Source organism: Gossypium hirsutum, chromosome A02, assembly GCF_007990345.1.
Source record: "Gossypium hirsutum isolate 1008001.06 chromosome A02, Gossypium_hirsutum_v2.1, whole genome shotgun sequence".
In the NCBI taxonomy this organism is placed as follows: Eukaryota; Viridiplantae; Streptophyta; class Magnoliopsida; order Malvales; family Malvaceae; genus Gossypium; species Gossypium hirsutum.
Genome location: NC_053425.1, coordinates 3,854,779 through 3,998,957, shown reverse-complemented (window position 1 = coordinate 3,998,957; position 144,179 = coordinate 3,854,779). Strand labels below are relative to the sequence as shown.

General features: G+C 34.1%; 11 protein-coding genes, 2 long non-coding RNA genes, 4 other non-coding genes and 1 pseudogene across 26 annotated transcripts in view; 5 read left to right on the top strand and 13 right to left on the bottom strand.

Annotated features, from left to right (window-relative positions):
* LOC121216306 (probable 2-oxoglutarate-dependent dioxygenase AOP1.2) overlaps positions 1 to 1,776 on the top strand; it is a 3,422-nt gene extending 1,646 nt beyond the window's left edge. The window contains exon 3 of the mRNA XM_041091903.1: positions 1,709 to 1,776. Coding sequence (XP_040947837.1) covers positions 1,709 to 1,776 — 68 coding nt within the window. The remainder of the gene's footprint in view (positions 1 to 1,708) is intronic.
* A 2,752-nt stretch (positions 1,777 to 4,528) lies between these two features.
* LOC121214784 (proteasome subunit beta type-2-B) lies at positions 4,529 to 7,228 on the bottom strand. The gene is made up of 3 exons (XM_041089017.1): positions 6,910 to 7,228; positions 6,680 to 6,803; positions 4,529 to 5,061 (listed from the first exon to the last, which is right to left on the bottom strand). Exons 1-3 carry the CDS (start codon positions 7,065 to 7,067, stop codon positions 4,729 to 4,731), a joined length of 615 nt encoding a protein of 204 aa, XP_040944951.1. The 5' UTR covers positions 7,068 to 7,228; the 3' UTR covers positions 4,529 to 4,728.
* A 4,093-nt stretch (positions 7,229 to 11,321) lies between these two features.
* Positions 11,322 to 14,546, bottom strand: LOC107942678 (uncharacterized). 4 transcript variants are annotated; one of them, XM_016876385.2, is made up of 5 exons: positions 14,440 to 14,546; positions 13,957 to 14,110; positions 13,263 to 13,678; positions 12,400 to 12,723; positions 11,322 to 12,306 (listed from the first exon to the last, which is right to left on the bottom strand). In XM_016876385.2, exons 2-5 carry the CDS (start codon positions 14,085 to 14,087, stop codon positions 11,597 to 11,599), a joined length of 1,581 nt encoding a protein of 526 aa, XP_016731874.1. In that variant the 5' UTR covers positions 14,088 to 14,110; positions 14,440 to 14,546; the 3' UTR covers positions 11,322 to 11,596. The 4 variants fall into 4 exon arrangements, with proteins under 4 accessions (XP_016731874.1, XP_016731872.1, XP_040944947.1 ...); XM_016876383.2 differs by having other exon boundaries at positions 14,280 to 14,520; XM_041089013.1 differs by having other exon boundaries at positions 14,421 to 14,512.
* A 9,456-nt stretch (positions 14,547 to 24,002) lies between these two features.
* LOC107942668 (uncharacterized) lies at positions 24,003 to 26,742 on the bottom strand. Of its 2 annotated transcripts, XM_016876373.2 has the most exons (4): positions 26,162 to 26,742; positions 25,952 to 26,041; positions 25,741 to 25,836; positions 24,003 to 24,729 (listed from the first exon to the last, which is right to left on the bottom strand). In XM_016876373.2, exons 1-4 carry the CDS (start codon positions 26,558 to 26,560, stop codon positions 24,181 to 24,183), a joined length of 1,134 nt encoding a protein of 377 aa, XP_016731862.1. In that variant the 5' UTR covers positions 26,561 to 26,742; the 3' UTR covers positions 24,003 to 24,180. The 2 variants fall into 2 exon arrangements, with proteins under 2 accessions (XP_016731862.1, XP_016731863.1); XM_016876374.2 differs by lacking the exon at positions 25,952 to 26,041 and having other exon boundaries at positions 26,162 to 26,728.
* A 14,237-nt stretch (positions 26,743 to 40,979) lies between these two features.
* On the bottom strand, positions 40,980 to 44,673 carry LOC107942671 (uncharacterized). 2 transcript variants are annotated; one of them, XR_005910524.1, is made up of 6 exons: positions 44,465 to 44,673; positions 43,051 to 43,708; positions 41,708 to 41,854; positions 41,498 to 41,612; positions 41,303 to 41,385; positions 40,980 to 41,216 (listed from the first exon to the last, which is right to left on the bottom strand). It is a non-coding gene; the product is annotated as an uncharacterized lncRNA (long non-coding RNA). The 2 variants fall into 2 exon arrangements; XR_005910526.1 differs by lacking the exon at positions 40,980 to 41,216 and having other exon boundaries at positions 41,224 to 41,385; positions 43,051 to 43,837.
* Positions 44,674 to 46,951: 2,278 nt separating this feature from the next.
* On the top strand, positions 46,952 to 48,259 carry LOC107942670 (late embryogenesis abundant protein D-34-like). Its single transcript, XM_016876377.2, has 3 exons — positions 46,952 to 47,382; positions 47,466 to 47,753; positions 47,848 to 48,259. Exons 1-3 carry the CDS (start codon positions 47,041 to 47,043, stop codon positions 48,010 to 48,012), a joined length of 795 nt encoding a protein of 264 aa, XP_016731866.1. The 5' UTR covers positions 46,952 to 47,040; the 3' UTR covers positions 48,013 to 48,259.
* A 133-nt stretch (positions 48,260 to 48,392) lies between these two features.
* On the top strand, positions 48,393 to 58,902 carry LOC107942672 (callose synthase 12-like; annotated as a pseudogene).
* LOC121216629 (small nucleolar RNA J33) lies at positions 56,657 to 56,737 on the top strand. The gene has a single exon (XR_005912814.1). It is a non-coding gene; the product is annotated as a small nucleolar RNA J33 (small nucleolar RNA).
* A 1,133-nt stretch (positions 58,903 to 60,035) lies between the features above and the next one.
* LOC107942669 (uncharacterized) lies at positions 60,036 to 61,840 on the bottom strand. Of its 2 annotated transcripts, XM_016876376.2 has the most exons (2): positions 61,179 to 61,834; positions 60,036 to 61,090 (listed from the first exon to the last, which is right to left on the bottom strand). In XM_016876376.2, the coding sequence occupies exon 2, from the start codon at positions 61,042 to 61,044 to the stop codon at positions 60,292 to 60,294; it is 753 nt and encodes a 250-aa protein (XP_016731865.2). In that variant the 5' UTR covers positions 61,045 to 61,090; positions 61,179 to 61,834; the 3' UTR covers positions 60,036 to 60,291. The 2 variants fall into 2 exon arrangements, with proteins under 2 accessions (XP_016731865.2, XP_016731864.2); XM_016876375.2 differs by having other exon boundaries at positions 60,036 to 61,840.
* Positions 61,841 to 62,628: 788 nt separating this feature from the next.
* Positions 62,629 to 66,175, bottom strand: LOC107942677 (FRIGIDA-like protein 4a). The gene is made up of 3 exons (XM_016876382.2): positions 65,075 to 66,175; positions 63,780 to 63,955; positions 62,629 to 63,400 (listed from the first exon to the last, which is right to left on the bottom strand). Exons 1-3 carry the CDS (start codon positions 65,958 to 65,960, stop codon positions 62,912 to 62,914), a joined length of 1,551 nt encoding a protein of 516 aa, XP_016731871.1. The 5' UTR covers positions 65,961 to 66,175; the 3' UTR covers positions 62,629 to 62,911.
* Positions 66,176 to 67,091: 916 nt separating this feature from the next.
* Positions 67,092 to 95,399, bottom strand: LOC107942676 (callose synthase 12). Its single transcript, XR_005910518.1, has 11 exons — positions 95,334 to 95,399; positions 86,762 to 87,109; positions 76,702 to 81,402; positions 71,815 to 72,346; positions 70,703 to 70,832; positions 70,504 to 70,592; positions 69,421 to 69,659; positions 68,739 to 68,825; positions 68,442 to 68,541; positions 68,104 to 68,311; positions 67,092 to 68,025 (listed from the first exon to the last, which is right to left on the bottom strand). It is a non-coding gene; the product is annotated as a callose synthase 12 (transcript).
* Positions 78,824 to 78,904, bottom strand: LOC121216607 (small nucleolar RNA J33). Its single transcript, XR_005912792.1, has one exon. It is a non-coding gene; the product is annotated as a small nucleolar RNA J33 (small nucleolar RNA).
* Positions 95,400 to 97,408: 2,009 nt separating the features above from the next.
* Positions 97,409 to 102,791, bottom strand: LOC121214771 (callose synthase 12-like). The gene is given in 2 exon segments (XM_041088987.1): positions 97,409 to 101,092; positions 101,095 to 102,791. Coding segments are annotated over 2 exon segments (5,139 nt in total). The 5' UTR covers positions 102,568 to 102,791; the 3' UTR covers positions 97,409 to 97,426.
* On the bottom strand, positions 99,586 to 99,666 carry LOC121216618 (small nucleolar RNA J33). Its single transcript, XR_005912803.1, has one exon. It is a non-coding gene; the product is annotated as a small nucleolar RNA J33 (small nucleolar RNA).
* A 12,589-nt stretch (positions 102,792 to 115,380) lies between the features above and the next one.
* On the top strand, positions 115,381 to 118,135 carry LOC107944092 (uncharacterized). Its single transcript, XM_016877910.2, has 6 exons — positions 115,381 to 115,684; positions 116,370 to 116,472; positions 116,851 to 116,906; positions 117,477 to 117,641; positions 117,736 to 117,849; positions 117,944 to 118,135. Exons 1-6 carry the CDS (start codon positions 115,418 to 115,420, stop codon positions 118,034 to 118,036), a joined length of 798 nt encoding a protein of 265 aa, XP_016733399.2. The 5' UTR covers positions 115,381 to 115,417; the 3' UTR covers positions 118,037 to 118,135.
* A 1,853-nt stretch (positions 118,136 to 119,988) lies between these two features.
* LOC107944089 (anthocyanidin 3-O-glucosyltransferase 5) lies at positions 119,989 to 121,425 on the bottom strand. The gene has a single exon (XM_016877906.2). The coding sequence runs from the start codon at positions 121,423 to 121,425 to the stop codon at positions 119,989 to 119,991; it is 1,437 nt and encodes a 478-aa protein (XP_016733395.1).
* An 8,007-nt stretch (positions 121,426 to 129,432) lies between these two features.
* Positions 129,433 to 132,913, bottom strand: LOC107944090 (probable serine/threonine-protein kinase WNK9). Of its 4 annotated transcripts, none has more exons than XM_016877908.2 (7): positions 132,482 to 132,913; positions 132,347 to 132,384; positions 132,037 to 132,264; positions 131,717 to 131,937; positions 131,475 to 131,632; positions 130,967 to 131,396; positions 129,433 to 130,853 (listed from the first exon to the last, which is right to left on the bottom strand). In XM_016877908.2, the coding sequence occupies exons 1-7, from the start codon at positions 132,560 to 132,562 to the stop codon at positions 129,805 to 129,807; spliced, it is 2,205 nt and encodes a 734-aa protein (XP_016733397.2). In that variant the 5' UTR covers positions 132,563 to 132,913; the 3' UTR covers positions 129,433 to 129,804. The 4 variants fall into 4 exon arrangements, with proteins under 4 accessions (XP_016733397.2, XP_016733396.2, XP_016733398.2 ...); XM_016877907.2 differs by having other exon boundaries at positions 129,433 to 130,856; positions 132,482 to 132,893; XM_016877909.2 differs by lacking the exon at positions 132,347 to 132,384 and having other exon boundaries at positions 129,433 to 130,856; positions 132,482 to 132,887.
* A 6,194-nt stretch (positions 132,914 to 139,107) lies between these two features.
* LOC121214764 (uncharacterized) lies at positions 139,108 to 139,890 on the bottom strand. Its single transcript, XR_005910502.1, has 2 exons — positions 139,706 to 139,890; positions 139,108 to 139,287 (listed from the first exon to the last, which is right to left on the bottom strand). It is a non-coding gene; the product is annotated as an uncharacterized lncRNA (long non-coding RNA).
* Positions 139,891 to 144,179: the final 4,289 nt, after the last annotated feature.

Genomic DNA, 144,179 nt, shown 5'->3' with positions numbered 1-144,179 from the left:
AGATACTTTCAAAATGACCAAAAGACATCCTAGGTACAATGCCATTTTCCAAAAAGATAGAAACTTCACCAATTTGAGTTCGGGGATCGGCTTGTATGCTGAGTCCTTATACTTTCGTACCTAGCCTGCGCACGGAAACAAACCGTACGCTGAGAATACTCTCAGTGGTATTTCTATAAACAATAGCTTAATCAACTTTAAAACATGGTAATTCAAACACATTATTGCTATTATTCAATATCAATCAATACTTTAATAATTTTTACTTTATTTACCCTTATTAATATAACTCGGACACTAACGGATACACGGATCCAACCCACACTCCGGGATAAGCACATAGTGCTTATCGGAACAAATCCGGAACTTTAACATTATAGTACACAAAGTACTTCATCGGAACAAATCCGGAACTTTAACAGTAGTCGACACATAGTGTCTCATCGACTTAATGTCGGAATATCCCAATACTTCCAATTCCTATGACATGTCAACTATATCCGACTAGCCCGACACTGTTAATAGGGTATTCAAAATCACATTCATTTCAATATGGTAAAAATACTTACCTCATTCACATTTTCATACAATATATAATATCAAATATAGCAATAACGATTAAGCTCGGTTTATAGAAATACAAACCACTATTTATCGAATTTAATCGATATCTTCGTTCACTTTCTCTTTTCCCTTCTTTGATGACGTATCCGGTGCTACGTTTGCTACTAACAATCATACAATTAAAAATCAACAATATACTAATTCATAAAATACATTTTCACTTTCTATCAAACTTTTACAAAAATTCCAATTTCGCCCTTTTTCCATTACTAATCTTTTTTCTTTAACTTAAGCTTCATATTCTCTTTTAATCAACTCATTAACAATTTCTAACTCATAAATTTCATTATAAAACATAAATTTTGAGCTCTATTCAACTTAATCCCTATTTAAACCTAACTTAGAATTCTTTTAATAAATCACTCAATTTTCACTTCTAACTTCAATTTCTATCAATTTAACCCATAAAACCTCAATTTATTCAACTAAATCAATATCTAAAAATTTTCTATTTTTCTTCATTTTAACCTCATACATGTAGAGCTTTGAATTAGGCATCCATAAACATAAAAATTATAAGAAAATAAGCTAAAACATCTTACCAATCAAGCTTTAGGGCCTTAATCCTCAAATTTCCCTTTTCTATTTCTTTCTTTCTTTCTCACGTTTGCTCTCTGTAACTCTTTCTATCTTTATTTATTTCTTTCTTTTTTTTAACTTACTCATAAATCTATATTCAATATAATAATATTAATAATATAATATTATTCTAATAAAATAACTTAATCTATAAGAAAAACTACTTTAACACATTTAATATCTTTACCAACTATTACACATGTTATATCATACATTCACACACATGGCACTTAGGGTCTAATTGCTAGATTAGTCCCTTTACTAATCTTTAATCTATAATTAAACTTTTATACCATATGCAATTTAGTCCTTTAAACTAAATTCAAGCTACTTCACTTAATTAAACACTAAATAACCATTTAACTATAATTCATAAATATTTCTAATAAATATTCATGAATTAATTTCACGGAAACAGTACTCAAGACTCAATTTCAGATACCGTAACTTTCGGTTCATTACATTGACTTCATGGACTTCTTACATTTTGCTTTTTCTGACCCAGCAAAGCACATCGACTCCAGCGAGCGACTCCATGCCTTTGCTTCTCTTTCACCACCAATTTCCCATTAAAAGCATGCCCATATTGACAATTAAAAAACTTTGATTTTGGCTTAAAATTAAAGTTAAAGATAAGAAATTGAGTCTTATACTAGGGATCTGCATTCTCAAATCATATTACTATATTATAATTTGTTATATTCGTGTAATTGTATCGTGCCAGAGGTTACTAAATTTATCGTGTAATTGAGTTCATTGATATGTATATTTCATTATTATTTTTAATTCTTTAGGAAATTATTATAATAACATGTGTTAGTATCCCGGCCTCGCTTGTAGAGTTTTTATATTCCACTTCAAATGACTAGAATAATTATCATTTAAATAAATATATAATGATAAATTTAGCTCTCAATGTTTACATTTTCTGCCAATTTGACCCTTATTCTTTTTTTGAGTTAAATTTAACTCTTAACCTTTCACAAAAGAATCAAATCGCTTTCTTTAAACAAAAATGCTGACTAAAAGTTAGATTAAATAATTTATCGAGAATCAGTAAGTTGTTTGGTTTGGTACATTATTGAAAAAAAAATTCAATTTTTTTTTGTTTTCTCTAGGTATCTATCAAAACAAGTCTATTGATTAATCATTCGTGTTCTATAAATCCATTAAGAGGTAGACGTTGGTAACGGATTTCAAAGTTGGATCTATACCTAAAACGAGAATTAAATTCTTGACCACTGATCAAAATAGAAGAGATCCTTATCATCTCACTCGATGAAATTTGAAAATTCTACCTCTTAATTTTATATTAAGCACCGTATTTTTTTTTAACCAAGTGCACCTTCCTCGTTTTGCTTGGTTAATGATATTATCTTCATGTGAAAAAAAAAATCTAAATTTCTTAAATTTATTCATTAAAATTGAATTAGTAAATAATATATTAATTGTAATGACTCGATTCTTAATTGTGTCGGACAAATTCGGTTTTTGAACCGAAGTTAACCAATCGAAGAATAAATGTGTCGAGTACGATATGAAAAAGTCGAATTATTAAGTGTTATTAAATTAAATCAACTATTAAAAATAGTATAGGGACTGAATCGAAGGTGGTCAATATTAATAGAAATTCGATTAGAGAAATATACAAGGGTTAAATAGCAATTATACTAAGTGTATGACGGCAATTAAACCAAATTTTACTTAGCTTGGTGATTTGGCATGATTATCAGTCGTTGATTGTCATTATATTATATATATGTGTGTATATAATTCAAGCCATTAATTAATTTGTCTCAAATAAATAATTAAGGCTAATGTTAATATAACATATTTATGTTAGTGGAAAAGAAGAGAACATAATTCTCTTTCTTTTACATCCCACCGTCGGGTAAAGAAGAAAACAAGAAAGAACTCCATTTTCTTGCATTGCCGATTCCAATCCCAAAGGTAAAAGATGGTTTTTCAATTAGATTTTCATGGAATTCTAGTTTGAAACCTTAGTATATTAATACCCAAACATTAATTTAGAGAATTGATGGAGTCTTAGTTGGATCTCCATTGTTAAAAGCTTAGGAAAGCTTAAATGGAAAGAGTCAATCATGCATGTTCAAAGTTAGATGAAATTTTGATGAGAACATGTTAAAAACGTTAAATCTAAGCTTTAATTGAACATAGATTATATAGATATAGTATGTGTAATTAGGGACTTTTTTTGTAAGGGATTAATTTTTTGGGATTTGAAAATAAATGATGGTTGTAGGACGTCCCTGTACTATATTTATAAAGCCAGATTTAAATTCGATCAGGTAAATTATGAGAAACGAGTATTTCAGATATTAAGGTTTATAGGAACAAAAATGAATAAAGTGCACTCATGTTTAACCATTATATTTCTATGTCCGAATTATATATCTAATAGATATTTTGTATCTGAATTTATCACATGTAGTTAAAAATGACGTCGGAATATTGAAAAGTAAAGGAAAAAAGCAAAGCCGTCGATGTATAGTTAATCTGGTTTGTAGTCTCATAATTCGAGTTCATTAGATATTTATATATATAATAATTAATTGAATTTCTTTTTGTTACATTGATAATAACTTTTTTTAAGTTTATAAATTGATTAAGAGGCTATTATCCATTCTGTTTTTTTTTAATTTTTAAAACTATAATAAACAATACGTATCATTAATAATTTGTTTTAATGTACCGATTAGATCATTTCAACCATAAATAAATAATTAGCAAATATGGAATGTCTCAAATTTAAAAGTTCAAATTTTTTATTAGAAAGTTTGCGAATCAAAATGTATAAATATGAAAGGTTAAATTTGTTAAGTTATTTAGAATTAGATTGATAGACTATGTTAGTGTTGAGGATTAAATGCATTATTATACCAACTAGAAAAGATTATCCATATCAATTTAACGATGGGCAACTAAAAACGTGAGGTTCCACTAACCATGAATTATAACTTGTTCAAATTACAAAAATCATTGCATTGCATTATTCTATATTAACATGAAAAAAGTTGCAACTATAATCAGCAAACAATATAGGAATTTTCCTATTTTGATGCCATGTATTCTACTCTCTTCCGGAGAGTATGTTGTGGCACATGATGAACAGGTGTGCCTATTTTAGTAGAATTCACAAGCACTTAGTAACTAACCTTGGTGATGCCACTATAGGATGGTTCCAATTACTACTGAAGCCTATAGTTCCAAGCATTTCCCACAAAGGTCCAGCTCAGCTTGTCATAGGCTTTATTAGCAATGCATCATTAAAATTAGATGAGACATTCAATAACACCCATTGTCATGGTCTTCCCTCTACCTGGAGGCACATAAAAGGGTTTCCATTCCAAGATAAAATATCATCAAATTTCCACTTCAGAACATAATCAAATCAAAGTAAATAGTTTTCTTATAATACTTTTCACTGCCGGCACACATTGTTTCCTATCGGTAAATGCAAATAAAAACATCCAGAACGGCAGAGCAAGTACGTGATAAAATCTTTCAGGCCAAAGGAACTGCGGCATCCTTGACGGATTCACGCCAGGCATATTCTCTTGCTCCATCTTTATCGACAATCTTGATGACAAAATTTGGTGGTGCCACAACCAATCTTGATCTGATCTCCATTATGCATTTATCAACTAAATCAATGGCTTCTTCCACTGTCATGCCACTGTGGTAGTGCCTGTCCATCATAGCAAGAGAAAAGTAGGATCCATAACCAAATGCTCCCTTATCAACCTTATGAAGTGTAGCAATGTAGTCGATATAGAACAGAGATGGGCCTGTCTCTTTGTCATAGCCAGCAAGAAGGATGTTCACAAAGTATGGATTCTGGAAAAACCAAATATCATTGTTAAAAATAGTAAAACAAGGAAAAGGGACATGATAGAGAATTAAAAATCGTTCTTGTGCATAGATGAGCACGTAGGTGCATTCAAAGGCACTAAAAAGCAACAACACACAATCTGATGCAATTACCAACTGCTAGAAATTGAAGATCAAAATTTTAAATGACAAGTATTTGGTAGAGTTTACTGCTGCGAAAGGAAATGAGATATCCACAACAACGTTTAAGACTAAAAATCTATGCATCGAGTTCAATTTGGTTGAAGAAAAGTCATGAATATAAAGATTTATATTTGATGCACTAACAGTATAAATCTATAAACTGTCAGTGAATCAAATGATGACACCTCATTAAAAATATAATTATCTGTATTGGTTTTTAAAAACTTTATTCACTTTACACAATGACTGTATATATCCACTATCAGTTCATCAAATATAAACTCTAAAAGTGAACCCACTGCTAAAAGGAAAATAAACAGAGACGTCAACAAGAACTAGATATTTTAAGTCATCATTGGAACTCCAAAACATAACAAAATATTTTTAGTGTACTTATGAAATTCCTTGGACTGTTCTAACCTGATCTTCCACCTAAACAACAAGGATTAATGTCATAAAACTTCAAAAGGTGTTCCATCAGATACTATAACCTAATTAACCAGAGGCATCATAGGGTCATGGATTCATGCAATAGAAGTATCAACTCTACTTTAAATCATTATCAACCTTACATGGTACTATAACTTTCTAGTTCTAGGGATTCTAGTTAAAGCAAGCACAGGTGATTGTCTTGGAAAAACACTAAAGGAGCCCTCTTTAGCTAGCACATTTCCTTGAAGCAGTCCTAATTACAAAGATCCAATGCCCAACTTCATAACCAGATTTAATTGCTTATTTTCCACTGACAGAACATATCTACAAGTATGTCATTCAAAAACATATAGAATAGGAAACCACACCATTTTACAGTCTAGTAGGTTGCAAAAAAACTCCAAAATATACAGCTAAAAGGCCAAATAAAATCTAAGATTGAGAAGCCTACAATAGCCATCTAAGTGACTCCGTATCCACCAACCTTACGCATCATAAACACATCCGATAGTCGAAATTAGTTTGTTTAGGCACGCAGAGAAAGTGATTTCTAAGCAAGTTCAGACTTCCCTATGAGTTAGCGAAGCAGTTCATTTAAGTCACCTCTCACCTAATCACACAAAGTAGTTACTATTACCTAGGGATCTCCTAAATTTTGACTATAAATAAATATTCAGCTCTAAATAAAAAGCACGATCTCGATTCTTTCCACGCAAGACTTTCAGCTTTGTAATCATAGCTTAGCACTGATTACAATGCTGCATCTCTTGTTCGATGAATTATGCAGTAAACGGGCAAATAAGTGATGCCATCCTTATACAATCCAGGGTATGGTAAAGCTTTATTGTTTATGGCGACTGCTACAAATATAGAAGCCTAAAAACTCCAATTCATCAAACCCTTCCTACAAATTCCACAAAATTTCAACTAACGAATACCATCAACAATTCTAATTAGCCATAATTATAATACTATTAAAACCCTAATTAGTAGTCAGAAACTTTTATACCTTCCTTAAGGCAGTGGCAAGCTCACCGCGAGTGAAATTAGCGGCGGCGGCAGTCGTCAAAGGAATACCGTTTCGAAACTGATACAAGGCCACGTTTTTCTGTATATACTCCGTGAACTGCACTCTGTAAGAAGAGAAAAAAGAAAGTTACATAATTTTCCGTTTAAATTTTAGCAGGACGAATAAATATACTAGATTTATACGGAAAACGAAAAAGAAAAAGGGAGAACCTGTCCCCGGATTCACCGCTGGCGGCGATGAGTTTGTGAGAATCGAGGATCATGATCTTGTCTTCGTTAGATTTGTGAACAAGGATGCTGTGAACAGCCGACGTGTCCGCCGCCACTATGGCAAAGTCGTTGCCCACTAAACCGAACACACACTCCATTTTCACTTCGATCTGTTGATTCTGAGTTTTTTTCCCCTTTCAGAGATTTTATTTCCGTTGATTTCGTTTTTCTGTATTTAATAGAATTGTCTTGAGGAAGAAGTTGTGCAGACTACAGAGTGGCAAAATGGAGAATAATGGGGAAAGATTGGGGCTATTTTAGTCATAGAAATAAAGTGTCCGATTATTAGTTGCAGATTGGGCCAGACTAAAGCTGTTTCAAAAAATTTCAAGCCCATGTCAATTTTTAGGCTGGCTCAGCTAGCCGAAAACTTCATTTTACTATTTAAAAATTAATAAAATATTAAATATATATGTTTAATTGATATTTTATATACTTTTATATTTAAATTGAATTTTTCCAAGTTCAGCCCAAGTCAAGTCGTGTAGGCTACCTGACCCTTGAAAAGGTTTAGGCTAAACTTGTCATGGTCCGACTGATCAATCCAGCTTTGGAGAAGTTAATTTTCACTTTGATTTAATTTAGAAGTGTTCATAGGTTAGGCAGCTCACTCGGCTCGATCAGTTTGGTTTATTTCGACCTAAGATTATGTTTCTATTTCTTAACCCATGTTAGTTTGGATTAGCTTGTTTTTTTTAGTAGAAATAAACAGCATTAAGCGAAAACAATGAAATCACACAACTCTATTTTAGGAAATCACCATTTGATTGTAAGATCTCTTGAATCAAAATTGGGGGATCCTCAAAAAGCTTTAACCCAAACTGATTATCATAAGAACATTTCGCCATTCGATTAACAGCCATATTTTGAGATCTAAGAATGTGATGGATTCTTGTCTTCCAATTCCTCTTAAAGTAAACATTGATTAGACGTAATTCAACTAGGTTACTATTGGTAGCACTACCCATAAGAACGGACTCTACAAGTAGTGCATTGTCGCATTCAATCTCCAACTATTTATAACCTTTCTCCCATGCAATATGTAAACCTTCAAGAATAGCTCGAGCTTCTATGTGAAAGAGCGTTTCCTTACTGACTTTCAAGGAGTACCTGCATAACCAATGACCATTTACATCCCTAAAAAGAGCTCCAATAGAGACGTTATCATCATTCATTGACACTACTCCATCCAAATTCATCTTAATCCATCCATGTCGCCAATGTCGTAGCGAACGACTGAATATTTATATTTAAAAAATAATTAAAAATTATATCAATATTTATATATTTTATAATTAAATTTAAATTTAAATATTTTTATTAGTTTTAACACTAAAACGGGTCATTTTGGACACTCAATTTCAAAAAGTTACAAATTGGTCACTTAACTATTCGAAAGTTAACATTTAAGTCACTAGACTGTTAAGTAGCTAAAGGATGCCTGATGGCCATTAACTCACTATTTATCTAGAGTAAGCTACATCAAATGTCACTCAATTATTTGTAAGTTTACATTTTGGTCACCCAATTAAAAAAAAAGGTTACAAGTTGTCCAATAAATTGTTCGTAAGTTTTAGGGTTTTAGGAACCCCTTTCACAATTGTATTCTTGTAAGCTTGCCACTGTTCGATGTTCGCCTCCAACAAAAATAGACATCGAACCAGAGTTTTTTCCTCCTATTTCAACTTTATGGTTTAGTTTTCCTTGAAATGGCTTGAAACTCCACTGATGTAAACCCAGATCCTTAATAAAGAAGCTCTTTGATCTTCTTCTACTATCGTCGAATGGCCACCTAACTTCAGTATGTTCATCTTCTCATCGAGACTTTCTTGGATTGAGCCCTCGTCACCTAGAACTCTTCTTTGACTAAGTCCTGACTAAATTTGGTATGTTTTTCTCTGATTTTATTTTGTCTATTTGCTTCTATAGGTCCCATTTGGGGCTCACTAATATTTTTTATTTTTTATTTTGTTATTTTTGTTTGATTTGATTATGTTTGTGATGATATTTGGTTGTTGGTTTAGGGTAATGGAGTTGAATAGCTTAAATGTGAAATTTCTTAACTTATGGATTTAGCTGAAGGGAAAATGGTGAGTGGGTTAAGAATGAATGATTGATGAGCTAATTAGGTTAGAGGTGAAGCATGGGGCAGATAGTGGCTTAAATAGGGTTTGGGCTTGAGTTATTCCTGATATTATTTGAATTATCAAGTTAGGGAGTAATGGTGCGAAGATTTAGTGACCAAATTGTAAACTTACTAATAGTTTAATGACCAACTTGTAACTTTTTGAAATTGGATGATCAATTATAAACTTACTAATAGTTGAGTGGTCAAATTGTAAATCTACCCATCCCCACATCCGATGTCCTTTAGCAACTTAACAAGTCAACGACCAACTTGTAACTTTCGAATAGTTCATTGACTAATATGTAACTTTTTTGAAATTAAATAACTAAAGTATAAATTTATTAATAGTCAAATGACTTTAGGTGCAATTTACCCTTATATTTATTAACAAAAACAGATCACTCAAAATCCGAAAGAAATGAAAGAAAATGTAAACGGTGTGAGCAAAGTGTGTCCATTGGAAGATCGTTTCATCATTTTTAAAATTTTATTGTTTATTTTAAGTTATAAAAATATATGATAAAATTATATATATATATTAAGGAAAGGGTTCTTTTCCGAGCATATACTAGTGTAAGAAGACATTGATTTAAACGCGCTGAAGTGCGTTATATTTAGAGATTTTGGAAGAGACTATAAATAATTCTGAGTATTGTATTAAAAAAATCAAAAACAAAAAATCTTAGGGTTAAACATATGCCTACTTCATCCTGGACTTGTTTAAAAATCGGATAACTTGTCCAAGTGCAAAAGTCTACTTGAAATAAGAGAAGGTTTGGACAAAAGTATGAGACCTAAAAAATAAGGTTTTTAAAATTAGATCGATAGTCAAATTGGCTAGACCACCTGTTCTTGATTTGACCAGCAGAACTGATTCAACTTGTCGATCTGGTTTAATCAAATAAGTTATTCAAAACTCATAAAAATATATTAAAAATATAAGAAACTAGTTCAACTAGTTTTGTAACCCAATTTAACCGATTCTAAAATGGTTTGCTCAAAAACGGATTCAATCCTTTTTCTGGACTAATACATTGATTGATTTCCGGTTTAGTCGGTCAATCCGATTCGGTGCCAACAACATTACTGAAAATGAGCTTAGACAAAAACTAATCAATCCCGTTTAAAATATAACCTGAGCTTAAACTCTAACATTTAACATTCAACATCCAACCTGACGTATTTTTTTTACTTCATAATATATTTAGTTTAATTTATATATTATATAATTTATATCAAATAAAAGTAGATGTATAATATTATAATTTGAACATAAAAAGATGTTATCTTCTCTATGTTAAAAAATTTAATAAAATAAAAACATATAAATTTAATAAATATTGAATTAAAAATAATATATTTAAAAAATTTAAAATAATAATTATAATATAAAGATGACTAAAATGAGCTTAAATTAATCATATACAAATATAAATAAAATTTAAAATCATATTTCTAGTCGGATCGAGCTTGAATCGAACTTGGACAAGCATATAATATAATTAGGGATAAGCGTTAGATTGAATCGAGTGAAAAAATTTTGAGTTTACGAGTCTTATTTTGTCATCCTAACTCAATTTAAAATTTTTTCGATTCGAGTAGAGTCAAAACGAGTGAAATTGTTCGAATTAAATTAAAAAAATTAAACATGTCAAATAAAAATATTGTTACATCATAACTAATTCCATATTAGAGCATATAAATTTGAAATCATATATATTTAAAAAAATTCAAAGCAAAATAATAATAAAAATAAGATACTTAGGTACGATAAATTTGAATAATTAATTAAGCTCCAAAATTATTATTTTAGAAATTTTTTAAAATTTTAACTTTTTTATATATTTTTTAGAATTTTTAAATTTTTTATAATTTTTTTAAAATATAAATTTTGAAATTTTTATAAATATTTTTAATTTTAAAAGTTATTTTAAAATTTTGAATATTATTTTGAATTTCTTTTTGTAATTTTTATTAATAGAGATTGATTTGCTTATTTTCAAAATTGACAGTGAACAAAAGAGTATTTATACCAATTTATTTTCTGAATTATTCGAATAACACAATTCAATTAACTTGAAATTCAAACAAAAATTTAATTTTTTTAAATCGAATCTAGTTTTACTCGCCCTAATACTAATATCACATATAAACCCAAAAATTGAAAATGGTAGATATCAAAGCACAAAAGGATATTGCATCTCTAATACTAACTCCACAATAATTAGATAATGCTACTGCCACGGCATCTTTCACCATTAAAGACCTTCAGATAAATTACAAGGATACCTACCTATAGATAATGCTATGGCATTTTTAATAGCATTCAAGGCACACACACACAAGAACAATAGAAAGATAAGCAATGCAGACGCAGCAAATAGCAGCCTCAGTTCCTGCTGTTATAGAGATAAAACTAAAAGATTAGTCCCATAACTACTGTGTTTTAGTTTATTAGCTCTTTAGCAGAGAATTTGATTCGGGGAAGATTGATATTTTTCAAAGGGAAAACCCTTTTAGAGGAGCAAATTTAGCAAGTATTTCAGCTTCGCGTTTGTCTGCGCTCTCTTTCTTTATCTCCCATTCTGGTTTCCTGGCATTAGCGAGCTGAACTTCGTGTACGACTTTGGGAATGGAGTTCGCCACCAACTTTTGATTGTACGTTAACTCCTCCTTGTCTTTCTTCTTGTTTTCTATCAATCTAGTGAGCTGTGCGCGATGGGATTTCAGTTGCGCTATTTGATTGTCGATTTCTTGTACTGTCAATGTGTTGGCTTCTACTTCCGACTGCAGGCTTGTTACTTGCTGTCTTAACTCGCTGTATTCTTGCTTGAGTGAAGTGACCTTGGTCTTATTGAGCTGAAGGGTTGTAAAGAATTTGTCAGCCTGTTCCATTATTTCCCTGTTCTCGAGAAAAACCTCACAAAATGACGGGATCTCTTCAATCAACTTCAACTTCACAAGTTGTTCAGCAGTAAGGGTTGGATCTTTCCGAAGTTTAGATGCTAAACTTGTGAGTTCATCAAGGTCTTTGAAGCAAATCAACGAAGGGAAATCCATGTCAAGAAATGAAGACAGTTTCATTCGAGCTTCAGCCATTTCGCTTTCTGCAGCAAAGTAGTTATATAACACAGGATGGGAAAACGGTTCTTCAGGCAAAGGCTGAGTGAGCATGTCATCCAATGCATTGAGATAGTTGTCGAATTCCGCTGTAAACATTAGAAAATGTCAATGAAAAAAAAAAAAAAAGAGAGAACAGATAAGTTGTATCTTCAAAATCAACTGCAATTTCATATTCTAACCTCTTGTTGTTTCATCATCTAAGAAAGATAGTTCAAGACTGCCATTTCTATCTTCGGTTTCCGGTGGGGGTGGGGCAGGAGTTTTAACACGCTGCCGAGTTGGTTGTCGCTTAGCTGTGGCTGATGCTGATCCTTTGGCTGATGCTGATCCTGATCCTTTACTTGTCTTCTGCTTCTTTTGACCATTGCTGGGAGTGAGAGGCTTAGGCGGGGGATTCCTCTTCCTCTGGCTGCTACGGGGAGTCTTTTTGTTACTTTCGATTTTAGCATCCTCCAAATTACTTTCTTTTTTAGCCTCCTCGATTCCAACCGCTACTGGTGTCACTGATTGTGAGTAAACGGGTTTGCTTAGCTTTTGCCAACTCTACACCTCGACTAGAAAAATCTAAAAGAAGCGTAGCCAGAGTTCTTTTTGGGTACAAAGCCTAAACAATACTATCTTACAAATCTAAACATGTTTAGTAAGTAAATGATGCAATACTGTTGTTTATTACAACAACCATCAGCAATTCAACTCACAAAAGGTTTTGGCTACGAACGAGTCTCAAGAAAAGAGTTCCTACAGGGTAAAGTAGATACACTGCTGCATGTTTAAACGTTTATATCCATAATCCGTGCTTTTATCTTCCATTAGTCGTGCATTTCAAACTTCTTAAGTAATTGACATGACATTAAAAGATTCGACTCAAGCAAAAATTAATCGATAGTCCCATGTACTCAATGAGATTACTCCGACTATAATCTAATGTTATCAAAGATGCATTCTAGATTACTGTGGGTGGAAAAAAGTTAGAAATTAAATTGTTCTAGAAAGAATAAAAGGGCAGAAAGAAACAGAGAATAGTATACAGTTTGCAGCCAACCTTTGGCAGGAGGTTCCAAAGTTGCAGGGATCTTCCAAACAAACGAAGCAAAAAACGCATTAACATCTGCAGTCGGGAAATGTGATAAGATAAAACGTTCAAGCGTTGGCTTGCTCGCAAACATTTTCGGACTGTTTGGAAACCGAAGACTTTTCGGAACATTGATAAATCTATCACTATAAAACCCAGCATTGTTAACCCTCCTCCCCACTCTCCAGCTCCAAACATCACCAGGGTTTGGCCAATCCCTAGGAGCATAAGGTAATCCTTCGCCGGAAGTACACGGCGGAACCGGTGGAGTAGGGAAATCGTTCTCTTTAATTACAGGAGGAAAACCATTATCTCCATTCGGAAAATCGTTCCTCGAAGGCTCTTCTTTCGGAATAGACGGAATGGAAGCCGGTCCACCATAGTAACTACAATTGTAATAAAACAGCATTCAAGAAAGCATCATCATAAACACGAATTTGGAGCAAAAAGTGGAAGTTACCCAGATCCAAACATGCAGCAGTTTACACTATGAAAGTGATTTCAATACACCCTAAGCAGTAAAAGGATCATTAAATTATGGCAATTAAACCTTCTTTCATTACATACAAGATGTACATTTTAATACTATTTTAAAACAAGAAACCAATTAAAAAATTTCCAACTTCAACTCAGTACCAAGCAAAACAAAGAGATCAAAGCTTACTCTGGGAAGAGATCTTGGTGAAGATCAATATGAAGAGGACTATCCATATCAGAACGAGTTTCATGGATTGAAGAAGCAGTAGGCATATGAGGAGGGGTACCCATACGAGTAGGTGAAGGAATTGACATCATTAGAACCGAAATTCCTCGTTGACCTGCAAAATCAAGGCAACCCAAAGATCAAACACTTTTGATCTTCAGATTCTTTTACTCAACAGTGATCATAAATTATAAGAAATAGTAAGAAATGAAGCCGGAAAAGTAACAAAAGAGATTCCATTACAAGACCACAAAAAAAAACAAAACCATGAAACCTGGATTTACAATTTTATTAATTAAAAGAAAAAAGGAAAGCTGATCTGGGAATTCGAGAACTGATGTCCTAAAGGAAAGTGGTTTTGTGTGAGATGAGTTTATAGATTAATTTAAAAAAGGAATTTATTAAAAAAAATTAGAAAACCCAACAACAGCAGCTAGTCTTTACTGTCCACTCTCTAGGAAGAATATCTTAAGGGGGGCAGTGAGGAAGATAAAATGACTTCTCCACCCTTCTAAGTAGATCGAGTTCGGTTTGATCAGTTTTTTTCTTGAATTGTACATGATAATTCGGTTTTTGATTTTTTATTAATTTTAAGTGTATTAGATTAAATTCTATTCGGTCAGATTTTTTAGATTTTTTTAATTGTTTATGATAATCTAATTTAATTTGTTTTCTATTTTTCATATTAATTTTAGATTTTAGGACATTTCGACACAATAAATTTTGTTTTATACCACTTGGATATTATTTGCTAAAGTGTTTTTAAAATTTATTTATTAATATTATTATAATATTAAAGTAGGAAAGAGGATAACGAGTTTGAATTCATGTCATTTAAGTACTCCTTTTAAATATGCAGTGCGTTTAGCTTAAATTTTTTCTTACACTACAGTATCCTTATAGTATCTAATATCACTGTCACTATTATTTTTACACGCGCCTATCCAATTTCACACTAAATGTAAAAAATAAGAGCTTTAATCACTTTCCGAACATATCTTAGCATTTGAAAAATTCTTTTATATAATATTTTTAAGTCATTTTCATTGTTTTAAAAATAAAATATTTATTTTTATGTTATAAGAAAATTAAAAGAAATTATAAATTAAATAAAAAGTAAAATTCTATTCAATTTTCACAATCATGTTTTTTTAATTTATGAACAAAAATTATTAAAAATACTAAAATCAATCTTCATTCTTTTTCATTATTTCTATCCAACCTAAACTACACTACTTTCCTTTTGAAAAATTAATTTATTTGAATTTATTAATTTATTAATTCAAATATTATAATATAAAATTTTTAAATAATAATTAATTTATGCTTAATTTTTTTTCAAATAATAACTTTATTTTACATTAATAAAATTAACATGACTTTTAGTTACATTAAAGTATTTTAAACTAACAATAGTGAATTATAATTATGATTATCACGATTTTTTTTCTATATTGTATGCTTAGAGTTTTATTCAAGTAATAGCTCTACTTTCAAATTAGCACATTTTTAATTAATAATTGTAATTTAAATTCTAATTATTTTTTAATGGGTAATTATCACGACTTCTATTCTATTTTGACTTTTTATCTAATAATTCTAAAAAATAATATAAATAATTTTTAAATATGAATTTAGTAATATAATAAAAAAAATAAATGGTATTTTCTTCAGTTCACAAGTTTTTTTTAAACTTGTGCTTTTATATATATTATAAATGTAATCAGATAAAATAAATATTTGATACATTATTGATAAAAAAATTTATTTCATAAATTGGGTTTAGATGTTATCACGTGTATATATATATATTTTAAAAAAATTACTATAATCTTAAAGGAGAATGTTGAATTTAATTTAAGGAAAATAAGGTTATTTTTGTTTCATTTAAGAAAATTTTAAAAATGATTTTTATAAAATAAAAAAGAAAATATACAAAATTTTAAAAATATGCTTTCATTATTTTTATTAAAAAATACTTTGCAAAATTTTAAAAAAATGAAAATAAGAACTTTAAACTTTAATGAACCATTTTTAGAAAATAAAAAATATATATATACAAAAATTATGGAAAAAAAAAGTAATTGTTTTCATTATTTTTGTTAAAAATGTTTGCAAAATTGAAAAGTTGAAAATAAGAGTTTTAAACTTTAATGCTTAAAATTAGATATTCTCATGACATTAGCCACCCACCTAGACTCGAAAGTTTGTCTGAAAAATGAAAGGGTTTGGACAAAATACGAGACTTGAAAAATGGGCTTGGGTAAAATTTAAGGCTCGTTTTCTACACCGGTCAGGCCTTGGGCAAGTTTTTTGGTCCAAGCTCAATCCAGCCCAAATACATTATGTTATAAAATAATATTATATCAATTATATATGTTAAATAATAATTATAAATATTTTTATATTTATATTAAATCACTAACCCAATAGCAATTAAACTCATTATCCAAAACCTAAAAAAGTTTACCTAACTAAATAACCCGACTCAAAATATAAAATTTTAAAAATTATGTTTAATACAATAAAATATTTATTATATTTATTTGTGTTTTTTAATATAATAAAACATTTTAAATAAAAATATTTTAATATTTATAATTTTCAAAAAATTATTTTAAATAAAAATTAATCTAAAAAAATATGGGCGGATCGAGCTCGAGTTTATTTTTCTTAAATTGAGCGGAATTTGGAAGAAAAAAAAAAAGTAAGCCCATTTTTTAAGTTGAGCTTGAAAAATTAGTCTAAATATATTATTCAAGCTCAGCCTGACCCAACCTATAAACACCTCTAGTTCAAATTAACATAAATGCAAAATAATAATAATAATAATAAATATCAGTTTTTAACTCTAGTTTGGTTTCATATAAATGTAAGAATTATTTTATTTATTTCCCATATTTTGTTGTGAGAAAAAGGTTATCAAAACATTTTTTTTCATATTTTCAATATTGGAAACAATTTTTTATTTTTATTTACTAGAAGTATTTTTCAAATTTTAAAAAAATAGAAATTAAAAATGGTTTCTATCAATGAAAATATAAAAAAAATAAAAATATTTTTAAAATAGCATGAATAATTTTTCATCCAAAAATGCATATGTCCCACCAATAATGTAACTGAATTGTTCTTTTGTGTTTAAAAATATTTTTTGGTATGTCGAGAACGGTCAAAATAGATGTTTCTCCGGCAACCACCACAATTGCAAAGAGTTGACCCATGACCCATAATTATATATATGGAAAATATTTAGTACACTGTTAGTGGAGTTTTTAAACTCCACATGCAGGGTTGACAATTGTCTTAAAGAATATAGTAAAATATAAAAAATATATATTTATAAAAAAAGATATATGTCAATTTTTTAAAATTACTTTTAGAATAAAAGAGTACACTATTAGTATACCAAATACACACCCATATTTATGTTCGAGGTTCGAGGTTCGTGGTTTTAAGATCTTAATAATGTAATTTTTAAAGTTTAAACTCGCATTTCTTATAATTGCATCTGATAATTATTGGTGACTCGTAAATATTTCAAACTTAATGAAAAGTTACAATCTCATATTTATAATTTTCACATTTATATTTAATATTTATTAATGGCTTTTTGTAATAAGGATGTTTTATATTTAAATATAACTTGTTATTTAATTATTCCATAAAAAAAATTAAAATTTTAATAATGAAATATTTTTCATGCATTAAAAACACCGTAATTGAAAATTTAACAATAATAAATATTTTATTAAAAATTTTTTATTTTTAGAAATTTAATCTGTTTATTTTTTCAGATTTTAAAATTTAAGTCTAACTGTTTATGTTTTCAATTGTGTTGATAGTATTGATAATTCTAATGGTGTTATCCGAGCTATTTGCAAGATAATGGATAGAGGGCGGGGGATTCTTCACACGTACAGAGAAGGTAATCGAGTGGTAAATGCTATTTGTCGACTGTCTAGTTCTAAGATTTCAGACATTCGAATACTCCTATGGCCACCAGATGCAGTTTTGGAGTTACTACATGATGATGTTATGCAATAAGCATTTCCCCGTTTAGTTTCTTAGTTGGTCGATTTTCCCATTTGTAGCAAAATAAAAATTAATTGTCACGACACTTTAAAATTAAAAAAATTATTCACTTGATAGTTATGTAAAAAAAAATAATGTTGTAATAAACTTAAATTTAGTGTTGTTAAAAATTGGACTTGCTTTTTAAATCCTAATAATACAGTGACTAAATTCCTTTGAATAAAAGTAGAGAGACTAATTTATAAATATCTAAAAAGTAAAATGACTTAGAATATTTTAACCAACTTATTATTATGTTAGCTACCTGTTACTATTTTTTTTTCTTTTTTGGTAAAGAAAGGAACACTTATTATTAAACTACTAAATTAAAGATCCAATACATGACATGCCCGTGGGTATCTTTCAACAGTAAACGACTTAAATAACTAGGTGGATTGGAGCACACACAAAGTAAAGCATTACGAGACGTTACATTTTGCAAGGAACTAGGCTGGTAGCTACCTCCCATATGGGCCAATGCGTTGGCACATTTGTTCCTTTCGCGAAAGACGTGCTTTAGAGAGCTAAAACTCATAGAACAGAATAACATCATGCACTCATCAATCAGAGGAGATAACAATATATTAGAAATTACAGATATCTTTATAAGATGAATTACAGGCGTACTATCAACTTTGATATCAAGATTTTTTATGTTAAGGTCGCAAGCTAATATAAGCCCATCTCTCAGCATCCAAAGTTCAACTTCTACATTAGTGGCATTAAGGATGTGACGGAAGGAACCAATCACCCAACTCCCCTAGTGATCATGAATAAGAGTACCTGCACTAGCTTTACCTGGATTGCCAATAGATGAACCATCAGAATTCAATTTAACCCGGCCCGGCAGAGGAGGTTTCCACCAACTAGAACAAATTCAGAATGATTTAAATTATTTGCAAGGGGAAATTATAGAAAATTCACCCACTCCATGCATTATCCATTGCAATGAGCCCTTTAGAGGTTAAGACTTGGAACAAACTAATGCATTTCGACACAACCAAATTTCCCATAAGGCAAAAGTAAATACAATGGACCAAGGAATCGACGAGTGGTGAACCCACACTTGTGAAGTGACATTGCCCTAGATCTATTCCTGCCAATTACTCTGCTGAGGAGGTCTAACTCGAAAGTGAGAATGAATAGAATTCCATAGTTCCTGGACAATATGACATTCCTAGAAAAAATGGACTATGGATTCCTATTCAACATTGCAAAAAATGATAGAGATCTACTAAGTTCATACTTCGACGGATCATAAAAGACCATTCCACCCACATTTACAAAGGAAGAACTTTAACTTTAGAGGAAGACGAGCTTTCCAAATCAAAATCCATAGAGTTAGTTGACTACCAGAGGAGTGTCAATAAAGAGAGCACTATATCTAGAATGAAAGAATAAGCACTAGCCAGGGTAAATGGTCCAGATTTCGATGGCCCCCAGCAAACAAAATTCGATCCCAATTCAGAAGATGATACTAGAGCACTTAAGAATGCATCGATCAATTTTTTCAGGAGTTGGAAAAATATCGTGTGAAAACCACTACGGTCCCATCTATTGTGGACTTGCTTGAAATACTAAGAATCTTCCAAGGGCGTCAAAGGACCTTGTACAACATGGCGGAGAGGGCCTTATCCCGACCAATTATCACTCCAAAATTTCATAGTTCTACCATCCCTAATAACCCATCTTATCCTTGACTCAATGAAGTGGCTAATCTTCCTAAAAGAATACCAAATCGGGGATGTATTCCATGCAAGGTATGGATTACTGAGGTCACCCGATGTGTTTTGGTATAAGGATTCTAGCCCAAAGGCTATCATTCTCTTAGATTAGTCTCCAATCAAGCTTTACTTGCAAAGTTTGATTTTTAATTCTCGATTTTGGTTTACTGAAACCTCCATGAGCTTTAGGTTGTACGACCAAATTCCACTTTAGAAGGTGTCCATGATTTGCATCCTCATCACTTCCCAGAGAAAGTTCATGTTGATTCGATCTAGCTGACTATGAGTATTAGAAGGGAGCAAACATCACTGCATGTAATAATTCGAGATGGAGGCCATTTTTGACTGGATAAGAACCAACCTTCTAATAGGGGATGGAAATTTGGTTTTCCAAGAGCTCCGCTTGTAACGACCTAGTTTCTAGTGGTGTTGAAAAATGCGGTTTCGAAACCCTATTTCCATAAATGAGTTCGTAAATAACAAATATGAATATTTATAGAGTTAATATGAAAATATAATAAAGTTCAGTTAGATAATTTAGCCGAAAAAGTAGTTAATTAAAGCTCAGGGATTGAATTGTAAAAGTCTAATCACTATTGAGTTTTAATTGAGAAAAGGCTTGGGGACCTAAATAGCAATTATCCAAAGGACTAAAATGGATACTAAACCATTATTTCATTATAGTTAGTGGATGATGATGTTGATTTCACTTGAATTAATTAGTGGTGGATTAATTATAAAAATAACTTAATTAAAATTAACTAATTAAGGTTAATAATATTTAACCATGGTAAAAAGGCCAAAGTAAGCGAAGAAAAGATGATAATTTATCATCTTCTCCACCATCCTCTTGTGGAAACAAAGAAAACCCACCATTGTTGAAGCTTTAAACATTCAACCACCTATTCAAGTAACTCCCAAAGCCATTTTTTTATGGAAATTGGGTCATGGGAGCTTGATCTATCTAGCCCATGTATCAATTTGTACAATTGTTAAGTCTTAGCAAATTTCTATTTTTGAGAAATTGATGATTTAGGCTTGAAATTGATAGATACTAAGCTTGGATCACGAAAATGACTAGATTGTAAAGTTAATAAAGCTTGTTAGTTAACTTTGTAAAATTAGGTACCAAATTGAATAAATTGAAAACCTTTCATGAGATGTGTTATATGAGTAGGAAGTATAGGCTCCCTAATGAAATAATGTGAAATCAAATTTTAATCTGAAGCTAAATATCGAAAAATATGCTTATCCCGAGTTCAAGGACTAAATTGAATAAAAATAAAAATATGTTTGGCTTTATTTTTGGATCTGAATAAGATGAAATCTAATATTTTTTTATCTATTGAATTATCGAATATAGTTAAATACGACGTCGGACCGTCGAGAGGGAAAGGAAATGCGAGAGTCGTTGACGAGTGACAAAAAGATTCAATTTGTACTTTTATGATTTGAGATCATTACATTTGTATGCATATTCATGTTAATTACATAATTGAGTATCAAGGTAAGTATATAATTGTTTCATGATCTTATTCGTTGTGAATAATGTTGATTATCGAAAAATTAGACTAAATTGAATAAAATATAAATTGATAAATGTCTTATATTATGAGTTGATGATAGAAATGGTATGGAACAATGGTGTTGAATATGTGATCATATAAATTTGATAATAATAAATTGCATGAATTGATTTGTGCTGACAATATTAAATATCGAGAATTTAGACTAAATTGAATATATTATAAAAGAGTGTAACATTATTAATATATGATATGTGATATGAATTATACTATATGATATTGAATATTTATATATATGTATATTAATTGATGATGAAATGAAATGAGATTATAATATATGAATGATTGATACAAATGTTAGGATATAGTTGACATGCCAATAGGGTTATATGCACATTTCTGTACGAGTTTGTTATTGATGTGGAGATTATGATATGTCATTTGGGATCCAACATTTGTTGCGGATGATTGAGTATTTGAATACGTATATACATTTGATGCCTACGAGCTTTGCATTTCAGTACATTGGTAAGGTGTAGTTTATGCTTAGACGAGCTATCTTGGTGTGGTGTAGTTCACCCACGTGTCTTATTCCATTTTTACTAAGATTACATTGGGCAAAACGCTAAATTGAATTTTGAAATCGGAATATAAAATGTGTATTTTTAAATGATATTTCCAATGATATAATAATACAGAATGGAATTACAATTATATATATGTGAAATGTGTTTCGCGATAGCATGTGAAAAACCATGCAAATCAGTTTATATGAGCCTAGAGGGCTGATATGAAAATATAGCGAATCAATAGGTACGATATGAAAACTAAAACATGATACGTTAAATGGCTTGAGTTGAAATGAAATTGAATGCATTAACGCTAATAGAAAGTAAAGGTTGATATGTTATATTGATATGATTAATTGGTAACACTTGAGATGGAGATATATGTATGAATAGTAATAGATTGATGATATGTATAAATTAGATTGAGATTGATGACATTGTATGAAATTGAAACACTTGATATGATATAGTTGGAATGTAATTTTGCAATGACATATATTTATCTTGTTACCGTGTTATTTATATGACTTGAATCATAAAAGTAACATTGATCTTTATTGCTTAGTGTACAGTTTGTTATTATGTGCGCATGTATCAGGAGATCTCAAAGTTTGAAAGGTGAAGCAACACTCAAATCGTCGAATCTCAACTCATAAATGTTTGTACCGTTCTTTACATTTTAAAAGATTGCATGTACCCAAAATTTTACAAGTTTAAAGTTGTAATTGGTCAAGTAGGTATTTTGGTTAAAGAGTGTTAGATGGAATTTTTTTTGTGATCTAGTTATGTTTAAAGCGTGTTTTGATGTCTTTAATATGTTGCAAAGTGAAAATGATCATCTTAAGTTGAATAGAATTGCATATTGGGTCCTTCGACCTTTGGTTTGTATAATTTGGCAAGTTGAATTCAAAAGAGTAAGCTTGAGTCTGCCTTTAGAGTTGCAAACAGCTTTATTGATGTCACAATGCCAGCTCTCAATGTCGCAACATCCTTTATTTGAAGTCATGGTGCCATCCTACTATTTTGGAAGTCGCAACATTACACCCCTGAAGTCACGAACATTTTGAAACTTTACAATTTAGTCCTTCAATAGTCTCGGGTTATCGAAAGAGTTTTTGTAAGCTCAGATAAACCCTAGAAAAGATTATACATTATAATATAATGATGTAAGAACATGTTAGTGAATTTAAAGTGTTGAATAAAAAAAATATAATCATAGTTGCCTGTCAATGACTGTGGCATCTTGTAGCTTGGACCTGACGATCAGGTCGAGTATAAGGTGTTGCACAATTTGTTTCGAATTTTATCAACAATAAAACCATAGTCATGTTTAATGACTCTCTTCATGTGCATATGGAACCCAAGATATTTCCCTAAATTCAAGGTTTCCTTAATTCTTAAAGCATTGAATATGCTTACCTTTCGAGAATCCTCACATTTAGAGGAAAAAGCCACCTGCGATTTCTCAAAGTTTATTGTTTGTCCAGATTTTGCCATGAATAGCTGAAGAATCATTTGGATAGAGGACATCGATCTATCATCAATTTTTGCCTGTCGGATTCTTCTGGACGATTTGAAGCTATTCAATTTAGATTCATTCAACAACACTGATGTGGATGTCGTCGAAATACAACTCATTATCAGCTTGACCCAACTAGGGGGAAAACCAAAGAACGTAAGAACCTTACTAATAAAGCTCCATTCTAACTCATCATAAGCTTTTTCTAGATCTAATTTAATAATCATCAGTCCTTTTTGTCCCTTAACAACGAGAAAAGGAATGGCAAATTTCCTGCACTATCATCGCATTATCCGAAGATTGACTCCCAGGAAGAAAATTTGAGAATGCCAAAGTGAAGCTCAGCCTAGTATAAGAAAAATGCATAGCGTAAAATTTAGCACTTAACATTTATATATTTTGCCAATTTAACCCTTACTCTTTTTTGAGCTAAATTTGACCCACTACCAACCCTTTAAAAAAAAGTTGAATTGATGTTTTTTCAATAAAAATATTGGCTAAATATTTATGAATTTTTTTATAATATTATTATTTTTATAATTTTTAAATTACTTGTTGAAGTGACATATAAGACAAATAGTATCATGTCAACATAAAGTAGGTATGAACTATCACGTAAGTTGTCATTTTAGCATCATTAAAAAATTAATATTCTACTCAGACAAAAGCGGCTTACTCTTTTTTGAAAGGTTAATAGTTATATTTAACTTTAAAAAAAAGGGATCAAACTGACAAAAACTGTAAACATTAAAGGCTAAAATTAATCCACAAAAACATCAAAACAATCCAAGATTTCCCACCAATTCTTTCGAACCAAACAACAAAAACCTCTCAATTTCAAGCTTCTCACATTTGAGAGCATTCCTCTGCATCTCCAATGCTTTGTTCTTCTCATCAATGGCAGTTATTCTGCTACGAGCTTCTAAATCCATATAAGACTTAACGATCTCATTAAAACGTGTTACTGCAAAGTCTACATGGAATTTGATGCTTAGAGCTTCAGCTATACAACATCTCCATTTCCCAATCTGATCAGCAGTCACTTGTTCTAATGTTAATGTTTCCTCCATTTCTTTAAATGTGGCTAAAAACTGAAGCAATACGTTCTCAGCAGAAAAAGAACTTAACATACAGCTTCTTGTTATATCACCATGGATGGTAACTATGTTTTCAAAGATTGGGTGTAAAGGCAATGGGATTCTGTATCCTTCAAAATCTGTCGTGTCTCCTTGTAACAATGTCTTCAAATGATGAGAATATGAAGCATTGTTTCGGTCCTCTCGTTTCAGTTTTTCCACAAATGGTAAGCAGCAAGCAGGGACAAGCTACAAATTAAATATCGTTTATGTTGTAAATATGTATCAGTATATTTTTTTTCGTAAGGTTTGTTATGCAATTAAACTAAAGGTTAAAATATGTGGTTAAAATATGTCATAAGTCCTTATACTCTTCATAAATTTGGAATTTAGTTTTTCGTAAATATTTTTCTCTTTCAAAATGTCATACCAACAAATTGAACAAAAATTGATTAACAGCGTTAACAGTCGAATCTAAATTTTAAAATCTGTAAAGAAGAGAGACTAAATTCCTAGAAATAAAAGTAGCGAGACCAAATTTTAAATATGTGAAGAGTACTAAGACTTATGCCATATTTTAACCTAAAGTAAATAGTGAAAAAATTTGAAGGTTAAAATATGTCATAAGTCCTTGTACTCTTTGTAAATTTTAAATTTTTTTCATTTTACTTTTATTTTTAAGAATTTAGTCTCTTTACTTTTCAGATTTCAAACTTCAGGTCCAATTACTAACACTATTAAGATTTCAAAAAATAGAAAGTAGAGAGACTAAATTCCTAGAAATAAAAGGACATGATTAAATTCTAAATTTGTGAAGTGTACATAGGCCTATGACATATTTTAACCAAAAACTAACTTATATATTTAATAATTATCAATTAAGAAAAGAGTTAATATAACTTTTAGCCCTTGTATTTAGCAATTAGGTTTACTTTGGTACATGTGTTTTTTTTTTCAGTCCATTTTGGTGTTTGAACTTAATAATTAGATCCATTTTTTTGTCTCTAAACTTAAAAAATATAAAAGTTTGATGATATGACATACCAAGATTTTTTCACGTCACTATCTGAAAACTAAAACACATGAAATAATCTCAAAGTGTCATATCATTAAATCTTGATAAAATTAAAGTTTAGGGGTCAAAATAGATTTAGTTCCTAAATTTAGGTACTAAAGCGGACAAAAAAAATTCGTACTAGAATATACTTAATTGTCAAGTTTAAGAACTAAAAGTTAAATTAACCCTTAAGAAAATAATACCTCGGGCTGACTGATTATTTGGCTTTGCTCCAAGGAATTGCCTGTATCATTGGACACTGCAGTTGATAGAGGTATATGAATTTGAGGATTATGGTCCTGCATACGATAAAATAGATACGAGCCACCATGTTACTGTGGTCTCTGGTCTCACTTTTATTTTATGATGATTTTAGTTTGTATTTAGTGTGGTCCTGGTCAATCTGACAGATACCTGGAAGTAAGTGATTGACTGGTTTTCCACTAACGATTGATTCTGAACCTCATCTTGAGCTACAAACGAAAGCTGAGATTGAAAATCATCCTTCATAACAAATATATAAAACAAGAGTTCTCCATTAATTGTTGTAAGAAGCTAGGTATTTGATGGTCTGAGAGATTTAAGATCAATCAATTCCAAACATATGCACATGGAATCAAGTACCTGAGGGTGAGTGAGTGGTTGGTTTTCTCCCAAATCAATAGGAAAACCCTGCATAATGTCCATATCTTGCATGAACTCATGTAAATCTAGTGTTGTCTCACTGTCCTTCTCTTTTAACTGGTTTTTTAACCTGATATTCTCTTCCTTGAGCCTTTCATTCTCCTGGTTTTTCTTCATCCTGTATCTGGCGTCATGTTGTCTCTTCCTTTCCCTTTTTTCCTCCTCGCTCAGCATGGATCTTTTACGACGACCCTTCCCTTTCTCTGAGGGATGATGATCATCCTGCAGTAGCGAAGATGGTGCTCCATGTTCCTTCCCATATTCATCTGTTTCGTGAAGATACTGGAATTGGCTGATATCTCGGACGCTATATACCCTTTTTGAATGCATTTGGGACATGATATTCTATTAGCTTCTGCTGATACCGATTATCTAGGATGATTGCAGTTGGTCTCCTCAAATGGATGAGAGAGAGGGAAGGAGAAATGAAAGAGATAAGAAACTAAAATAAAAAAGTCAAGCTTACAGCAGCAGACGAAGCGCGTGAAATGTGAACAACGGAGATAAAAGAAAAGTATTAATACCTGTTTTGGCAAATTCTCACTTTGGCTCTTATATTATTTTTCCAGTCACTTTACCTCCCCTGCTTTCATTATCTCCATCAAGTTAGCCCTTTGACCATTTCCGTTTAAAAAAAATTCTCAAGTGTTCGTCCCTTGATTTGTAGTGAAGTTCTCAATTTGATTCCTATCCTACAGTGAAATGTTCACTTTGACCCTTCACATGTTCACATTTGATTGGCTTAAATGGCCATACAAAATTTTTTTTAACAAAAATGGTTAAGGGACTAAAGTGATAGACGGAATGAAAGCAGAGGGGTCAAAGTTACTAGAAAAATGGTAGAAGAGCCAAAGTAAAAAATACATTATAGTACAAAGGCCAAAATAGATATTAAACCTAAAACAAGAATGGAGCTGAAAAACGAGTGTCGGCAACTAGTGGATGGTTGACTTGCAGAGCTAATTGACCACGTTGCGCATCGTACCTACTCGGAAGGGTCTTTTACTCAGCTGCTTAATCCTTACGTAAATAAACAAATATTTTTGGATTACTTCTTTTCGCCATGGCATGGTGCAAATCTGGCTATTAGACGCAAATGAGTTGCGACTAGTCCTTTGTTTTTTGGAATTGAGTTAACAGGAGGACAGTCCTAGAAAAGAACTAGAGGTACTTCACAGATACCTCAAACCAATCTAGGAAAAGGCAATCTAATTTGGAGGAGCAAGCAAGACATCTTTGACAAAATATAAACCAGTGAAGGAGTTTGTTGCGCGGAAGCGTGTGAAAGAGTAAAATTATTGTACTGAAAAATCACACTAAGTTCAATTCCCAGGAAAGAGAGGTGGATCACGAGGATCGCTTACATACCAGATCTTTCCTAGCCAGAATATCCCTCTATCGTAATTTAATAGCACAATAAATCACTACAATGACACTTGCAAAATTTGCAAAACAAAAATAAAGAACACTAGAATTTTAACGAGGTTCAGCAAATTTTGCCTACGTCCTCGGGCACTACCAAATATATTTCACTCCAAAAATACAAGTGAAAGTTTACAAATAGGGAGAGAGAACAATTGCCTTAAGTAGAGAATGGCAAGTGTGGGATGAAGAAAGTAAGAAATGGTTAGGCCTATTTATAGTTGAGGTTCAAGGATCAACTTGCAATGTCCCTATACAATTAGGGACCAAAATTGCAATTATCCCATGCCAACTTTTAACCCAACTTGCCAACCAATTTTACTTTCTACTTTCGGTGCCCACCCTTTTTGACTTTTCAAACAATGGGTGGGTTCCAATAATCTCCACCTTGAAGATTTGATTAGGATAATCTTATCTTCACACAATTCTTTCTGCCTTTGACAACAATACTTGATAGTGCCTTCTTCAACTGTTAAACTTGCAGGATATTAATCAAGTTCAAACAATGTTCGAACTTGGTTGCTGTTACCACCTTAGTCATCATATCTGCGGGATTATTTGCAGTCTTGATCTTCTGAAGACAAATTTTCCCCTCTTCAATAATTTCCCGCACAAAATGGAATCGTACGTCGATATGTTTTGTACGTGCATGATAGACTTGATTCTTTGCTAAATGAATAGCACTTTGACTATCACAATACACGTTAATATGCTCCTGAACCAACCCCAAGGTTTTAGCCATACCTTGTAACCAAATAGCCTCCTTTACAGCCTCTGTTACAGCCATGTACTCGGCTTCTGTGGTTGACAATGCAACTGTAGACTGTAGTGTAGACTTCCAACTTATTGGTCCTCCAGCAAGTGTAAACACATAACCGGTGGTTGATCTTCGCTTGTCCAAATCACCGGCATAGTCAGAATCAACGTACCCAATAACACCTTTACCAAGTGTATTATCCTGCTTGAACAGTAATCCAACATCCACGGTCTTCTGAATATACCGTAGAATCCATTTCACAGCTTGCCAATGTCCTTTTCCAGGATTATGCATATACCTGCTCACTATACTAACTGCCTGTGAAATGTCGGGTCTTGTACACACCATTGCATACATCAAGCTACCCACTGCATTAGAATACGGAACTTGCAACATGTATTCTCGTTCTGTATTCGTCGAAGGAGATAGTTGTGCAGAAAGCTTGAAATGAGAAGCCAACGGGGTACTTACAGGTTTGGTCTGCTCGTTCATGCCAAACTGCTGTAGTACTTTCTTCAAATACTGCTTCTGAGACAAGCTAACTCTGCCATGAGCTCTATCTCTACATATTTCCATGCCAAGAATCTTCTTAGCTTCACCTAGATCTTTCATCTCAAACTCGAGATTGAGTTGAGTCTTCAATCTCTCAATCTCAACTTTGCTCTTAGATGCTATTAGCATATCATCAACATATAAGAGCAAGTATATGAAAGTTCCTTCTTGTAGCTTCTGAAAATATACGCAATGATCAAATTTACTTCTTGTGTACCTTTGCCCTTTCATGAACTGATCAAATCGCTTGTACCACTGCCTCGGAGATTGTTTCAATCCATAAAGCGACTTTGTCAGTTTGCAAACCCAATTTTCTTTATCAGCAACATTGAATCCATCAGGCTGAGTCATATAGATTTCCTCTTCCAAATCACCGTGTAAAAATGCTGTCTTCACATCAAGCTGAACTAGTTCAAGATCGTATTGCGCAACCAAGGCTAGCAAAATTCGAATAGACGAATGCTTCACAACTGGAGAAAACACTTCATTGTAGTCTATTCCTTCTTTCTGAGCGTAACCCTTTGCTACCAATCTAGCCTTGTATCGAATTTCATTTTTACCAGGAAATCCTTCCTTCTTTACATATACCCATTTGCATCCAATTGCCTTCTTTCCCTTGGGCAGTCTCACCAACTCCCAAGTCCTATTTTTATGAAGAGACTGCATTTCTTCATTCATAGCTTGCTTCCACTTTACACCATCAGAGTTACTTATTGCTTCTGTGTAAGTGGAAGGAACATCATCATCTGCAATTGGAAGTGCATAGGCCACCATATCGTCAAAGCGAGCAGGCTTACGAATCTCTCTTCTTGGCCTCCTATATGCAATTGAATCTTGTTGCTGTAGAAGTTCTTGGGTCGAAACTTCTTCATCATTTGTTCTTTCAATATTAGCTGGATCATCATTAACCTTTTCAAACTCCACCTGCTGCAAAGTACTACTGGTTTTGTCATCCTTTTGTGAATCCTCGTTCTTCATCATGGTTGATTCATCAAAAGTTACATCTCTACTGAAAACAATCTTCCTTGTATCAGGACACCAGAGACGGTATCCTTTTACACCACTAGTTATACCCATGAATAATGCTTTCTTTGCTCTTGGGTCTAACTTAGATTCTTTTACATGATAATATGCAGTGGAACCAAAAACATGTAAAGAATCATAATCAGTAGCAGGTTTACCAGTCCACATCTCCATAGGAGTTTTTCCATTTATTGCAGCTGATGGCAATCGGTTAATTAGATGGCACGCATATGTAACTGCCTCAGCCCAAAATTCCTTGCCCAATCCAGCATTGGACAACATACATCGAACTTTCTCCAGTATAGTCCGATTCATGCGTTCTGCCACCCCATTCTGCTGTGGTGTATCTCGAACAGTGAAGTGTCGCACAATGCCCTCATCTTGACATACTTGTAGAAATGGATCATTTTTGTACTCAGTACCATTATCTGATCGAAGTCGTTTGACCTTTCGACCTGTCTGAGTCTCCACCATCTTCTTCCACTTCAGAAATGCATCCAAAACTTCATTTTTTCTTTTCATTAGATACACCCATACTTTTCTTGAATAATCATCAAGAAAAGTGACAAAATAGTGCACACCTCCCAAAGAAGCCACTTTGGTAGGTCCCCACACATCACTGTGAACATAGTCCAGAATTCCTTTCGTATTGTGAATTGCTGAACCAAATTTTACCCTCGTCTGCTTGCCCAGAACACAATGTTCACAGAATTCCAATTTGCAAGAATTTGCACCTTTCAACAAGCCTTGCTTCGCCAAAGTCTGCAAAGCTTTTTCACCAGCATGTCCCAATCGCCTATGCCATAACCTGGTAGCCTCTGAATCTACATCTTTCACAGAAGCTGTTGATGTTGATCCAATAACTGTACTTCCATTTAAATAGTACAAGTTATTTCTTCTAGTGCCTTTCATCACCGTCAATACCCCAGCTACTACCTTTAGTAATCCATCTCTCAAAGTGATTGTGAGCCCTTTAGATTCTAGGGCCCCTAATGAGATGAGATTTTTCTTCAAGCTGGGTACATAGCGAACATCTGTCAGAACTTGGATTGAGCCGTCATGGTTCTTCAATTTGATTGTACCTACACCCATTGTCTTACAGGCACTATCATTGCCCATAAAAACAACTCCACCTTCTAGTTCTTCAAGACTAGAAAACCAGTCCTTATTAGGACACATATGGTAAGTACATCCCGAATCCAATATCCACTCATCCGTTTGACATGCCATTGCCATGCCAACCAAGCTAAAGTCTGACTCCTCATCATGCTCCGCTACACATGCATTAGAAATAGACTTGCCCTTTTGTAACTTAGGACAATTCTTTTTCCAATGCCCTTTCTCACGACAAAAGGCACATTCATCTTTGGCGGGTCTCCCTTTGGACTTACCCCTTCTACCAGGTTTGCTGCTGTGTGAACGACCTCTTACTGTTAAGACTTCTGCAGTTGTATCTCTGTGATCTCTTTTATCTTTCTTTCGAGTCTCAGATCTATACAACGCACTACAGACTGCATCAAATGTGATTGAATCTTTCCCATGAAGCAATGTGGTGGTAAGATGATCATATTCATCAGGAAGGGAATTCAACAACAATAATGCCTTGTCTTCATCTTCAAATTTCTCATCCAAATTTAGCAAGTCTGCTAAAATTTTATTGAATGAGTTCACATGGTCATTCATCGACATACCGGGTGCATACGTGAACCGAAAAAGTTTCTTTTTCATATAAAGCCTATTTTCAAGACTTTTCGTTAGAAACTTTTCTTCTAATGTATCCCACAGCTTCTTCGCTGATGTCTCCCTCATGACGGAGTACTTTTGCTCTTTGGCCAAACATAGGCGAATTGTACCACACGCCTGTCTATTGATCTTGGCCCACTCCTTGTCATCCATCTTGTCAGGTTTTTCTTCAAGGGCTATATCCAGCTCTTGCTGACATAAGACATCCAGGATCTCACACTGCCACATACCAAAATTATTGGTACCAGAGCCAGGTTCGTACTTGGGGAATACGACCGTTTACGGTACTATTCACGTATACGGCACTATTCACGTATACGGTGATACCAATTGTTGCGCGGAAGCGTGTGAAAGAGTAAAATTATTGTACTGAAAAATCACACTAAGTTCAATTCCCAGGAAAGAGAGGTGGATCACGAGGATCGCTTACATACCAGATCTTTCCTAGCCAGAATATCCCTCTATCGTAATTTAATAGCACAATAAATCACTACAATGACACTTGCAAAATTTGCAAAACAAAAATAAAGAACACTAGAATTTTAACGAGGTTCAGCAAATTTTGCCTACGTCCTCGGGCACTACCAAATATATTTCACTCCAAAAATACAAGTGAAAGTTTACAAATAGGGAGAGAGAACAATTGCCTTAAGTAGAGAATGGCAAGTGTGGGATGAAGAAAGTAAGAAATGGTTAGGCCTATTTATAGTTGAGGTTCAAGGATCAACTTGCAATGTCCCTATACAATTAGGGACCAAAATTGCAATTATCCCATGCCAACTTTTAACCCAACTTGCCAACCAATTTTACTTTCTACTTTCGGTGCCCACCCTTTTTGACTTTTCAAACAATGGGTGGGTTCCAATAGAGTTCGAGTAACCCAGTTTGTTAAACTCACCTCCTCCTTGTATTTGGAAGCAACCCAGTCTGCAGCATTAATTTTTAGCTGTTCTCCTGATCAATTTGATCCTCACCTGCAGGAGTTCTTTGATCATCCTATCAATCATGACAATACTAGGCTTCAATTATTTGATGTTTATAAATTTACATATTTCTTGGTCTGTCATCCTCGAAGAGATTTGGAGCATGTCGTAGGGGCATTGAGGTAGGACTAAGCCCACTCCCTCAACAAAAAGGAGGGGCTAGCTCTTCGGTTTCGTTGATGGAGATATCCTTTGGTTTCAGTTTCAGTTTATTAGAGAACGCTCAGCGAGCTTTTGAGGGTGCTTTTTAAAGTTGAGCAACTTAGCGTTACGGTGATGACTTCCAATCAAGTTGCCCTTCGAATGTCTTGGGCGTTTTCTTGGGAGTGTTGAAGTAGAAACAAATTGGCCAACTTGAGACCATATAAGTTACTGCTGGTTCCCTTCTAAGCTTGATGAGCTCTAAATCTAAAGAGATCAAATGAGATGTCCCTATAGGTTGTACATGAAATGGAATGGAAAAGTGTTGGTTTTCAATGGCTAAAAGGCATAATTGTATAGGTTGAGTTTGATTAGGTTGAATTGGTATGTTTTGATGTCAAATTGTGGGCATTTTTGGGTTCAACTATGTGAATTGGTTAAAATCTAACGTTTGGTATACCTTTGATTAAGTTTTATGCATGTTTGAATGTGCACAAGTGTATCAAAGATGCAAATGGTTAGGTTGATATGAAATAGGAACCAGATGACTTAATTTGTACCAAAAACAAAGTCATCGTCCCGATGACTACATTTTCTTGTCGCAATGTCGACCGACACTATGTGATGCCGTGATGTCAAGTGGCCTGACATCGTGGCGTGACAAACTATTTGGCGACGTCACAACGTGGAGAAGGTGACGTCACAACATTGATCCTGTATTTTCAAAACTTTACAATTTGGTCATATTTCAAACTCAAGTCAATAAAAGAGCTTTCGTAAGCTCGATTAAAGCTCAAATTTAATTGTATATCATATTATGAATGTGTTTAAGACATGAAAGTGTGTTTAAATGATATAATTACAGTATGTTTAATGGTAGTTGCTCTAGTAACGACTGTAGCATTTCGTAGCTCGGACCCAACAATAGGGTCGGACGAGGGGTGTTACAAAAAATATTAAAAAAATAAAATCATCATCATGCCAAACAACTGGTTTATATTCATTCTCAATCTCATCCACATTTTCATGTACCCTCTTGGTTAAATTGCTCTTCTAGTCCTTCCTTTTTTCTCATCCACCTAATCCATCCCTTGTTATTTTTAAATTTTTACACTTTTCCCCGTAACACCCTCTACACTTTTAAAATTTAGTTCATACCTTGAATTAATTTCCCTTAATTCAAAAGCCCTTTTAATTTCTTATAATATCCAACTACCTTCTTTACTAATATAAAAAAAATTATCTACTCCGAAGATTCTAACACATGCACAATCCGAATTGACACTGTTCACATCTCAAGGGATGTTAAGGATGTTACAAATTCGTTAAATTAAATGATTTTCTCAACCTAATTCTAATTCTATTAAATTCATGACGACTTTACCGTACCAAAATCTATGAGTAGATTAATTTAATTGTCTTATTCTATAAAATTGCAACGGCTACATAAATTAATTTTCACTTTGAACTTCAATTATTTAATTATAATCAATTAAATAATAATTTAAATAAATTAAATTAATCACTAAGTCATCTCTTGTCCTTATGCGAGAAAATGTATTCATTATGGATAGTAATATATGTAATTGATTTCTTTGTTTGTTACTTTCATTCATTCAACATATCGGTCCAAATGCAATCCATATAGGGTTGTGTTAACGAAATGATCACTTGAATATATAATTAAGGCTCAAATAATTTGTAATTAAGTTCAAACTCTTCATGTATTAATTATAACATTATTTACTCAAGGTTTTAATCTACTAAAAGTTCCATGACTGATCATATACCGTTATGAAAACAAGTAATTTATACTTGTCTAATGTCATATGTATGTTACTTTTAAAAAATATATATATCAAATTATAGATTGGCTTAATCTTGATAGTCTCTGTAAACTAATTTGTACCGTTAGATCTAGGGGAGCTCAACGACAAATAAAAGCTTTCCTCCTCATTTGTATTGATCCTATTATATTCCATCAAAAGTTAGTGAATATAATTTGGGAGCATTTTGTAACACCCCTATCCCGTAACTGTCGCCGGAATAGGAAAGGGGAGTCACTGGACAGACAGAGCATTTCAGAGTAACACAGATTCACAGATATCATATAATATTAATACATAAATATTGATCCACAATTCATCCATTAAGATGGTCTACGAGACCTAAAACGTACATTTAGGGAAGGGTGGAACTAAACCGAACCCATTCAGAAATTTCAGAACTTAATCAATATTTTCAAAACTGACCAAGTCACACACTCGTGTGACTCACACGGGCACAAGACACGCCCATGTGGTCCAACCGTGTCAAAAAGAGGTCCTATACTGACTTTTTAACACGGCCAACAGACACGGCCGTGTGCCATGACCATGTAAAATTTAGCTAGCTACTAACTTTCTCACACGGCCACAAGGCACGCCCGTGTTCCCTGGCCGTGTGGCACAATGCAGGCTTGGTTTAAGCCAATTTGCCATCCCATATGGTTCCAATCCTACAAGCATTAATATGCAACAATTATACTAACATTTCCAACCAATTCCATACTCAAATATGACCAAAACACATTAGAACATGGCACATTACCACATACACCAAAACAATACACAAACATATCATTTGCTAGCCAATTCAAATGGCATAACTTGCACATGCATATCAACTAATCCATTCTAGCCTATACATGCCATATTTAATTATGTACATTTCTGAAAGTACCAAAAAGAGTTTGATGGTGTGATGACAATCCTCGACTATTCCCGAGCCTTCAGTAGTTACGATAACTGTAAAACAGATAGTAAGCACACAGAGTAAGCTACGAAGAGCTTAGTAAGCCAAACACAATTGGTTTAATTACATAAAGCATATATATGTAGTTCAAAACAACAATAAGAATTCATAGCCATTTCTCAGAGTTGTTCATAAACTTAACCATGCTCATTTGCTTGTAAGCATATCATATTCATTTCTATGATTCCAAACCTACTTTGCAGAAACAGAGTCTTTCATATTCAGAAATTAAGTACGATACAAACGTACCTGTAGGAATTATACATTTCATATCTCATACTTTATCATCGGACAATCCAGAAATAGAATAGATATTCACAATCAAGTACAATGTCGACATCCCAGACGTGGTCTTACATGTAATTCAGTATCGATGCCTCTATCCCAGACAGGGTCTTATGCGAAAACAGATACGATGCCGATGTCCCAGATATGGTCTTACACGTAAATTTCAAATCGATGCCTATGTCCCAGACACGGTCTTACACGATAATTCAGATCAATACCAACGTTCTTTTATCAGGCTCTCAAGGCCGTCCAGTGTAGATAACAGTTTATAAACACAAAATTTAATCAACTTAACACATAAGTGTAGTTTAACTTACCTCGTACGGATTTTGGACGAAAATGAGTCGACTATTCGACTACTTTGGACTTCCCTAGATCTAAGTCCAATTTTCTTTGTTCTTGATCTAATACAATACAATTTCAACCATTCAATCATTCATTTCATTCAAAAAAATCCATGAACACATATTTAGGGAACTTTACATTATAGCCCTTATATTTTCACACTTTGACAATTTAGTCCATTTTTCACAAAATCACAAATATGCAAAATTTACCAAGACTAAAGTTTGGCCAAAAATATATGGCTTCCATATAAGCCCATACAACATGTTTAACTCGCAATTTAGTCCTTCAAAACCTCATTTTTCACAAATTAGCCCAAATAGCTCATTTCATCAAAAATTCAAGAACAAAACATATAACCCATCTAACAAGCCTTCATAATTCATCCAAAAACATCACAAAACTCATGATATCAACAATGGAATTTCATGAAATCTTTAACAGAAACAGAAATTCAGACATGGGCTTTGAAGAACACGAAGCAACGATCACAGAAACGTAGAAATTATCAAAAACCGAACAAATTTCATACCTTAATTTAGCTACCAAAGTGTCGAATGTACGAAAGCTTCAAACCCTTCTTTCTTTGGCTAATTTTTGACTATTATGCATGATAATAAGCCACTTTTTTGTTTTCATTTTATTATAATAAGCATTATAATCACCTTTTACCATTTTGCCCTTAATGATATAAAATTAAATTCACCAACTATATGACCATTTTTGTCCACCATTAAAATAAATGGTAAATTTGACATGTAAGGACCTTTATTTTAACAGCCAAGTCAATTGGATGCTTTAACATCTAGCACTCAACTTTCACACTTTTCGCGATTTAATCCTTTTTCTTAATTAAGCACAGAAACAGACAAATTTAATCATAGAAATTTCGCAGATGTAAATTCACATACTACAGACATAGAAAATAATGTAAAAATATTTTTCAGACTCGGATTTGTGGTCTTTAAACCACTATTCCGACTAGGGTCAAAACTGGACTGTTACACATTTACTCAAATACCATGTGAGTATTGCTTTCTTGTGACTTCTCTGTTCTTTCGTTGCTCTTTTGTTTTTGAGTTGCTTCCGCTTTAATTTTGGTGCCTTGGAGAATTTCTTTTGAGAATTCTCACTTTACAAAAGTTAGGCCGGCGTAGGCGAATTTAAAACAAAGAAATTACCTAATGCCGCACGGACTACTAGACTAAAGTTTTAGCCCTATGACAGCCGCGATTCTATAGACTCAACTGCATCAACCAAGTTCTTTTCAATATAACGTTGCCAACCTTAGGACAATTTTCACGTTCATGGCCATAATATTTGCATTAAAAGAAGATGTTAAGGAGAGACTCATATTCCACACATTGAAGTCGTCTATAAATTCTAACTGATGCTATTAATGGTTTATTCATAATAACGCTCACCGCCAAACTAATGTAACAACCCCATGCACACTGATTAGTATTACGATCAGTCTTAATCACTTCACCAATCATGTTACCAATAGTCGTTAGAATACTTCGTTTATACATACAACCCGATAGACCATGGAGACGAATCCATGCGATAACATTCCTAGAGAAAGAGATACTCGGACAAAACAAACTACTCCATGGTTGAAATGTAAGAGAATGCTCAAAAATCACGCTGGGATCTCCCGACAGAGCCTTCGTATAATCCACAGCTAGTTGGAATTTAAGCAAAAAATAATCATTTTCAATATCCATCAACTGAAAATTCTGAGACAGCTTCCAAAGCATAAAAATGTACTCATAAAAGCGTTGAAACCAATCTTCCTTCCTAGAAGCTTCAAGATCACAGTACTTGCCATATTTTTCTCAATCAATGAATGTACCCGAGCAGAAAAGTCAATAGCCTGGATTTCATCAGAAGAACCCCTTTCAAATCTGAATCTAATAACTCAATATCATCATCAAACCAAGGGGATTTATCCCCAAAGACCTGACCACCGTTTAAAAGGTATCCTTGAAAAACGACTGAGAAACACGCTGCGTACAATCCATCGATCTTGTATCAAACTCTAAATCATCCTCCCCCATCCTATTCTTGTTAGCAACCCGACTAGTTCCACCCGTCATAGGCAGCTTCCCCATTTTGTCGCTACCTTCATCAACAGAGGAAATGAGAGAATCCATTAAACATAGCAATTTACTCTTTGTAATAGAAAACACTCCTCGGTTATTATCTTGCATGCCACAAAATAAATAACAGCATGTAAATGTGGTCTTTGGTCTCACTGTTTATGTTTTTTTTCCCTCTTTTCTCAGAGGGTATGATTCTAAAATCCCAAATAGGAGGCATCAAGATTTGTACACAACAACCAATGAAACTTTCTTTTATCTATAAATTTCACCCCTAAATATTCTAGATTTTGATAATTTTAAAATCAATTGTATACACGCAGGTGCTTAACAATTGAACCTTCACTTAAATTTTTTTTTAATTGATCAAAATTGCAGGGCAAAGAAACACCTATTCCATTTGATTAACCAAAAATATTTTACATAACGATTTCAACACTAGTTATTGCACAGGATCTGAGGGGAGACTTGTTTTGGTAAAGTTAGTTTTGTAAAACCTCCTAATCTTCTATACGTAGATGTGTGATGTGATGTTTTTTTAACTCATAATCAACTAAACTTCATATTCTTGGAACCATGATGGATCATATATATATATTAGTTGATTAATTATTTTTCTCTTTAATTATTTTCATTTATGTTAATTATTTATTTAGTCTCGTGCTTATTTATCTACTTGTTTAATCAACAAGTTGTATTAATTTGATAAACTTAATTTATCTTGAAAGAGAAAGGGTTGAAATTTAGACTGGATAGATTAGGATTAACTTTAATAGTGCTAACATATGAGTTGATTTGCAATTAGGATTTGAATATACCTTATGTCGTAATCAACCCAATATGTTTGTTTTTAATTACTTAACTTAACCTGCCTAGCATAAAATCAAAGCTAGTGGGGAAGGGGGGATTAACTTAGCTAGATATTACAAGGGTCTAGTTAACATCTTTGAATTATGGATTAGTAATTACATATATTGAACAATTGAACGAGAGATAATTGATTAACTAAGTGAAGCTAGAATTGCAAGTCCATAAAATTGATTGAGAAACTCGAAAGTTTCCATTGTTTTAGTTTAGTAATAATGCTCGATTGACAAGAGCATTGTTGTCAATGTAGAAAGATGTAGGTTTGAGTGCGCTGAAACTTATTATCCTCTTATTATGGGTTGGGGAGGGACTTTGGATTTATGTAAGTTTAATATTTACTTGTTCTATTTAACAATATGTTAAATGAACTTTCAAATCCACATCATTTTGGTTATTGCAATAGTAATAGTATATTCATGGATGAACAAGTTTAGGCAAAGTAATAGTTCCAGATTGGGTCCGTCTAAATGACCCATTTCACTATTAAAACAATAATAAAAATATTTTTATTTAAATTTAACTATAAAAATATATAAATATAATTTTTTTTAATTTTTAATAGTAAAATGGGTTGGACTGGTTTAAAATTTAAGCCCAAGCTCGGCCCAAAGTTGGTCAGATGAGCCATTTTGACTATGAACACATCTAGTGCCAATCAAGATTTTCAGAACTAGATCGATAATAGAATTAGTCATGTTATTGGTCCGACTAGTTCGATTAAAAATTATTAAAAATTCATAAAATAAGAATAGAAAAATCGCTCAAATTGGGTTTTTTAGTCTGACATGTACCAGTTCATGGATCAATATGCTTAACCTCTTATTTTGGACAATACCTCAGTCTCTTCTTGATTCAGCTTGTTCGGATCACTAAAATACCCCTAGAAGGAGATAGGACTAAGCAGAGCGAAAATAGCTTTCCACGAGACAAGAATGGAAACTGTTGTATAAAAATATTTTAATTGGATCCGAAATCAATATTTTGTAAAGGTAAGAATTTCTATAAAATTACTTTAAGAATAATTATTTCCTCTCCATGTGCAGAACAATCAACAAATACTATTCGCATGATACAATGCATTTACTCGAACGGAATAATTCGTATTGCATTACCAATTGTTTTAAACTAGAATGAAATTTAGAAACACAAAAGAAAGAAAGAATATAATTTTAATAATATCATTCTCTTAGAACTCAGTTCTATATTAATTCTCATTTTTGGTGTTTATATATAGAACACAAAGAGGTACTTACGTGCTTCTTTGAAAAGACACGACCGTTTCTTTAGAAAATTTTGAGTAGTTATATATATATATTTACGTAGACGCCTCTCTTTTATTACATTCTTTCTTTCTTTTCCATTATATATATTATAAATGATATAAAATTCTATATTTTATTTGAAAATACTTTATAATATATAATATATAATATAAAATTATATATTATATATTATATACAACAATTATTAGTAAGTTAAGATTGAATCAGAAAAAAAATATTATGAGTCAAATAGTTTTTTACTTTCACTATAGCAAAACTGACTTTTAGCGGCGTTTTTTTAGGCCTTTAGCGGTGCTTTTAAGCGCCACTAAAACTATTCGCGGCGTTTTTGTAAGCGCCGCAAAAAACGCCTATATAGATGGCGCCGCTAAAGGTCATAAAAATTTAAAAAATATATATTATAAATTATTGTAAAAGTCCTGGAAAAATATAAAAAAATTAAAATTCATTATCAAAATATTGAGAAGAAGAATAATCTATGATATAAATACATCCCGCCAAACAAAATACCGCACTTATCATACTACACCAGAAATCTAACAAAATACAAATAGAAATCTATGATTTATGACATAAGGTTCAATCTTCTTCAATTGCAGAGCTGCATGCGTAAGTCCCTTACCAAGTGAGGGGTCTCAGGGGGAGGCCTATATGGGCGTGTGAAAGGTTCCCGGTAACAAAAGGGTGTTTGGAAGCCTGCACAATGATGTTAAAGCTCTTATGTTTCTTCATACTTAGTTGGAATAGCATGATAAGAAGTGCTCATGGGAAATTTCAACTACCTGGAAAGGTGACCACCGTTTTGCCGGATCAAACTCAACTAGTCCCCTCAAGAAATCAATCAAAGCCAATCGTATCTGACTCTCTGTGATAGATTTATTATGCAGCAGCTTTAGTAAGTTATCCACAGACTACACACTAGAAAAATTTTCTCACCACTCCAAGCTGTACATTCAATGTTGAAGTTAGATGCTAACCTTTAATGATATCTTCTTTAGGCAAGTTTTTCAGGTAAGGATAGCATGTAACTACTGCTTCAAGATTCTTATGCTTGAAATACTCTTTTCCAATCAACGGTTTTTTTAACTCCCTCTGAACAGAAACAAGCAACAATTATATCAGATGAAAAACTTGACAAGAGATGCAACATGTAAATGAACAAGAACTAGTCACTAGAAATTTCTTACGGCTTTATATTCTTCTTCTATTAATACTTGGTAAGCACTTCTGCCACAAACTTCACTATTCCCTATAGGATTCTCCCGACGCACTTGAAGAACTTACTTGTGTTTTTTGCCTTTGCCTCCTTTAGAACATAATCAGGGGGCTGCTCTCTACATGATAACCACATATAAAAGGCTGTTCGTAACAAGTGCAAAGATATGACTAACTGAATGAGAAATGACTAATGAGTGCTAAAAACAAATTTTAATTATATCTAAATGTAACCAGGTTGGTTTAAGATAAGTTAAAACAAGATGGAAATGAAAGTTTGTACAAAACCCTTCAAAAAGAAATACGCATGAAGAATAAGAAAATAATAAGCAGCATAATATTTATATTGAATGCAAGAAAATAGCAGGACAACTAAGAAACAGCAACTGATCAAACATAGTTCAAGAAAATCAAGTAGGAAGGGTCTTAAAGATATTTTGAACTTTTATGAATTAACTCAGCTAGATGAGCACATATTAGCAGAAGTTCTAATGCATTTCAGTAAAAAGCATATTTCATTGGAATTTTCTCTATTTACTTGTTTTCGTAAGCATGAAAATTTTATTTTGGACAAAATTTTATTTTGTTTTCGTAAATTTCATTGGTTAAGATTCATAACCATATTCTTACTTTGTACCTTAAGCATTCCTCACTCTTTTCCATCCTCCATACCAAGCAGAGCCTTAAGGACATTGAAAATTCTAGCACATCCTTCAAGGTTCTTATATACAAGAAATAAATTATTCACGTTGATCCTAAAATGCAACATTAACTCACCCCTTATAAGGCACAGATCTCGTTCATAAGTATTAATGCCTATCTTGCCAATTCAATAGAGGAATCATCTTAGAGGATCTGACTTGTCATAATGATACTTTTATGTAGAACAAAAGAAACTGAAGAGAGAGAGGTAGACTGAACTTTCAATTTGTGATGTTGAAAAAATATTAGTGATCTGAAAAATCAATGCAAATTTTTGTTTCTCTTTCCTTATACATTTTTGTTTAGCATAAGGGAAATTTTTGGTATGAATGCCTACAAACTTGTCAAAGCATTAGATACACACTGCCTTGAATCCTGGAATTTCTAAGATAGATAAAAAAATAAGAGACAGAGTGAGTATGAAATTTGATAATTGCATGCGCTTATTTAATGATAAGTGAAATTCTCCTATTTGGACACAATAAGATCTGCTCGGTTATAAGATCAACCAAAGAAAAGCTATACATAAAATCAGTCGCAAGAAAATGATGCCTAGAAATACTGACAAATTGTTAGCCAGAGATATGTATGACCATCAAAGCAAGAGGCATACCCAAGAATTTCAACCATTCGCCTTAGAAGATCAAATTCTGAAGCACCTAGGAATAATGGCAGCCCAAGAAAGAGTTCAGCAACTATGCAGCCAAAGGACCACATGTCAATAGCTGTTGTATATCTAATCAAGTGGTCAAGGTTCAAACTAGAACTAACGATCAAGACCAAAGACAAAAATCAGAATTAGGGAATATAATCATCAAAGACAATAATGAATCACAAGAACTGAATATTTTAAATAGGCATTTTCTAATTATTACTGCCAAAGGCTTGAAACATGACTAATTTAGGTAGTAGCAGCATGCTAAAAAGAATAGCAATATGACTCTTCTACGTCATTGCTCCAAAAAGATCTTTATATAGAAATACAAAGATGAACCTTTCAAGGTTTAATCCACAGAAGATGTGACTAATATAGAGTGCTGGACTAGAACTTCTGTGGAATAAACTCCAAAGGTCATTTTAAACCTCAGGATTCAATTGATCAAACAATGTTCTGCTGAAGTTATTCCACTGAAGTTCAAGTCCATACCAGCATGATCCACCAAAAGACAAAGGCAGTAAGCAAAACCAATAAATAGAAAAGAAGGCTACAAATTCATGTCAAAAGGATGCTGATATCCAAGAAGAACTTCAGGAGATCTGTAATACCGGCTCTGCAGAAAAAAATAGGAAAAAGAGTCATAAGACCCTCCGCAGTATGATAACAGTGAACAGTACGCAGTGATAGTATCTAGTAAGATACTGCAGATATATTTAACCAGACCGCCAGTTCCGAGTAGCACCTATCCATTCCAAATCAAAGCAGTTCTCAATAGACCTTAAATTTAACTCATCTTCATTAAGCACATTATTTCTACCTACGATCTAAAGTATGAAGGTGTAAAGAAATATCACTTACAAGCACAGACTTCTAATTCTCAATTAAAACTGTAAATCTTTCCAACTGTACGGAAATTAACCCTAAATCTATGAACAATGGAATAAAAAAAGAACATTACTTTCTTTCCTGAAAAATTAAAATCAGAGATCATGGGAAACTAAAATTAAGAAGAAAAAAGACCATAAAACATTCTTAGTCGGACAGCTTAGAATTAAATATATTAAATAGATATTGATCTTCCTTGTTTCTTTCAAATTCTTTTCTCTCATCCCTTAAACATACTCATCAATTATCCAAAATTAAACGATAGAAAAACCCTAAAGCAGGAACCCTTAAGTTCCCGATCATGTAATGGAGCAGAAATATAGATAAATCAACCGCCATTTTCAAGTCGGAAGCGACAGTGTGAAACCTTCTTTCAGTGGACGGTTGCTTAAATTTCAAAAGAGATTCGAGCATCATTACAGACCGAAACAAGAACATTGACGAAACAAACAAATAAATTTAAAAAAGAAGAAGAAAGACTAACCTCAAGCGCTTTCGGACGGTGGAGAAAGAGCAAGAGAGCAAGAGTTTTATTTTGGGGGAAAACTTGGGAAAAGGGCAAGCCACTGACTTTACGTATAGAAACACTTATGAATCTTAAGAAAATCTCATATAGAAACAGCTTAAAGGAATGAAATAGCAGAAATAAGGTAACATAAAATCCTACAAAGGAAATTGACAAACAGAAAAGAATGAAAATAAAAGAAAAAGGAAAACATTTTGAATCGTTGTGTAGAGTTGGAGGGATGTCAAATTTTGGGAGGATTAGAGGCGGGATCTGTAAAATCAATTGAAACGGTGCGTGGTGGAAACAATTGAAACGGTGCGTGGTAGGAACAATTGAAACGGTGAGTTTTGAATTAGTAATTCATCAACAGTTTATGTATTTTAGCTTCGAAAACTTTGAAAGGCCATAACTTTTCGCTCGATTGTCCGATTGAAATGATTTTTTTTTTGATTTCGAATAAATTTTCGAGATCTATACGCTAAAAAACTGCCAAAGGCGGTTTGCCGCACTTTTTGTCAAAAAATATTTTTTTCCCTCTAAATTTTGATATTTTCGGTTTAAAATTTAATTTTAAAACATTCAAATCATTATTTTCCTTACTTATTTGAAGTAAACACTGGATTTTTTTACAGAATTATTGTATTATTTTTTTTAATTTGACACGTGTATGGAATAGGTCCGATAAATCATTAGAGCGTAACGTAATATAATTAAGATAATAATAATACTCCTATAATATAACAATGAGTTAATTTAGCTTAGTTGGTTAAGTTTGCTTGCTCTTTACCTTAGTACCTGGGTTCAAATCTCGTTGTTAGCAATTTTGAATCTTTTTTGCACCCCTCCGTACCTTGCTCTTTTTTGTGCTTGCATTTATTATTTTTAATCAGTTAACTCTTCAATATTACATTAATATATATTATTAGTACAATAATATAGACGGATTGACAATTTGAGCTACATATTACAGTAATACATTAACATTAATATACAGGCACATAATACATTAATATATATTATTAGTACAATAGTATAGAAGGATTCACAATTGATATACGGGCACATACATAATTTGAGCTACAATATTATGAATATTAAATCGCTAAAGCTAAAATTTTAGAATTGTTGTATAAATTTTTAAAATTTAATAAGTGTAAAGGATAGGTGCAATAAATTATACATAATACAAGATTTGTGTTTTTAAGATATTGTTAGAATAAAAAAATATATCTTATACAAAAATAATGATGGTACTAAAATATACAAAAATATTGCACATAATTTATTCCTTGTTTCACTGTATTAATCTTACAATGGTATTTCTATATATTCATTTTTTTTTGCACTTCAATTTTGTTTTCCTTTATTGTTTCATGTTCACTTGAATGTGTACATTTGTCCACTTCTCAATTGTTTAATATATTCAAATTAAGATTATCTCTTTTACAATTATATAAGAAATCATTTAATATATAAATTAAAAAATACTAATTAATCTAAACCCTAAACCTCTTAACTCCTATCCCTTAAACACTAAACCCTAAACCCTTAACCCCAAACCCTTACACCTTAAACTCCAACCATAACCCCTAAACCTTAAATCATAATCCCTAAACCCATAATTCATCATAAACCTTCAAATACTAGTTAACTCTTAAACCTTAAACCCTAAACCATATATCTTAAACCATAGTTAACTCATAAACCATAAACCCTAAACCATATATATTAAACCATAAACCATAAACTATAATGATAATTAATTTGATATTTTAAATTCAATACTATCTCTTTTACGATTATATAAGAAAATATTTAATATATTGTATAACCATAAATTTTAATAATTATTGTTTTAGGGGTTATAGATTAGTGTTTATGATTTTTTTGGGTTTAGGAGTTATATGACTTTTAGCGGCGTTTTTCTAAAAGCGCTGCTAATGCTCTGGTTTTTAGCGGCGTTTTGTCAAAAGTGCCGCTAATGCTCTAGTTTTTAGCGGCGTTTTTGGTAAAAACGCTGCTATTGCTCTATTTTTAGTGGCGTTTTTGGTAAAACGCCGCTATTGCTATGTGTTTTACAATTTTTACGGTGTTTTTTGATAAAACACCGCTAAAGCCCTATTTTCCTTGTTTTATAATAAAAAAGTAATTAAAATAAATTTAGTAGTAATTAAAATAAATTTAGTCCAAATAAAAAAAAATTTTAAATTTAGTCTTTAGGTGAAATTTTTAATTAATTAGTCCTTGAGGTAAGCTTACACTCAGTTGGTAAGCTATGAAATTGCCATATGTATAACTTTTATGCCGAGTGTCCCTCACATTTCGGACACTTTCCTCCTTCGCAAAACAGCCAGGTGTACGCTCACGTGTCAATGTTGGGTTACGTGTTAAGGCCCCAACATTCCGATCCACCGGTCAATCCCCTCTATATACTCTGTGTACATAAGCTGTGCCCCATATACAAACACTAACGAGCTCAACAAAGTATCCATACGGGACCGCATTACATTTGCCCGAAGTCCAGGAGTATCGATTATTTTTATTGACCCAAGATGAGCCAGGGACAACCTAGGAGGCCTCAACAACCAGCAGGTCAAGGTGAGAACCAAGAGCCTATCAAATATGGAGATGTTTTCAACGTGAGCGGTGAGTTAGCCAACAAGCCTATCGCACCCCAAGATGCAGCCATGATGCAAACAGCTGAGACCCAAGTGTTGGGTCAGACCCAGAAAGGTGGAACCGCTGCCGTGATGCAATCTGCCGCCACGAGGAACGAACAAGTTGGCGTTGTGGGTCATAATAATATAACTGACATTGCTGGTGAACAAGGCGTTAGCGTCGCTGAAACTGATGTTGCTGGTCGGCGTATAATCACTGAGGCAGTCGCTGGCCAGGTGTTTTGATCATTTATTTCTTTTAATTTTTACCTCTCCAATGAACACATTAAAATTTATGCTTTCGTTCGTTTCATTGTTAGGTTGTGGGGCAATATGTTCAAGCAACACCGGTTATGACAAGCCAAGTGGGCGCTGTGCAGCAAAACGCAATAACCATAGGTGAAGCCCTCGAAGCAACCGCTAAAACAGCGGGCGACAAGCCCGTCGATCAAAGCGATGCCGCTGCCGTTCAAGCCGCGGAAGTTCGAGCGACTGGTTCGAATGTCATAATCCCCGGCGGACTCGCCGCTACTGCTCAATCCGCCGCGGCTCATAACGCGACCCTGGATCGCGATGAGGAAAAGATCAAGCTGAATCAAGTTTTAACGGTAAAAAACAATCACTTAAGACCTAGGGTGTATCTCAATATACATTACAGAACATTGAGAGTTAAAAAATGAGGATTATATTTATACTTTGTAGGGTGCAACGGCGAAGTTACCGGCGGATAAAGCAGTGACAAGGCAAGATGCTGAAGGAGTGGTGAGTGCAGAGCTGAGAAACAATCCAAATGTAGCCACACATCCAGGAGGAGTGGCAGCATCTATGGCGGCAGCTGCTAGGCTTAATGAGAATGTCAACGCATAATAATATATACATAGCTTCATCATCTATATGTAGTTTTTTAAAGTTATATATAATGCTGGGGAAGTGAAATCTTGTGTGTTTAAGATAGTATGCATTCTGTAGCAGCTATATATAAAAATGGTGTCCTGTTTTGTAAAATAAGCAAAAGATGGGGTTTCTGTTTTGTTTTAAGTCAATGGAGTGTGTGGCTGCCACCTTTGTTGAATATTCCGGCTAAGTATTAATTGAAGAACATGGATTATATTTACTTGTCGTTATCATCCTCCCAGACATCGTCAACAAAGTCAACTTTCCACATTCATTTTCGTATATAACCTCTCAATGGAAATTTAGTAGACTTTTCTTTGTTTTAGAGAATTTTCTCTCCTTTTTATTGATAATAATTATTATGTCACTCGGATATAATACGAAAAAAGAAATTACGCTGAAAATTCCAGTTTCAACACCTTTTAAGACAACCGGAGACTCCAGTTTTGTTGCCTAAGCCATGTCTCTGCCACGTAACCGGCCTCGCTCACAGTTCTCACCACCGCCAGAAGATGAACCGTACAATATTATCCCCATGCATAATCTCCACATAGATCATCCCGGCCTCCGGTACCCTCAAGTACACGTCGTCCTATCGTCCTTGCGCAACGTAGGTGACCTACGAAAGCCACCATTCTCCCCGTGGGTTCCTTCCATGGACCTCCTCGATTGGTTGGGACTATTCTTTGGTTTCCAACACGATAACATAAAGAACCAAAGGGAACACCTTGTTCTCCACTTGGCTAATGCCCATATGCGCCTCTCTCTGCCACCGGCCGACAACAATGGAACCTTCCAAGTCATAGTCGTCCGCGAATTCCGCTGAAAGCTACTCGAAAACTACAGTAACTGGTGTTCTTACCTGGGGAAGGCATCCAACGTTGACAGTTTAGATTCTGATACTCGTAGAGAGTTGCTTTACGTTGGACTGTATTTATTGATATGGGGAGAATCCGCGAATTTGAGGTTCATGCCTGAATGCATCTGCTACATTTTTCATCACATGGCCATGTAATTGAACAAAATCCTAAAAGATTACATTGATGAAGACACGGGACGGCCATGGATACCATCGCTATCAGGGGAAAACGCGTTTCTAAATCGCGTTGTAAAGCCAATATATGATACGATCAAGGCCGAGGTAGCGAAAAGCAAAAATGGAACCGCTCCCCATGATACGTGGAGGAACTATGATGATTTCAACGAGTACTTTTGGAGCAAGAGTTGTTTTCATACTCTCAACTGGCCACTTGATTTCTACAGTAAGTTTACAAGTGAAAGGAAAATCGGGTTTGTTGAACGCAGGACGTTTTGGAACGTCTACAGAAGCTTCGACAGGCTATGGGTGATGTTGTTTCTCTTCCTTCACATAATGGTAATCTTGGCCTGGGAGGAGAAGAAGTTTCCATGGCTGGCTTTGGATAACAAGGATGTCACTGTTCGAGTTTTATCATTGTTCATCACTTGGAGTGGAATGAGGCTTTTCCATGCTTTACTTGAACCAGCTATGGAGCTTAGTCGTGTTTCGAGACATACGTGGGGACTGGTCCTTAGGATGGTGCTAAGGATTTTGGTTGCTGCAGCATGGACTGGCACTTTTGTGATTTGTTACACAAGGATTTGGGTGCAAAGGTACCACGACAAGCATTGGTCTAATGAGGCTAACCAAAGGGTAACTTTTTTTCTAAGGTTTGCATTTCTTTATGGGTTACCAAATATGTTTTAATTAGTGTTGTTTTTCCTTCCATGTATTTGGCTGAATGCGAAATTATTTAACCTGCTATCATGGTGGTTCCATGGTAACTGTTATATCGGTCAAGGATTGAGGGAAGGGGTAGTTGATAGAATCAAGTATGTTCTATTCTGGGTTGTGGTGTTAGGTACAAAATTTACCTTCAGTTACTTCTTCCAGATCAAGCCCATGATTAGCACAACAAAACAATTGTTGGATTCAACAATTGCAGGCTGTGAGGGGGACTGCAAAGCCATCTTCAGTGTTAGCAACATGTTCATTATTGGATTGTTGTGGGTGCCTGTGGTGTTGATTTACTTGGCTGATACTCAGATTTGGTACTCAATCTATTCTCCCTTTGTGGGGGCTGCCATGGGGTTGCTGCAACTGTTGGGTGAAATTCGAAACATCGAGCAGCTGCGATGGTGGTTTCGGTTCTTTGCCACTGCCATTCAATTCAATTTGCTGCCACAAGAGGAAATAAAAATCACTGGTGGATCTTTCAGGGAAAAACTGTGTGAAACCATTCATCAGCTGAAGGTGAGATGTGGGCTGCAGCTGCCTTTAAAAATGGTCGAACTCAAATCGAACCAGGTTAAGGCTAACAAGTTTGCTTTAATATGGAATGAAATAGTTACCACATTTAGGGAAGAAGATATGATATCTGATCAAGAGGTTGAGCTACTACAGTTGCCTCTGAATTCATGGGAAATCAGGGTCATTCGTTGGCCTTGTTTTCTTTTGGCGAATGAGTTGCTACGTGCTCTTGATCTGGCTACGGACTTACATGATGCGCCGGATAACTGGCTCTGGTATAAAATATGCAAGAATGAGTATTGGAACCCACCATTGTTTGAAAAGTCAAATGGGGTGGGCACCGAAAGTAGAAAGTAATATTGGTTGGCAAGTTGGGTTAAAAGTTGGCATGGGATAATTGCAATTTTGGTCCCTAATTGTATAGGGACATTGCAAGTTGATCCTTGAACCTCAACTATAAATAGGCCTAACCATTGCTTACTTTCTTCATCCCATAATTGCCATTCTCTACTTAAGGCATTATTCTCTCTCTCTATTTGTAAATTTCACTTGTAATTTTTGGAGTGAAATATATTTTGTAGTACCCGAGGACGTAGGCAAAATTTGCTGAACCTCGTTAAAATTCTGGTGTTCTTTATTATTTGTTTTGCATATTTTGTGAATGTGATTGTAGTGATTTATTGTGCTATTAAATTACGATAGAGGGATATTCTGGCTAGGAAAGACTTGGTATTTAAGTGATCTTTGTGATCTACCTCTCTTTCCTGGGAATTGAACTTAGTGTATTTTTCAGTACAATAATTTTACTCTTTCACACGCTTCCGCGCAACAATTGGTACCAGAGCCAGGTTCGTACTTGGGGAATACGACCGTTTACGGTACTATTCACGTATATGGCACTATTCACGTATACGTACTATTCACGTATACGGCACTATTCACGTATATGGTACTGTTCACGTATACAGTAGTTGGGATTGAGGAGAAAAATGGCAGCAGCATCGTCATCAGCAATGACTACTGTGAAAAATGCAAAATTTGAAGTAGAGAAATTTGACGGTACCAATAATTTTGGTATGTGGCAATGTGAGATCCTGGATGTCTTATGTCAGCAAGAGCTAGATATAGCCCTTGAAGAAAAACCTGACAAGATGGATGACAAGGAGTGGGCCAAGATCAATAGACAGACGTGTGGTACAATCCGCCTATGTTTGGCCAAAGAGCAGAAGTACTCTGTCATGAGGGAGACATTAGCGAAGAAGTTATGGGATACACTGGAAGAAAAGTTTCTAACGAAAAGTCTTGAAAATAGGCTTTATATGAAAAAGAAACTTTATCGATTCACGTATGCACCCGGTATGTCGATGAATGACCATGTGAACTCATTCAATAAAATTTTAGCAGACTTGCTAAATTTGGATGAGAAATTTGAAGATGAAGACAAGGCATTATTGTTGTTGAATTCCCTTCCTGATGAATATGATCATCTTACCACCACATTGCTTCATAGGAAGGACACGATCACATTTGATGCAGTCTGTAGTGCGTTGTATAGATCTGAGACTCGAAAGAAAGATAAAAGAGATCACAGAGATACAACCGCAGAAGTCTTAACAGTAAGAGGTCGTTCACACAGCAGCAAATCTGGTAGAAGGGGAAAGTCCAAAGGGAGACCCGCCAAAGATGAATGTGCCTTTTGCCGTGAAAAAGGGCATTGGAAAAAGAATTGTCCTAAGCTACAAAAGGGCAAGGCTATTTCTAATGCATGTGTAGTGGAGCATGATGAGGAGTCAGACTTTAGCTTGGTTGGCATGGCAATGGCATGTCAAACGGATGAGTGGATTTTGGATTCAGGATGTACTTACCATATGTGTCCTAATAAGGACTGGTTTTCTAGTCTTAAAGAGCTAGAAGGTGGAATTGTTCTTATGGGCAATGATAGTGCTTGTAAGACAATGGGAGTGGGTACAGTCCAATTGAAGAATCACGACGGCTCAATCCAAGTCTTGACAGATGTTCGCTACGTACCTAGCCTGAAGAAAAATCTCATCTCATTAGGTGCCCTAGAATCTAAAGGGCTCACAATCACTTTGAGAGATGGATTACTAAAAGTAGTAGCTAGGCAACTGACGGTGATGAAAGGCACAAGAATAAATAACTTGTATTTTTTAAATGGAAGTACAGTTATTGGATCAACATCAACAGTTTCTACAAAAGATGTAGATTCAGAGGCTACCAGATTATGGCATATGCGATTGGGACATGCTGGTGAAAAAGCTTTGCAGACATTGGTGAAGCAAGGCTTATTGAAAGGTGCAAATTCTTGCAAAATAGAATTCTGTGAACATTGTGTTCTGGGCAAGCAGAAGAGGGTAAAATTTGGTCCAGCAATTCACAATACGAAAGGAATTCTGGACTACGTTCACAGTGATGTGTGGGGACCTACCAAAGTAGCTTCTTTGGGAGGTATGCACTATTTTGTTACTTTTGTTGATGATTATTCAAGAAAAGTATGGGTGTATCTAATGAAAAGAAAAAGTGAAGTTTTGGATGCATTTCTGAAATGGAAGAAGATGGTGGAGACTCAGACTGGTCGAAAGGTCAAACGACTTCGATCAGATAATGGTACTGAGTACAAAAACGATCCATTTCTACAAGTATGCCAAGATGAGGGCATTGTGCGACACTTCACTGTTCGGGATACACCACAGCAAAATGGGGTGGCAGAACGAATGAATCGAACTATACTGGAGAAAGTTTGATGTATGTTGTCCAATGCTGGATTGGGCAAAGAATTTTGGGCTGAGGCAGTTACATATGCGTGCCATCTAATTAACCGTTTGCCATCAGCTGCAATAAATGGAAAAACTCCTATGGAGATGTGGACTGGTAAATCTGCTACTGATTATGATTCTTTGCATGTATTTGGTTCCACTGCATATTATCATGTAAAAGAATCTAAGTTAGACCCAAGAGCAAAGAAAGCATTATTCTTGGGTATAACTGATGGAGTAAAAGGATATCGTCTCTGGTGTCCTGATACAAGGAAGATTGTTTTCAGTAGAGATGTGACTTTTGATGAATCAACCATGTTGAAGTACAAGGATTCACAAAAGGATGACAAAACCAGTAGTACTTTGCAGCAGGTGGAGCTTGAAAAGGTTAACGATGATCTAGCTAATATTAAAGGGACAAATGATGAAGAGGTTCCTACCCAAGAACCTCTACAGCAACAAGATTCAATTGCATATAGAAGGCCAAGAAGAGAGATTCGTAAGCTTGCTCGCTTTGATGATATAGTGGCCTATGCACTTCCAATTACAGATGATGATGTTCCTTCTACTTACACAGAAGTAATAAGTAACCCTGATGGTGTAAAGTGGAAGCAAGCAATGAATGAATAAATGCAGTCTCTTCATAAAAATAAGACCTGGGAGTTGGTGACACTACCCAAGGGAAAGAAGGCAATTGGATGCAAATGGGTATATGCAAAGAAGGAAGGATTTCCTGATAAAAATGAAATTCATTACAAGGCTAGATTAGTAGCAAAGGGTTACGGTCAGAAAGAAGGAATAGAATACAATGAAGTGTTTTCTCCAGTTGTGAAGCATTCGTCTATTCGAATTTTGCTAGCCTTGGTTGCGCAATATGATCTTGAACTAGTTCAGCTTGATGTGAAGACCGCGTTTTTACACGGTGATTTGGAAGAGGAAATCTATATGACTCAGCCAGATGGATTCAAGGTTGCTGGAAAAGAAAATTGGGTTTGCAAACTGACAAAGTCGCTTTATGGATTGAAGCAATCTCCGAGGCAGTGGTACAAGCGATTTGATCAGTTCATGAAAGGGCAAAGGTACACAAGAAGTAAATTTGATCATTGCGTGTATTTTCAGAAGCTACAAGAAGGAACTTTCATATACTTGCTCTTATATGTTGATGATATGCTAATAGCATCTAAGAGTAAAGTTGAGATTGAAAGATTGAAGACTCAACTCAATCTCGAGTTTAAGATGAAAGATCTAGGAGAAGCTAAAAAGATTCTCGGCATGGAAATATGGAGAGATAGAGCTCATGATAGAGTTAGCTTGTCTCAGAAGCAGTATTTGAAAAAGGTACTACAGCAGTTTGGCATGAACAAGCAGACAAAACCTGTAAGTACCCCGTTGGCTTCTCATTTCAAGCTTTCTGCACAACTATCTCCTTCGACGAATACAGAATGAGAATACATGTTGCAAGTTCCGTATTCTAATGCAGTGGGTAGCTTGATGTATGCAATGGTGTGTACAAGACCCGACATTTCACAGGCAGTTAGTATAGTGAGCAGGTATATGCATAATCCTGGAAAAGGACATTGGCAAGCTGTGAAATGGATTCTACGGTATATTCAGAAGACCGTGGATGTTAGATTACTGTTCAAGCAGGATAATACACTTGGTAAAGGTGTTATTGGGTACGTTGATTCTGACTATGCCGGTGATTTGGACAAGCGAAGATCAACCACCGGTTATGTGTTTACACTTGCTGGAGGACCAATAAGTTGGAAGTCTACACTACAGTCTACAGTTGCATTGTCAACCACAGAAGCCGAGTACATGGCTGTAACAGAGGCTGTAAAGGAGGCTATTTGGTTACAAGGTATGGCTAAAACCTTGGGGTTGGTTCAAGAGCATATTAACGTGTATTGTGATAGTCAAAGTGCTATTCATTTAGCAAAGAATCAAGTCTATCATGCACGTACAAAACATATCGACGTACGATTCCATTTTGTGCGGGAAATTATTGAAGAGGGGAAAATTTGTCTTCAGAAGATCAAGACTGCAGATAATCCCGCAGATATGATGACCAAGGTGGTAACAGCAACCAAGTTCGAACATTGTTTGAACTTGATTAATATCCTGCAAGTTTAACAGTTGAAGAAGGCACTATCAAGTATTGTTGTCAAAAGCAGAAAGAATTGTGTGAAGATAAGATTATCGTAATCAAATCTTCAAGGTGGAGATTATTGGAACCCACCATTTTTTGAAAAGTCAAATGGGGTGGGCAGCGAAAGTAGAAAGTAATATTGGTTGGCAAGTTGGGTTAAAAGTTGGCATGGGATAATTGCAATTTTGGTCCCTAATTGTATAGGGACATTGCAAGTTGATCCTTGAACCTCAACTATAAATAGGCCTAACCATTGCTTACTTTCTTCATCCCATAATTGCCATTCTCTACTTAAGGCATTATTCTCTCTCTCTATTTGTAAATTTCACTTGTAATTTTTGGAGTGAAATTTATTTGGTAGTGCCCGAGGACGTAGGCAAAATTTGCTGAACCTCGTTAAAATTCTGGTGGTATTTATTATTTGTTTTGCATATTTTGTGAATGTGATTGTAGTGATTTATTGTGCTATTAAATTACGATAGAGGAATATTCTGGCTAGGAAAGACTTGGTATTTAAGTGATCTTCGTGATCTACCTCTCTTTCCTGGGAATTGAACTTAGTGTGATTTTTCAGTACAATAATTTTACTCTTTCACACGCTTCCGCGCAACAATGAGTATAGGCGTTGTGCTGTGATTGAAACATATGATTGTTTCAAGTATTTGATGCTTCATAAACTAATCAAAAGCAATACCGAGGAGCATTCCATTCTCAAAGCCTTGTTTCGAGAAATTGATCATTCTATCGAGACCGAGAAGTTCACTAAGACATTTAGAACGATTGCACTGCTTCAAATCCATTCCAAGTTGATAAAACTTGTTGAGCTGTTGCTTGAACCAAACGAGAGTGTGAATGAGATTGCTGATGCTATGCAGTCACTTTACGCAATTGTTGTTCCTTACCTTTTCAAAGCAAAGACAATGGACCAGTTGAGGGAAGATGAACTGGCTCCCAAGAGCCGATCCGCCATGGCAAGGTGGCTATTTAAGAACACAGTTGAGTCGCTGGATCCTAGTAACAAGGACTTCTATATGCAGGTTAAGCGCTTGCATACAATTCTTACCAGCAGGGACTCGATGCATACCATTCCTGTTAATAACGAGGCAAGGCGTCGACTTGCTTTCTTTAGTAACTCACTCTTTATGAAAATGCCTCGAGCTCCTCAAGTGAAGAAGATGATAGCTTTCAGTGTCCTTACCCCTTTCAACGATGAGGATGTGTTGTACAGCAAAGAAACACTCAAAACTAAGAACGGAGATGGGATTTCCATCCTGTATTATTTGCAGACCATTTATGATGATGAGTGGAAGAACTTCATCGAAAGAATGCGTAGAGAGGGAATGGTGACAGCAGATGAAATATGGACAACCAAGTTAAGAGATTTAAGGCTTTGGGCATCTTATAGAGGCCAGACATTTGCACGCACGGTCAGAGGCATGATGTACTATTATCGAGCTCTATTGCTGCTAGCTTTTCTCGATTCTTTAACGGAGACGGATATTACCATAACAAAAGAAGAAGAAGGTATTGCTTTGATGAAGTATACATATGTTGTTTCATGTCAGAAGTATTGGGAACATAAGGCCATAGGGGACCCTCGTGCTGAAGAAATCATTGATCTTTTGAAACACAATGAAGCCCTTCGGATGGCCTATGTTGATCAAGTTTCAACAGGGAGAGATGAGAAGGAATATTATTCGGTTCTCATTAAGTACGAGCATCAATTACAACGGGAGGTGGAGATATATCGAATCAAGTTGCCTGGTCCAATGAACATTGGAGAAGGGAAACCAGAGAATCAAAACCATGGCATTGTCTTCACTCGTGGTGATGCAGTTCAAACTATTGATATGAACCAAGACAACTATTTTGAGGAAGCACTAAAAATCCGTAACCTGTTGGAAGAATTCAAGCACCATCATGGAATCCATAGACCAACTATCTTGGGAGTTAGAGAACATATTTTCAGTGGCTCTGTTTCGTCAGTTGCTTGGTTTATGTCAGCACAGGAAACGAGTTTTGTTACCTTATTTCAACGTCTCTTTGCAAATCCGCTGAAAATCCGAATGCATTACGGCCATCCTGATGTGTTCGATAGGCTTTGGTTCATGACTCGTGGCGGCCTTAGTAAAGCCTCCAAAGTGATTAATATCAGTGAGGACATTTTTGCCGGCTTCAACTGTATTTTGCGAGGGGGCAGTGTCACACACCATGAATACATTCAAGTTGGCAAAGGACGAGACCTCGGATTGAATCAAATATCAACCTTTGAAGCGAAGATAGCTTGTGGGAGTGGTGAACAATTCCTCAGCAGAGATGTTTACAGGTTGGGTCAAAGAGTTAATTTTTTCAGGATGTTATCATTCTTTCACACAACAATTGGATATTTCTTCAATACAACAGTGATCATCCTTTCTGTCTATGGATTCCTGTGGGGTCAACTTTATCTAGCTCTCAGTGGTGTTGAAAATTGCATTCTAGGGTACGATAACAACAGCAAGAAGGCACTAAGCGCTGTTATCAATCAAGACCTTATCATCCAGTTTGGTCTCTTTACAACACTTCCAGCAATACTCGAGAGCTACGTCGAGAACGGTTTCCTTGAAGCCATTTGGGAATTCTTGATTATGCAGCTCCAGCTTTCAACTGTTTTTTACACATTCTCAATGGGAACGCGTGCACATTTCTTTGGTCGGACCATCCTTCACGGAGGTGCAAAGTATCGACAAACCGGGCGTAATTTCGTCGTACAACACACAAGTTTCGCAGAGAACTACAGATTGTACGCACGCAGCCATTTCATAAAGCCCATAGAGTTTGGATTGATTCTTATGGTTTATGCAACATACACCCCATCAGCCAAGCTCACATTTTTTTACCTAGACATGTCAGTCACATGTTGGCTCCTAGTTCTCTCATGGATATTTGCTCCCTTCCTATTCAATCCTTCGGGTTTCGATTGGCTAAAGACCGTACACGACTTTGATGATTTCATGAACTGGATTTGGTACCGCAGTGGCATGTTTGCAAAGGCTACAGAAAGCTGGGAAAGTTGGTGGTACGAGGAGAAGCACCATTTAGTCATAACCAGCCTATGGGGAAAGCTACTGGAAATCATTTTGAACCTACGTTTCTTCTTTTTCCAATATGGAATTGTATACCATCTGGGAATATCAGGCCAAAGTAGGAGTGTTTTCGTTTACTTGTGGTCTTGGATCTTCATATTCGCAGCATTCGGAATCTATCTAACGATGTCGTATGTTCGGGACAAGTACGGAGCAAAAAAGCATATATATGCTAGGCTGGCTGAATTCCTTTTGATGGTACTTGGTATACTTGCTATTATTGCTCTGAGGCGGTCCACAGCCTTCAAAAATGTTGATATTTTCACCAGCCTGTTGGCTCTTGTTCCTACTGGTTGGGGACTTATATCCATAGCTCAGGTATTTCGACCCCTTCTTCGGCATACCAGACTGTGGGACTCTGTGGTTTCCTTGGCTCGATACTATGAGATGATGTTTGGAGTCATAGTGATGGGTCCAGTGACAGTTTTATCATGGATGCCTGGGTTCCAATCAATGCAAACAAGGATTCTATTTAATGATGCATTTAGCAGAGGCCTGCAAATGTTCAAGATTATCACACACAAAGTACATCAAAAGGATGTCTAAGCTTAACTTACTATTGTACCTCATTTTTAATAAATATATTTATTGGCATTACTTTTAATTATTATCATAATCATTTCAATTAAAGGGTTAAATTTTAATAAATTTTAAGTGACTACATAACTATTATTTCATAGTAATATATCATTAAATTTTAATAAAATCTAAATTTAAAAATCAAATTGGAAAATGTTGTCAATTTTCAGGAATAATATGAATAAAAAAATGTTTAAAGACTCGGATTAATTTTTTTATAAAATTTTAATAATTAACAAATTTATTGTTTAATAAAAATAATGAATAAAAATTAATTAAAATGTCATCAAGTTATTGATTGAAGCAATAATACGAGTTTGAATTTGAAAATACCTCGAGTTCAATAAAAAATACGATTTTAAAAAATCTCAAAACATTACATTTAAATCCTTAAAAATAGAAAAATCTCTAGAATATAACATAAAAAATTCCCAAATTGCATTGCATGTTTTAAATTCATGAATATTTGACCTTTGTTTTCTCATTTTTTGACATATAAATTAGTTAAGTTTATTTCTTGTCAATGGAAATATAAACTTCTTCTTTGTTTTAGAAAAAGGGGTGCACCAAGTTTTATCGTTTTTTAGAAAAATGTTGATATTTTCACCAGTCTATTGGCTTTTATTCCTACTGGTTGGGGACTTATATAGATTGCTCAGGTATTTCGACCCCTTCTTCGGCATACCAGACTCTGGGACTCTGGTTTCCTTGGCTCGATTCTATGAAATACTATTTGGAGTTATTGTGTTGGCTCCAGTGGCAGCTTTATCATGGATCCCTAGATTCCAGCCAATGCAAACCAGGATTCTATTTAATGATGCACTTAGCAAAGGCCTGTAAATGTTCAAAATTATTACAGAGAAAGTACACCAAAAAGATGTCTAAGCTCCACATAGTATTGTAGGTAACTTTCAATCATCAGTTTCTTACACTACTCAGTGTCTGCCTTTAAGGGTTCTGGTGCACTACACTAAATATAAATACATTCTATTTCGTTATGCTTGGTTTCTAGCATTCACTTCCTAGAGGCCTTATATTAGTCTTCTTTTCCACATCTAAATATATGTCGAATACAGACATAAATACTTTAAGAAACAAAAAAAAGAAGAAGCTGCTTCATCAATTAACCCGCAAATAATCAAACATTTACAAAGTGAGCATATGTACATTTACTAGGGCAGAAAATCTGTAGAACTACTGATCCTTTCTACCATGAAACAGAAAGAACAAGCATCTACTTGCTATGAATTAATATTGCATCATTAGGACAGTGATTTCATTTAGCAAACTCGAGAACTTTAGAATGCAAACCGAAAACATAGCCAATATATTATCAGGACAGCCAGATAAATGCACTTAAGTGGTAGATACCTGCACTGCTTTCTTGGGTCTTCTTTGTTTAAGTTTAACCTTCACATTTACTCCATTATCGATAATAGATTCAAGAACTATCTGAAGCTTCCCCTCTAACTTGTCCCCTTTCCTTGGTGTGTAAATAACATCATGTATATCATCATCCAATGCTCTCTGAGCCAAAATCAAACCCACAGCAGCGCAAGCAGAAGCATTTCTAGTGGAACCTAAATCAATTTTCATGTCCTTAGAAATGGAATGAGCTACGGCAACAACCTTGCTACTGGCCCGATGAATGATGCAAGCGCGAACCGATGCTTTCGATATGTAAATGTCAAGGCAAAATGGTTCATGATAAGGACCAGTTAGTTGATTAAAAGTGGGAGTTCTCACCTTCTTCTCAGCCGAACAAACCTCCACTTTGTCAGGAATATTTCTAACACTTCCATTTTTAACATCTTTAAGTAGTCTAACATTTGACTTCTCAAGCCTTTTGCTTTCTTTTGGATCATCTTTCTTATGCAAAGACTCCTTATTTTTACTTTCTCTGTGATCATCATTGTTCTTGGGACCTTTCTTCCTATGGAAGTCATAAGCATACTCCTCAAACTCTTTGGAACCATGATCGATTTTATAAAAAAGATTACCCCGGATTCTCATATTATCTATGTCATCGAAGTCTTGATCATCTTCACTTATAGGAGAACCATTATCTACCCTGTGATTAACTGCTTCCATATAGGGTAGTGTTTCCATTTCCCCATCAAACCCTTTGTAAGCATGAGCTAAACCCGACGAGACTCTCCAGGTTTCATCATCCACGAGCTCAATATCATTAGAACCCAATTTAAAAGAGAAATAATTGAACAAAGGAGAAAGATGAATCTTACTAGAGTAGTTGGTCGGCTTGGTATCTTCCTTATTGATAATTGGAGGGAACACTGAGCTGAAACTACGCAGCCTCGTAAGGAACCCGGAATTCCTAATCGATGGGTATGCAATGGTTTTTCTAAGAAAATGTAACGCCATTTAGGATATGGTGTTGTTGACAGAAAAGGACCAAAACTGGCAAGATTGAAGAAGCTTTCAGTGGCAAATCATCGAACGGTTGGTAGGCCTACAAAGATTTGCTTCTTCTAAGACCACCAAGTTATGAATTTTAAGGTTGCAGGTGCTTTTTTTCCAATGAATAAAGCGTAGTTTTAGATCAGGGAACAATCTCTTAAGCTCTTAAAACTGATGGGAGTCTATGGGTGCACAAAACTGGAGAGAAAAAGAGAAGCCATGAAGCCAAGAAAAGGCTGAGAAATGAACTGAATTTATGGGGCCGTGATTATTATTTATAAGTTGGACGCAAAAGCAAGCGGTTAAATTATCCTATTAATCCCTGTATTTCTATATAGTTTGAGATTTAATCCTTGTACTTTGAAATTTTAAAATCCAATCCTCTTGCATTTTTAATTTCAAAATTGTAGCCTAATCTTTATCTTTTTTGTAGTTTCTATCAAGATTTATCAACTTGATAAATTTATATTTTGCTATTATACGAGGACAGCTTAATTCATATGCCTAAGTTGAAGAATTTTAACAAAAAAATTTAACAAAGTTAATTATTGAACTAAGAATTTTAAATTAAAAAAAAATGAGACTTAAATTTTAACTTTTTAAGTGTATCAACTAAATATCAAATTTTATCAAAGCACAAGAATTAACCGCATTTTTTAACCTAAGCTAGCCTTTAGGTTTTTCAATTATTTGACAAAAGTTACATTTCATTAACCGAAGGTAAATTTTGATTTAATTAAATTTTATTATTAGTATTATTAATTTTAATCAAATCAACTTTAAAATACAAATTAAGCACTAAATAGTTATAACAATTTACTGATTGAGTGTTAAAACGATTAGCATCGACATTGTTATTAATACAGGAGGACGTGAGTTCAAAACGCACCAAAGTATTATGGAGTCGCACATATTAGAAATTAAATTGTATTTTATCTCCTTTAAATTAGTCCTTGTATATTAATTTAAAGAATAAATTGGTCATTCCTATTAAAAACTTCGTTCATTTATATGGAGAGATCAATTTTTAACTAAATAATAATAGTCAATTTGATGAAAAAAAATGTAAACTAATCCCAAAACAACAATATTTTGGAGAAAAAAATAACAAAATTTAAATAAAATTCTCATCAAACACCATCTGGAAATCATTGAACCTTTTTTTTTTTTAATATCAAACTGCCAAAAAGCCTTTCCAAATGGCATTCTGTTCTGTTGGAATTTTGAAAGCAACCAAAAAAAAGAGGATGTAAAGTCTCAGATAAACAGAACATATTTCTACAACTAACCCTAGATGGTTTTGTCTTTTGAGTTCCAAGACATGGTTCATTACTTCACAATCACCTAATACTAATATAAGTTCCACTCAACATTAGAAATACAGCTTCTCACCATGTCAAATGCAAGAAGCACACAACAATTATAATAATTAACACACAGGCATTGCTACCATTAAAATGGTTAGTCATTACAAGCAAAAAAACCATTTAGAAAGAAACTTAGCTCGGTTGGTAGTCGTCATCTCAGTAGTTACAATCTCCAGAGTAGTCATCGTCTATCAGTAGTAAGCCTGCTGATATGCTGGTGCTATACCATTACCATACCCTCCATATGCAGGATAGTTCATGGGAGCTCCAGGGTAAGAACCAGCTAGGTGAGGGGCTGCTTCTGGTGAGTACATATACGGACAGGTGGGTGGGGTTTGGGTTCCGTAAATGGCAGGTGGGGGGGATGGGTATGCTGGGACTGCAGCAGGGTACTGAGGGTGTGAGGGAGACCTGACAATTGACGGTGGTGCTGCAAAAGATGAGACATATGCATTCGTTGAACGGCCAGCTTTAGCTGGAGGCATTGGACCGCCATTGCTGGCCCGTGTTCGCTTGTTAGCAGGAACTGCGGATGGCTTTCTCTTCTCAGTCTTGGTCTTCTCTAGCTGCTCAAGGCGTTTCTTGAGGTTCTCTGGGGGAAGCTCTGCCTCGAGTTTGTACTCTTCGATGCACTTCATGACTGCCCGAAGTGCTGATTGCTCTTTGCGTGCAGCAAGTTGCTGTATAAATCAAGAACTACTACTTATTAGTAGAAACATAACTGCTGGAAATGAAGAATACTTTAAGGTATACACTCTCTCCCACCTATTTGTCCATAGTCAATACCACCTATTTCATGGTTTTTGGGATTAATTAGGAGATAAAAAGGTATGCGAAGAGCTTTTATGAATATTTCTTAGATAAAATCTAGAGAAAATCCCACATCCCTAATCCTCACAATAAAAAGTGAACCTCAATACCATTAACCGCCACAAAGAATATATGACAGCAATCAAACAAAAGAACAGAACACTCTGCTTACGCAAAGAAAAGGATAATTGAATATCCCTAACAGTAGAGAATAAAACCCATTATCAGTACGACTAAAGAACGGCATACCGCAGCCCGGCCGGCATTATTGGGATCTTCCAAAATAGATGAAGCTGCCTTCTTTGCATCCTTCAAGAAAGCTTTTAGCAGGGCCACAGGGGGGAACCTGTCAACGAGGCTGACTTCATAAGTGAAATGAACTGCATCAAGCTGTTGTCCTTTACTGATCAATTCTTCAATCATGTCTGCAGAAAAGAACTTAAAAGGCATTACAAACTAAATCTTGTAATTGTAATTTAATGAGTCAGGTTCCAATTAACTATGGTAAATAGTCATAGAAAGGATCAACAAAAGCTATGTTTTCAATGAAATCTTGACCATGTTAAGGATTTAACAGTGTTAAAATAACATACAAATTAATTATCCTAAACGTAGATCGATATAAAAATTAGACATTCAATCTTATTTGAGTCATGGATGTTACATCCATTAGGCTGCACTGCTAACACCTTTGAAGTCAGATTTTTCTTAGTAATCCAACCCCATGAATATCTAGCTTTACCCATCTCAACATGAAGTTCTTTGTTCTTAATTCTTTTGAACCACAACAACTAGCTAGTAAACTCTTCACAAGACACAGCACCGAGGTCCCAAAATGATAAAAGTAAATGGTCCTCTGAAGAGAAACTATCTTTCCTCTGAAGAGAAACTATCTTCCAAAAACATCAACCAACATAATGAGAAGACCATGTGTATAAATACCTTCATACACACACACATTTTTATATAGAAGGACCAGTCAAATCACGTGCGAGCTTATACACATGCATGAATCATCTCCCAATTATGTAATCTTACAAAAGAAAAGACAAATGCTTTGCCAACATGTTAGATTAGTAGTAGCCAAGTAACATCCTTCATTACGAGTCACTTAATTACGTCTCTAAACTACGGCTTGGATTCTTCATTTTGAAGAAGCACCCATGGCCAGCCAAAATTCAACCAACATGCCCAATGAGTTTTGATTCCAGCTAGCCATCCAAGGATAAAAAGAAAATATATATCATACTCATTGTATCCAAGACTCCTAAATGCAAGCAATACTGCTCATGAAATGCCCTAAAAACTTATCTTTACAACAATTAAGTTAATTCTGCACTTTTGCTACACTATCACAGTGAAGATTAATATCCCCATTCCCAGAGCTTAAGTTAAAAACCCAATTTCTAGAACACAAGCTCCTCTAATAAGCTGCGCCATTTTTGAAACTCTTAAATCATTTTCTCACTAACAGAAACTTAATCATAATTCATAAGAAGTTTTGAAAATACTGTAATTCAATCACGAGAAGAAAATCCCGATACCAGGCATTTTATCACCGAGGCCAAGCGAAACTGCAAGCTTAGGCATTTGTTTCCTCCAAGCAGAGCCAATAACAAGCTTCCTATAAAGCTCCAACTCCTCTTCGTTAACAATCCCAAACGTAATCAAGTGTTGAAAAAAAGTATGAACATCAGGAGTCTTCACATTGTCAATCCCTCCTCTCTCTTCGAGGCTTCTTTTCCATGTCTCCGCGATTTCTTTCGCCTTCTTTTTCACACTCGGCGTAATCAGCATCCTCGATTTTCCGATCACTGGATCAACCACCGCCGGAATCAAGCTTTCTAGAACCAAAACACAAGCCCATCCTAAATCATTTCCTCTCTCATTCCCTCTTTCATCCACCGGAAATACCTCCGATATGGCCTCCATAACGAACTTCGCTGGATCGATGCATTCCGATAAAGCTTCTGGAATTTTCTCTCTTAATAATTCGATATCTTTCTTCCGGCCGGAGACAAAGTTCCAGAACTCTTTAGCTTCCATTCTCAAACACGTTGATTTCAGGATTTGCAAAAGGCCGTCTCCGTTGTCAACTTCTCCGTCGGGATTGTCGTCGTTTAAGGTTTTCAAAGCATCTTTTTTTAGAAGCTCAACTCGGTTGACTGCAATCTTGACGCTGTCGTCGATGCTGAGTTCTCGCTTCTTGAGTGAGTCGAGTGAGGTCTTGGTCTCCGAGTCTAGTGCTTCGATTTTGCGTTTCAAGGCCTCCGATTGTCTAATCAGATTTGCCTCAAGTGAACTTATGTGATCGGAGAGTTCTTTCCACATAAGAGTGCAGCCCGTCATAAGAGATGTTTGATGCTGGAACTCATCGAAACTAGGATGAGTTAACTCGGTTAACTCACCCGGATCGGGGATCGACCCCATCGTGAACTTTCTTTCGTTCGTTAAATCGTCCCGGTGACTGACTCAGTTCGCTGAAACCAAAGGACAGAAGAAATTAGAAATTAGAAGCCCTAGCAATGGAGTGACAAAGGAAGTCAAAAAGCTTAAGCAGATGCTAGCGTGGATCTTTCAGAGCAGGCCACGTGTAATGCTTGTCTCTACCTTACGCCGTCGGTGCGCATACTTTTGTCTGAATTATTTCTTTCCTATTCTTTGTCTACATATATCATATAGGGATAATAGCAAGTTTGACTCCTTACTTTCACAGTCCCTGTATTTTTAATTTATTCATTTTGGTACCTAAACTTTTTATTTCGTTTTTCAATTTGGTACCTGACACTATCGGTGTTAAATGCTGACATCAATTGAGTCATAACCCAATCATGGGCTGAGTTGATTCGTTATTCAGACATGCATTTGTTAACATAAAATAATAAAAACTTAAAAAATATGTATAATTTTTTTATGTGTATATATATTGAGACTACAAATAAGAATACGATATAAAAATGACATTTAATAAATAATGAAACACTTTATAACTTATTTTCTCAATTAAATTATATTTTAATTATTTATCCAACCGAGTTATATCTGATTAATTTATAACACCCATTTAAGAAATTAAAGTTAATTATAGATATATAATGATAAAAGTGAAAACATAATTAAAATTAAAATTTGTAACAAATCAAAGTAAAACTTTGGTTGAATCGATAATGCTGTGGTTTCATATTTCAAGATTAAATCATTGATTAAATTGACTAAATCATAAATACCTAATCTAACCAATTTGATCAATCCAATCTATTTAATTGATTCAATTTAATAAATTATTTAAAATTAAAAAATATTTAAAAAACCGATTCACAAGTTAACCAATTGAACCAATTGAACCAAAGAAATATATATATATATATTAGATTTGAAAGTAATAGCAATAATCATAATTTATTCTTATAAATTGACAAGAAACAACTTGCTCTTTCAACCCATTTTTTATACCATAAATTTTTTAATATGCATTAAAAAAAAAAAGCAAACTAATTATGTAATTTGAACAAAACTCGAAATAAAAAATTGAAATGAGATACTAATTAAAAAAATTTTCAGTGGGAGAAAAAAAATTAAATCTTTTTCTTTTCTAAAACTTGTGGTAATTACATAATACAACCCAAAGAGTAAGCATTTCACTGTAAATTCGACACTTGATCACACACATTATGCTCCTCACAATAACCAGAAAGATCTTTGCGAAGATCCAACGTTGATTTAGTTTCCATCTCTATTGCATCACAATTTGTACGTGTACCAGAGAATAAAGCCTTCTCGGGGGAAGCCGACATTGCTAACGTCTCCCCAGACTCAGAACCGGCAAGTGTGTTTTCCTTAACTGAGACTCGAACTTCAAGTTCATCGGAAACAGCTACGTTATCAACTTGATTAACACCCATACTCGTCGTATCACTCTGACTGTTACGTTCATCAGATTCTCCGACAGATGATTCAGCTAGCCTGTCCCCTGATAGAGTTTCTTCAACATTGTCGACTGCATCTACAGCATCCATATCTATATCACCATCTTCACGGGATTCAGTATTTTTCTCGATAGCAGAATCTGATACCACCATTTTATTTCCCTTGTCTACCGCATTATAGTCCATAGAGGTAGCAAAATTTTCACTGTCCGAAGCAGATTCGGTTTCCTTGTTCCCAGACTGTGAATCAGTCTCATCATCGGACTGATTATCTTCGGCGGGATCATCAAGTCCTACCTTATTCTGCAGCTTAAGTGCATCATGGCTTGAGCTAGGGTTAGCATTGTATTTACTATCTGGGGATGCATCTGAGGAACTACTGGTTCCACAAGTATCATTCGCAGAAACATTTGGACATCGGGAATCTGAATCAGCACCTTCAGTTTTACCATTTATCCGACTAGAATGATTCAAACCACCATCATCACATTCTTGAGTATCATTCCCAGATGATGAACCAGGTTTAGATCCGTTAGCCACCTCAGGTGTCGCTTCAGTACACTTAGCACCTAGAGGGGCAAATCATTGAGGAAGTTAAGAACAGTAAATAAAACATAAATGTGAAACAATTGGAACATTTGCATTACCTGTCACAGCAGTGGCCTCCATGTTTTCCAGCTTCAATAGAACCTTCTGCAGCATATCTATACCAGGAAAGACCAACATATTCACGGACCTCATTTCTTGCTTAACTGACTCTTCTAGTGCGGTGAAACCGAAAACAGCAGTCCATGTATGTGTAAGTTCAGCAATTGCAGGGATGACTAGTTTGTGAACCTTGAGAGAACAGAGAGCCTTCAGAAAACAAAAGAACAAACAAAATCAATGATGCAGGGAACAACAAAGTTAAGCACAAGGCAAACATGATATATATTTATATATATATACACAAAGACAATTCAACGTCTCCATCCTCACGGCTTACCGACTCAATAGCACAGAAAAGCCGTCGGAACATTCCCTGATGCCTGTAGATGTGACGTGTGCCAATGAACGGCATCTCTGCTAGCTCAGTTCCATGGAACCTACATACAGCAATAAGATACCAAATTGGTAAGCATTCATTTGATTAATAGCCCAGATGCATGTAATGCACCCATCCAGCAAGAAGCCAGGTGAGTGTGTTTTGATAAGTGATTCCGGTCTTCACTATGTTTGTTTGACATTTTTATGGGTCCAAGGGGGGAAAGTGCAGCACTACAGATGCTAAAATGTTATTTACCTGATTGATGCTGCAGAAATTATTTCATCACCTCTCTCCAGAATAGCAGTGTAGAAGCCACTATAATTCAGCCGGTTGAAATTCGATCTTGAAAGATAAAAGCAGCAAAAGCAAATTGAAAATAGTTAGATATTTGATGTTCAGAAAAGAACATTACGACCACAGTAACTATAACAAGTACACAATAGACTGCCAACCAGAAAACAGCAAATGGATAAATAACATTAGCCAAAATCATAACATAAGCTGTTGAATGTTAATTTTAAGCTGTTGAATAAAATATATCAGACAGCACATAAATATGAAATTTATCCCTCGGATTATTTGGAAAACTGTTATAATACCTATAATACTACATACAATCATTATTGGACAGTTCTCTGAAAGTAAATCTATAAATGAAAAGAAATGCAATAAGAAATCATAATGTGCATACTGATATTGTGCTCATCCAAACCTGGAAGTAACTGTTCATGCTAATATATCAAACATAATCTAATAAACATAGCAGGAAAATTCAACTACCACAGGATAAAATAAACAAAAACCCACTTCACAAATTAGAATGAGACTAATAATTAACATCAAGAAAAAAAAAAAGTGTGATATGCTAGACAAGCACTATCATGGAGAAACTAATATGACCAACATCCTAATAAAATTCAGCAACCAAAATGCTTACCCACAATTGTAAAGGACATTATTGACTATGTTGATCCCACTTCTCCTGTCAACAATGGGCAAAAAGCATTCATCCATCACAGTCAGTGCAACAGCTAGTTTAGAATTGCATTCCACCCTTTGCGTAAGCCCTCTGGCAATTATATCCAAATCTGCACCTGTTCTTCGAATAAGAGACCATGAAAATCCTGCTTCGAGTTCATGTTTGACCCCTAGATACTTCTGTAAATGCGCAAAGAGCTGTAGAAACAACAAAAATATTTCTTAATATGTGACTTCATATTTTTAAACATAGTGCCTTCATAGTATGATATAAAAGCAGTTAAGCCAGGAACCAGATCATGGCGCTAGAAAAAAGCAAAAAATATACCAACTTTTATTCAGGGAAAATAAAGAAAGTGAGAATCTATAGTTTCATTATGCATCAACTCAATTAGGAAAGAACCTAAAAGAACAAATTCCTGAATCAAATGATGAGATAAGATACAACTAAAACTGCCAGACAATGATATATCACACACCTACAAACCAACCTTTCTGCTTAAACATTTATAAAAAAAATAAAAAAGCAAACACTGCAGCAAATACGAACTTTATTGCTACACTTCATGATAACAGTTTCACCCACAGCAACAGCAAAAATTTGTGTTGCTCACTTATAAAATTTTAAAGAAAAATTATGACTTCCCAATTAAAGAGATAAAAAATGAAACTTTGATATGCATAAATTGAATAATAGAGAAACAAAATCCCAAGACAAATGGCATGATATACAATCTAACAGAAAACACATATACAAACCTTGATGACCTGTTCATATATAACAGAGGATAAAGGTCAAATAGCAATTTTAGTTACCCATAACTATAGTAACAAATGCCAATACCTTCATGTCATGAATAAACCTGAGTTACTTTATAACATATATTACTCTATTCTAGGCAATGTGATGTAAGATAGGTTTAACATCAATTAAAGATGACATATAGAGGGTATGATTGCTTCTAGGATAGTTCTTTCCCCATTTTCTTGGTTTACATCTAATCAAAATATTCAGCATTCCAACAGAAGAAAAACATATTACCTCTCTACATGTCTGCCCACAAAAAGGAAGGACTAAACTGTTCGAATCAACATGAATCTCATCTTTCATTTCGATGCATGATTTGTGGTCTGCAAAAGTGGAAAGGATCAGAATATTATTGAAAAAAGAAATCAAGGAAACTACACAGCAACTTCAAACTTCAAAGAATTGAGAACACTAAAAGGAAGAGAATCAGTACATCTTTTCTCGCACAGGCTGCAAGTGAGAAGGGCGCAATCAGGTATCTCATCCTCTTGAGCAATGCCGCTGCCATTACTACAAAATTTGCATATACAATTTGGACAGTGCCAATCACCCGCTGGTAGGAACTGTGAAAGAGCATATGTAAAAGCTAAGTGAAACTACACAGCATCGTTAACGAGCAAGAGCCAAGTTATGTTGAACTACTAATCAGTATAAGTCAACAAGCACCAAAGGTCAAAAAAAGCAAACTTTCAACCAGGAGAACAAATTCAAAATAATTTTTCATTTTTTAAAACAGCAGATACTGTAAGAAGGATAAACTTTTTTCACTTCATCTTTTGGAAGGCAATTAAAAGCCAATAGTTTTCAGGTCATCAAAATGTAAGACAGAAAGCAATTAATATATTTATTGGTCATAGTTGAAATATTTTATATGGGAGCATCATTAAGCGACTGAAAAATATTTCTTACATTAAAATAAAAAACATTGCTCATACCAACTGAGGGAGCAGGTACTAAAAACAGTCAGCTAGGAGAAAACATTCAGGAAAAGGTACGTCTTCCAGAAGTCATAGAAAGCAAAGAGATATATGCCGCGTAAATTACATGTCCAACAGCTAATCCAAGGACTATTCAGAATTCCCTTAAATTCTGTTTGGCTCTAAACATATTTAGGGATAAGCTCAATAGTTAAGACCTTCAAAAGAACATAACTATCGACTTAAAGAAAGAAATTGTATTACCAAACAACATTTGTAGATCAAATTGGTCATTAGCTCCATTAAATTAACACAATCGCTATTTCTCAAGAGGAAGCAAGAAGATAGTTGGAATCGGGCCAGGAAGGGGGACAGGGGAGAGAAATAAATAAATGATCTATGCAAACTAAAGAACCCAAGATCCATGAATTGGAGTAGTCACACTTCAAGTATCCCCTAAATTCTCTACCACTAAGAGCAATCTCTTCAACTACAAACCTGCATTAATCTCTATAACTGATCCAGAAGTCTACAAGGAACACTTATAGAAAAAAAAGCAAACAAGAGACTCAACACCATTATAAATATAAAACACTAGATAGCTGGTGCAAAAATCATGCAGAAGTACCTCTATATTGAGGCAGCTCTGATGAAATGTTGAGGGACAACTGTCACAACATATCAGATCCCCACCATCTCCACAAATGCCACAAGTATCATCATTGGGGTCATCACCATTTACGTCTACAGAATGAAAACCAATCTGCTCAGACTCCACTTGTCTGTTCCATGCATCTATTTGGCACTGCATGAGAGAAACACCAGAATCCAAATATATATTCTGAAATGGTTGGCGTAATTTGCTTCCAGCATGAATCTCAAATTTTGAAACTGTGAGGATTTTACTACAACAACCACAGTGGATTCCATCCCTTGTGATCCAGCCCTCTAGCATCACTTTTGTTCTCCTACGATTCATATACTGCACCTTTTCGCTCAACTGCACAGCCCCAGAATCAATCAGCCAGGCAAGCAGTGTTCTTCTCCCAGAATATGGAACAAAGTCATCACCCTCTGAACTCAGACCCACATTAGAACCACGAACCAACAAGGTACATCTCCCAAGTTTTCTACTTTTTCTTCCATGAAGAATATGAGAACTGGATATAGAGGATGGTTTTTCATAGCTATCATGCACATGGAAAGAACTTTGACCTTTTGCATTTCCATTGTTGTCATTCACTGGATATTTGAATGACTTACCCTTCATGAAGGAACTTAGTTTCTCTTCATGACTCAAGCTATCCATACTCTCATCCTCATGCCTGGTACTTGAAGATTTCCTAGCAACAGTGTCTTGAGCATTCTCACTGCCACTTTCATCTTTTCGCTTCTTTTTCATCTCCTTTTTCATCTTCTTTCCTGTTTTCCTTGTTAATTGGCTGAGTACTTCATCTGATAATGGGGTAAATGCAGGACCATCCCCATAGGGTTTGCCCTCATCCTCCTCATCCAGCTGCTTTAGAAGTGCATCATATGCCTTGATGATAGACCAGTACGCAGTTCCAGCAGGGTTGATGTACACTGCATCCAAGTAGTCCCTGTTCCTCCTTGGTCTATAATCTATGGTCCAGCCTGCTTCCTGAAGCATCCCCCTTATTCGTTCCCGTAATTTCTGTTTTTCTGTGCCACATCCACGCCTAACTTTTCCTTCTTTGATTCTGGTAGGCTGAAGTTGCTCAACTTGAGTTTTCTGCCCTTTGCTACCTACCCTCTTCGTCGGGTTAGAAGCTTCTGTATCCTTTGGTCGTAGCTTCAGAGATGTATCACTGTCTTCTGAATCACAGTCAGAGATCTTATTCTTCTTAGTTGTTGGTGTCCTTGGCAAATTTGCTTTCTTTTTCTCTTTCCTACCAAACGAAACAGGTTTCTCCAGAACTTCTGTCTCAGAGTACAATGATGGAAGAACATGCAAGTTCCTCCTAACTATATCATCAATCCTTGAACCACTTCGGCCTTCCTCAACTTCCAAGTGATCAAAATTTTTCAAAGGCTCACCAACCTTCTTTTTCTTGTTCACCATTACCTTCAAAACACCATTTTTGCCCTGAACCCTGATGGGTCCATCTGAATCAGCCATGTACCTCTCCCTCAACAAGGGATAATGCATCCGACCACCATCCCTATCCTTCCTAAACCTGTTTCTATCATCATGATCCCGACTTATCCCATCACTTTGATCAAAGTACAATTTTTTCTTCTTTTTCTCAAGAAAAGCATGCCTGCTTGGACCACTCTCATACTCTCTCTCAATTCTCATCCGAGCAACTGCAGGCATTGATCCCAACAGTCTCCTCCCACCAACCTCTTCTCCACCATAATCAAATCTGTTCCTTCTCATAATCACGTCCTCATCAAGTCCATCATACTCATTAAAGTCAAACACATCTAACTTATTCCTCTTACTCTCACTCAAATCCTCCTCATTGCAACCAATGAAACCTTCCTCACTTGGCCTTATCCTCTCCTCCCTATTCCTCTTCCTACCAATTTCACTCTCTTCATAAATAGCTAAACCATTACAAACTTGAATTGTTTCCGGCCCAACCCTCCTCCGAGGTGGCATTACTAGCTCATCGCTAGAACCCGAGTCACTCATAATCATCCTAGACCTCTTCTTATCTGCTTTAGGCTCGAAAATCTTACGGGCCCCTGTGGAACCGGCTCCACCCGAACCATCCCCTTTCTTCCTGACAATCAAACAACCCGATTGGCTCCTATTCTTCACCACAACCCCCGAATGCTCACCAGATCTCAATCGCTCTTCCATCAAAAACCAACCAAACAAAAAAGGACCCTAAACTCCTATCCTTCTCCTCAAATTCATCACAAATTCAAGACAAAATCCGTTAAAAACACAAGAATAAAACCTAAATCTCTCTCATCCACCAGATCTGCGGTGAAAATTTCCAAGAACAAAGAAAGTGAAAACCAGACTGAAAAAAGAAATTCTTTTAAAAAAATAGTTTTAAGTTTCCAAACAAGATAATTTCTCAGGCGAAAAGTGATGATACCTCGCTGTAGATTAAAACACAGTTCCCTTTTATCGTAATTCGCCGGTGATAACTGACGCAATTTTCCGGCGAAGAAAACGAGAGGAGAAAATTAGAGAAAAAGAACAAAGGGGACAGAGAGACAGAGAGAAATATATATATACTTCGCCTTTGGATTATATAAAATTTTTAATAAAAACAAATCCAAAGCTGCTTTGGATTTAATTAATTAATATAATTATATTACTACTGTTTGCCATTTGCCTTTTTTTATTTTATTTTTTACGTTTTCTTTTTTCCTTTTTTTTGGGTTGTTGATGAATTTAATTAACCTCGTCAGCGGTTTTTCTCCGTCCAAATCTCGCTGTGACAAGAAGTCGGGCCATGATGATACGACATCGTTTGATGAAAACGTCAGATAGGGCCCACGATTTCCGTTTGCTTACGTAACGATTCTCATTACACATTAGTGTTGAACTGTTTGACCCAGGTGGTCTGTTGTTGTTTTTACCGTTTGACAAAACCCTTTTCTTCTCCCTTTTTCCTTTTTTCTTTTGCATAATGACTCATTTACCTTCTAACCTTACAAAAAAATTTATTTTAGTCCTCCCCTCTTTTATCCTTTAATCTTATTTTTTTATCAAATTATCCAAAAATAAATAAAAAATTTACAATTTTTAACTTTATTGACGTGAGATATACGTAGATGACATGTCAATATTTAATTATTTTTAAAAATATAAAAACTACTTTTTAATATTTTAAAATTTTTAAAAATTAATTTAATAAAGAACTAAAATAACTTTTTCTGTAAAGTTGGAGGGCCAAAAAATTTATTATGCCTTTTCTACTCTAGAGTTTGCTTCCTATAAAGCATAGTAAGAGTTTGTAATTTAAAATGGAAATTGTTCCATTTTAGGTTTCGCCCCTTCTGTTATAGTCAGTTAAAAAAAATAGTCAGTCAATTAAAAAGCACTATGTCACAGCTGATTAAAATCTAATTAAATAAAAAATATATATTAATAGTAAATAAAATAAGAAATATCCCTCCCACTTTCATTACAATGATAATCTAAATCTAGTAATTGACTTTGTGTTTTATCCATTAATATCAGTCGCTAATTCCATCCTTTTCGACTTGTCGCCATCTATGTGCTAGAAAATAAGTTATTTTTGTTTATTTTATGATACTAAATAATAAAAATGAGTGCGGAAATAAGATCGAAAATTTATCTAAGTTACGAATTTGATCCACATGATATAAAATTACCACAACCTCTTATAACATCTCTCATGGGCCTATATCATAAAGCAATCAGGTTTATGTCACTTGATTTCCACATCGGAGCCGGTAGAGGCAGGCAGGCAGGCAGCAACAATCCGAATAAACCCTTCAAGAACCTCATGCGCAGGTTGATCTTTCATTACAACTCTCTCGTACTCTCTAATATCAAATATGGCTACTGCTGCGGTGTCAGTAGAAATGAGCATCCATAAAATATGAAGCATACCACAGCACCCTGTTAAAAACATTGAAAGATTATCTATTACGGAATGAGACAGTGAAACAACGACAACATTTTTCCTTTTGAGACATGAAGATAACAATGATTCATTCAAGTAATTCTAAGCATGAGACCATCTTAAAGAAGCACATTGATGAGCTAAATTTATTTTTCCAAATAATTCTTAACTATCATTTTAAGGGTAATAGACAGGGCGATTCATGCTCACCATTCTTGTTTGTTTTAGAAATGGAGTCTAGACCATTTGATTAATAAAATAGTCTTGTTAGAATAATTATCATTATTGATTCAAAAATTCAAATGGGTTTGGGTCGAATTCTATTGAGCTCGTAGACAGAACTTGTTTTCCTATGAAGATACACGTGCATAGGATCTGATAAACATATGTCAGGTCTAGAATAGAATACGTATTTGTATGCATGAAACTTACCTAGTACATAACCGTAACTATTTTTTATTTTAAATTTTTAAACAATAAAATTATTAATTATTAAACAAATGTTGGGTGCAATAATAAAGCACGTTATACTCTCAGAGAGAGACACAGGTTAAAACTTTGGAAATGATATTATTGGAGGCGTAGCCACGAACTCTAACTATTAAATGTAAACAGACATGAAAAATATCAAAAAAATAAATCAAAGGCTCACTATGGTGGCATATTGATTTCAAAAATAAATTTTAAAAATTAAAGAAAGATTTACTCCCTTTATTTTGTAATTTTTTAAATTGAGTCTTTAAATCTCGAAAATTTACAACATTTCTCAATTTGATTTTTGAAATGTAATCACCTAAAAATAAAAATAAAAAATTTATAAATATTTATAATAAACATGCCTTTAATTGAAATTATTAAATGATGATTAAAAATGAGGTACAATAGTAAGTGGAGCTTAGACATCCTTTTGATGTACTTTCTGTGTAATAATCTTGAACATTTGCAGGCCTTTGCTAAATGCATCATTAAATAGAATCCTTGTTTGCATTGATTGGAATCCAGGCATCCATGATAAAACTGCCACTGGACCCATCACTATGACTCCAAACATCATCTCATAGTATCGAGCCAAGGAAACCACAGAGTCCCACAGTCTGGTATGCCGAAGAAGGGGTCGAAATACTTGAGCTATGGATATAAGTCCCCAGCCAGTAGGAACAAGAGCCAACAGGCTGGTGAAAAGATCAACATATTTGAAGGCTGTAAACTGTCTCAGAGCAATAACAAGAAGTATTCCAAGTATCAGCGAAAGGAATTTAGCCAGCCGAACATATATATGCTTTTTTGCCCCGTAGTTGTCCCGAACATACGACATCGTTAGATAGATTCCGAATGCTGTGAATATGAAGATCCAAGACCACAAGTAAACGAAAACACTCCCACTTTGGCCTGAAATTCCCAGATGGTATACAATTCCATATTGGAAAAAGAAGAAACGTAGGTTCAAAATGATTTCCAGTAGCTTTCCCCAGAGGCTGGTTGTGAGTAAATGGTGCTGCTCCTCGTACCACCAACTTTCCCAGCTTTCTGTAGCCTTTGCAAAAATGCTGCCGCGGTACCAAATCCAGTTCATGAAATCATCGAAGTCGTCTACGGTCTTTAGCCAATCGAAACCCGAAGGATTGAATAGGAAGGGAGCAAATATCCATGAGAGAACTAGAAGCCAACATGTGAGTGACATGTCTATGTAAAAAAATGTGAGCTTGGCTGATGGGGTGTATGTTGCATAAACCATGAGAATCAATCCGAACTCAATGGCCTTTATGAAATGGCTGCGTGCGTACAATCTGTAATTCTCTGCGAAACTTGTGTGTTGCACAACGAAATTATGCCCGGTTTGTCGATACGTTGCACCTCCGTGAAGGACAGTCCGACCAAAGAAATGTACACGCGTTCCCATTGAGAACGTGTAGAAAACAGTTGAAAGCTGGAGCTGCATTACCAAGAATTCCCAAATGGCTTCAAGGAAACCAATCTCGACTGAGCTCTCGAGTATTGCTGGAAGTGTCATAAAGAGACCAAACTGGATGATGAGTTCTTGATTGATAACAGCGCTCAGTGCTTTCTTGCTGTTGGTATCGTTCCCTAGAACGGAATTCTCGACACCACTGAGAGCCAGATAAAGTTGACCCCATAGGAATCCATAGACAGAAAGGACGATCACTGTTGTATTGAAGAAATATCCAATTGTCGTGTGAAAGAATGATAACATCCTGAAAAAATCAAGTCTTTGACCCAACCTGTAAACATCTCTGCTGAGGAATTGTTCCCCACTCCCACAAGCTATCTTGGCTTCAAAGGTTGATATTTGATTCAACCCAAGGTCTCGACCTTTGCCCACTTGAATGTATTCATGGTGTGTGACACTGCCCCCTCTCAAAGTACAGTTGAAGCCGGCAAAAATGTCCTCACTGATATTAATCACTTTGGAGGCTTTACTAAGGCCGCCACGAGTCATGAACCAAAACCTATCAAACACATCAGGATGGCCGTAATGCATTCGGATTTTCAGCAGATTCGCGAAGAGACGTTGAAATAAGGTAACAAAACTCGCTTCCTGTGCTGACATAAACCAAGCAACTGACGAAACAGAGCCACTGAAAATATGTTCTCTAACTCCCAAGATAGTTGGTCTATGGATTCCATGATGGTGCTTGAATTCTTCCAACAGGTTACGGATTTTTAGTGCTTCCTCGAAATAGTTGTCTTGGTTCATATCAATAGTTTGAACTGCATCACCACGAGTGAAGACAATGCCATGGTTTTGATTCTCTGGTTTGCCTTCTCCAATGTTCATTGGACCAGGCAACTTGATTCGATATATCTCCACCTCCCATTGCAATTGCCGGTCGTACTTAAGGAGAACCGAGTAATATTCCTTCTCGTCGCTCTCTGTTGAAATCTGATCAACATAGGCCATCCGAAGGGCTTCATTGTGTTTCAAAAGATCAATGATTTCCTCAGCACGAGGGTCTCCTATGGCCTTATGTTCCCAATACTTCTGACATGAAACAACATAGGTATACTTCATCAAATCAATGCCTTCTTCCTCTTTTGTTACGGTAATATCCGTCTCAGATGAAGAATCGAGAAAAGCTAGCAGCTGTAGAGCTCGATAATAGTACATCATGCCTCTGACTGTGCGTGCAAATGTCTGGCCTCTATAAGATGCCCAAAGCCTTAAATCTCTTAACTTGGTTGTTTATATTTCATCTGCTGCCACCATTCCTTCTCTACGCATTCTTTCGATGAAGTTCTTCCACTCATCATCATAAATGGTCTGCAAATAATACAGGATGGAAATCCCATCCTCGTTCTTAGTTTTGAGTGTTTTTTTGCTGTACAACACAGCTTCATCGTTGAAAGGGGTAAGGACACTGAAAGCTATCATCTCCTCCACTCGAGGAGCTCGAGGCATTTTCATAAAGAGTGAGTTACTAAAGAAAGCAAGTCGACGCCTTGCCTCATTATTAACAGGAATGGTATGCATGGAGTCCCTGGTGGTAAGAATTGTATGCAAGCGCTTAACCTGCATATAGAAGTCCTTATTACTAGGATCCTGCGACTCAACTGTGTTCTTAAATAGCCACCTTGCCATGGCGGATCGGCTCTTGGGAGCCAGTTCATCTTCCCTCAACTGGTCCATTGTCTTTGCTTTGAAAAGGTAAGGAACAACAATTGCGTAAAGTGACTGCATAGCATCAGCAATCTCATTCACACTCTCGTTTGGTTCAAGCAACAGCTCAACAAGTTTTATCAACTTGGAATGGATTTGAAGCAGTGCAATCGTTCTAAATGTCTTAGTGAACTTCTCGGTCTCGATAGAATGATCAATTTCTCGAAACAAGGCTTTGAGAATGGAATGCTCCTCGGTACTGCTTTTGATTAGTTTATGAAGCATCAAGTACTTGATACAATCATATGTTTCAATCACAGCACAACGCCTATACTCATTCTTGCATATGTTATACCAGAGCCAGTTATCTGGCTCATCGTAGAAGTCCATAGCCAGATTAAGAGCACGTAGCAACTCATTCCCCAAAAGAAAACATGGCCAACGAATGACCCTGATTTCCCATGAATTCGGAGGCAACTGTAGTAGCCCAACCTCTTCATCAGAAATGATATCTTCTTCCCTAAAAGTGGTAACTATTTCATTCCATATTAAAGCAAACTCGTTAGCCTTAACCTGGTTCGATTCGAGTTCAACCATTTTGAAAGGCCGCTGCAGCCCACATCTCACCTTCAGCTGATGAATGGCTTCACACAGTTTTTCCCTTAAAGAACCTCCAGTGATCATTATTTCCTCTTGTCGCAGCAAATTGAATTGAATGGCAGTAGCAAAGAACCGAAACCTCCATCTCAGCTGCTCGATGTTTCGAATTTCACCCAACAGTTGCAGCAACCACATGGCAGCCCCCACAAAGGGAGAATAGAATGAGTACCAAACCTGAGTATCAGCCAAGTAAATTAACACCACAGGCAACCACAACAACCCAATAGTGAACTTGTTGCTGACACTAAAGATGGCTTGCCAGTCCCACTCATAGTCTGCAATTGTTGAATCCAACAATTGTTTTGTTGTGTTAATCGTGGGCTTGATCTGGAAGAAGTAACTGACGGTAAATTTTGTACCTAACACCAAAACCCAGAATAGGACGTACTTGATTCTATCAACCAGACCTTCCGTCAATCCTTGACCGATGTAACAGTCACCATGGAACCACCATGATAGCAGGTCAAATACTTTCGAATTCAGCCAAATACGAGGAAGGAATAATAACACCAATTCCACCAGTTCAGGTAACCCATAAAGAAATGCAAGCCCTAGAAAAAATGTTACCCTTTGGTTAGCCTCATTAGACCAATGCTTGTCGTGGTTCCTTTGCACCCAAATCCTTGTGTAACAAAACACAAATGCGCCAGTCCATGCTGCAGCAACCAAAATCCTTAGCACCTTCCCAAGGACCAGTCGCGACGTCTGTCTCGAAACTCGACTAAACTCCATAGCTGGTTCAGGTAAAGCATGGAAAAGCCTCATTCCACTCCAAGTGATGAACAATGATAAAACTCGAACCTTAACATCCTTGTTATCCAAAGCCAGCCATGGATACTTCTTCCCCTCCCAGGCCAAGATTACCATTACGTGAAGGAAGAGAAACAGCATCACCCATAGCCTGTCGAACCTTCTGTAAACGTTCCAAAACGTCCTTCGTTCAACAAACCCAGTTTTCCTTTCACTTGTAAACTTACTGTTGAAATCAAGTGGCCAGTTGAGAGTATGAAAACAACTCTTGCTCCAAAAGTACTCATTGAAATCATCATAGTTCCTCCACGGCTCCACCTATCATGCGGGGCGGTTCCATATTTGTTTTTCGCCACCTCGGCCTTGATCGTATCATATATTGGCTTTACAACGCGTTTTCCCCAGATATCGATGGTATCCATGGCCGTCCCGTTTCTTCATCAATGTAATCTTCTAGGGTTCTGTTCAGTTCCATGGCCATGTGATGAAAAATGTAGCAGATGCATTCGGGCATGAACCTCAAATTCGCGGATTCTCCCCATATCAATAAATACAGTCCAACGTAAAGCAACTCTCTACGAGTATCAGACTCCAAGCTGTCCACGTTGGATGCCTTCTGTTGTTCCAATAGGGTCGTAAGCGTGTAAATTATTGTACTAAAAAATCACACAAAGTTCAATTCCCAGGGAAGAGAGGTGGATCACATGGATCTCTTAAATACCAAGTCTTTCCTTAGTCAGAATATCCCTTCTATAGTAATTTAATAGCATAATTAAATATTACTATCATACGCTCAAATATTGAAAGAAAAATAGGACAAAAAGAACATAAGAGTTTTAACGAGGTTCGGTAAATTATACCTACGTCCTCGGGCACTAACACCAGATGATAACTTTACTATCTCCAAAATATTACAAACAAATAGAATTCCTTAAGAATTCTCAAATGAGAGAAGAGAGAAAACTAAGAGAGAAAGATTGGTTGGGATAAATTGAAATGAGAAATGAGAATGCCTATTTATAATTGAGGTTTAAGGACCAAACAATAAATAGCCTATTATATCAAGGACCAAAAAAAAATTATCCCATGCCACTTTTTCAAAGTCAACTTTAGGGTGCTAAACTTGCACCACTTTGTATTGTTTGCCATTAATGTTGTCTCCCATTAATGTTAACAATCTCCACCTTGAAGATTTGATTAGGATAATCACATCTTCACACACTTCCTTCAACTCCCCAAATTCGATAAAGCTATCTTTTGTAGTGCCTACAAATGCACTCTCGAGCGCCATACACCTGAAGGTGCTCAAATTCTCAGGATGTTAATCAAGTTCAAACAATGATTAAACTTGATTGTTGTTACCACCTTGGTCATCATATCTGCAGGATTATCTGCTGTCGGAATCTTCTGAAGTGGAATTTTTCCTTTTTCAAAGACTTCCCGCACAAAGTGATATCTTACGTCGATATGCTTGGTTCTTGAATGATAGACTTGATTTTTCGCTAAATGAATAGCGCTCTGACTGTCACAATATAAACTTATGTGACTTTGAACAACTCCTAAGTCTTTCAACAATCCATTAAGCCAAATAGCCTCCTTAACAGCTTCTGTAACTGCCATATATTCTGCCTCTGTAGTAGACACAGCTACTGTAGACTGTAAGGTAGACTTCCAACTTACTGTGGCTTTCGCAAGAGTAAACAGATACCCCGTAGTTGAACGACGTTTATCTAAATCACCAGCAAAGTCGGAATCAACATATCCAACTACAAACTGACCAAGTGCTTCATCCTGTTCAAAAATTAAACCAACATCTACGGTTTTTCGAAGATACCGTAGAATCCATTTCACAGCTTGCCAATGTCCTTTTTCAGGATCATGCATATACCTGCTCACAACTCCAACAACTTGTGAAATGTCAGGCCGCGTACACACCATCGCATACATCAAACTCCCAACTGCATTAGCATATGGGACTTTTGCCATATATTCTCTTTCTTCTTCAGTTTTCGGAGATAATTGAGCACTAAGTTTCAAATGAGAAACAAGTAGGGTACTTACATGTTTTGTGTTTTCATTTACACCAAAACATTGTAATACCTTTTTCAGATATTACTTCTGATTCAAACAAAGCTTGCCTCTCTGTCTATCTCTACTTATCTCCATGCCGAGAATCTCCATGCCGAGAATCTCCATGGCCTCACCTAGATCTTTCATCTCGAACTCTTGATTCAACTGAGCCTTCAGCTTATCTATCTCTTTTTGGCTCTTCGAAGCGATTAACATATCATCAACATACAAGAGTAGATAAATGAAAGATCCGTCATGCAGCTTCTGCAAATATACACAATTGTCATATTTGCTTCTTGTGTACTTCTGCCTTCTCATAAAGCTATCAAATCGCTTGTACCACTGCCTCGGGGATTGCTTCAATCCATATAGCGATTTGTTAAGCTTACAAACCCAATTTCTACCACCAGCATCTGTGTATCCTTCGGGCTGAGTCATATAGATCTCCTCTTCTAACTCACCATACAAGAAAGTCGTCTTAACATCAAGTTGAGCTAGCTCCAAATTAAACTGTGCTACCAAGGCCAACAAAATTCTAATGGAGGAATGCTTCACAACAGGGGAAAATACATCATTGTAGTCAATTCCCTCCTTCTGAGCGTAGCCTTTAGCTACCAATCTTGCCTTGTAGCGAATATCCTTCTTGCTAAGAGATCCATCTTTCTTTGCGAATACCCACTTGCATCCGATTGCCCTTTTACCTTTCGGTAATTGCGCCAACTCCCAAGTATTGTTCTTCCGGAGAGACTGCATTTCTTCATCCATGGCGCTTTTCCATTTATCACTTTCTAAGCTTTGCATTGCTTCTTGATAAGTGATAGGAATATCATCAACAACGGGAAGGGCGTAGGCCACCATATCAGTAAATCGAGCAGGTTTACGAATTTCTCTCCGTGGCCTTGCAACTGCAACTGGTTCTGGTGTACTTAATGGTTCTTGGGTCAGAACCTCTTCAACCTCTAATTCCTCCATTGTGGCTGGAGAATTAGACTTATTAACTGGGCAAATCCCCATCTGCTCAAACTCCACCTGTTTTGGAGTACACTCCACCTGCTGTGGAGTATTGCTCGTCTGAATATCTTTATCTGCTACCTTTTTCAATGTGGCAGATTCATCAAAGGTAACATCTCTGCTACAGATCATTTTCTTTGTGCTTAAGCACCAAAGACGAAATCCCTTCACTCCAGAAGTGATTCCCATAAAGAGAGCTTTCTTTGCCCTTGGATCTAACTTTGACTCCTTCACATGGTAATATGCAGTGGTTCCAAACATATGTAAGGAATCATAATCTGTAGCCGGTTTTCCAGACCATACCTCCATAGGAGTTTTTCTTTCTAATGCAGATGATGGCAAACGATTAACAAGATGGCCAGCGTATGTCACAGCCTCAGCCCAAAATTGCTTGCCCAACCCAGCATTGGACAACATACATCGAACTTTCTCCAGCAATGTTCGATTCATACGCCCTGCCAATCCATTCTGCTGTGGTGTATCCCTAACTGTGAAGTGTCGAACAATACCATACTCTTGGCACACATCGAAGAACGGATCACTTTTATATTCCCCTCCATTGTCCGTCCTAAGCCTCTTGATTTTCTTGCCAGTCTGGTTTTCGATCATAGTTTTCCATTTAAGAAAAACTCTAAGCACTTCATCCTTAGTTCTCATGGTATACACCCAAACTCTTCTGGAAAAGTCATCAACAAAAGTAACAAAGTAGTGTTTTCCTCCCAATGAAGGTGTCTTGGAAGGCCCCCACACATCTGAGTGAACATATTCCAAAATACCTTTTGTATTATGGATAGCAGTACCGAATTTCACTCTCTTTTGCTTTCCCAGAACACAATGCTCGCAAAATTTTAATTTGCAAGCCTTTGCACCTTTCAACATTCCTTGCTTTGCCAGAATTTGCAAGGATTTTTCGCTGGCATGTCCCAACTTCATATGCCACAACTGTATTGAGTCCAATTCTTTGTTGCCGGAAGCTGCAGCGACTGCTCCAATCACTGTACTACCTTGGTAGTAATACAAGTTATTTTTCCCGATGCCCTTCAATATCATAAGTGCGTCAGATGTCACTTTCAAAATCCCATCTCTCATAGTAACAACTAAACCATTGGATTCCAAGGCTCCCAATGAGATGAGATTTTTCTTCAAACTGGGCACGTACCGAACATCAGTCAGAACTCTGGTTGATCCATCTTTATTCTTTAATTGGATTGAACCTATCCCAACAGTTTTACAGGCATTGTCGTTGCCCATATAAACAACTCCTCCATTTAGTTCTACTAAATCAGAGAACCACTCCCGGTTAGGGGACATATGATAGGTACAACCCGAATCCAATATCCACTCATCTGAATGGAACGACGATGATGATGCAACCAGTGATAGTTCAGAGTCACTAGTATCATGCTTAGCAACACAAGCATCTACAGCAGCTTTTCCCTTATTCTTCAGCTTTGGACAATTTTTCTTCCAGTGGTCTTTCTCATGACAAAAAGCACATTCATCTTTCCCGAGTCTGGACTTTGACTTTGATCTCCCCTTTTGAGTTTTCTTCCGAGTGTATGAACGACCTCGGACTACTAAAGCTTCTGTATCTCTGATTGAGTTTTTCTGTTTGCCCTTCTTTCTCTGTTCATAACTGTATAAGGCCGCACAGACTTCGCTCAGAGATATATCACTCCTGCCATGAAGTAGAGTAGTTTCTAGGAACTCAAACTCCTCAGGAAGTGACCCCAACAGCATCAAAGCCAAATCTTCATCTTTGAATGTCTCATCCATATTCTGCAAATCAGTTACTAACTGATTAAATTTGGTGATGTGATCATTCATTGTGGTACTTGGGACGTATGTGAAGCGAAACAGTCTTTTCTTCAAGTGGAGCTTATTTTGACTGTTTTTCTTCAAAAAATTTTCTTCAAGTGCCACCCACAACTTATTTGCAGAAGTCTCCTTTGAAAAAGCATACCTCTGCTCTCGAGAAAAACATGATCGAATTGTGCCACATGCCAACCGATTGATCGCCTTCCAATCTTTCTCCTGTACATCATCTGGTTTCTCTTCATCAATGGCAATGTCTAGACCCTGCTGAAAAAGGGCATCTAGAACCTCACTTTGCCACATACCAAAATGGCCCGTGCCATCAAAGATCTCCACGACCAATCTTGCATTTGCAATTGTCGGTCTTGTCCACATGGACGATGTTGAAGCTCCTACACCGACCGTTTTCTCCATAATCTTTCAATATACCTAAGGAAATCTTTTCTGATGTGGAAGATCAGTTTAAACTGCAACCACAGAGCATACTACGATTAACCTTCGGCTCTTGATACCACTTGTTGTTCCAATAGGGTCGTAAGCGTGTAAATTATTGTACTAAAAAATCACACAAAGTTCAATTCCCAGGGAAGAGAGGTGGATCACATGGATCTCTTAAATACCAAGTCTTTCCTTAGTCAGAATATCCCTTCTATAGTAATTTAATAGCACAATTAAATACTACTATCATACCCTCAAATATTGAAAGAAAAATAGGACAAAAAGAACATAAGAGTTTTAACGAGGTTCGGTAAATTATACCTACGTCCTCGGGCACTAACACCAGATGATAACTTTACTATCTCCAAAATATTACAAACAAATAGAATTCCTTAAGAATTCTCAAATGGGAGAAGAGAGAAAACTAAGAGAGAAAGATTGGTTGGGATAAATTGAAATGAGAAATGAGAAGGCCTATTTATAGTTGAGGTTTAAGGACCAAACAATAAATAGCCCATTATCTCAAGGACCAAAAAAAAATTATCCCATGCCACTTTTTCAAAGTCAACTTTAGGGTGCTAAACTTGCACCACTTTGTATTGTTTGCCATTAATGTTGTCTCCCATTAATGTTAACACCTTCCCCAGGTAAGAACACCAGTTAGTGTAGTTTTCGAGTAGCTTACGCCGGAATTCGCGGAGGACTATGGCTTGGAAGGTTCCATTGTTGTCAACCGGTGGCCGAGAGAGGCGCATATGGGCATTAGCCAAGTGGAGAACAAGGTGTTCCCTTTGGTTCTTTACGTTATCGCATTGGAAACCAAAGAATAGTCCCAACCAATCGAGGAGGTCCATGGAAGAAGAATGCCATGTGTGGTATGGTGGCTCCCTGAGGTTACCCAAGGCGCGTAAAGATAATAAGACAGCGCGTACTTCAGGGTACCGAACACAGGGATGATTGGCATCAAGATTGTGAACAGGGATTAAGTTGTACCCGCCTTCTAGTGAAAGCCGGTTACAGGGTCGGGACATGGCACCAAAACTGTAGGAAATGCAAACAGGATACCAGGAAGTTGAGTAGGATTGCCAATGTGTTCGGTTGTCAGTTTTGTCTTCTTTTTCTTTAGCTTATCAAATTAACCCCTAAATTATAAATTATTTTTATTGAAGTCTTAAATTATTCATTTTGTAATATTTATTAATTACAATTGTTCTAACACAAGTGGTCTTATGAGTGAATACAAAAGGATATGTTGTTAGGACACGCGTGAATACTAATTTTCTAATTGTATAATATAAAAAAAACTAATTTTATAAGTTTATATAAAATAAAAATATTTTGTTAGGTAAGTTAAATTTTAAGTCTTTCTATTTTATTGATTTAAAAATCTCGATTTTGTCATGAAAATTGTAAATATTTCTGTCAAAATTTGTCAATTTGAAATTTTAATTAAGTTATTTTTATATCACATGACATACAATTGGCAGAAAATAAACATGTTAGGTTGACGGATTTTAACAAAACTACCAACCAACGAAGATAATAATTAAGTTAGGATTTTTAAATTTAAAAAGTAGAAAATTGAATTTTTAACTTTCAAAATACAAAGACTAAATCTCAAATTTTGTACAACTATAGGGACTAACAACACATTTTAACATTTATATAAATATTATATTACTATTATTTAACCATTAGTATCTATACTATCTATTTAAGTATTTTACTAAGTTCGTGTCACCTTCAATCGGGTCACTAATTCAATTAGAGAATTACAAAAATGCCCTTCCATAATTTTGTACAACTATAGGGACTAACAACACATTTTAACCTTTATACAAAAATGCATATTGTGAATTTTTATTTTCAACAATCTTATTATAAATTTTGATCATATTTGCTCTTTTTGACATAATAACTATAACTACCCATAACCTCTCCCCAATCCATAAATAGGAGGATAATGCGCTTCAAAGCACTGGAACTCACGTCCTCCTGCATTGGCAACAATACTCATACCAGTCGAGCTAAAACGACGACGTTTATTGTGAGATTTAAACCCAAAGTAATTGCATTAGTAAAACTTTTAATTTACCACTCAACTAAAAAAATATTAATATTTTTATACATTTTAATTATATTATCACACTTTATTACCTCCATCAATTGTATATATTTATATCTATACGTACTATTATTTAAGCACCTGATTGAGTTGGTGTCACAAGTCAACCTGGCATGAATTCAGTTAGAGAATTTATAAAAATGTCATTTCATCATTAAAATAAATTATATTATTCGAGGGATTTTATTACCTCCATCAATTGTGTGTGTAGAAATATATATACTTGTTATCATTTACGCCCCCTAATTGAGTTAGCGTCACGAGTCAACCGAAAATATTTCATTTTACTTACAATGTGATCTAATTTCTTTATTTTAATATTGTACATATTTCGTTTATTATTAATTAGATTCCGACCATACATTTCATTATTTATTATATGTCATTTTTAAACATGCATTTGTGCTCTAAATAGTGGTTTTCATACGCATACACATGTGATAGAATACTAATAATGTTGTTGATTGAGAACCCCATGTATTGGCCTGATGATTAAAGGTGTTCACTGCCTCTAGTGTGACCTGGATTCTAATTGTTGTTTGTAATTCACCAAAAAAATAATATTGTCAATTGAGATGGTGTCACAAATTAACTCGACACCAATTTAAGATTAATGACAACATCATGATAAATAATTGTATTCATTTAGCAATCTTAATTTAACATATTAATATGTTTAAATCTCGTTTTAATTACAATTTAATCTAATTTATTTATTTTAATATTCTACATATTTTATATTTTATTATTTATACATTTCACTATTATTATATATTATAATTCTATATTAATTTATATATGACTTTGACAGCATGTTGAAATTTAGAAATTACTAAAAGGAAAATAATATGGTCAGGAACTTTCTTAGAAAGAAAAAACAAAGACTTGATATTACCAAACTTGATGGGAAGTCAATGAGAGGAACTTGATAGGTAGTTGGGTGTCTAATTTATTTATTTCATCCTATTACAATTATATATTAATTATTTTATTTTTTTGGATAAATGTGTAATATATTGAAGAGATGCTATGAGTAGGGTCGGGTCGAGTTTAGATCGGACTTAAGTATGATATTAACATATTTTATATTTGTCTAAACTCAACCCGACCTGAAATATGGACTTAAAGTTTTGTCTAATCCTACCCATATTTGTAAAAGATTAATCCAAGCACATTTTAGGTCTGTCTATATTATTTTTAATTTTTTTAAAAATATTTATTTTATTTTAATATTTAATAATTTTATACATTTTTTATTTATTGAAATTTTTTATGTAGTTATCTTAACATTATTTTAATGTTTACATTAGAGTAGTATTATATATTTAGTATAGGTTTGTGTTTTTTTAATGTGTTCTAAATTACATAATATATAAAAATAACATAATATATAGTACTATATGTTGACACCATTTTTTGGATGAAAACGGGGTCAACTTGGATTTTGAAAATAAAACGAAAAATGGGAGTCGCCACCAATCTTTTTTGATGAGGTGTGATCGGGTCACCTCGTAAAACGGTTGTTTTTAATAAACGATTTAGATTTTATCAAAACAACGATTTTTTTTTTGTCTACGAAATTCAGAAAAATGGGTTCGGGAGTCGGTTACGCACGAGGAAGGATTAGCACCCTCGATACGCCCAAAATTGGTACCTAGTTGATTAATCAATGTCTTAGTGTCGAAAATTAAAAACTCGAAAAGAATTTTAAAAATATGATCCCTCCTTATATCGTGTTATTTTAAAAATACTCAAATAAATCAAAATGGAAAATGCCTCCTTATCTCGAAGTAACAAGATATTACATCCAGTAAGTTAGGACACGACACCTCGTATTTTTGAGAGTAAGCTTGCCTTTCATTTCTTTATTTAAACCTCATTTATTTTAATTTTAAAAGGATACTCGATTACTTAGAATCAACGAAAAAAATCGAAGCTCAGTAAGTTAGGACACGATTTTCTCGAATTCTCTAAATACGGAATATTGCCTTCACTTTCGAAAAATCCTCATATCGAGAAAACCACGTGTCATATCCAACGCGTTAGGACACAACATATTGAAATCCCGATAATGAGTTTTTATTTATGTTTTTTATTAAAGAGCATTCTCGAGCATTTAGATTCAACAGAAAATTAGAACCCAGCACGTTAGGGCCCAATTCTCTCGAAGATCCCAAGTATCGAGTATTGCTTTTATTTCCAAAATTTTCCCTTTTTTACGAATTCGGGTAAAAATTGATGTGACGGAATAACAATTACGATAATGCGAGTAAAAATAATACGAGCAAAAATAACAAAATAAATATATAAAAAAAATCAATTATATACAATAACAAGTAAATAAACAAAATAAAAAAACGAAAATATTTTTTAAAAATAATAATGGACACATAAATAAATAAATAAACATAAAGTAAAACAATAATAATAATAAAGAAATGAATAAAATTATAAACATTTTAAAAATGTATGTATGAATTTTAAAAAATTTAAAATACAAAAAAAACTATGTAGGTATATATATATAATGAAAATATGTATGTCTATACGTATATATATGTGTATGTATAAGAATTATAAAATATGAAAACATAATTACATATATATAAAGAACATGCGTATGTGTGTATATATATTACATAAAGACAAAAAAGATATAAATATGTATATTATAAAAATAAAATAACGTAAGTGTGTACATACATTTATAAGTATATGAATTAAAATATGTAAATATATAAGTATATATGTATGCATGTAGAAAATACGAAATATAAAAATATATATTTAAAATAAATAAAGAATATGTACATGTATGTAAATTATAAAAAGAATATGTATGTGCATAATGACTTAAATCAAATATTACAAATAAAAAGAAAGATATTAGGTAAATAATAAATATATATATAACTTAAAATAAATAATAGAGGAACTCCCTTTTTCTAAAAAAAATAATTAAATGAACTAAAGGATGAAATTAAAATAAAATCAAAATCCGGGGGTCCAAACTGTAAATATATGAAATATGTGGTAAAGGGACTGAAATAAAAGGCGCCGAGGACATGGGGGACCTTTAGGGAGATATTCCCCATCCCAAAACGCAGTGAGAGTCTGCGCATGGTCCAAGGACCAGATTGAAACAGACGCCATATTTGCAGCCCAAATCTAAAAGAAATAAAGAGTTATATTGCACCTCTACGCAAGATGGAGGGACCAAATGTGAAAATTACCCATTAGGGCAAAGAGGCGCGGGTCCCTCCCTCAAATGGCGCCGCTTTAGCTTCTATAAACAACAAAAAACAAAAAAAAACAAAAAAAACAAAAAAGTCCTCTCCTTTACTTTTAGAAAGAAAAAACAGAGAGCCAAGGGTCTCTCCCTCTCAGCCTTTCCAGATCCGGCCAACAAGGCCATTGCCATGCACCGTCGTGATCGCCTTGGACGGTGGCCGTCGCTGCACATAGGGGCTACTTTGAGCCCCGTTTCAGATCCTGTTCAGAGGCCGAGCTTGCTTGGCCTGAATACCGAGAGAAAGAACCTTTTGGCCCCGCCTTTAGAGCCGATTTCGGCGACGGAGAGGGCTCCGACGACGCAGCCAAGGGCGCCCCAGGTATTTCTTTTCTCCTTTTATTTTCGTTTATCAAAAATAAAAAACAATAATAATAATAAATAAAAAAAATAAAGGTAAAAGAATATAGAAAGATTGAAAATAAAGAGAATCCTTAAAACTTTGTTTCTTTCTTTTTATTTCTCCAGATTTTTCCAAGAGAAGAAGCCCATTACAAGTCTTTCATTTTTGGCTTTATAGCCAATCTAAACAACTTCTTAATTTCTATTTTTTGTCTGTTTGCTGTTTGTTTCTTTTGTTGTTGCGTGTTGCTCGTTTTGCAGGTGTCTGACGCGTTGGTACAGGCGATGGCAGAGGCGTGCGATGAAGGTGCCTGGTGGCTGGGGGTGCAAACGGTATGGGCAGTGCCAGGTTTTGGGCAGAGGAGGAAGTGGGGGCTGCGTGGTCGCGCACATGGGGCAACGGCGTAAGTGGGCAAGTGGGGGGTAGGTTTGCTGGTATGGGCCCGGGCAGATTTTGGGCTTTACACTATAAACTTAAAAACGAATCGAGCCCGAACCAAATTTTAAACGGGTCTAATTTTTTCTCAAGCTCATTTTTCGAGACTAATATTTTTGTTCAAACCCTCTCAAATTTCAAGCAAACTTTCAGATCTAAACGAGTAACCCAACCCATGAACATATCTACCAACTAGGTACCAAATTGCATCAATTATTTTAAAATATTTATATAATACTTTATATTTTATATTTTATATTTTATATTTTATATTTAATTAGAAGTAAATTTCCATTTTAATCACTTAATTAAAGAAAAGTAATAATTTCATCAACAATATTTTAAAATTATATTTTCAGTTACCCTATTGATAAGTAATGGTGGCACTATTTTAGTTCATATTATAGTAATTTTAACTTTCTACTTTTATATTTTTTTGTCAATTTAGCTCTATTTCTATATAAAATTTATTTTAAAAAATTTAAAAAAATTATATAAAAATTCAGATTATTACAACAATAAATCTTCAACATTGTATAAAATCATGAAAATGAATTAAAAAAAATAGATCAATTTCAATCTCTTGACATAGTATTCATTTGGTATAAAGCTTAAATATGATTAAAAATTAATGTTTATATAAAAGAAGTCAAGGTTCTATTGCAATAAAGCTCAAGATTGTGCAATATTTAAACATAAGAACGAAAATCATCATTCAATAGAATAAAACCAAATTAATAATATCTTCAAGTCGAGTTTCAAATTGGTAAAGAGCTTCTCCCAGAACCGATATTACAGAGACTTGTAAAATTGACTATAATGCCATCTTTTAAATTCATTTAAATTATACCATAAAGTTTTCTTTTTCAAACTCAATTCAAAATTTCAATTCATTTAAATTATTTTTCAAAACTCAAATCGTAAAAACAAACTATATTCCAAATCTTTTTCTTTTATTATAATGAAAAACAATTTTCCCCTCGTTTTCTCTCACTTTATCTATTTTTATTTAATTTTTTAAATATCTATATATTTTTAGAATTTCATTTTTTTTATAATTTTTATACAGAATCAGGATCAAATTGATGGAAAGTAACCAAAATAAAAATTTACCTATAATTGAGTGGCTAATTGTACAATTTACCCTATATTATATTATATTATATTATTTTAATTACTTAAACATATACATATAATTAGTATTATACTACTTGTGCTTACATTACATTTATACTTGTAAGAGTCTTTTCTTACAAAATAAAAACAATTAATTGCCCTTCATTTGTTTTGTTTTGGTAAGTTTATAAAAATAAAATAGTAAATTAGATTCTTCTCTTAATCTTTTACTAGTCGTAAATTATGCATTTAGTCCTTATACTATAATTTATTACTTTTTAATCCTTGTACTTTTTGAATTTTAAAATTATAATACTTATCAAATTGTAACTATTAAATTTATTAAGTTATATTATTTTCAAATTTTGACGCGATAAACAGAGGCAAATTTAGGGGGATGGCAAGGGCCCCGGCCCTCCTAAAATGAAAAATTAACATTTTCGCCCTTTAAAATTTTTTAAAATTTTAAATTAATAAAAGTAAAATTACACTTTGACCCTCCTAAAATTATGAAAATTTGATTTAATCTTTTAAAGATTATAAAGAATAGACTATAAAAAATTAAAATTTCATTTGGCCCCCCCAAAAAATTGTTCTGGCTTCGCCCCTGGCGATAAACATATTTCCACATGAATAATCCATATGAAACTATTATTTCCGCATGTTACTCACAAAAAAGTCAACTAATGGATTTAGTAGTTTGTTTGCGTCAATACTGAAATTTTAAAATTTGATAGATTAAAATACTCTAATTAGAGGACATGGACAAAATCAACAACTTTATGCATAATACAATATTAGCAGCATAATTTTAACCAACAAGATTTAATAGCTATGATTTGAGTTAGGACTGAAATTTCAAAATTCGAAAAGTTTGATTATTTACCTATATCTTTTTTAAGAATTTTGCGCAATCAATCTTATAATTATAATTGGAAACAAGATTGGATCACAACAAGATTTTCTTTTCAATAATCCTAATGTGATCTACTTACCTTGTATATGGATATATCCAAGAAAATATGAGTTTGTCTCAATCTTTTGCATCCTTATATTAAAAGTAATTGATTTGATGAGATTTAAGTAGATCATCATAGATTAAATGTTGCTTTGCGAAATTAGATTTGTGCTCTAAATATGAAAATCTTGTTCAAGCTTGAAAGAGGTAATAGTAATGAAATTGTTATGAGAGTAATGGCTCGAGTAACGACAACTACACTTGGCATTGCTTAGAATTCGTAACTTGCCTTTGTGGAGTAGGCAATATTTTGAATCAAAATAGTCGTTCCATGACTTAAATGATATTATGGATGTATAATGATCTATATTTGAAGATCAATCTTATGGAGCAACATATCTTTAAAGATTGAATTGATCTGGACCAAGCAAATCGAATCTTTTGATTTGTGAAGATTGAGTTAAATGATTTGAAATCATATCTCGTAGATATTTTATTTATTTTGAATCTTATGAGTTTTTTTACGATTCTATTTTAATTGAATGATGGTAATTAATTGATAAGGTAACAAGCATTATACTCTCCACGAGTATCAGAATCGAATCTGTCAACGTTGGATGCCTTGCCGAGGTAAGACACCAGCTAGTGTAGTTTTTGAGTAGCCTATGGTGGAATTCGTGGAGGACTACGGCTTGAAAGGTTCCAATGTTGTCGGCCGGTGGCAAAGAGAGACGCATATTGTTGTTGGCCGAGTAGAGAACAAGGTGTTCCCATTGGTTCTTTACGTTCTCACGTTGGAAACCAAAGAACAGTCCCAACCAATCAAGGAGGTCCATGGAAGCAAGCCATGGATGGCATGGCGGCTTTCGGAGGCCATTGATAGCGCGTAAGGACGACATGACGACAGGTGCATATGGGGACTGGAGATTGTGTATAGAGATTATGTTGTATGGTTCGTCCTCTGGTGGAGATGACTGGTAACGGGGTTGAGACATGGCAGCAAAAGTGATGTTGGGTAGTTAATGGAGTCTTCAATGTGTTTAGTTGTCTTTCAATGGGGTTGAAACTGGAACTTTTGACGTACTTTTTGTTTCCTTTTTAAGAAAATTTCCTTTTTCATACCATTTATACTTTTAACTTGTTAAAAGAAGTCCCACTTATCCATTGATATGTTTTTTTAGGGATAATTATCAAAAATATACAGGAAGTTTGATCTAGTGTGCAATTTCATATATGAATTATGATTTTGTGCGATTTTATACAAAAAAAATTTATTTGATTCAATTTTCACAAATCACTGACAATGTTAATAAATTAACAATATTTTACGTTGATATATTGCATAAAAAAATTATATTAACCCAATATGAAAATAAATGAATGTATTCATTTTTTTAAATGTGTACAATTGAATCAAAATCAAAGCTTTATGTACACATATGAACCACAATTCAAGTTTCATGTGTATAATTGCACCAAATCAAAATTTCTGTATCAAATTGCACATTCGACCAAAATTCATGTATAATTTATCCTTATTTTTTATTACATGGAGCTAGAATCTTACGTAAATGATGATGAAATGTGACAAGATCTGCATGTGATATGTTAAAGAAATGGATGTGAATATGTCAAAATATGCCTATTGATATGTTGGTTTAATGCACACATCTGATCTGAAAGTGTATGTGGCTCAATGAACGAAGTGATTGAACTTGAAAGTGCATTACATGAGCATGTGATAAGTGTTTTTTATCATGATAAACATGATAAGTGTAAGTGTGCATAAACCAGAAAATGAATGTGCAATGTGGATATATTGGCTTTGTGATATCTTGAAATCATTGGATATAATTGGCATGTCATAAGATTTAAGTATTCATATATGTGCTTTGATATTGGGACATGTTGGAGGGATAAAAGAATGTAGAGCTAAGCTCCATTCATTTGGACATGTTTGGTGTGTTGGAGAGTGATAGCTTAATCCCACACTTGAACATGTTAGACTCTATGAGTAATTGGTGTAATGGAGATCCAAGTATCCGATGTGTTGTATTGTTATACATATTTCATAATCACAAGATGCCAATGTATCAACATGATTAAATGATTAATGGTGATAAGTGTTATGTGCTATCTATTCTTGCTCTTAACCCTTAATATTGTGGTTTATTGTAGCATCTTGAGCACTCACTGAGCTTGTTTAATTTCACACTCTCGTGTTTTTGTTTTTTTTTTTTTTTGTAGAGAAATAGCTTGTGTGGAGTGGTAAAGTGAGCAAGTTTGTGATCCGAAGGCAAAACAATTCGATTGTGTATGTGAGATGGCTTTCTTGAAAATAAAAGATGGCAACGTGGGATCATTTTGAGGGATTATACTTTAGTTTTAGTTTTGTTTTGTAAATGGATATTCCATGGATTGTTTAAGGACTTTTATAACTAGTTTTTGGGTGCTTTTATTGCTTGGATTGTTGCATGAATGATGCTAGATGAATGGTTAGGTTATATGTTGATTAGCATGCATGTATAATTTTGGGGTGCCACAATACCTAAAGCATAATTTCTAGAGATTTAGTTACTTTGATATTCGAATATTTTATGGGTAGTTTAAAATATATATATACAAAAAATATTCAAGATAGCTTGTTTTACATGTAGATAAGTTTATATCATATTATATTATTTTTAAGTGATTTAAATGTACAATTTTGAGGTTTTTTTTGAAATCCTATTTCTTTATTGAATTTAAGGAATTTTCAAGTGATATTGAAATTAAAATTATGAAAATTTTAAAAAAATTCTCCTAATAAATATATTTTTAAAAAATTCAAATCCCTATTTTTAATTTTATGATAACGAAATCGTTATTGGTTCAACTGAGAAAAAAAAGAAAAATGGAAGTTGGTATGAAACTTCATATTAGAGGACTAGTTTGTATGGAAAAATAAAATAATTATAATAAACACAGCCTATGGTAATAATTACGAGTAATGCTATTAAATAGATGCTTAAAAATGAGGTACAATAGTAAGTGGAGCTTAGACATCCTTTAGGTGTATTTTCTCTGTAATAATCTTGAACATTTGCAGGCCTTTGCTAAATGCTTCATTAAATAGAATCCTTGTTTGCATTGATTGGAATCCAGGCATCCATGATAAAACTGCCACTGGACCCATCACTATGACTCCAAACATTATCTCATAGTATCGAGCCAAGGAAACCACAGAGTCCCACAGTCTGGTACGCCGAAGAAGGGGTCGAAATACCTGAGCTATGGATAAAAGTCCCCAACCAGTGGGAATAAAAGCCAATAGACTGATGAAAATATCAACATATCTGAAGGCTGTGAACTGTCTCAGAGCAATAACAAGAAGTATACCAAGTACCATCAAAAGGAATTCAGCCAGCCGAACATATATATGCTTTTTTGCCCCGTAGTTGTTTCGAACATACGACATCGTTAGATAGATTCCGAATGCTGCGAATATGAAGATCAAAGACCACAAGTAAACGAAAACACTCCTACTTTGGCCTGATATTCCCAGATGGTATACAATTCCATATTGGAAGAAGAAGAAGCGTAGGTCGATTTCCAGTAGCTTTCCCCATAGGCTGGTTGTGACTAAATGGTCCTGCTCCTCGTTCCCCCAACGTTCCCAGCTTTGTGTAGCCTTTGCAAGTACTCCGTCGCGGCACCAAATCCAGTTCATGAACTCCTCGAAGTCATACACGGTCTTGAGCCAATCAAAACCCAAAGGATTGAATAGGAAAGGAGCAAATATCCATGAGAGAACTAGGAGCCAACATGTGACTGACATGTCTATGTAAAAAAATGTGACCTTGGCTGATGGGGTGCATGTTGCATAAACCATGAGAATAAATCCAAACTCAATGGCCTTTATGAAATGGCTGCGTGCATACAATCTGTAATTCTCTGCGAAACTTGTGTGCCGTACGACGAAATTACGCCCGGTTTGTCGATACTTTGCACCTCCATGAAGGACAGTCCGACCAAAGAAATGTGCACGTGTTCCCATTGAGAACGTGTAGAAAACAGTTGAAAGCTCGAGCTGCATAACCAAGAATTCCCAAATGGCTTCAAGGAAACCGTTTTCGACGGAGCTCTCGAATATTGCTGGAAGTGTCATAAAGAGACCAAACTGGATGATGAGGTCTTGATTGATAACAGCGCTCAGTGCTTTCCTGCTATTGTTATTGTACCCTAGAACGGAATTCTCGACACCACTGAGAGCCAGATAAAGTTGACCCCATAGGAATCCATAGACAGAAAGGATGATCACTGTTGTATTGAAGAAATATCCAATTGTCGTGTGAAAGAATGATAACATCCTGAAAAAATCAAGTCTTTGACCCAACCTGTAAACATCTCTGCTGAGGAATTGTTCACCATTCCCACAAGCTATCTTAGCTTCAAAAGCTGATATTTGATTCAACCCAAGGTCTCGTCCTTTACCCACTTGAATGTATTCATGGTGTGTGACACTGCCCCCTCGCAAAGTACAGTTGAAGCCGGCAAAAATGTCCTCACTGATATTAATCACTTTGGAGGCTTTACTAAGGCCGCCACGAGTCATGAACCAAAACCTATCAAACACATCAGGATGGCCGTAATGCATTCGGATTTTCAGCAGATTCGCGAAGAGACGTTGAAATAAGGTAACAAAACTCGTTTCCTGTGCTGACATAAACCAAGCAACTGACGAAACAGAGCCACTGAAAATATGTTCTCTAACTCCCAAGATAGTTGGTCTATGGATTCCATGATGGTGCTTGAATTCTTCCAACAGGTTACGGATTTTTAGTGCTTCCTCGAAATAGTTGTCTTGGTTCATATCAATAGTTTGAACTGCATCACCACGAGTGAAGACAATGCCATGGTTTTGATTCTCTGGTTTGCCTTCTCCAATGTTCATTGGACCAGGCAACTTGATTCGATATATCTCCACCTCCCGTTGTAATTGCCGGTCGTACTTAAGGAGAACCGAGTAACATTCCTTCTCGTCACTCCCTGTTGAAACCTGATCAACATGGGCCATCCGAAGGGCTTCATTGTGTTTCAAAAGATCAATGATTTCCTCAGCACGAGGGTCCCCTATGGCCTTATATTCCCAATACTTCTGACATGAAACAACATAGGTATACTTCATCAAAGCAATACCTTCTGCCTCTTTTGTTACGGTAATATTCATCTCCAATGAAGAATCGAGAAAAGCTAGCAGCCGTAGAGCTCGATAATAGTACATCATGCCTCTGACTGTGCGTGCAAATGTCTGGCCTCTATAAGATGCCCAAAGCCTTAAATCTCTTAACTTGGTTGTCCATATTTCATTAGCTGTCACCATTCTTTCTCGATGCATTCTTTCGATAAAGTTCTTCCACTCATCATCATAAATGGTCTGCAAATAATACAGGATGGAAATCCCATCCTCGTTCTTAGTTTTTAGTTGTTCTTTGCTGTACAACACATGTTCATTGTTGAAAGGGGTAAGGACACTGAAAGCTATCATCTTCTCCACTCGAGGAGCTCGAGGCATTTTCATAAAGAGTGAGTTACTAAAGAAAGCAAGTCGACGCCTTGCCTCGTTATTAAGGGGAACAGTATGCATCGAGTCCCTGGTGGTAATAATTGTATGCAAGCGCTTAATCTGCATATAGAAGTGCTCCTCACTCGGATCCGGAAACTCAATCGCATTCTTGAATAGCAATTCAGCCATGGCGGTTCGACTCTTGGGAGCCAATCCATCTTTCCTCAACTGGTCCATAGTCATCTTTGCTTTGAAAAGGTAAGAAACAACAACTGCATAAAGTGACTGCATAGCAGTAGCAATCTCATTCATATTATTGTTTGGTTCAAGCAACAGCTCAACAAGTTTTATCAACTTGGAATGGATTTGACGCAGTGCAATCATTCTAAATGTCTTAGTGAACTTCTTGATCTCGATAGAATGATCGATTTCCTGAAACAAGACTTCGAGAATGGAATGCTCCTCGGTACTGCTTTTGATTAGTTTATGAAGCATCAAGTACTTGACACAATCATATGTTTCAATCACAGCACAACGCCTATACTCATTCTTGCATATTTTATACCAGAGCCAGTTATCCGGCGCATCATATAAGTCCGTAGCCAGATCAAGAGCGCGTCGCAACTCATTCCCCAAAAGAAAACATGGCCAACGAATGATCCTGATTTCCCATGAATTCGGAGGCAACTGTAGTAGCTCAACCTCTTGATCAGATATGATATCTTCTTCCCTAAAAGTGGTAACTATTTCATTCCATATCAAAGCAAACTTGTTAGCCTTAACCTGGTTCGATTCGAGTTCAACCATTTTGAAAGGCAGTTGCAGCCGACATCTCACCTTCAGCTGATGAAAGGCTTCACACAGTTTTTCCCTTAACGATCCACCAGAGATCTTTATTTCCTCTTGTGGCATCAAATTGAATTGAATGGCAGTGGCAAAAAACCGAAACCTCCATCTCAGCTGCTCGATGTTTCGAATTTCACCCAACATTTGCAGCAACCCCATGGCAGCCCCCACAAAGGGAGAATAGATTGAGTACCAAATCTGAGTATCAGCCAAGTAAACCAACACCACCGGCAACCACAACAATTCAATGATGAACTTGTTGCTGACACTAAAGATGGCTTGCCAGTCCCACTCATGCTCTGCAATTGTTGAATCAACAATTGTTTTGTTGTGTTAATCATGGGCTTGATCTGGAAGAAGTAACTGAAGATAAATTTTGTACCTAACACCAAAACCCAAAATAGGACATACTTGATTCTATCAACTACCCCTTCCCTCAATCCTTGACCGATGTAACAGTCACCATGGAACCACCATGATAGCAGGTCAAATACTTTCGAATTCAGCCAAATACGAGGAAGGAATAATAACACCAATTCCACCAGTTCAGGTAACCCATAAAGAAATGCAAGCCCTAGAAAAAATGTTACCCTTTGGTTAGCCTCATTAGACCAATGCTTGTCGTGGTTCCTTTGCACCCAAATCCTTGTGTAACAAAACACAAATGCGCCAGTCCATGCTGCAGCAACCAAAATCCTTAGCACCTTCCCAAGGACCAGTCGCGACGTCTGTCTCGAAACTCGACTAAACTCCATAGCTGGTTCAGGTAAAGCATGGAAAAGCCTCATTCCACTCCAAGTGATGAACAATGATAAAACTCGAACCTTAACATCCTTGTTATCCAAAGCCAGCCATGGATACTTCTTCCCCTCCCAGGCCAAGATTACCATTACGTGAAGGAAGAGAAACAGCATCACCCATAGCCTGTCGAACCTTCTGTAAACGTTCCAAAACGTCCTTCGTTCAACAAACCCAGTTTTCCTTTCACTTGTAAACTTACTGTTGAAATCAAGTGGCCAGTTGAGAGTATGAAAACAACTCTTGCTCCAAAAGTACTCATTGAAATCATCATAGTTCCTCCACCTATCATGCGGGGCGGTTCCATATTTGTTTTTCGCCACCTCGGCCTTGATCGTATCATATATTGGCTTTACAACGCGGTTTAGAAACGCGTTTTCCCCAGATATCGATGGTATCCATGGCCGTCCCGTTTCTTCATCAATGTAATCTTCTAGGATTCTGTTCAGTTCCATGGCCATGTGATGAAAAATGTAGCAGATGCATTCGGGCACGAACCTCAAATTCGCGGATTCTCCCCATATCAATAAATACAGTCCAACGTAAAGCAACTCTCTACGAGTATCAGACTCCAAGCTGTCCACGTTGGATGCCTTCCCCAGGTAAGAACACCAGTTAGTGTAGTTTTCGAGTAGCTTACGCCGGAATTCGCGGAGGACTATGGCTTGGAAGGTTCCATTGTTGCCAACCGGTGGCCGAGAGAGGCGCATATGGGCATTAGCCAAGTGGAGAACAAGGTGTTCCCTTTGGTTCTTTACGTTATCGCGTTGGAAACCAAAGAATAGTCCCAACCAATCGAGGAGGTCCATGGAAGAAGGATGCCATGTGTGGTATGGTGGCTCGCTGAGGTTACCCAAGGCGCGTAAAGATAATAAGACAGCGCGTACTTCAGGGTACCGAACGCAGGGATGATTGGCATCGAGATTGTGAACAGGGATTATGTTGTACCCTTCGCCTTCTAGTGAAAGCCGGTTACAGGGTCGGGACATGGCACCAAAACTGCTGGAGGAAATGCAAACAGGATACCAGGAAGTTGAGTAGGATTGTCAATGTGTTCGTCTTCATAGATTTTTTTAGCTTAGTAAATTGTTTGATCACAAGTGGTATTAAATTAATAATTTTTGTAATACATATTAATTACATTTAACATTTGAAAGTCCTAATTGTTTTAGCACAAGTGGTTGTAAATTATTCATTCAGAACTCATCTAGCTTTAAATTTCCAAATGAAGGAAGCTTCCTACTGAATTTGATACGGTATGTTTCTAGAGTTCTACCTTTTTAACTATATAAAATAAGAAAAACGCTTCGACCTGAAAAAGCTGTAACGGTTTTTTACCCTCAATATTTTTTTTTTAAATTTTTGTCAACTTAAAATTTTATAAATTCTGACAAAACTATCAACAAAAATAATAGTTATGTACAACTACAAGGACTAGTAACACAATTTAACCTTTATATAAATATTTTAACTGTTAGTATCTAGTTTTTTATTGAGTTTGTGTAATCGGACCTACTGAATTGGTGTCACAAGTCAACCAAGCACAAATTTAATTAGAGATTTTATGAAAATATCTTCTTGTAATTAAAATAAGTTATATTACTTGAGAGATTTTTATTTATTTTAAAAACCAACAAAAATGCAAAAATTAAGATCTGAACTCTTACAAATTAGATTAGTAAAATTTTAAATTTATCACTCAACTAAAACTTTATTTTGATATTTTGTATACATTTTGATTTTAATATGCACTTTTTATTACCTCCATCAATTTTTTTTGTGTGTATATATATACTTACTAAGCCACTCACTGAGTTGGTGTCATGAGTCAATTGGGCATATTTCATTTTACTTGTAATTTAATTTATTTTTATTTTAATATTATACATATTTCATTTATTGTTAATCAGTTTCAAACCGTACATTTTGTTATTTATCCTAAGTTATTTTTAAACACGCATGCACATGTGATAAAATATTAATGATCTTGTTGATTGAGATGATGGTATCACAAATTAACTTGACACCAAATTAGGACTGATGACAACATAATGATAAATAATTGTATTCATTTAATAATCTTAATTTGATGTATTCATGTGTTTAAATTTCGTTTTACTAACAATTTAATCTAATTTATTTATTTTAATATAGTACATATTTCATGTATTATTAACACATTTCATCATTTATAATATGTTATTTTTTGGTGAAATATTATATATTATTTTTAAATACAAATTTGTGTTATAATTCTGTATTAATTTATACATATATATGACTTTGACGACATGTTGAAATTTAGATGGTATTTTAAAAAATATATTGCAAGAAATTTTAATTTTTTCCTCATTTTCTCTCACTTTATCTACTTTTGAAATTTTTATGAATTTTTATTTAAATTTTAAATTTTCTATGTATTTTTAGAAAAGTTTTAGAATTCAAGTCTTTTATTATTTTTATATAGAATTAGGATCAAATTGATAGAAAATATAAAATATGAGAATTAAAATTATTATTATACCAACTAAAAAAGTGTTATCGTTAGCCACTTAACAATCAAGTGGCAAAAAAAAATTAAATATGTTAGTGACCAAAGCATAACTATTTTTAGTTAAACGATCAAAACAAAAATTTACTCATAATTGAGTAACTAATTGTATAGTTTATCCTATATTATATTATATTATATTATATTAGGTTTGAAAAACAATGTTTAGTACCAATGAAGCCTCAGTGATATTGATATCGGGTTTTATGTGCTCATCTTTTAGTTCTAATGCGCGAAATTGCGCATCTGTGAGTTTTAATCTGAACCATTTTCAATTTTTCATTTAATTGTTATTAACCATGTTACTGTTATTGATACTGATGTTGTAAAATAAAATTGCCACATGTCACGTTATTATCGATCATAATGTCGTATCATCAAAAATTGATGTCAGATTTTAACACGGTTAAAAAGAAGTACAAGATTGATAAATAGAATTAAAATTTAAGTACTAAAATCTTGGGTTTATAATTTGTTTTTAATTACATCCATTTTGGACCTGTCAAAATTCAAATAAAAAATAGGTTCAAGTAAAAAATTCAAGCCTATTTTTTTGGTCCAAGTTCGATCCAGATCTAAAATTTTGCTTAAATTCAGTCTAAATAAAAATATTAAAATTTGAACACGATCCAGATAGACTGTATTAAATTTTTTATGTTCTTTTTTATATAAAAATAAATTTTACATACAACTTATTAGAAGCTCGACTCATTAAAATAAATAATTTTCTTGGCTTTTTTACCTCAATATTATAAATAAAAATTTATACACTAAAATGGGTTGTCAGCCAGATTAATTATGAAAATAGTATTTTTTTAGGTCGTGCCTCACTGACAGGCACAACCGATTTTTTAATATTAAATTTTTTTTCGTTTAAAAAGTTATTATATATATTTTTCTCGGGTTAGTATACAACCCGTGTATATGGACGTGATAAGCATACATACATGTTGCGCCTATCTGAAAGGCTCAATTAGTTGAGCCTATCTGACAGGCACGACTAGTTGTGTCTTCTTGGTAGGCGCAACTAGTGGGGGCCACATGCTTAATTTTTCCGCTATATATTCCCCCGAAAATCAGATGAAGAACATACAGAAAATTTAGCAGCAAAATAGAAGAAGAGAGGGAGAAGAAGGAAAGAAAGGAAAGCAAGAAGAAGGATAAGGTATTTTAATTTATTTATTTTTAAATAGAATGTAGAATTTTGTTAGAAATTTTATTATTTAAAAGTTTGTTAGATTAATAATTTTGTTAGCTTCTGAATGAAAAATTTTGCATTAAAAATTTTATGTAACTTTTTCGCTATTCGAAACTATTTTGAGAATTTTGAAATTTTTTTAACAGATCTAGTATTAAATATGGAGAATCAGTTTTTCGTATGCTTTTATTTTGATGGAGAAATTTTGACAATAAGCGTAGGATGTATATTTGAATGTCGCAAACAAGTAGCAATGAGATTCAATAGAAATATCTCTTTTGATGATATGAAGGAAAAAAATAGTGAAAAAATTTATAAACGTTGTAGGAGAAGGATCTCGAAACTTTTCTACAAGTTTCCAGTTTCGACGGATCCCATAAAATTCACCAAAATAGAACTTGTAGACGATGAAGACGTGGAGACAATGGTCGCTCTTTATTGTGGGACTTGGAGCAACCAAAATGCACCGATTCAGTTATTTGTTGAGTTAGCTGGTGTGAAGGAAACTGAAGATCCCACTCCATTAGGTGAAGAAAATGGAGCTCAAGAATCGTGTATGGTGGTTCCGGTATCATACGTTGGTAGTCAATCAACTATACATGGGATCGACATTGATCTTAATGCTGCACCCGAGACTGCTGTGGTTGGTGATGATGTATACCATAGTAGTGATCCTTCTGATCATGAAGTTGATAGTGAAAGTGATCCCGACGTGGATGAGGTTCCGGATGATATTGATGATGAAGGTGTGAATGAGGAAGTAAATGTTAATGCGTCTTCAATTGGGAACCAGATTCATCGTATTATGATACGTAGTAATCCTGGGACACACATGTCTCGGATAGACCCCAATGCAGCGCATATAGCCGAGTTTCCAGAGTACCCTGAAATATAATCTACTCATCGGATGGCCGTATATTCTGATCCTGAGGAGTTGTTCGTGGGCCAGAGATTCAAAAATAAGGAAGAGTGCGTATTTGCCATTAAACGGTATAGTATGAATATATCAATAGACTATAAAGTCGTCGTGTCTAAACCGACATTATATATTGGAGAGTGTTGGAAGTCTGCGGAAGGCTGTAATTGGCGGATACGATCTGCATTTATCCAAAAGTCACAGATGTGGGAGATACGAAAATTTGTTGGGCCTCACACATGCACTTCATCACGTATGATAGAAGATCATCAAAAACTTGATTCCAAAACTATCTGTACGTGCATCATGCCAATGGTTGAAGACATGCCGACCATTAAAGTTTCGGTACTTATTGCCGAAATACAGGCACGATTCCAGTATTGAGTGTCATACCGAAAGGCATGGATAGCTAAACATATGGCAATGGAGCAATTGTACGGAGATTTCAATGCATCATATAATGAGTTGTAGGGATGGATTACCGCTATGAGGGAGTACGTACCAGGGACTGCCATTGAGTTACAGACACGACCTTATTACGGCCTGGATGAACAACTACAACCTAAAAAAAGAATTTTTCAACGGATGTTCTGGACATTTGATCATGTATACGTGCATTTACCTACTGCAAGCAGTTTGTGCAAGTAGATGGGACATGGCTATACGGTAAATATACACAGATCTTACTTATTGCGATTGCTCAGGATGGGAACAATAACGTGCTCCCGATTGCGTTTTCCATCGTAGATAAAGAGAATATAGAGTCGTAGGAATTCTTCCTTACAAACTTGCGGAGGTATGTTATTAGTAATGATAGTATTTGCATCATCTCTGATAGAAGGAAAGGATTAATTGCCGTCATTAGGCGTTCCGGTGTGCCATGGAGATCTGTTTACTGCATACAGCACATTGCGTCTAACTTCCATCGAGATTATAAGAATGCAGACTGGAAGAAACAAGTTGTGAAAATGGGTAAAGAATAACCTTATCCTTTTAATATATAACCTAATGTTTTGTGGTAAGACTGTAACTTATATTTTTTTAATACATACATAGTGTACGAGCTTGAGCCACACATTTTTCGGCAAAGGATGACTCGACTTGAGAATGACATGAAAGGTCAAATGAACACATCTTTCCGACAATGGTTGGGTACCATAGAGCCGTAGCAATGGGCTCAAAGTTTTGACGAGAGCTTTCGTTATGGTCAAATGACAATAAATTTGGTGGAGGGCATCAATGCTGTGTTATTGAAAACACGACATCTTTCAATTTCATCTGTCTTCTCGACTACATTCTACAGGTTGGCTACCTTGATGCCAAGAATGGGTCAGCAACAAGTCAACCAGATGGAGGCAGGACACGTGTTTGTCGAATATGTCAGGGATGCAATGGTTGCAAACCGTCGGATGGCGAGGTCGATGAATGTAGAAGTATATTCACGACGTAATGAAACGTTTCGCGTTACAGAAACCATCGGTCGTCGACCCGGTATACCACCTAGGTCTTACGGAGTTGATCTCCGAAATAGACAGTGTGATTATAAGAGGTTTCAGACACTTCATTATCCTTGTGCACATGTTGTAGCAGCTTGTGCTAAAGTCTCGCTCAATGTAGATCAATTTATCAATGAAGTGTATACCCTCGAATGCACGTTGCGTGTATGGGAGAATGAGTTTCCCGTACTTCCTGACCTATCTACTTAGAAGGTTCCTTCGACGACATTCGAGCTTATCCCAAACAAAGGGTTGCGTAAGAACCCAAAAGGTCGTCCGCAATCATCTAAAATCCGTAACGAAATGGACATTAAAGAGAAATCTGATGGGAAGTTGTGTGGAGTATGTAGATTACCCGGTCATAATCGGAATAAATGCCCGCTCCGAAACTACCATATTGGACAATCGTCGCGGTCGGATAGAAATTAAGATTTTGTTAATTACATGTTGGAAGAAAAAGTCCCGCCGAGTAGCATTAAATGGATTTTTTAAGCATTTTAAAATTGATTGTTTTTAATACTCCTCTTTTTTTTGCAATTATGCACTTTAACCCAAGCAAATCCAAAATTCGCCTTCGAAGCACATGTTTATATACAATTTACATACTTACTCCGGGTGAAGCATGACTATTTGTGTTCATACATACTTAACTTGGATTTATTATGTATTTCATTTACTATTATAATTACGTTCTTCAACCGGGGGAATGATGACTATCCTTTGTAATTGAATGCAACCGAACTGTCGAAGTACTCGATCGCCATGATACCACTCCACTATCTGAAAATTGATAACGGGTGCGCTAATGCACCATAAGTTTGAGTGGACGCGGGCAGACAAAGGAATAACAGTCATAATTTCTAGAACAGAATACGGCATCCAAATGAACTGCACAGTTAATCATATTTTTTATATTAACGTAGGTCGAGTGAAATAAAATAATAAAATAAAATTGATATTGGAAAAACTTACCCCCTCTCCAGAATGATTCTGGATCATCAGACGGTATATCAGAACCGTGTATGACCTTCCGATACCCGGATTTGTGCTCCATCTAAGAAAAAAATTGTTAGAACAACATAATCCGAAAAAAAAGTCAACTAATTGTTATAACGCATAAAAATTCATCACCTATTAACGAGTAGAAATATATATGATTGGTGACTAATTGATGCCAAGAATGGCATCCGGTAAAGTGCCCACGACTGCAGTAGTATGAGGCGTCCGCCTATGTCCATCGCAGAAGGATCTGTCGTCTGACAAAGTTCTCGATACAACATGGCTAACACTGCGGACCCTCAACTGTATGAACGGGTGTTATGCAAATTAGATAATAGAGGTAAGTACATTAAGTGAACAGTACTGTCGTTTGATTCTGTCATAAGTACACCCCCTATAAGGTGCATAATGTAAGCTCGAACGGCCTGCATCACCTTCCGTTCATTGGCAGTACTCGGCAAATACTCAAAATTGGCCTTTAGCCATGACAACCTTAAACTGGCAAATTTCCCCTCACTTGGTGAGCGTCCAAGTAATTCATAGCAAAGGGTTGCCGGCTTGGAGATCGAACTTACACCCGTGACTGCATTCCCGTCGATGGGGAGCCCGAGTTGTACTGCAACGTCTTCTAGAGTGATGGTGCACTCCTTGCACGGCAAATGAAATGTGTGGGTCTCCGGACGCCATCGCTCGACTAAAGTGGAAATCAAGTCATATCGCAGATCAAAAGTCCAGATCAATGCTGCTGATCCGAACCCGGCAAACTCCAAGAACGGTATTAGGCGTTTATCTGGCTGAAACCCTATACTATTAACACGGCCTCTCAATACGCGGTACGGCTCCTGACATTATTATATTAGCGAAATAGTTAATACAATATAATTTAATTCAACAAATAACATGACTATGAAATAAAAATTTTACTACAATCTCCTTAATGGTACTTGATATGTGATTTGTATTATCAATTAAAGAACCCATTTGTTACAAATCTGCAATAAAAAAATTGAATTTATTTTTTCTTATTTCAAAAGATATAATAAATTATTTCAAATTTTAGAAACAAACACGGTAAATATCTCATAATTTCTCATTTTTTACCTACAATTTTTTTTAGGTTAGATAACAATAATAATATAATTAAAAACATATAAACTATCTAAATATAAAAAACGTACTAATTAAAAAAAAAGGACTAGAAACATACCTAATTAGAAGAACTTCCACGTAACCTATAAAATTATATAACAACAAATTTAATCAACATTTTAATAAATCAATAAAAATTATCAAATAAATATATAATAATATAAAATTACATTATATAAAAATTACATTGAAAAATCACAAAACACTAAACTATAAACACTAACAATTTATAATCATATACTAACCCAAAATAACTATAAAATTATTTTTTTAAATACATTACTAAAAAAATCACAATACACTAATACACACTAAACCACTAAACACTAACAATATATAACCTAATCTTAAATTACTAATAAAATAACTATAAAAATATTTTTTAAAATATATTACTAAAAAAATCACAATATACTAATACACTAAACCACTAAACACTAACAATTTATATAACCTAATATTAAATTACTAATAAATAGCTATAAAAATATTTTTTAAAATATATTACTAAAAAAATTACAATACACTAATACACTAAACCACTAAACACTAACAATTTATATAACTTAATCTTAAATTACTAATAAAATAGCTATAAAATTATTATTTTTTAAAATATATTACTAAAAAAATCACAATACACTAATACACTAAACTACTAAACATTAACAATTTATATAACCTAATCAACTATAAAATTATTTTTTTAAAAATATATTATTACTAAAAAAATCACAATACACTAAACACTAACAATTTGTAACCTAATCCTATAAATTATTAACAAAACAAATAACTATAACAAAATACAAAAAACTAATAATTTATAACTTAATCATAAACTACTAACAAAATAATTATACAATTTTTTAAAAAAAATTACATTGCTAAAAACTCACAAAACACTATAATTTTATAACAAATTACTAAAATAATACATTACCCTTTTTTTCTTCTTCTTCTTCTTCTTCCTTCTCTTTTCTCTCATTTCTTTCTCACAATCGGTGGCTGCTTCAATATGGGGGGACCATACTTATAAGATCCCCATAAAATTTTTTTTCCCATGAGTGATATAACTCATGCATGGAGAAAAAATGGGCAGCATACAGGGGCAGCAAAAGCAGGTGGAGCAGCAGCAGCAGTGGGGGTGTCATGCCTACCTGTCAAGCACGACTAGTCGTGCCTACTTGACAGGCTCGACCCGTTTCGGGTATTTTTTTACCCTTATAAAATCCGTATTTTTACATATATATTAATATAAATATTAAAAAAATAATATTATAATAATTTTTTAAACGAAAAAAATTTAATATTAAAAAAATTAGTTGTGCCTGTCAAGTAGGTACGATCTAAAAAAAATACTATTTTCGTAATTAATCTGATTGATAACCTATTTTCGTGTATAAATTTTTTTTATAATATTAAGGTAAAAAAACTAATTTTTTTTATAAATTCGAGCTAAATTAAATCCAAACCAATAAAATTTATTGGAAGCTCAACCTATTTAAAAAATCTTTAATTTTTTTTATTTAAACTTATTTTTAAGACTATATTTTTATCTAAATCTCTCCTTTTTGGAGGAACCCTTCACCTTCATCCAACCATGACCGCCTCTATTGGAAGCAAAGTTTTTCCCAGAAAATTAAGGAAATTCTCATGTGAAAACGCGTACTTCAATTGTATATAATAATATATATACATATAACCCTAAAATCGAGATTCCAAAACCCACTCCATTAAGCTTTCAAAATACAAAGAAAAACTCGAAATCTCATCTTCCCCAAAATAATGGCTTTCAAGAGTTTCCCAAAGCTCTCCATTCTTGCTGTTGTTGTTACCTTACTATTATCCCACCACCTATTGTTGCGGAAGCGACGATAATATTAATAACAATATTATCAGAAATATTTAGATAATTATTATGCCAACAATTATACTAAGAAAATTCCCAGTTAAATTGGAGGGGTCACAATGGTCCCGCTTAAAACCCAACAACTAGACAGAACTCACTTAGATATTTATAGCAATAATAACTAAATAAATATAACCAACATAAAGCTATTAAATAAAAGCAAACAAATAAGAAATAAAATACCAGAGTTTTAACGAGGTTCGGCCAATTTAGCTTACGTCCTCGGACACTACCAAATTAATATTTCCTCTAGAAATATTACAAAGGAGAAGATTTTGGGATGATACAACCAAAGGGGGAGGGGTTCTATATATAACAAACCAAACCCCCTCCCTTTCTATCTTTTCCTAATGTGGGATATTGCCAATATTCAACAAATCTCCACCTTGGCGATATTCCACATCTTCGAACATCTTCTCATAACACTAACTTCAATAGTGTCTTCAAATTTGCAACCAATCGCCTTCTTCCCTTTTGGTAGTTGTGCCAGCTTCCACGTCTTGTTTTTCTCTAGAGATTGCATTTCCTCTTCCATTGCACCTAACCATCTATTATTCTCTAAACTCTGAATGGCTTCGGTGTAAGTGGATGGAATATTATCAACAACTGGAAGTGCATAAGCTACCATGTCAGTGAAACGAGCTGGTTTCTGAATTTCTCGTCTCTGCCTTCTGACTGCAATTGGCTCTGATTGCTGTTGAGGTTCTTGGGTAGAAACCTCTTCCTCATCTGACTCTGCATCTGCCAATGAAGAATCACTAGTGGTACCTTCTGCTGGAATTACCACACTCTGCTCAAACTCCACCTGCTGCGGAGTACACTCCACCTGCTGCGAAGTACTACTCACTCCTTCTGGATTTACCTTATTCAACATGGCAGATTCATGAAAGGTAACATCCCTACTGATTATCGTCTTCTTTGCCTCTAGACACCACAAACGATATCCCTTAACACCAGCATTGAAGCCCATGAATAGAGCCTTCTTTGCTCTTGGATCTAACTTTGATTCTTTCACATGATAATATGCAATAGAACCAAAAATGCGCAAGGTGTCATAATCAGTAGCAGGTTTTCCATACCATTTCTCCAAAGGAGTCTTGCCATTTATAGCAGATGATGGCAAATGATTGATGAGATGTTGAGCGTACATCACAGCCTCAGCCCAAAACTTTCTATCTAATCCAGCATTAGATAACATACATCGAACTTTCTCCACAAGCGTTCGATTCATACGCTCTGCCACCCCATTCTGTTGCGGTGTTCCACCTACGGTGAAGTGCCTTACTATGCCACAATCTTGGCATATCTTCAGGAAAGGATCGCTTTTATATTCTCCACCGTTGTCTGATCGGAGAACCTTAATCTTCCTTCCTGTCTGATTTTCAACTTTAGTTTTCCACTTAAGGAAAACTTCAAGCACCTCATCTTTGTTCTTCATAGGAAACACCCAAACTCGTCTGGAAAAATCATCAATAAAGGTGACAAAATAACGTCTTCCTCCAAGTGATGGAGTCTTGGACGGTCCCCATACATCAGAATGCACATAATCCAGAATACCTTTAGTATTGTGAATCCCAGTGCCAAATTTCACCCTTCGTTGTTTTCCCAGAACACAATGCTCGCAAAATTCAAGTTTGCAAGTCTTTGTACCTTTCAATAATCCTTGCTTGGCTAGAGTTTGCAAGGATTTTTCACCAGCATGGCCCAAACGCATATGCCACAGCTGTGTTGCCTCAGCGTCCTTCTTGGTACTCGAAATTGCTGCTGCTGTTGTCCCGACCACTGTACTACCTTGGTAGTAATACAGATTGTTCTTTCTTATGCCTTTCAACATCACCAATGCTCCTGAAGTTGCTTTAAGAACTCCATCTCGTATTGTCACAACTAGGCCTTTAGATTCTAACGACCCCAAAGAGATGAGATTCTTCTTCAACTTTGGGACATATCGTACATCCCGCAAAATTCTAGTAGATCCATCATGACTCCTCAGTTTAATTGAACCTATCCCGGCTATTTTACATGTGTTATCATTACCCATGTAAACAACCCCTTCATCTAGTTTTTGAAATTCAAAGAACCATTCCCGAATGGGACACATATGATAGGAACAACCAGAATCCATGATCCACTCATCTGCATATAATGTTGAAGATGTCATACTAAGAGAAAAGTCTGACTCTGCTTCACTATTGCATTCTGCAACATTTGCATCTTGCGGAGTCTTCCCTTTTTTCTTCAATTTTGGACAATCTTTCTTCCAATGTCCTTTTTCTTTGCGAAAGGAACATTCATCTTTGGCAACAACTCGACCTTTGGACTTTCTTCTCTTCCCCTTAGACTGACTTTTCTGACGATCTCTTGTTACCAATGCTTCCACTGCTGCTTCACTTGAACCTTTCAACTTATCCTTTCGGCGTAGTTCATAGCTATACAATGCAGCAGTTACTTCATTGAAAGTTACTTCCGACTTTCCATGAAGTAAAGTAGTTTCAAGGTACTCAAACTCCTCTGGAAGCGATCCCAACAACATTAACGCCAAGTCTTCGTCTTCAAAAGTCACATCCAAATTCAACAAATCAGCCACCAGCTGATTAAAATTGGTAATGTGCTCGTTCATCGTGGTACCAGGAACATAACTGAAACGAAACAGTCTTTTCTTCATATGTAACTTATTTTGACTGTTCTTCTTCAGAAATTTCTCCTCCAATGCTTTCCACAATTTACTTGCAGAAGTCTCTTTACTGAATATATACTTCTGCTCTCTGGAAAGACATGATCGAATTGTACCACATGCCAATCGGTTGATGGTCTTCCATTCTTTATCATCAACCCCTTCTGGTTTTTCTTCCTCAATGGCAATATCTAGACCCTGTTGAAATAGGGCATCTAGAAGCTCACTTTGCCACATGCCGAAATGACCTGTTCCATCAAAAATTTCCACTACAAATCTCGTATTTGCAGTTCCAATCCTCGGCAAAATGTACGAAGTGGAAGTTGTTGATATGGATGGTTTTTCTTCTGTCATTTTTGCCATAGCTTCTACTTAATAGCCACCAAATGCAGAATACCCACAAGCTTTAGGAAATGTTTCTGATGTGTAAGATCAGACTAAGCTGCAAACACAGAGCATACTACAAAACCTTGGCTCGGATACCAATTGTTGCGGAAGCGACGATAATATTAATAACAATATTATCAGAAATATTTAGATAATTATTATGCCAACAATTATACTAAGAAAATTCCCAGTTAAATTGGAGGGGTCACAATGGTCCCGCTTAAAACCCAACAACTAGACAGAACTCACTTAGATATTTATAGCAATAATAACTAAATAAATATAACCAACATAAAGCTATTAAATAAAAGCAAACAAATAAGAAATAAAATACCAGAGTTTTAACGAGGTTCGGCCAATTTAGCTTACGTCCTCGGACACTACCAAATTAATATTTCCTCTAGAAATATTACAAAGGAGAAGATTTTGGGATGATACAACCAAAGGGGGAGGGGTTCTATATATAACAAACCAAACCCCCTCCCTTTCTATCTTTTCCTAATGTGGGATATTGCCAATATTCAACACTATATGAAGTCTCCGCTGCTAGCGGTGGTCGGATGGGTGGCTCTTCTTTCTCTTCAGAGAGCCCGCCATCACACCGTAATGATGATGATTATCATCATTACGATCATCATGATCTTCATCACCGTCACCATCATCATTATCATCATTCCCAGCCTGGTTTCCCGAGGAGCGTCGATCAAGAGAGTGGACCTGCGTCGGCGGCTGTTTCTTATTTAATTTTAACCATTTTCATGGGAGTAGCTTCAGTTATTGTATATAGTAGCACCGTGCAAAATCGAACAAGTATTCTTCAAGTTCAGGTAATGCTCAAATTTCTTGCTTTACTATTCTTAATCAACAAATTTTATTATTATTATCATTATCATTTAACTAAAGATGAACATACCCTCAACTGATTTAGAGATATAGATCCAATTTGTAATGCTATAATTGAACTTCGATTTGATGCAATTATATAAATGAGATTTTGATTTTTGGTTTAATTGTATATGCATTAAACTCTGATTTTGATTAAAAAAAATGCCTTGGGTTAGTATAATTATTTGTATTTTATTAAGTAACTTAAAATGGTGCTGCTATATGTCGGTAACAAGCTCTAATGGTTTGTTATTAAAATTAAAATTTTATGTATACAATTTGCATATAATTGAGCATCCATTATAGACTTAAAAGGCTGAAAATACTTGGTGCTTTTGAAAATCTTCTTATAATGAAAAACCCTTCCATTATATCAGTCAAGGCTGTCCCAATAGGTTGATCTCATGTTAGCTTTGGGTCCAAAACAATGAAACTGCCCTCATTATTTAATTGTTGCTGTTTTTCTTGATGAAATTGATTTCCATTTTGTATTTGCTAGTTGGTGCTTGAGAAAAATTTTAAAGGCAAAAGGAGTGGGATTCCTTTATTTTTTTAATTTGCGTGTTTATATACGATGCAATCTTCTTATAGGAAGTACACCAAATGCCTCCTTCCTCTTTTCTTCAGGTTGGCTTGTCCGCGAAAGCCCGTTCATTGCAAAAGGAACTCACCGAAATTGCCTCCACAACGGACACTTCTACTGCAAAGGGCTGGAACATCATATTAGAAGGTTTTCCTTTTTCTTTTTCCCCCTTGAAGTTACAACTTACAAGCACTGAATTGAATAACTAACTGACCTATACACAATTTGCACAAGTGAGACTCTAACCTGGGTGCTAAAGGTCTCAGGGTCTCGGTCTTTGCTATTTCAGTCAAGGTCTCATTAGCCTTGGTTTTTGTAAACAACAACATGATCCTCATGACATGAAACATGATAATATGCTACTCCACTACTCTGTTGTAAAACTCTAGAATGTCCTTGCGAATCAAGATGTACTTGACAAGCACTGAAATGCTAATTCAATTCTACAGGAGTTATTGGAAGCGCGATGTTGCTAGAATTTTATCTAATTTTTGTGTTTTTTTCATCTTTTGTTTTTGGATTCAGAAACTGTATCATCATTGCTTCACCATCCACATTGCTATCTTCATGGCTATTCATCTGTAAGTCCAACTTGCATACTTAATGGTGCCTCGTACTTCATATCATCATGATTTGTTGCAGGCTTTAATCAGCTTAAAAACTTTACTGTTCTTGTTCCAACTAGTAGATTGCCCCAAAGTTGCAGTTCTCAGTTCCTGTGTATTAGAAAAATGTGCCATTAATGAGCCTATTGGACATTAAAACTGATCTGATTTTGAATTTCTCTTTACTTCTCGAAAATTGATAAGTTAGTCCCTCTAATTTATCAAAATCTGGTACTTCACTAAAACCTAGAAGTTAGTCCAGGTGTTGATAATCACATGAACTTGAACTGCTGATTTTTGCTTCTGTGTCACATATAAATTGTTGAATTATTGATTTTTGCTAATTACTTACATATAAATTGTGAAACTGCTGATTTCCAAGTCAGTGATATAACAGCAAAGTTTAACAATGTCTAAATTTTCAGTTTTGGTGAAGAACAATGTCTGACAAATTAAAGTAAAAGGGGACAACACTAGTCAATTTTAGACCCATCAAAACTAGACATTAACTAGTTCATTGTGACTGATGTCTTTTTTGCCTTATAGGTAACTCATCATTGGACTATTGGAAGTGCTGAACAGCAATTTCAACGGCTTTCCAAGGAAGAACGCCTTAAATTTGATGTAGAGACACTGGTAAACGTCAACAACATTAAAAGGCAAAGAGCAGTTGTTCTGAATGGCGACAAAGGTGACAAGGACCGGATAGTGGTACGAGTTTGGGTCTAGTGTTCTTTCTGCTATTTCATTTGGATTTTTCAATCCCGTATCAATCTCATCAACTTCAAACATGTTTCATTCACAGGTAACAGTTCTGGTGGCAGCTCAAGGTGCACACAAACTGCCTACTATCAACACCACCGACAATGTGAAGGAAGCCTTGCAATATTTGGCAGATATCAGCTCTAGCAAAATTAAGGTTAGTACCGGGAATCTTCACATGATATCCAAGCTTTTATTTGGATTCACCATTGATGTCACCAGTAAGTGAATTCTCCTTTTTTTTCCTTTAGGGTGTAGAGGTGCTATGGAGCCCACAAGATGAAACTGATTCATTGTCGGTTGAAGAATTACTTGAAAATTACCCACAGATGAGGAGAATATGATTGCTGTAAATCTCTCCAAATTTTGATATTTATTGATTTCCATTTCAATATACAATGTAATACTTCTAGTGCAAATACTTATCGAGTCTTGTATGGTTATAATCTCCTTATCTTTATTGTTTGATTGAATTTCATTAGCTATAAAGGTATAATAAGCTACGCATGATACTATCAACAAGGGCAACCTCCATGCTGAGAATCTCTTGGGGGTGGCCCGACGGACGGTGGATTTAAAGTGTGACAGTATTCGTGGCTGAGTTGTTAATCTTAGCATCGGTCATGGACCGCAAGTGGAAAATATCGTTGGTGTTAACTTAAACACATCCTATCAAAGGCATCTTTAACCCACACAGTCGCATAAAACTCAACAACAATCTTACTGTCCTCGGAGCTAAGAAACTTGTCATCGACTCGGAACGTGACCTTGTCATTCCTAGCTGGACGGGTTCTGCTGGTTTGGTCTATTCCGATGAACTTGTTATTCTAAGCTGAATGTGTTCTGCTGGTTTGGTCTATTCTGATACACACAATTCCGTAGGGGTCTCCATGTTTTTGGAGACCTTGAGGAGGTCTTTGGCGGAAAGGAGTGTAGTGTGACCTCTAGAATCTTGAAATGAGCCATTGTGGCTGGCTGCTAGAGAGTTGGTGGGGGCGTGAGTCACCGCAATAATTAAGTGGGAATTTATTTTTAATAAAAAGGATTAATTTGTTACATAAATTTTACATATTAGTCCATGAATTTTTTTTTTAATTTTGTTCATGTGCCATGTAATCACCTAAAATTTAAGTGATGATATGATACAATATCATAAGGTCACATCATCACATGGACCTTAAAATTAGAATGTTGCTAAATTCAGGAACTAATATGGACAAAAATAATTTAATTCCTTTTATTTGTTTGCTACTTTGGAACACTCTAAATATGTTTGTTTTCTTAGATGCTCACCGTTGTATTCAAGAAATAGTGGACATAGGCACAAGTTGGACGAGAACTGTTTATCAACATATTCCAAATCTTCTCATTCTTACCCTCAGGTAGTAGGCTCACATTGGTTGCCTCCTGAAAAGGGTTATGTTAAACTTAATTGATGGTGTTGTGTTCTCTTAAAGGGCTTGTGCCTCTATTGGAGGTGTTATCAGATATGTTAATGGGTTGTAGCTATGTAGTTTTTCAATGTCGATTGGAGGAGGTCCAATATTTCAAGTTGAAGCAAGGGCGGTGATTGAAGGGCTTCAATTAGCATGGAATAAGGAATTTTGGAAGTTGGAATTGGAGTGTGATAACACTCTGTTGGTTGAGATTATTCTTACTGGTGGTGCCGCGGATAGTAGACTGATAGAGCTCCAACTGATACATCACGTGCATATTCAATCTTGGGAGGTTCGTGTCAGACATATTCCTCTGGTGTAGAACAGAGTGGCAAATCTTTTGGCCAAAATTGAAGATCCAGAGTTATTGCGATTTCATCTACTGGAGGAACTTCCGCCTTTTGTTTGGGAGCTGCTTATGGCGGATTCTAATCCCTCCATATTGAATTAGGTTGTCCTTTGTCTCGTTTATTTTATTAAGAAATTGAATTTTTTTATCAAATTTATGGATAAAAAGGGATAAAGCAACATTTAATCCATAAACTTGACAACTTTTTCCAACTTAATCCTTGAAATATACCTAAACTTGACAATTTTCTCAATTTTGGATCCATGTGATGATGTGGTAGTATGATATTGTTCCACATCTATACTTTTTTTTTATTAACATTTTCTCTTTCTCTTTAAAATCGGTCTATTTCTCTAAATTTGAGAAAAAAAACCTAATTTTCTAAAACTAATCCGATTTTAAAAATAAAATAAATGTAAATAAAAAATAATTGAAAGGGTAAAAGAGTCTAGGAAATATTCCTTTGGCATGATAATTGCCACAAATTTTATTTTGGAGACACACATTGCCGTTAAACATCGATTTCTATAGCTTTTTTCTGGCTGTGTTTCACCATTTTAGCTAGTGCATCATATGATGAACCACCATTGCTCCAAGCTGTCTCAGCACTAAGTTTCAGTTCCTTCACTCTGGCCCTCATTTGACGTCCACCCTCATCCACAAAAATCTTCCTCACCATCTTCTCTATCTCCTCCCTCCCCACAACACCCTTTGATGGTAAGGTTTCAGATCGAAGAGCTATGCCCATTTCCTCCGTCAGCAATGTAGCATTCATCCTTTGCTCAGCGTATAGTGGCCAAGCGATCATTGGCAATCCATTGGTGATGCATTCTATTGCGGAATTCCAACCACAATGCGTGAAAAATCCCCCACAAGATGGATGACTCAGGATTTCCACTTGTGGGGCCCATTGTGGAACAATCACTCCCCTGTCTCGGGTCCTTGAGATGAACCCTTCAGGCAAGTAACTCGACATATCGTCACCAATGTTCCCAAACTTGGGAACGGAGCCGCTGCCTGATTTTTCTATCGGCGGACGAACTACCCATATAAACCTTTGCTGGCTCAACTCTAAACCCAAAGCTAATTCCAACATTTGCTCAAGTGAGAGCCCTCCCATACTTCCAAAAGATATGTAAAGAACTGAGTCAGTAGTTTGCTTGTCCAGCCAGTCAAATAACTCGCTCTTCAGTGCCGAAGACCCCTCGGAGTTTATCGGACCGACTGGGAATATTGGTGCCTTAACAACACCACCCAAGAGGTTACCATCTCTCAAAGAGGCCAGTGTTTTAGGCTGCAATTCTTCCCATGCGTTCACCAAAATCCCATCGGCCTTTGGAATCTCTATACCTATTTTCAGAAATTCACGGTAATTCGCTTTCGTTCGTAACAACATGGGATCTGGCAAATCTTCTGCTCGAATCGACGAACAACCTGGAAGAGCAAATGGTTCTTTCTTATCGGCATACTCTCCTTCTACTTCCTTGTCTAGAACCGGAGTGTATACAATCGTAGCAAGAAACCATGCATTTGTGGAAACAAAAACATATTTTGGGATCTTAAGCTCATCCGCAATTCCTAAACACTCGATCGCAAAGACGTGAACGACGAGAGCAGTTGGCAGAGTCTCCAAACCCAATATAGCGGCCTGAAAATCAGGCTTGACGACATGCATGGCCGCAGAAAGTGATGTGATTCCCTTATCACCAGGTTCAACGAGGTTGCATATGTCAGCTGGTGGGAGGTGGATGACATCGAAGAGTTTTGTAGCCAACGCAGCTTGGACCATACGGGATTCCGCTGGAGCTGATTGGACAAAAGAAGCAACTATAATTGTTACCTTAACATCCTGGCAAGTGACAATGCGTTTCCCGAGCTCAATAACAGGTTGGAGATGAGCAGGGGCGGATAGTAATACAAGATGGGGCTTTTGGTTTGATTGCACCATTGTTTGAGGACTCTAAAATGTAAAAACTCAACAACACTTTTCTCGGCTCAGTTACAGGATGGAACTGTCCCCCTGAAATTCAAGCATGTAGTTGGTGCGATAATGGGATTCCAACATGAAATCATGCAAGAGATATGAAACTAGAATGGAGTAGGAGGTCTATATGTAAAAGACAAAACTAGGAAGATCGATGGAGCGGCCTAAGGTGGAAGAACACGACGTTTCGTTGTGGCTGATGAGTCAGTGGCAATTTAAGTGGCCATGGACCAACCCCAATTATTTCAATTATCGGTAATATGCGTAGTAGAAAGGAATGGTCCCAAAGGGTCAAGGACAATCAAAGTAGCTACTTGAAGAAATTTGTTGTTATAAAAAATATGTATCTTTTATTGATATTAATCATGTTGAGCTATCATCACCATTAAAAGACACAAACAGCTACCTTTTATTTCCAGAACCCAACGTAAATGAACTGAAATAGTTGACATTGGGATAGGGATAAACTCCTTATTTATTACTTTTTTAAGTTACTTCCAAAATTTTATAATAGTAATTTAAAGAGATACTGTTTGTTATATTGGCAGTATCACTTTAAAAAAATATTTTTTCCCCTATGATATTTACTTTTTATCTAGAGATAATACTTGTATATTCTTTAGCGCTATATTCTTTAGCGACACCACTTAAAAAAAAAATTCCCTTCAATAATGATTAATAGATTAGAATGTGAAATTTAAGGTGATATCGCTTGCCAGATTAGCAGCACCCAATAACACTGTAAAAAAATATTTATTTTTGTAATTAACTTATATCTTATATCTTTTTCATAATTATTTTTTATTATTTTGATTAAAAAAACCCTTAAGTTTGAGCATGTACTTTAATAATTACTATTTTTTATTTTATTATTTTACCAATAATTACTATTTATTCAAAACACATTAGTTAAATATTTTTATATTATTTTTATTTCTATCACCCAAATAGTGAGTGTAGACTAATTAATATTGGAAAATTTGATTTCAAATATTATTTTATTTATAAAGCACTTATTAAGTTAGTATGCTGCCATCAATAGAATTCTAATTAGATCTGGTCATGAGTCAAGTCACTCGTCTAGACCTAAAGATTTACCTTAAAAGTGAGAGTATTTGAATAAAAATATAGGTCTGAAAAATGAGTTTGGATAAAAAAAAATCTGTCTTTTAAATGGGTCAAGCTTTGAGTAAGGTTTTTCAGCCCAACCCAGCCTAAATTAGTCTAAACTTTCTTTTTCATTGTTGTTTTGTTTGTTAAGTTACAACTGTCTTAATTTTATTCAAGTATTTCAACTTTTTTTAATTTTTTTTAATTTGTTAGAAAACATTTATGTTAATATTTTTAGTGTATTTGATGTATTATGTTTTTGAAATTTATTTTTATATACAAAATAATCTAAAAAATTAACACGAACAAGCCAGGTCGAGTTTCAGATCAATATTTTAGGTTCATTTTTTGAGTCAAATCAGATCAAATTCAGACTAAAGATAATCATAGACTGAGTTGGATGCAAATTTAAGCTAATTCGAACCATAATAGAATTTTAAATTTATTGATAAGTTTAACTTGAAAATGGGCCTAAATTTTTACCAAATACCAGCCTGAGCCATCCCTGCCCATCAAATTTGGAATTGAATGCTGAACAAGTATACAAGTACATAGTAGTCACTTGGAATTGAATGCTGAATAAGTATACAAGTACATATGCTGAACAGGTCTTAAAATGGTAAAATTTTAGTTTAGGTCCTTTATAATTTATAAAGTTTTAGATTAGTAATGATAAAATTGTACTTTAATCTCTAAAAATGATAAAAATTTAATTTAACTCTTTAAAAATTATAAAAAGATTAGACTATTAAAATGATTAAAATTACATTTTTACTTTCATAAAAATATAAAATTTAATTTCAATCCCCAAAATAAATTTTCTGGCTCCATCACCGTAAAAACAAGTATAAGAACTTATTTTGAAAGTATACCAACACCATTTGTTTATTAATTTTTTTCAAGTACCAATACCATTTTTGAAACTTACATAAAATGTAGGCATAAATGAATAAAGGCTGAGAAATTCTTTTCTCTGTCCTATAAAATCAGTGTCATCGTCAATTCTCAAGCTCTCATACTGAACTAGGTTTAACATAAGACACCAATCATCCAGGTTCTGAAGTTACCAGCGAGAAAGCAGAGGAAAATTTGAGAAAAGGGAAGAAAAAATTGAACACAGCAATGGAAGAAACCAAACTAGTGGAAAATTAGAGATTAACACATAACATGTTTCCTTTGTTTAAATTCAACACCAAATTTATGAATAATATTTTAATTTTTATGATATGTGATGTTATAATAGATGTGTTTGGGGGTCAGGTCAGGTCGAGTTCGGACTAAGTATAAGCATGATATTAATATACTTTATAATTACCGAAGCTCAACTCTGCCTGAAACATAGGCCTGCAATTCTGCCCAAACCCGCCCATATTTACAAAAAACTAACTTAAGTCTATTTTAGGCCAGCCCATATTATTTTTGAAATTTTTAATTTTTATTTTAAAATTTAATAATTTTATATATTTTTTATTTATTGAATTTTTTTACATAGTTATCTTAATATTATTTTAATGTTTACATCAGAGTAGTATTATATATTTAGTATAAATTTATTTTTTTAATGTGTTTTAAATAACATAATATAAAGTAGTATAAACTTAAAATTAGTCAGGCCAAGCCTTAAATATTCAAGCCCAGCCCATATTTCAAATAGGCCTAATTTATTGCTCAAACCCTCTCAAAATTTTAGGCGGGCTTAAGCAAGTAACCCAGCCCATGAACAGGGCTATGTTATAACACCAAAAACTTTTTTTTACATAATTTATTTATTCAAAAATAGTGATTTTTTACATAAATAACTTAAAAGTATTAATTAATTAAGAAAATACATAGATAAAAAAATTATTTAAAAAAATAACTTGTTCGCTACAATGAAATTCGATGCTACTTCACCAACCTACGCCATTCATATGTCACTATGTCAGCTTTTAAAGAAAAATAATTTTTTTTGTATCGTCACTATGTCAGGCGTCACTCGTATGTATTTTTTGAAATATTCATAAAAAAATATGAGTATTCACGGTGAAAAAAAAAAAGAAAAAAATTTAATGGGTGTTGCCAATGTGGCAGGCGGCATCGGTCATTTTTTTGAAATTTTTTGTCAATTAAAATAACCTAGGAAAAATATAATAGATGTTGTCGAACTATCAAGAGGCACACATTAAAAAATTTATTATATTTTTGTATTTTTTCCCAATTTATTTTAATTGATAGAATTTTATTTTTAAAAAAATTTACCAATGTCGCTTGACACATCGATGGCACCTATTAAAAAATATATATTTTTCTTTTTTTCTCCACCATGAGTATCTATATTTTTTACGGGTATTTCAAAAAATACATATACTTGACACGAAGGTGGCAAAATTTTTTTCTTTTTTTAAAGCTGAGGATTGGGCAATGATTGGGTCAGAAAAATTAATGGTATCATCAGTTGGTCAGGCAACATCGAATATCACTATAGCGAACAGGTGATTTTCTTAAATAATTTTTGGTCCAAGTCATTTTATTAATTAATTAAATTTTTTACGTAATCTATAAAGTTGTTTGTCTTTTATGTATTCTTAACTTATAAAATAACAAATAATAAATAATATTTCATAAACATTATAAATAATATAATAATTAACATTTTTTTTAGAAATAAGTTCTATTAAATAATCTTTATTCTTTTTATTTTTAAAATATATTTTTCATTTTTCATTTTTAAAATAACATTATTATTAAAATTTTAACCTTTGTTTAAAAAAAAGGATAGAGAGATGACAAAACTTTTATTTTTTAATAAAAGATAATTAATTATTAATTAATTTTACTCCTCGCTTAATTTATTAAATAAGTATTGAATTTTAATTTTATCATTCAAAAATTCACTATTAGTAGTCGAATTGATCAAGTAATTTACTGATTCGATTAGAAAATTATTAAAATTATTAAAAAAAATTATTTAAACGTCAAGTCAATTGATTTATACCGATTCTCTATTTAACCGATTCAAAATTACTTTCTAAATCGATATTTTAATTGATTCTCAATCCAACTCCGAATCCGAAACAATGCATTAATAATTAAAAAAATTTAAATTACTTCGAATCAAAATACAAGACTAATATGCAACTCCATTTGAGAGATAGAAAGTACCATTTCATCCATGCTTTTTTCTTTTTTTCTTTTATCCTTTTATATCTGATTTTTTTTATTTAAAAATTTCAAATAATATTATTAATTTAATATATATTATCTTAATATTAAATTTAATATGTATTTTTTATAATTACAAAAATTAAATTATTTTCATATTTCCGATGTAAAGGTCTTCAATATTTTTATTTAGTATTTATTACATATCATTTGTAATCTAATATCCTTAATAATTATTTTCTATTATCACCTCACCATTATAATTGTGTTTGAATCTAAATAAACACCCCACCATTTCATCGCTACAGTAACTAATCTCAATACTACTGCTATTTTTAATCTCATCGAACATAAACGCACCATCTGTCGAAACTAAAACCTAATTCTTTAATTCAATTACGTCACAGAAACAAAAACCTAAATTGATTTTGTGATCTTTCTAATTGGAAAAAAAAGTTGGTGGTCCTTTGATTTGTAGGTTCCTTGCATCTGCAAGAAGGACAATTTTTTGGAGACACATACCTTCCAAGAAACACAGTCAAGAAAGCATAATTTGATGTAGAGATAAAGGATCCAAAGGTAGTTGACAACCTAACTTTAGATCGAGTCTAGAACCGATTTAAGTCAGTGTTATGAGTTAATCAAACACTAATTCCATTAAGAAAATCATAAATACATCCTTTCGTATTAAGAATACGTTAAGTAATTTTAGGGTATTACAGTCTTTTTATTTTAAAAAAATGCATTGATGGAACCTTGAATACTTAACCAAAGCTCTATTTTAATTTTTTACGCCTTTAAATTTTATTATGCATATTTTATTATCTTCATCAATTACATATATTAATATTATTATTGATTGTCTTTGTGTCACAAATTAACTCGATGTCAATTTAGGGTTAACGTATTCATTTAGTATTCTTAATATGATGTCTTTATATATTTAAAATTCGTTTTCCTTACAATTTAATCTATTTTTTTCATTTTAATATCGGACATATTTCACGTGTTATTATTAATTAATTTCAAACCACACATTACATTATTTAGTATATGTTATTTTAAACATACATTCATGTTTAAAATACGTAATTTTCACATATATACATGTTTGAGAGAATTTCTAATAGTAGATTAAAATTTATATTTATTACACATCTCAATTATATTTTATATATTCATGGGCGTCCTACTCTTAAAATGGAAAATTTTTTTATTTAAACTTTTTTAAAATTTTTAAAAATTTAAGTTAATAAAGATAAAAATTACACTTTGGCCTCCTTAAAAATAATAAAAATTTGATTTAATCTTTTAAAAATTATAAAATTAAACTATTAAAATAGTGAAATTATATTTTTACTATCGTAAAAATTATAATTTAATTTTCGCCTTGAATATATTTTATATTAAATAATTTGTGTTTCATAAATTTGGATATTTATATTGTGTTGATAACATCAAAAAGTTGGAAAAGGTAATAAAGGAATATCTAATACGTGTAAGTATAAAGCACTTTCCCCATGCCTACTTATTGCTCTTTTTTTTTTTTTTCCTTGGTGTCGACGGCTGGTACAATGCACACACCTAACCCTTTTTAAGATTTATGAAAGTTACGTTTACTGTCACTACAACTCACAGTATTTAATGACTCAAAATTAATATTTTATAAAAATGTTCCACTTTTTTTCGGATTTTTGTTGGGATGAACTCGAATAAACAATGAAAGAGAAAAATAAAAATATTGAAAAAATAAATGAGTAAGCAAAACGAGAGTATAATATGAAGAAAATAAATCTAAATATATTAAATATGCAAACCTAAACCTCGAAAACAAAGCCCTAACTCTTATAAAACAAACTCGAAAACAAAACCATAACTCTCATAGAGTTCTCAAAAGGGGTACAAAATGTTTTTCATATTACCACAAAAACTCTCACCAAAACTCATATGTGATTACATATTGTCTCTTATCAAAAAAGCCATGTGATTATAGGGATACAATGACCCATTTAAATATGACAAAATTGAAGGGCTAAAAAGACTAAAATATACTTAAAGTAATCAAAGTTCAACTGGAAGACGGAACCCTATTTGGAGTCTAAAACACGAATGCTTACTTTAGGAATACATAATAACGTCTCATGCTTCCTCGCCGTAACATCGCGTGTACATTGAGATTTAAAATTTCGTATCAACAATCTTAAAATTTTAGGATAGAATAAGACTAACCCATGCTTAATTAGGCCTCCAACTTACTATGATCCTCTCGACGTGAAAGTATGGGAAACTCAACATTGAATTTAACAACACAAGGTTAAAATGCTATCGAAGGACCAAATAGTGATACGTAATGTGTCATGTGTATTTCATACTAATATATATAGAAAACGAATAGAATTTTTTAATAGAATCATTTTGCTCTTTAATTTGACGTATATAGATTAATTTACATATTTTTTGATTAAAAAAGACAAAATATAATCTGACTTCTAATATAAGAACTTTCACGATATTTTTACCAACAACTCAACAATTTTTATTATTATCCACTTACATTACTATTGACATTAAATGGCTATTATTTAAGATACTAATGTTGAATCCGCACCTCTGTTATTACAATAATCAAGATCACATAGATTTAAACACGTTTAAGCGTGTTTTTCTTCTAATTTAGGAGTTGAAGTTGATGTTTCATGAGTTAATCGAATACTAATCCAGTCCAAAAAACTATTAAAAATCAATCTTTTTTATAAATAACAAATATTATTATAAAGATATTTTTTTCCTTTTTATATAAAATTTATAAAAATCTGAATTTAAATTTAAAATAAATCTAAAAATAACATATAAAATATTCATAATAGTATACGTAGGGAGTTACAATGAGCATCTAAATATGCATAATATATAATCCACAGTAAATTAAAAACGTAGGGTCGATTGAATCTTAGCTCAATTGATATCAGTATTGTTGTCTGTGCAAGAGGACATGAGTTCGAGTATGTTAAAGCGTATTATATTCTTATTTAAAGGTTGAAAAGGAACTATAAATAATTTTAGACATTATATAAAAAATCGTAAAGGGAACGGAGAAATATTTAAGTAAATAAACAAAATAAATTAATTAAAATAAATAAATAAAATAAATATCTAACCAAGTTGACAAGTAGTTCACGCAGATAAATAGTCACAAGGCGCCGAAGTTAGGTCGGTGACATACATCCACTCCTCCACCAACTAAACAATCAAATATCCTTGGACCATCCTACTCTTCTTTTACACCCCTATTTTAAGATATCGAATAAATTCAAAATCGAGTCTAATCGGGTTTATTATTTTTTTTGAAAAAATCAATTTAATTGGTAATTTTTATATTTTAAGCGATTAATCAATCTAATTATTAGACTTGACATCGACTAATTAAGCCTTTTGATTTGAATGGAGTTGAATTTAGTTTTTATCAAAAGAATTATATATATATTAGAAGTCGATTAAGTCAATTAGTTTATTTTATATAAGTCTTAAACTACTCATAATTCTTCAAGACCGAAAAAGAAAGATATTATGCATTTTAAATGCATTAAAATCCATTCACTTCACGATATTGTAGCGGAAACAATGTAAATCGATTTAACCGGACCAATTTAACCAAAAACCATTGATTAAATGGATTTGGTCACCCCTATGGACCACAATTGTCCAGTTGTGGGAATAATATGGTAAATTGAACTTTCATACATGTGGTTGCAGGTCTTTATGAGCTATAACATTTTGGAAATTAAATCTATTTGGATAGGGTGGGGGAGTTGAATAAATTGTGTGGATGGAATGTAGAGACTACTAAACCCTAGCTGCCATCATCAACACTATTATTATGATGATGATGATGATGATGATAAAATGTACATTGGCATGCCATGGGAGCTGCTGCAAAAAATGTCCTCCTCGAAGTCAAATGCTCTTAAAGACAATGAATCAATGTGGGATTAGATGAAAACTATGTGGAACCTTTTAAATACTTTTAATGTAAGGGGGAAGGGGGGGGGGGTAGGTAGGTACTTTACAATAATTAAAAAAACTTGGCAGCCTTTACACGTCCACAGCATCGACCGGAAGTGATGACGCGCGGTGAAGCGGGTGCGGAAGCAATGCGCCACTGTAGAAACTCTTGGCAGTGGATACTGTCTCCGGATCATACAATGAGCTGAGTGTTTCGGTGTTTTGGATGTTTTGGCTTGCAGAACTGGCACATTTTTTCCTGGCAGTAGGAGGGAAATATGGAGTACGATGCTTTCCGGAAGGTAACGGTTTTAGGCTTTCTCTGTTAGGGGATGTCAAGATCGAAGATAGGGAAGCGGTTTTGTTATCGTTGTCATTCGACAAGTCGTTGAAACTTTGGGGCAAGCTAGGATATCTCGGTTTAACTCCTAATTGTTGGTCTCTAAGTTCTCTCAACTGCATTTGGTACTTGGCTTTGAGCCATCTTAGTTCTTGCCTAATTTCATTCTCGTAATCATCAAATAAACCCGAATCCATTGAACCGTAGGCTGAAAAAGAGTTCCGAGCATTGGATTCACTTTGACTGTCTATGTTTATAATTTTCTCCTCTTTTTCAGAAACCAACAGGTTGGACATTTCATTCACTTCATTGCAGCAAATGTCCTTCGGTCCTGGCGGAATTAGTTCCGACCCTTCCCGTTGACCCCAAATGTCGGCATAATGGATACCGTCTGGTTGGCACAAGGAAGCCTCTACACCTTCAGAAACACATTGTTCAGGCTCTCCAACTTGGTATGTGATCTCTTCAAACCGACCATGGACAGTGGTGCAACCGTGTTCTGAGCACTCGAGAACTTGCAGCTTCTTGGCACCTGCACTGCTTGATGATAAGTAATCCGAAAGGTGGCCATTCAAAGCACAATTTTGACAAAAACTAGAACCCGTGCATATTGAGTTTTCATCTATGCCCAAGCCCCTCTTCCACTCTGGTACCAAAGATGCGATTTCCCCATCAATCATATCTGCTATTTTAGTGACATCTTGGTCCGTGATATCAAGCTCAGAAACCATTTCAGTTGCAACACTCAACGCAGTATCGGACTCGATGTCAAACGGAAAGTAGATATTCCGAATTCGACCTGCTTAAGGATATAAAATTTGTAACATTAATCCATGGTAGAATCACAAGAAAAAGCAAAAGAAGAAGAAGAAGAAGAAGAAGAAGAAGAAGAAGAAGAAGAAGAACTCTAACCTTCTTTATCTGCAATTCTAAGCCTCAAAAATAAGCCATCATCATCTCTCCTTTTGCCCTTGATTATAAGGTCAACATCTCCCAAATGACCATCTTCGAGATCTAATTCACTTGTTTCGTATTCATGCGAGTTATAGCCGATATTGCTCTCATGTCCATAACCGAGATAATTGCTGTATCCATTGACCAAAGAACTCTTGTTACTAACATGAACATCATAAAGAGGTTGTCTCATGAGAGGTCCAGCGTCATAGCTGTCCCTTTGGTACTCAATTAGTCTCAAATCTGACCCATAATCATCGATTTGAAGAAAAGGGTCTCTTAGAAGCTCCATGGCAGTAAGCCTATGAGATACGGTAGCTAAACATTTCTCGATAAATTCTCTAACCTCGGGATCCTTTACCTTGTATAAAGCCTCTGGCTTTTTTCCCTATACCAAACATAAAATATGTCACAAGTCAATCTAAACACTAAAAACACAAAATTTAGGGAGCGTTATGGTTCATACCAAAACAACTTTCTTATAGATCTGAGCAGGATGAGTACATTCACTATATGGATATTCAAAAGTAACCATCTCCAATATGCACATCCCAAATGAATATATATCAACTAGTTCATTATATTCCTCTTCATACACTTCGGGAGCCATGAACTCCGGTGTTCCTAATACCGAACAAACAATCAAGCCATAAGGTCATTTTATCGATGTTCATTAAGCAAAAAAGAAAAGTATGTTCGTCAACATACCGACACAACGAGCGGCGTGGGATTTACGGAGGATCGCAGCCAAGCCTAGATCACCGATTTTGACTTCCCCTTGGTTGCCATTAATGAAAATGTTGTCACACTTAAGGTCTCTATGAATAACAGGAGGGTCACGGCTATGTAAATACATAAGCCCTTTTAAAATCTGTCTACACCAATGCTTCACAGCTCTAATGTTTACCTTGCTATGTTTCAACCTATACCTATATTCCAAAAAAAAAAGAACATGGATTAATTAGAAGAGATCCATTGGAACCAAAATTGAGACAAAAGAGACAAGACAGGATGGTGTGTGTACTTACTGTCTGAGAGTACCAGAAGTGAACATCTCAGTAACAAAGTTGATGTTCCTGTTGGAAGTATCAACCCAAGAAGTGTAGAATTTCATTATGTTTTCATGTTTTAAGGTCTTAAGGAGATGGATTTCACAGTACAACCTCTCTAAATCATCTGAACTTTGTAATAAATCATGAAGCTTCACTTGGTTCCATGCTACTTCAATTCCTTCATATTCATCAAAAGCCTTGTAGCTGTAAAAAAACAATTTTAAACAAACAAATACACAAACACACACCATACAAGAAAGAGAAACAAAGAAAGCATTTTCCTTACACTGTCTTTGAAGACCCTTTGCCAAGAATTTCATTATACTAAAAAAAAAAGAACAAACTTTGGCATCAAAATTAAAAACTTTAAATTCTCAGAAAACAAAAACAAAATTGACAAAAAGGGTATTTAGTTGTTTACCCTTCCATATCTACCAGTAGGATCAACTTCAACAAAGTCAGACTCAGAACAATCAAGTTCAAAGCTTGTTTCACCATTCATTCCTAGTTTTAAGAACTCAACAATGGTTTTTTCTAAAAAAAATGGGTAAGAAGAAGAAGAAGAAGAGTCAGTGAAGGAAATGAAAAAGGGCAAAGAAAACTAATGAAATCTGTTGTTTTCTTTAATGGGATTGTGGAGAAAAGCAAAGAGATAGAGAGGAATGGGGGGATATATTCAAAAGGAGAAGTGTTTAAAAGGTTTAATTGCCAACTAATAACTACGGAAAGGAAAACGAGGCAAGGATTTTCACAAGGTTGTGTGTCTGTTGCCTGCTTTGCACCCAAAGACAAAAACCCAACCCCCCCTCGTCCTTCCTCTTTTTCAACTCCCTCTCTTCGCTTCTATCTCATCACGAGCTGTTAAAAACAATTAAAATAATAAACTGCACCCAAGGTACCTAAACTATTGATAAGTTTATGTTTTAGTTACTAAATTTTAAAAAGTTACAAAATGGTCACTGAACTATTTGAAAATTTTCATTTAAATCACTAGGCTATTATAATCATGTTGTATGACCTTCTTTGTGCTCACCCCTAGCACCAATCAAAAGGGTAAATTTCTCCTCCTCTTCTACAGTTCAATTTTTTCATGAAACAACTTTGAACATCACCAATATTCGTACCAAAATTCAAGTAGTTTTCTTCCCTGATCTCCAACATTGGCCATCAAATCAACTTCGATCAAAGATATGTCCTTCTACTCATCAATAGGTATTATTCCACCGTCAAGGGCGAAACTAGAAAATTTTTTTAGGATGGAGAAATTAAATCGTAATTTTTACGATAATAAAAATACAATTTTACCACTTTAAGAACCTCTATATTTATAATTTTTAAAGGATTAAATCAATTTTTTTATTATTTTTAAGCGAGCTGTAGTGTAATTTTACATTTACTAATTTAAAATTTTAAAAATTTAAAAGGGTCTAAATGAAAATTTTTCTTTTTTAGGCGGGTCGAGGCCACTACCAGCCCCCTTGGTTTCACTTCTGTCCACCATACCGATCGTTGAATTATCGCTTGGAGATCACCAGATGGACTTTTAAAAAGAAAAAACTCAATAGTCCAGTGACTTCAATAAAAGCATTCAAATAATTTAATGACTATTTTGTAACTTGTTGAAATTGAGTGGTCAAAACATAAAACTACTAATAGTTTAGTGACCTTGAGTGTAATTTATCCAAAAATTAAAATTAGGGGAGAGGTTAATGCACCAAATGTCCACAAGTTATCTCTTGGATTTTAAATTAGTTCAGAAACTTCAAAATGTTTAAACTGTGCCTTCAAAATATCAGTTTTGTATCAACCATATTATTTCTTTTGGTTGTTGGAATCGAGTCGGACTGAACCTCTCAATTGAATCGAAAATAAAAAATCCTACTTAGAACATTGTGTTAAATGCTAATTCAAATATAACATGAAACATATCTAAACACGGGTATCAAATTATAAACTCATATGCACCTATCTATAGAATTATAGACTAAATTTCAATGACATTGTATACCTATTATACAGTCAACTTAGACGGAACGTGTTAAAAAAGAAGAAGGAATAGTCCCTTAAATTTCAATTTAATCCAAATTGTCCATGCAGCATATAAACACACGTATTTCATATACTTCAAATATCCTCCACATGGAATTGAAATCGGACCGATGAAAGGACTTGCTTAATACAATACCAATATTTTAAGAACTCGATTACAACATTTTAAAATTTAGAACTTAGATTATAAAGACTTACAATGAAATTAACTCAAAAAGAAGACAACTCCCCTAGTGGACTTGTGTTTCTTTCTTTCTTTCTCTCTCAATTTTAAAGTCTTCAAAACAATTTTTTTTTTGCAACAGCTTGCACGACATGGACCAACCATTTTTCTCATATTTTTTTGTGGTTTTTATTGGATAATTAGATTTTATTTTTGGGTTTTTTTTAAAATTATTTATTTTTGTGTCATAGAAGTCTTGTGATGGCTTTTTTTTTTTTGTATTTTGGAACATAGTTTGGTTGGAAAGTAACCTGCGGGCTATGGGCTGGGCCTATAATCAATTGACTCTTAGTATACCCCAAAGGCTTTGATGTCACTATTTAACTCATTAATTGTCTTTTCAAGTTCAATTTTTTGTCTTTTTTTTAGGAAAAAATTTAATGGAGAGCATTAAATCTTGTACCTAAATTCGTACTTTATTACAAAGCTTTATCTTTTGACGATTTGTTGTAGTGTGTGTCTTAAAAGAGCCATGGAATCTAGGGGTGTTAGAAATTTCAATTAAAATTAAATTAATGGATAGAAACATTAATTGGTTGGTGGTTGAATTTCGTTCGGTCAAAGGTTAATTAATAGTATTTTAAAATTTTAGTTATCGGTTAATTTAATTCGAAATCTAGTAATTAAATGAATTAATTAAACTTAATAATGTTAATTATGTGTTAATTTCAAGACATAAAATTTCAATTAATTCGATTAACTTTCAAGACAAAAACATATATTTCAATTAATTTCAATGTAATTTTTTATATGTTTTATACTTGTTTTAATCAAAAGACAAAAACATATAAATTTCAGTTCAATTATTCTTTTTAAAATATTTCAATTCGATTAACGGTTAAAAAATTATACAATTTAATTAATTCATTTAATACAAATTCAATTCGATTAATATCCGAATCTAACCTCTAATGAAATCTAATATGGGATGAAAATTTTTGGATTTATAGCACTATAAAAAATGCAATCTAGATATGGTTTTATACGATTTGTTTTGACATGAATATTCTATCTTTCAAAATATATATTTTTTTTTATTGTTTTTGTCTTTGTTATTTATGGGTTAAATTCTAAATAAGATTCGTGTGCAAGATCTGTTGAAAAAGTATATAAAAGCATATAAATATATTAGGCTCTACCTTGATATAAATATTATTCATGTCTCAGATTTAGATATAATATTAAAATATTTTATGTTTGTTCAAGTTTGGCCCGACTTGAAATATGAGATTAAATTTTATTTAAATCTGTTCATATTTGTAAAAGACTAACCCAAACTTATTTTAGGCCCGCCTATATTATTTTTAAAAAATATTTATTTTATTTTAATATTTTATTTTTTATTTATTGAAATTTTTTTATATAATCATCTTAACATTATTTTAATGTTTACATTAAATTAGTATTATATATTTAGTATTAATTTATTTTTAAAATGTGTTCTAAATTACATAATATATAAAAATAACATAATATAAAGTATTATAAACTTAAAATAGGTCGAGCCAGGCTTGGCCCTTGAATGTTCAAGCCCGAGTCCAGCCCATATTTTAAACATCCTAATTTTTTGTCCAGACCAATTTTTTGTGTCTAATATTTTTTCCCAAACCCTCCTAAATTTCGAATGGATAGCTCGACCCATGAACAGGTCTAAGTGGGTGTATACATAGTTGAAAATTTAATTCCTATAATTTGCGATAGAAATATTCATGGGTCAGGTCGGGTTTAAGTATGATATTAACATATTTTATGCTTTTTTAAACTTAGCTCGACCTAAAATATAGTCCTAAAATTTTTTTTGAAGCCCATTTCATACTCACCCATATATATGGTCATTTTTTAATGTTCACATTATAATGATATTATATATTCAAAGGCGATGCTAGTGGAGCTGGGGCCTTAAAATGGGAAATTTTGATTTTTTTTCCTATTGTAATTTATAAAATGTTTAAATTAATATAGGTAAAATTGTACTTTAGCCCCCAAAAATGATAAAATTTTGATGGAGTTCTGTACAAAATATAAATATTTAGACTTTTTAAATGGAAAAAATTACATTTTAACTTTCATAAAAATATATAATTTAGTTCCCCTAAAAAAATTTTCTGGCATCACCCACTGTATATACTATTATAAATTTAATTTTCTATGTATTATAAATTACATAATATATAAAAATAATATAAGACAAAACATTACAAACTAAAAAAAAGGTTAAGTCGGGCTTGCGTTTATCAACAGTTTGGATGAAAATGACAAATCATTGAATTGGATTATATGATGAACTGATTCGATGTTGATTTATTATATGGAGGATTAAACTAGTAGTTTTCAATATTGATTGAGTATTGTTTCATTGTTGATTATGTTTGGGATTTAATGAGAATTATAAAAAAGAATTTAAGGGTTTTAATGAGAAAATCTTGAAAAATTTTGAAGGCCTTAATCATGATTTTCAAGGACATGTAGAAGATTTAATGTTGATTATTGAAAAATGAACTTTGATGATCTAAATGATTGTTTTTTAATTGAGGGGTTTATAGAAGACTTAATGTTAATTTTCAAAATCTATAGAAGATATAGTGATTATTAAAAATTAAATTTGAGGGACTCAATGAAAATTTTAAAAAAATGGAGCACTTAATAGTGATTTGTAAAAAATTGGACCTTGGCACTCGTATCGATGTAATCTTTTTGTACCATTTTTAGTTTATTAGAACACTTGTGTTGTTGCTTATAATGTTACAACAATTGTTGTAAAATGACATATGATATTACAAGTGTCATTTTTATTACAATGTGAATGTTGACGATCTTAACTTGTAATATTTTATTAATTGTTATTTATTTCAAGATTATGCAACAAATATTAGCTTTACTTGTAGGAGGAAATCATGTATTCTTAGATTCCTTATATCATGTTGCTTGTGCTTAGATGTCCTCGTAGCAAGGTTTAGATTAGGTTTAAACATGATATTAATATATTTTATGTTTGTCCAACCTCGACCTGACTCGAAATTTGGGCCTAAAATTTTACTAAAGCCCGTCCATATTTTCAAAAGACTAATCCAAACCCATTTTAGACACTCCCGTATTATTTTTACTTTTTTTAAAAAAAATTTAGATTATATTATTTTAATATTTAATAATTTTATATATATTTTTGAAAATACATTAGAGTATTATTATATATTTAGTATAAATTTATTTTTTTAATGTGTTTTAAATTTCATAATATATGAAAATAACATAATTATAAAGTAGCATAAACTTAAAATAGGTTGGGTCGGGTTAGGCATTGAATGTTCGAGTTTGAGCTTGACCCATATTTTAAACGGGCCTAATTTTTTTACCCAAAATCCTCTCAAATTTCAAGCGGACCTTCGGGCCTAAACAGATAACCCGACCCATAAACAGATCAACTTATGTATTTGAAAATAAGGAGATTAAGATATATGGATATATGACCAACTTGTTTTACTAGCTTATGAAGAGGTGTTATGTCCTACATGTTTTATGCGAAGATTGAAGTAAGCACAAATAATTGTTTTTTTTTTTCAATTTTTAAGATATTGAATTTAATTTGAAAGGCGCGGAGTAGAGAGTGAATGCATACAAATCGTACGATATTAAGGTTGAAGTTATCTTTACGGAACTAGAGCAGCTAAGTTGTTATCAAGTGTCGCACTCGAAAGTTTGCATAGTAGATTTATCTTTAAGTAAGACCCTATAAATGTAGGCTTAGTAGTCGAATTATGTAAATTATCTTGTCTCCTCTTAAGATATACTTTTATTATTTTTAATTGTTTCACTTCTTTGTTATAATTCACTTCTGCAACATTAGTTATAATTAAAGTTGTTCATGGATCAGGCCGAGTCGGACTTTAGCATTACATTAACATACATTATGCTTGGTCAAGCTCGACCTAACTCAAAATATGAGTTTAAAATTTTGCTCATGCCCGTCCATATTTGTAAATAGTTAATTCAAATCCATTTTAAGTCCACCCATATTATTTATTTTATTTTTCAAAAAACATTTATATTATTTTTAGTTTAATATTTAATAAATTTATATATTTCTCATTTACGAGAATTTTATATATAAGCATGTAATCATTTTTGTAATAGATGCATCTAACATCCATGGATGTGGTAGGGACTTTCAAGATTATGTATTGATAATAGAGCAGTGCGGGTGGTGGAGCAGAGTGTGCCAACTATGAGTGGATTTAACAATATCCACCTCGACCTTGCTCCGCTCCATTACCATCCTTAAATTATATGCACAATTTGATCATGATGAAGTTTACAATTGACTTATACACTATGCTACATAAACGAGGTTACTCTTATGATTAGAGCCTACATCTTGAGGTTTGGTGTAGTTTTACTTACCAAATATTTAATGAAGTGTAAATGAAGGCATGAAAAGAAGCAAGTAGGTTCTCACATCTATTCAAAAACAATTTTCCTAGTCAACTTCTTGAAAGTATGAAAAGCAAGCAATAAACTGCCCATTGCCCCAACTTCTGAAAGTGACAAAGCAACCATAAAAAAAGGGCCAAATTTTTAAGTAAAGAAAAGAACCCACCATTCCCTTCCCCAAAATAAGATTTTGGGATTCAGGAAATTAAATTTGATTAAGTATTAAGAAAAATAAAACAAAGAGAGAATTTTCTTTAAAAAAAAAGTACTAATTCATATATTTCTGGTGTATTTGGCACATATTCAAAACAAGAAAAAAAAACCCTTGTTTCATAGAAATAAAAACATCATAAATATGTTATATATATATATATACATAAAGGGTGGATATATAGCCTCTGAAATGTTTCATTGCTTTGCAGGCAACATGGAAGATGCATTTGATTCCACCAGCATGGACCATAACACATGCACATCTTCACAAGGGCATGATTTCACATCCTCATACAGAATGTATATCCCTCTTCCTGAAATATACACATATATTTACATAAGATGATAAGTGCGAAGATAGGTGAAAGTATCATAAAAGTCGATATACTAGGAGAAATGGGTAAATTAGTCCTTATACCTTAGATCAAAAAATAAACTGGTCCTTTTAACAGTGTCAATGTTTGGTTATTCTATTAGCCACGTTGATTTTTAACAGTACAAATGAATGAAATTTTTAATAGAAAAAATTAATTTTCTCTTTGATTTAATCTATAGGGACTAATTTTCTATTTTTTTAGTAGAGGGGACAAAATGTAATCTTACTCCTACTATAGTGACCTCCATGGTACTTTTACCCATAACAATCCCATGAAAAAAATGCCAAGTTTAAAAGCATGAAAAATATATAAGAAGAAAAGATGGAAAATGCAGTGATGGGTGATGGATACATACTCTTTTTTTGAACTGAGTGTAGACGAAACCAGAGTTTCTTCAATGGAGAGAGGAGGGATTTCAAGAGCAACCCCATTTGGAGAAGAAGGTGTGTTGGATCATGTGGTTTTAAACAAGAAGACAAGCCCCCAACATCATAGGTTTTGCTTAGACAAGCAGCATTGAGTCTATGTCACCACATTGTTTATTTTATTCATAGAATTTTTTTTACTTGCAAATCATGCGTATCAGATTTTTGGGTCATTGGTGCAGTGTCATATTCGAACCCTTTTTCACGTGTAAAATAGGAAGCTACACCCTCACCTATCAGCTCTAATATTATGAACAGTTATGGTGAAGCTTTCTTTGCTCCCATTTTTGGTCACTGAATTACCTTAAACCTCATGCCTTGTGTTTCAAGTAAACTAAAAGGTTGAGGTAAGAAGTCTCCTTTAAGGGTTTAGCATATATTGATATCCCTAAGAAAGGTGTCCTTTTGGGTGGCTTCAAAGTGGTACAGTGGCATGCTGCATGTAAATGAAGGGTATGGAATGTAGCATGTAAATGAAGGGTATGTTTAGTTTTCTCTGTATTTAAAAATTCTTTTAGATCATATCATCATGTTTGTATGCTAGGGCAAATACTTTAAGAAAAATAAAAAAAGTTGAAGAATTTGGTGCGCTCTTGATCTCATCATTCTCCTATTAGCCTAAATTTCAAGAGAAAAATAGTGTTTTTGAATTGATTGATTAGATCAGGAATTAATTAATATATTAGTTTAAATATAATGGTTAAATCAATCTCTAAATGAACTACTTGAAACCAATAAAACCAAAATAAATCAATAAAATTGAAATTTGATAGTCTAATTTATTCAGCTATGGATCAAGTTAGGGTTTCAAATTTGAAAACATATTGGTATCATCATTGCTTTATGGACTAAGACAGATAGACAAACAAAGGTGGTGGGTGTTCAAAATCTCTCTTCCTTGTGTCACCAAATCGATCGATGGGTAACCACTTCCTTGAGCATTATGTACATTTTGCTATTGTCGTATTTGTATGCCCATCGATTCTAATAATTTGTCACCTTAAAGTAAGCTTCTTCAAGTTTGAATTGAGGAACTTCTCGAATAAAACATTGATACGGACTTTTGAAAAACCACACATCAAAAGTTAGCTATTAATCTATTTTTTATCATTATTTTATCAATATATGGTATAGAATTAGAGTTGTCTATAGGTCAAATTTGGGCTGGGCCAAGTAAAAATTTAAGTACATGCTCGGTTCGGACTAAAAAATAGGTCTAAAATTTTACCCAAACCTGATCCAAATAAAAATGCTAAAACTAGCATCCGGCTCGGCCTGACTATATTAAAATTTTTTTATAAAATATATATATAATACACCAAATACATTAAAAATATTAAAAAAATGTTTCCTAACAAATGGAAAAAAAATATACTTATATAACACTAATATAAATGCAACTTAACAAGCAAATACCTTTAAAGTAGTAGCAATGCAATAACAAAATGATAACAAAATAATGAAAAAATAGCAGTAGTTTTTTTTTTTAACAAATTTCAGCCATGTCAAAAAAATTTATTGAGGCCCGACCCATTTAAAAAACGGGCCTTATTTTTTTCCAAACCTATTTTTTAAGCTTATATTTTTATCTAAACCTTCTATTTTTTGTGAACGGTCTTCACGGCCGGGCATGGACAAGTTTAGATAGAATCATCCCTTTGTTAAAAAAAAAAAAAACAAATACAAATGAAAGGCCATTGTCTTACGTAGAGCCTAGTTCTGTACACAACAAGGTCCGTGGCCTGCTTTGCTTAGTATAACTGACCCGGGCCGAGGTTCGGCCGGAGCCAGCAAATTAAATATTTTAAAATTTTTAATTATAAAATACAAAAAATAAAATTAATTTTTAAACCCTAAAACAAATCGTTTCAATGAAATTAGACCCAAACCTCAACCTGGAAAAACTTTTAAAAATTAAATTCACATATAATTACTTTTTTAAAGATAAATCAAAAAATAAAAAAAATTGTAAATTCCACACATATACATGATATATATATATACACACATATTATTATTGTAGATTATAACACCTTTTGTAGAAAAAAAAAAAAGAAACACGTCCCTCGTCTACCTGCATGAATAAGAAAGGCAAAACATGAAAACAATAAATGAAATCCAACGGTTCATGTTTAATCATTTCCGGTTAAATTCACGTATTAGTCACTAAACTATTCAAAAATTACAAACTGTTCATTAGCCAAGGATGGATAAATTTACAATTTAATCACTTAATTTCAAAAAGTTACAAATTAATCACTACATTGTTAATCTATTAAACCTATTTAAGAATAGAGTTACTCGAACTCGAATGACTAATATATGTTATTAATACAATACATGGACTCGTTCCAAAAACTTAACCCAAGTTGACATCAACACCTCTATTTACAATTTTATATTATCAGACGTCTACATTACATTTTAGGTCCTTTTTAAAAAATTTAACTACTTTTTTTAACATTAATCTCATTTTATGTTCTTGTCATATCTGCTCTATTTGATATAATTACTTAAAATTACCTATAGACCCTCCCCATCTTTTAAATAGAAAAATAATGCGTTTCAGCACACTCGAATCCATGTCCTCTTGCACTGACAACAATATCGATACTAATCGAGTTAAGACTCAATCCACCATTATCTGCTTATCAACGGATCACCTACCACATGATAGGAATTTGGGGTCTAATAATTACACTTAAAAGAAGAAAAAGTTTTAAAGATAAAAAAGCATGAGCATGATTGGCACTAACTTTAACTTTAAATAATGTGATCCCATTCGATTGGCCGCAAAGATATGGTTAATTATAACTATACTTTTATAGTTTACTATTTCAGTGTAATGTAAAGAAAGTTAAAACATGCTTTAAGTTGTTTTACTTTTAGTATATTCATAATTTAGTCCTTTATTTTTATTTTTTTCAATTTAAAACCTCAAATCTAACTTTAATCTCATTTAAATTTTTTTTATTAAATTCAAATATTTTACATTGTGATTTTTTAAATGAAATCTGGAGTAAAGGCAAAATTAGGGAGACTGGCAGGGTTTCGACCCCTTCCTAAAATAGAAATTTTTTTATTTAAGCCATTTAAAATTTTAAATTAGTAAAGATAAAATTACACTTTGGTCCCCATAAAATATAAAAATTTGATTTAATCCTTTAAAAATTATAAAGATATAGGCTATTAAAATGGTAAAATTACATTTTTGCTATCGTAAAAATTACAATTTAATTTTGGCCCTCCTTAAACAAAATTTCTGGTTTCACCCCTGATCTAGAGAAAAATAAAAAAATTTTCTTAGATTTCCATACTAATTCGTGTTAATCTTATTTAATCTGATCTCTTCTTAATAGAAAGATTATAATAAAATAAAATAAATTTTTTTTTATATAAAAAATTTACAATACAAAGCAAGTCAATATAAAATCTGACTACTTTGCCCTAAAAAGTACAACGAAAATTAGAGAGAAAATGGTCAAAAAAAAAACACTTAATCTAAGCTTACTTTAGCTTTAGTAACGGCTACAAAACTAACTTAAAAAGGAAATAATTGTTAAGAATTTTTGTTCGCAACTCAAAAATTAATATCTAAATTTATTGTTGTCCTCAGTGGCGGAGTCAAAAAAAAAATTTGTAGGGTCGGAATTAAATTGTATATTTTTATGATAGTAAAAATACAATTTCATAATTTTAATAGCCTATATATTTATAATTTTTAAAGGGTTAAATCAAATTTTTATCATTTTTGAGGTTAAAGTGTAATTTTACTATTACTAATTTAAAATATTATAAAATATAAAGGGCCTCAATTAAAATTTACCATTTTAGGGTAGCTATGGCCTCGTGGGTTTCTACTAAACTCCACCACTGGTCGTCCTCTTCTTTAATTTGTAAATTGTAATGTGTATCAATACATAAAAATTAATTATACTAGATTATGACACATTTACGATATGAGTGAGAAAAAATATAAGTGATAAATATATTTATTAAAAGTTTACATAAAATCTGAATGGATTAGGGATTAAAATAGTAAAATTAAATGTTTAAATTTTATCATGTCACGGGTTCAAATCTTACTATAATTGAGTTTTTATTGAATTTATATAAAATATAAAAACACAAAAATACCTTTACAATAATATAACTTACTTGTTCTACATAAAGGGTATTTTAGTAAGTTTAAAATTGAATTAGTACCCGGTTTACTTATGATATAAATTCAGTTAAAGATTTAAATATAAATATATAACTTATTTTGTATATATAAGGATATTATCAATTTCCCATTGAATTGGTGTGATGGTAGAGAGGTTGAGCGAAAAAGACGAAAATGTCCTTTAAAATGTTGTGATTTTACCATCATCCATGTGGCCTGGGCACTCGCGACCTCGCTTT

What these genes read in the sequence shown, in the direction of transcription:
- LOC121214784 (XM_041089017.1), bottom strand. Translation starts at nt 7,067, where the DNA reads ATGGAGTGTGTGTTCGGTTTAGTGGGCAACGACTTTGCCATAGTGGCG. An exon ending in AGCGGTGAATCCGGGGACAG is followed by an intron (nt 6,804 to 6,909) that starts GTTCTCCCTTTT and finishes CTCTTCTTACAG; the next exon opens with AGTGCAGTTCACGGAGTATA. An exon ending in TTGCCACTGCCTTAAGGAAG is followed by an intron (nt 5,062 to 6,679) that starts GTATAAAAGTTT and finishes TGGTTTTTCCAG; the next exon opens with AATCCATACTTTGTGAACAT.
- LOC107942678 (XM_016876385.2), bottom strand. Translation starts at nt 14,087, where the DNA reads ATGATGTCAATTCCTTCACCTACTCGTATGGGTACCCCTCCTCATATG. An exon ending in TTTGGAACCTCCTGCCAAAG is followed by an intron (nt 12,724 to 13,262) that starts GTTGGCTGCAAA and finishes ACTCACAATCAG; the next exon opens with TGACACCAGTAGCGGTTGGA. An exon ending in AGATGATGAAACAACAAGAG is followed by an intron (nt 12,307 to 12,399) that starts GTTAGAATATGA and finishes TAATGTTTACAG; the next exon opens with CGGAATTCGACAACTATCTC.
- LOC107942668 (XM_016876373.2), bottom strand. Translation starts at nt 26,560, where the DNA reads ATGTCCCAAATGCATTCAAAAAGGGTATATAGCGTCCGAGATATCAGC. An exon ending in AGTCAATCACTTACTTCCAG is followed by an intron (nt 25,837 to 25,951) that starts GTATCTGTCAGA and finishes TATCGTATGCAG; the next exon opens with GACCATAATCCTCAAATTCA. An exon ending in AAATAATCAGTCAGCCCGAG is followed by an intron (nt 24,730 to 25,740) that starts GTATTATTTTCT and finishes TTTAATTTGTAG; the next exon opens with CTTGTCCCTGCTTGCTGCTT.
- LOC107942670 (XM_016876377.2), top strand. Translation starts at nt 47,041, where the DNA reads ATGAGCCAGGGACAACCTAGGAGGCCTCAACAACCAGCAGGTCAAGGT. An exon ending in CTGAGGCAGTCGCTGGCCAG is followed by an intron (nt 47,383 to 47,465) that starts GTGTTTTGATCA and finishes TTTCATTGTTAG; the next exon opens with GTTGTGGGGCAATATGTTCA. An exon ending in AGCTGAATCAAGTTTTAACG is followed by an intron (nt 47,754 to 47,847) that starts GTAAAAAACAAT and finishes TATACTTTGTAG; the next exon opens with GGTGCAACGGCGAAGTTACC.
- LOC107942669 (XM_016876375.2), bottom strand. Translation starts at nt 61,317, where the DNA reads ATGGCGTTACATTTTCTTAGAAAAACCATTGCATACCCATCGATTAGG.
- LOC107942677 (XM_016876382.2), bottom strand. Translation starts at nt 65,960, where the DNA reads ATGGGGTCGATCCCCGATCCGGGTGAGTTAACCGAGTTAACTCATCCT. An exon ending in CCTCGGTGATAAAATGCCTG is followed by an intron (nt 63,956 to 65,074) that starts GTATCGGGATTT and finishes TCTTTTCTGCAG; the next exon opens with ACATGATTGAAGAATTGATC. An exon ending in ATAATGCCGGCCGGGCTGCG is followed by an intron (nt 63,401 to 63,779) that starts GTATGCCGTTCT and finishes TGATTTATACAG; the next exon opens with CAACTTGCTGCACGCAAAGA.
- LOC107944092 (XM_016877910.2), top strand. Translation starts at nt 115,418, where the DNA reads ATGGGTGGCTCTTCTTTCTCTTCAGAGAGCCCGCCATCACACCGTAAT. An exon ending in CAAGTATTCTTCAAGTTCAG is followed by an intron (nt 115,685 to 116,369) that starts GTAATGCTCAAA and finishes TCTTTTCTTCAG; the next exon opens with GTTGGCTTGTCCGCGAAAGC. An exon ending in ATCTTCATGGCTATTCATCT is followed by an intron (nt 116,907 to 117,476) that starts GTAAGTCCAACT and finishes TTTGCCTTATAG; the next exon opens with GTAACTCATCATTGGACTAT.
- LOC107944089 (XM_016877906.2), bottom strand. Translation starts at nt 121,425, where the DNA reads ATGGTGCAATCAAACCAAAAGCCCCATCTTGTATTACTATCCGCCCCT.
- LOC107944090 (XM_016877907.2), bottom strand. Translation starts at nt 132,562, where the DNA reads ATGAATGGTGAAACAAGCTTTGAACTTGATTGTTCTGAGTCTGACTTT. An exon ending in AAAGGGTCTTCAAAGACAGT is followed by an intron (nt 132,265 to 132,346) that starts GTAAGGAAAATG and finishes GTTTTTTTACAG; the next exon opens with CTACAAGGCTTTTGATGAAT. An exon ending in CCACGCCGCTCGTTGTGTCG is followed by an intron (nt 131,633 to 131,716) that starts GTATGTTGACGA and finishes GTTCGGTATTAG; the next exon opens with GAACACCGGAGTTCATGGCT.